General features: G+C 42.5%; 3 protein-coding genes and 1 pseudogene across 3 annotated transcripts; 1 reads left to right on the forward strand and 3 right to left on the reverse strand.

The window, feature by feature from the left end:
• Positions 1-2,768: 2,768 nt before the first annotated feature.
• On the forward strand, positions 2,769-38,738 carry MCM10 (minichromosome maintenance 10 replication initiation factor). Its single transcript, XM_032349428.1, is given in 20 exon segments — positions 2,769-2,951; positions 5,064-5,156; positions 8,215-8,556; positions 9,327-9,428; positions 9,572-9,712; positions 11,419-11,593; positions 12,045-12,210; positions 13,790-13,957; positions 15,432-15,548; positions 18,033-18,232; positions 19,692-19,792; positions 20,466-20,576; positions 20,661-20,778; positions 22,358-22,586; positions 23,898-24,057; positions 24,679-24,797; positions 26,561-26,674; positions 28,867-29,012; positions 38,406-38,448; positions 38,535-38,738. Coding segments are annotated over 19 exon segments (2,643 nt in total). The 5' UTR covers positions 2,769-2,951; positions 5,064-5,149; the 3' UTR covers positions 38,619-38,738.
• Positions 38,739-52,372: 13,634 nt separating this feature from the next.
• Positions 52,373-63,296, reverse strand: UCMA (upper zone of growth plate and cartilage matrix associated). The gene is made up of 5 exons (XM_032349427.1): positions 63,053-63,296; positions 62,645-62,710; positions 62,447-62,542; positions 58,170-58,268; positions 52,373-53,503 (listed from the first exon to the last, which is right to left on the reverse strand). Exons 1-5 carry the CDS (start codon positions 63,207-63,209, stop codon positions 53,406-53,408), a joined length of 516 nt encoding a protein of 171 aa, XP_032205318.1. The 5' UTR covers positions 63,210-63,296; the 3' UTR covers positions 52,373-53,405.
• Positions 63,297-88,558: 25,262 nt separating this feature from the next.
• LOC116594259 lies at positions 88,559-108,814 on the reverse strand (annotated as a pseudogene).
• Positions 108,815-122,002: 13,188 nt separating this feature from the next.
• Positions 122,003-140,617, reverse strand: LOC116594258 (phytanoyl-CoA dioxygenase, peroxisomal-like). The gene is made up of 9 exons (XM_032349429.1): positions 140,351-140,617; positions 137,133-137,191; positions 135,055-135,165; positions 134,256-134,424; positions 130,633-130,714; positions 129,062-129,243; positions 126,328-126,477; positions 124,642-124,776; positions 122,003-122,216 (listed from the first exon to the last, which is right to left on the reverse strand). Exons 1-9 carry the CDS (start codon positions 140,423-140,425, stop codon positions 122,163-122,165), a joined length of 1,017 nt encoding a protein of 338 aa, XP_032205320.1. The 5' UTR covers positions 140,426-140,617; the 3' UTR covers positions 122,003-122,162.
• Positions 140,618-144,179: the final 3,562 nt, after the last annotated feature.

Here is a 144,179-nt window from a genome sequence, read left to right on the forward strand (position 1 = left end):
GTTTCACACAGAAACATGGCCCCAGCCCTGCCAACCTTCATTCTCCTTCCACCTGGACTCAGTTCTGTGTAGCCCTTGGCAGATTTTCTCCAAGTGTGGGGACACCGGTGCCTACTAATCAAGCTTCCTTTAAGTCCCACTCTGCCCGCAACCCACCACCATCAACTAGGGACCCCTTGGACAGAGGGATCCGCCCTCAAAGGACAACCAGGGGAAGGGGCCTTACTGGGCCTCAAAGCAGATTCAGAACCGTGGGGTCAGAAAAAGTCCCAGGATCCCAGGATCCCAGGGTGAGAGCTTGGCTACAAGGGGCTGCCCAGGATTTGGATGAGTGCATCCCTTAGCCCTGGGACACCTCACACTGTGGGGAGGGACACAACTAGAAGAGGACCAGCATAAGGTCAGGTGAAGGTCAGGCCCAGGCCTAGGGTTAAGCATGGGACTGCTTTCCTAACCACTCCATCCGCTCCTGTTCAGCTTCTGTCACCGGCTCCCACGTCTCCGGCCTTCTTCACGAGAAGTTCTTAATTGGAAGAGTGTCTTTGAGAAAATATGTGAATCCCCTCAGAAAGTAGACAAAATCTTGACTGTATGAGGCTACATTTTTCTTGAGGGGGAAAATATTTTTGTTCTGTTCTCAAAGGGTCTGTGATCACTCCGTGCCAAAAAGATCAGCACCATTGCATTGCAGACCTCTCTTCTGAATCCCGGATCTGGAGATAAAGCTTCTCTAAATCCATGTCTTTCATACCTCATTCTGAAGGCTGAAACCAAGTCTGTCTTCTGCCCTAAACCTATTCTTTTTCCTGTGTTCCTTACTTCAGTGCATTGCGTCAAAAAACACCCTAAACTTTTTGTGTTTCCCACCTCCCTTTCATCAGTGCATCTGAATCTAGTCTCCTGATTCTTTCTCAAAATCACCACTGTACTCACTCCAACAATAATGCCTCGATCTCTCACTGGAGGAAAGTTTGAGAGCTTAGATCAGTACTGTTTTCTACTTCTTGCATGGATTTGGGGGGAAAATGGACCTGGAAAGTCGGGTTGAAGAAAGAGCATTGGAAAGCAAATCAGATTGGTCCAGGAATGTCTGCATCATGGCCAATAAGTCTATGATGAACTTATATAATTAGATGTAGTGACGCATTTAATTTTCTTTAATTTGATTACAATAATTCTTCCATTACTATGAATTTTTCAACACTAGCAGTTCTCAAAAATGGTATTATTCCCATTCCTGGGTCAATATAATAAGCTCAGGTAATAAGGCACATTAATATTCCATTAGGACACAGAAAAAAAAATCAGTGTAGATGGTATCCAGATTGTTTATTTTCATCATCCTAAAGCTGATTTTAGTTTTTCTGAAAATGAAAGCAAACACAGTGGATAGAGATACAGTCTTACATGAAATAATTAGTGAGGTGGTGCAGGGCCTGAATAGAGTCTGTGAGAGGAGGATTAAAAAAAGACTTAAAATTGTTATTTGAAAGTCAGAGAAAGACAAATACTACATGATCTCATTGATATGTGGAATTTAATAAAGAAAACAGATGAACATATGCTAAGGGGGAAAAGAAAAAAAGAGAGGGAAACAAACCTAAGAGACTCTTAAGGACAGAGAATAAATGAGGTTGATGGAGGGAGTTGTTGGGGGATGAGCGAGATGGGTGATGGGTATCGAGGACACTTGTTACAATGAGCACTGGGTGTTGGAAGTGATGAATCACTGATTTTATTCCAGAAACCAGTATTGCACTGTACGTTAATTACTAAAATTTTAATTTAAAAAGTTTTGGGGAGCCTGGGTGGCTGAGTTCGATAAGTAACTGCCTTTGACTCTGGTCATGATCCCGAAATTCCCCGGGATGGAGTCCCACATCCAGCTCCCAGCTCCACAGGGAGTCTGCTTCTCCCTCTGACCTTCTCCCCTCTCATTCTCTCTCTTTCAAATAAACAAACTCTTTTCTTTAAAAAAAAAAAAAAAGTTAATTAAAAAGCGGTCATTTGCTCCATCAAAAACTCTTCTGCTTTGAATTCCTTCAAATTATGTAGAAGCTAAATATAATCCTGCACGTAGACATGGCAGTTCTCAAAATTATGTACAAACACCATTTTTAGAATGTAAATACCTAAAAAAGTCTGAATTTTACTAAAAAGTATCCCGTGAAAAATAGGGCCCTCTAACAAGTTAGTCTAATGCCAATTTAAATTCTCCAAACCTGTGGACCACAAATTCCTCTGTGAAGAGTGATTTCTATAGCATCAAACAATGTCATCGACTTAAGATCTCACATTACAGATGGTGAAGCAGAATCCCAAGGGGGTAAGTTAATTCCCCAAAGTTAGAATTAAAAGTGAACCAGATTTTTGTTTGAGTCTAGTCATCTCAGTTGAACACAAGAGGTTGTGAAATAATTATCCAGTTTATTCAGACCTCTCTAGGATCAGTCCAACACAGAACATTTGTGGGGCCAGGAGAAACGTCTGGAATGTGCTCCCTGGTTACGTGTGTATGTGCAGGCTTGGCCTCAGTCGTTACCCTCCACCTCACAGAAAGAAAATGAAGCTCAGAAGCATTGGATGACAGTCCCACAGAGTGTCAGGAATTCAGTTTCCACCACCAGTAAAAATACCCTACAGGACGACTTAAACTTCCCGGCGCTAGGGGTCGCCAGAACACTTGAGTTTATCTAAAGGAACCCACGTCTTCACCGACCGGAAGTTCCTTTACCCCCAACAAAGAGGGAACGCCGTCACGTGGACCAATCAGATTGCCCTACGCAAGGCCGGCATTTCGCTAACTCATCCCGGTTGTCCTCGCCAAGAACGCTGACGTTAGCCAATCAGCGCGGCCTGAAGCCGGCGTGCGTCTGGCGTCAGAGGTGGGGTGGAGCCAAGTTGGAATTTTGGCGGGTCCGGCTGTAGGACGCGAACCGGTTCGGAAGAGGGTGAGAGAAGTCGGAGTCTGGGTGTGGGGGGTGGCCCTCCGGCAGCTGGGAAGGGCGGCCGCCACGCGGGTCTGTGGGAAGGTTGAAGAGCTCCGAGGGCGAGCAGCGTGGAGCCCGGGCAGGTCAGGCGGGCGAGACTGGAATTGGGCGAGCGCGGTGTCCGAGCGGCCGGGTGGGCGCCGGCTGAGGAGCGACCGAAAGGTAGGGGCCCCTCTCAGAAGCACCCGGGAGGTGCCAGGCGTCGGGCCGTCGTCTATACTTAAGGGGCCGGATTTGGCTTTTTCCTGAAGAAGGCTTTTAAAATGCCTGCCAAATGCGTGCCGTGTGGACTTAACATTCATTTTTTTAAAAATTCATGATTTGCTAATAGTCCTTGAATGTGTGCCTCTGCCGGCCTCCAGACATAAATTATTTATGAATTATTTATGCCCGCACGAAGCTTAGAATCTCAAGAGAGTAACATAACAAACAGGCACCCCGCAGTGGAAATTGTAGTAAAGTCGCGTAAAGGATGAGGTGTGAGAGGGTGCCAACGGGGCCGCTCGGGTAGGGTGGTGTGGAAGGCTCAGAAAAATCGATGCCTACGGGGGCGCCGAAGGGATGAGAAGGAGCTAGGGGAGCGGTTTCTAAAGAGCCGGAGGCCTGAGAGCGCTCACTGTGTTCGGGAAGATGACGGCAGTCTAGTCTGAGGAGAAATAGGCAAGGGACAGAGTATCCATTTCCTCATAGACTTCTAAATTTGGTTCAACCAAAGAAAAGTCACTAAAGAGGTCTTGGGGGGTTTTTGTTTTGTTTTGTTTTAATTTGAGAGAGAGAGCTCCTGCAGGAGAAGGAAAAGCAGATTTCCCCACTGAGTGAGGAGCCCCCCATGGAGCTGGATCCCAGGACCCAGAGATCATGACCTGAGCCAAGCCAGACGCTTGAGGGACTGAACCACCCAGTCCCCCCCTTTAAAGACTTTTTATTGAGGGAATACCACGATCCAATGTACGTTCCTAGAAAATTACTAAGAAAAGAAAAGATTATGGTGGCTGCTCTTTGGAGAAGAGATAACAAAGAGACCAATACCAGAAGCCCATGCAGTAGGTTCAGGCAAAAGATAGAGCAGTATTTTGGAGACAGACCTGATGGCAGTTGTTGGGTGGTCCTGAATGTGAGGGTGAGGTAGAGTACACAGCTTTGAGGGGGAAAAGGCGGTTGGTTATAGAGATAATACAACAGTTGGATAACCCTCAGGAAGCTTATAGTCCAGCAGGTTTCCCAGGAGACTCTCAACACAGTGTGGTGCACACGGTACTTCCATAGAAATATTTGTTGAATAAAAAGAAAGCATCATAATTAATACTTGATATTAGACATACCAAGGTTAGCTGTAAAGCTCATCAGTTAAATAATAGCTTGGAAAATTTGTACTTTTTTCTTGCAGTTATTAAAATTAATTTAATGGGGGTGCCTGGGTCGCTCAGTCATTTAAGTGTCTGCCTTTGTGTCAGGTCATTGATCTCAGAGTCCTGGGATGGAGCCTGCTTCGAGCCTGCTCAGCGGGGAGGCTGCTGCTTCTTCTCCCTTTCCTGCCCACCATTCCCCTTGTGCATGCTCTCTCTCTCAAATAAATAAAATCTTTTTTTTTAAAAAGTCAATTAAATGAAAGAAGGGCAATGCACAGAATAATATGATTTTACCCTTCTTTTAGCTCTGCCAACACTGAGTTTTGCTGAGTAGTATTGAATTGAAATCCTGATGTGGCTAAGGCTGCAGTTGAGTAGAACCACCCACTAGATTGCCATGGATAAGGTTGCCGTCACATGTGTCATAGTAAATAAAATGGGATCGTAGCCCTAATATTTAGACCACTATCAATAATACTTGTTCACAATCCGTCCCATCCGTGTAATCTAGTACCCTACAAAGGGTACATCAACTGAGTTTCTAAAACCATAGTTGAAAGTCAAGGTGAAGGGAGATGGTGTTGGTAGGTGGAGATGAGAAGTGGTCAGACTCTGGATGAATTCTGAGCTTCAAGCCTGTAGGATTTGTGAGATTCTAGATTTGTTGCCTATGAGTTGTGAGAGGGGACAATCAAGGGTGACTTTTCCCATGTTGATTTCATAGCCTAGCCAAGATTTGACATTACTGCCATCTTCCTGGGCACCTGATTCTCCTTCGAAGCTCTCAATCACAACTCTTCTCTTGACAGCATGGATGGTAAGTTCTCTTTATTTCATGGAAAACCACCCTTTTGTCCACAGACTTATTTATTTTACTTGCAAAATAGTGAAAATAGGTATACCCCACCCTCAAGTATTTTCTCAGTGGTTCAGAGAAGATCTCACTTTAGTCAGTGAATGTTATTTGTTTCAATCAGGTGGGATTTTTATCTCCTGGCAGCATTGATTGTCTTTCATAATAATGATAGTTGGCATGTACTTACAATGTGCCAAGCACTATTCTAAGGTCCCTACTTATATTAACTTCTTCCCTACTTATATTAACTTCCTTAGTCCTTTGAGCAACTGTATTTTTTAGACTGGAAGACAGATGGTTAGTAATTTGTCACGGGTGAGATTGCCAGAGCAGGGATTGGAGCCCAGTTTGACTTCAGAGTTCACAATTAATAATGAAGTCTGTTGAAATGGTTTTATCTAGCTCTGGGTTAAACTCTTATAGTCCTAATTTTATACCCTGCCCTTTTCAAAAAAGTAGAACCAAATGTTGAAATTCCTCACGCTATAATAACATGTGACATTGATTGTACCTTTGGTAAAATAATAGTGTCCTGTTTCCAAAAATCATCAAAATGCCTTCTGGGCAGTTAATTTAATATAAAGTATAATTATTTGCTGGGAGACAGTTATGAGAGTAAGTGGTGAATGGTATGTGTTCTCTAAGAAATCATTGTATCTAATAAACATTGATTTGATTAGCATGGTGTTAATAATCTGGTTCAGTACAGATGGAATCAAAGCATTTACTGGTTCTGGGCATACATGGTTGAACAAAATCCCTGCTTCTATTCTATTGCAGAGAGCAAGATTGTAACAAATAAGTAGGAAAATATCAGGTAGTTGGTACAATGGAAGATACTAGAATGAATTTGTATGCTGAGAGAAATGCTCCAAAAGACAGGGAATAATGGGTGATGTGGGGATGAGAGCTGGTGCTTATAGGCTTAAGTCCTTGAGGAGCTAAAAGGAAGAGGGTCCAGTGTATAAATGGAATGAGGAAACACAGAGATTAGGTCAACATAACATGGAAAAGACAGGATTTTCTGTGCTGACTGAGTTAAACCAGGGTGGGCGGTATCACTGGATTAGACCTGGTGCTCTCATGAAAGAAAATGGGTTCAAGGTAGGGTATGGAGCCACTTGGCCACATTTGTCACCTGGGACTCCCAGTGGTATGAGCCAAGGCCTCTTGGGGTGTGCTGTCTTCCATAGCTGGTAGCCAGACAGAGGGGGGCCTCTTGGCTCTATTGAGGGAATGTGGCTGTCTCACCCAGAACACAGGGAGCCAGATTGCCTCTTCTCTCTTGCTGCACCCTGCAGTTGGAGTGTTGACTCAGCAATTCAGATGAATCATTATGCAACCTCTGACTTTAAGCTTTAGACCCTTTTATCAGATTCTAGGCCACGAGTTTGGCTACTGGCTGTTTTCCATCTGCTAAGAGTGCAGAGTAGTGGAAAGAATATTGGTTTGCTGGTCTAGAGATCTCCATCCTTTTTTTTTTTTTTTAAAGATTTTATTTATTTATTTGACAGACAGAGATCACAAGCAGGCAGAGAGGCAGGCGGACAGAGAGGAAGGGAAGCAGGCTCCCCGCTGAGCAGAGAGCCCGATGTGGGGCTCGATTCCAGGACCCTGGGATCATGACCTGAGCTGAAGGCAGAAACTTTAACCCACTGAGCACCCCTAGAGATCTCCATCCTAAGTCAGGCTCCTGTGCTGACCTGTTTCACCATATGGTCCTGAACAGGCCTTTGACCTTTCTGTACTTCAGCCCTTATCTTTGAGGTGAAGAGGGTGTGTGAAATGGCCTTAATGTCTCTGCTTTAAAATGGCTCAGATTTATTAAGGACTAATGCCCAAATATGGGGGAAAAGGGGGGGCACAGAAAATAAACAAATCAAGAAAGAAGAAATCCAAAGGGCCAATAAACATAATTCTTTGCCTTCTGAGAATTCCGGAAATGCAAATCAGAACAGTGAGATGCCTTTTAAAATCATCCATCAGACTAGCAAGAAATTTTAAGTGACATATCAGATATTGGTGAGATGGTAGGAAGAAATGGTACTTGCATGCAGTGCTAGTGAGGGTATAACCACTTTGGGACCAGTTTGGCAGTATCTAGGAAGGTTGAAAAATGTGCGTATGCAATAGTCCAGCAATTCCACTTCTGATAGGTATTTCCAGGAAACTCACACATATTGCAGGACACATTCGTGGTTGCTGGACAGTTTGTGATGGGAAAGAATTGGAAATGGCCCATATATTGGATTGGATTAAAAATATGGAGTGGATTGGATTAAAAATATGAGTTAATAAAATGTGATAGTTTTACTATGGAATGCCCTCTAATCATTGAAAGAAGTAAACTAGAACTCTATGTTTTGATTTAGATTAATTATACATGCAATGTTGAATGAAAAAGTGAAAAGTAGACTAGAAAGATATACCAAAATTACAACACTTAATTGCAGTGGGGCATAGAGGCAGTGGAAGGAATTGGCTAAGATTTGGCACAATAAACTTAATAAACTTTTTTTTTTCTTAAGTCATGCAGTGTAAAGGCAAGCAAACATGACAGTGGCTAATTCCGGGTGATGAAATATAAGTACATTTTATGTAATTCTTTGTGTTTTCCCTACACTTGAAATTTTTTTTCCTCAAATAATTAAAAAGAGCCTAAATGTATGTTTAGTGTGTTTTTGAATTATTCCCATTATTATGGATTGGGTTTCTTGGAAGTTGGCATGGAGGCAGGTGCTTATCAGCTGAAGTAGCACAGGTGAAAGGACACAGCCCTGTGCATGGTGCACTGGGTTCACTAAGCAGATACCAACCTCTTCCTCCTTAGCCCGGTGCCCTCTAAGCACCTGGGGAGATGAAAGATGGACACAAGAACAAGAGTTTTACCAGGCAAAATGGTGAATCAGCAGAGTCATTTCAATTGCCTTATTAATGGTGTATGTTTTAATTCATTGTGCTTGTCATTGTTGGTTTTTCTCAGGTGCGTTTACATTCTGTCATTCTTCTTTCTGCACAGGGGAGGAAGATGATTTGTCTCTGCTGACTGCGCTGCTGGAGGAGAATGAGTCTGCCTTAGATTGTAATCCAGAAGAGGGTCACCCCTTGACCCAGGGGGATGGCGAACCCGACGCATATGATGAGCTCTTTGATGCAGATGGTGATGGTGAATCTTACTCAGAGGAGGCTGCTGATGGAGACCTGGAAGAGACTGAAGAGCAAAAGGAAAATTTGGCCACTCTCTTTGGAGATATGGGGGACTTAACAGATGAAGAAGAAGTTCCCACACAGCAATCACCTAAAAATAGAGTCCTTTCCGCTCCTGCTCCCAATCAGGGGAAAACTAATCAAGAGTTGCAAGGTGCCCTAACTACTTGCTCTTCTAATTTCTTCAGGATACACTAGATGGGAGCCAACAGTTTTCATCAAAATAGCTGCTGAGTCAGGGTGGTGATAAATGACTTGGCCAAAAAAAAGGGTGGGAATTAGTAGATGAGACATTTCAGGCTGCAGAGGCCCCTGTCCCAGTGTCAGCCAGCTATAACTAGTCCTTCCCATAATGGCTCCACCAGCTTTCGTGCCTATTACAGAAAAATCTTCACTTAGAGGTTTATATGCGTGTAGAGCCAGGGGTAGGACTGTAGGCTTCTCCTTCTTCTATTTGGGCAGGAGGCCATTTATGAACAGAAGCTTTGAGGAGTGCCCTTTTCTAATTTGTGACATTGTCTCACATATTTTGAAATTGTAATCCAATTCATTGGTTGTCTATTTCTTCTAATAGAGGAGCCGCATTTATTGCATTAATTATGGTATTTACTTTATGATATAATAATCATTCCCTGACACTTAAAAACTTGTTAGCTGGGAATATGCTTCTGTGATATTTGTCAGTAGTACCAGTTTGTAACTAGCTTAGATATTAGAGGCTTGATTACTGAAAATACGAAGTTTATTTCCCTGAAGAACCTCTTTGAAGTACCAAAGTTAATGGTAGTTCTCAGTATGTGACTATATTGTGGGTCTCAGGGTTTTAAGGTGGGGAGTGGACACCAAAAATCATTCCAACATTTTCATCATGTATAATATTTCTTCTGCTGTGGATCTTAAATCAATACATTTTTTCTTCCCTAGATGAATTAAGGAAGTTACAAGAACAGATGAAATCCTTACAGGAACAGCTAAAAATAGCAACACTTAAGCAGCCTGCAAGTCCTCCCCTTCTGCCCAAATCTGGTAATCAAACTGTAATTCTAGGAATAGTGTGCAATTCTGTTGTTAAGAAATTATAGCATTTTTTCTGCTTTCAGCTGCTGGTAAAATAGACTTTGAGCCCCTTTCTAAATTTTCTTTGTGAATTTCTTTTTCTTTTAATAAAGTAGAGAAGTCTCCACGCTCCCCTCTTAAAGAGAAGAAAGTTCAGAGAATTCAGGAGTCAACATGCTTCTCTGCAGAGCTCGATGTCCCTACTCGACCAAAAACCAAGCGAGTGGCTCGAACACCAAAGATTTCACCTGCAGGTATAGTAGTCAAGGCCTCTCTGGTTTTTCACTACTCTTGCTCTATTTAAAAGTCAATTTGACACTGTCATATCTATGTGCAGGGGGCACTGTCATACCTTTCTGGTTGGGAGGGCCAGGGGTCTATCTTATCTGCCCATTGAGAAAATTAAATTTGTTGGGAATGAGAGCCATGTGGTGTATTTTGTGATCTTTCCTTACATCTCACAGTGCTTAGAAATTCCTTAGATAAAGAGTAGCTATATTTACTAAAACAGTGAATTGAATTTTTTTAAACTCTATAGTCTTCAGTTGACTTGAATTATAGTAAGTATAACCACTGGATTTAGTTCTCAGGCAATCCAGAGATTGACTCTTTGGGCCCCTGAGTTCAAGCACAGATTCCTTTTAAAATGGCTAAGTTTTATTTGAAGCCAGATTGTATTAAAGCAGATGGTCCGTTCTTTAGAAAAGACTTCTTTGCCCAGAGTAGAGATGTGTACTCAAGTATAGTTCTGGTTCAGCCCACATGTAAGCAAGCACACAGTTAAAATGAAAAATATCTATGACCCCCATGTATTGATTTTGTTGCACTGCCTCAGTTTGCACATGGTAATACTTTGAAAGATCTAAGACAAAATGGTCTGGTTACTCAGAGTAAACAGCATATTATTGATCACTCATGTTCAAAAAGGCCCTTTTAAATAGCAGTGGCATAAGACACAATAGCAGAGAATAACAGCTTCTCCATATTCACATTTGAAACAAATTATATATTCCATGTATCCATTTATGAATGGCATCCTTCCCTTTAGGACCTTTGACATTAATAAGGTGTTTCATTAAGTAGTATCCAAAGTTAAGTTTTGAGGGGGTGAGGCATGGGCAGGCTTTCTAGAGGTTCTAAAGTTCTAGGGTTGTCCTGACCCTGGAAGCTTATGATGATGACCCAAAGTCTCTTTGAGGATAAAACAATACAGTGTTATTTCAGAGAAAATACGTTTATTAAGGAAAATATCCAAAATATCCTGACTTTCAGGAACATTATCAAACACTTCTGAAGTAAGAAAACTAACTACATTGGGGATATTTAATGCAACCAAGTCAGTAGAATTCCCTGGTCCCCCTAGTTCCCCACCCCCTTCCCCACCACCACCACAAATGAAATGAAATGGAACAGAATGGGATGAGATGAAACCAGAAACAAAGAAAGGGAAGCTAACATTGGGTTTTCTTCAGGTCACAGTTGATCTACACACAAATCACTAATTGATCCCTGAAGGAGGGCTCTTACTCCCTCGTGGAGTCTACCACAGCAGTCTGTGTATGGGGAATACTCAGTCAGTGTCATTGCACAAAGGATCTGTATTTGAGAGCAGCACTGTAATATAGCCGCCACCTGTTACATGTGACTTTTTAAGTTTAAATTAGATTAAATAAAATTAGACCTTCATTTCTTTGGAAACACTATTCCATTTTAAGTGCTCAGTGGCCACCATATCAGACAGCATCAGTGTATAACCTTTCCATTGCCACAGGAAGTTCTTTCGGGCTACACTGCAGAAGTTTGGAGGATAGTACAGAAATGGGCTTGTGGGTGTCCTTTGTTCTCAAGATTTTGTTATTGCATATGTTGATTTTAAAAGAAGCAATTCTATAAAAACAAATTTTGTAAGGATCAGTGGGATTTTTTTTCCTTTCACTTAACTTTTATGTTAATTTTCTAGAGCCCAAAAGCACATCTTCGAAGATGACAAGTATACCTCCCCAACCACTCCGAACTACTCCTGGAAACAAACCTAGTGGGTTGGCCAGAGATCACAGCACAGGAACCCCCAGGAGTTCAGGGGAACCGGCTCAGGCAGTGGTCTCTGTGGAAGCCTTCTCAGGCCTGAGGCTCAGGTCAGTAACTGTAGAGCCCTCACATTTGGTTCTTACGGCATCACTAGATGCTTTGTCCTCCTTCCCAAGGATTAAGCCTTTTTGAAATAATGTGTTTGTACAGCAGATCCACTTAACACCAACATCTCTTGAATTTGGCAAATTTTGGTGTTAAGATGAGCCATAGTATTCAGTACAGTTTGATTGTGAAATGTTTAAAGAATGCATTTTCATTTATTCATTTAATATGAATATCTGTAAAAAGGAAGTGGACAAATAAATAATAGTTTATTTAATCAGAAACAGTGATGGAGACTATTTTTAAGCCCATAAAAGTATATACAATTTAACCAGGATAGTAGTACCTTTTTGTAACTAATGTTAAGAAAAGTATCTGTGCTCTTTTTCCTACAATGCCAGGTAATCTCTTAATTAGAATAATAATCTAGTCCTTGCTGGTTTCTTGACCCAGGCGGCCCCGAGTGTCTTCCACAGAGATGAACAAGAAAATGGTTGGCCGAAAACTGATCAGACTATCTCAGCTCAAGGAAAAGATGGCAAGTGAGCAGCTAGAAGAAGTAGACTGGGTGACTTTCGGGGTTATATTGAAGAAAATTACTCCACAGAGTTCTAATAGTGTAAGCCTACTGATTTCTTAACTGCTCCATCACAAGCTGACCATGGGTGCTCATGTTCATGATTTCTCTACCTTAAGCCTGTCGGTATTTTATCTTGAGAATGCTGCTAGTAAGTTCGCAGATTGCCTCACCATAGTTGGATTGCTGTCTAAAGGTTAAATTTGTAAAGAATGCCCTGCAATAATAAGACCTGGTTGTACAGAGTCCTTGGGCTTTTCATTGTTGCATTTCACTTGTCATTGTTTTGGGGGTACATGTGGTGGCCCCTGTGACACTGTCATCCCTCTTGTGGGAGAGAAGCGGAGTTTCTAGATGCTCCAGAGAGCGTGCCTAGAAGGAAGAGGTCAACCTCAGAAGTTCTGAAATTGCCATCCTATGGCAGCACAGTGGATCTTAGAAAAGTTCTAACAGGTTTTAAAATCGCACTTGACTGAGAGGTAACGGGAAGATGACTTTGTGGCCTGGCAACTCAGAAAACCTGGGGCCTGAGCCTCAATCTCCCTAGCTATGTGAACTTAGGTTGATCTTTAATCTTTGAGAACGTCCATTTCCTTCTTTGTAAAAGGAAAGAATTGGCTTTTGGTTAGACCAGAATTCTCACTGAGCTCTCAAATACTATGCTTAATCATGCTCAATCCTGATTTCATTCTCTAATTGAGATCTTGGTCAACCTTAGATTGTTATGTGGGTCTTGATCTAGCCCTCTAACTGTCAAGGTGAATGTGAACACATCTGGTTCATTTGATTAAGTTCTTAATTGTGTCACAAGTGGCTATAATGAATTTGAAATGACAGGTGTGAAATTTTTCTGAACACTTCCAAGAAAGACCTTGTACAAATTCATGGAAACATAGTTATAACACTTGTATCCAGTCAATAACTCACCATAACCTATGAGCACACCTGTTCTGGGATACCTGTGTGAAATAGTTTGATTCAATATTCAGATTTTTTTGTTTAAGTAATAACTGTGAAAGTAGAAATTTTTATATAAATGGTTAGCATTTTGAGTTGCATTTCTTCAGATATGTAATGCTTCTGAAATTTTACATTTAAACGTAACCAGCTGTCTTTAAATGATACTTTTGTTTTTCTTCTAAACTAGGCAAAGATTGAATAGCACAGAGCTGACATCTTTTTATTAATATTAATAATATAATTAACCAGTGGTAAATAATAGATCCTTTAAATTTATATCAGTAAATTATTAAATGGTAGTGCCACAACCTCCTCTGGTCCTTTTAATACTCCGTGTGTGTGTGTGTGTGCGTGTGCGCGTGTGTGTATAGTTAGAAAGGTCATACTATCCCATTGACTATTTAGACCTGAGAATTGGAGACTTCACTAGCATTGCTACTGACTTGCCTTACTTCACCTTCATTTCTAAAATGAGAAAGGTAATAAATACTAAAGCCTAGAGAGAGGTTTAATTTATAATGAACAGACATTCTTAAGATTTTATAGTCAGGGTGGTTTATATTTATATATGCTTTCACAGTAGAGCACTTGAACCATAAATGGAGACAGTATAGCCCATTGTGCAAAATTTATTAAAAATAAGAATAAATATTTGTTCCAGGGGAAAACTTTTAGTATCTGGCGACTGAATGATCTTCGTGACCTGACACGGTGTGTGTCATTGTTCTTGTTTGGAGAAGTTCACAAAGAGCTCTGGAAGACTGAACAGGGTACTGTCATAGGGCTGCTCAATGCAAACCCCATGAAGCCCAAGGATGGTTCAGAGGAGGTAAGAGTCTGTTTCCATGGCTTCTTTCATCCTTCCTTCTTTACCTCCTTTCTTCCTTCTTTCCTTCTTTCATTTTTTTCTTTCTTTCCATCCTTCCGTCTGTCCTTCCTTCCTTCCATCTTTCTTTCTGTCCTTTCCTTCCTTCCTTCTTCCTTTCTTTCTTTCCCCCTTCCTTCTTTCCTTCCTTCCTTCCTTCCTCCTCCTTCCCTCCCTCTCTCCCTTCCTTCCATCCTTCCTTGTCTTTATAGCTTAGCCAAGTTCTATTAAAAACTTGTTTACCTCCAGATACTGAATCAGGTTTTTATATATCTCCACTAATTTGACTTTTTGTTTGTTCCTCACCCACCAATATTCTGAATTTCCACCTACTCTTAAGTGTTTCATAACAGCTTCTTTCGTTAAATCTTTCCACATCAGTTCCAAGTTTCTTGGAGTGTTTTGAACTATTCTGCTCAGGTCTCCTTACATCTCTCTCACAGATGTCCATTGGGAGCATCAAGCAGGCAGGATTTTCTAGTTGACGGGACTTCACTCCATTAGTTGTACAGCTGTAGCTGCAACTTAGAATCAGAGTGATTTTATCTTCTTAAGCAGCAGTAGAGTTTTCTCTGCTATTGCACAGATCTGTGAGAGGCAGAGTTATTTCTCTTCTTCCTTTCACCATAGAATGGCAACAAATCATCTGTTGGTTCAAAATGTGTTTAGGAACAATAGAGAAAAAGTTCCCTACAGGGGTTTTTTTTTTGTTTTGTTTTTAAGATTTATTTATTTATTTTAAAGAGAGAGAGAGCCCAAGCCAGAGGGGCAGAGGGAGAGGATTTTAACCCGAGCTGGGATGCAGGGCTCAAGCTCATCTCCCTGAGATCACAACCTGAGCCAAAACCAAGGGTCAGATGCTTAACTGACCAGTCAGGCTCCCACACTACATTTTGTTTTAATGGTAAACATTGGGGTGTGTTTTTCTCCCATAATAAATAATCCCAGTGTAGACAATGTAGTGATGTCAGGACCAGTGTCTGTGAGCCTCTCAGCCTTCTCCTCTTCCACTGGATGGCTTTGAAACTCTTTCCCTTACATCGCCATTCAAGGCAGGAGTGAGCCAGCACCACCGTCTGCTTTTGTTGGGAACTCCTGTGTCGGTCTCTTTGGCCAGAACACAGTCCCATGACCACTGCTAGCTTCAAGGGATGCTGGGGAAATGAACAGGATCCGTCACCTGCAGCTGAGCATTGGTCAGCCCAAGTGAGATCCAGATTCTATAGCAGAGGCACAGGAGAGAATGGATATTGGGTACAGAATTGAACATGTCTTCTATTCCTCCTATTCCTACAGCTGTTTTGCAATGTCTGGTTTCTAATTCCTGTAGACTGCTAAAGTCTTGCTAACTCCCACCAGCCAGCCTCTTACTTATTCTTGCCAATGAAAGGGCATACCTTTGTGGGCTTTTAACTCCCGCCCTGTGTCTTCTCTGCAGGTGTGTTTGTCTATTGATCATCCTCAGAAGGTCTTGATCATGGGTGAAGCTCTTGATCTGGGAACCTGTAAAGCAAAGAAGAAGAATGGACAGCCGTGTACACAGACTGTTAATTTGGTTGGTTTCCACCCTGTTGGGATGGTTTCTCCTGGAGATGGGATCTAATGGGTGTAGATTGTAGATAGCCTAGTGGTAATAATCTGTTTGCAACAGAGTTTCCTACATAACAAGAAGCACCAAAGTAAGAAAAATTCAGTGTGTGGTGAGTAACTGCCAGTTTGAAAAACTGAGGACAAGGGAAGGGTTTAATAAGGTGATCTTTTACTGCCAACTGCCTAGGAAGTATAAGGAAGATGGAATTTGAGTTTGCCCTCAATTCTGAGCAGTGCCAGAGACCAAACACTGTAATGAAATGCACTGAAAACCTTATTTTAATCTCTGAACTCCAACATGTATTTTCTTAGAGCTTTTTAAAAAATAATAGTCATGATAACTTGAGATATAATTCCTGTATCGTACAGTTCACCCTTTTAAAGTGTACAATATAGTAGTTTTAATACTGAGATGTACAGCTATCACCACTATGTAATTTCAGACCCCTTATCAGTACCCCCCCAAAAACCCCCATACTCATTAGCAGTCATCTCCCATCACCCTCTTCCCCCAGCCCCTGGTGAGCACTACTCTGCTTTCTGTCTGGATTTGCCTTCTCTGGACATTTCATATAATGGAATTGTACAGTCAATAATGACCTTTTGTGTCTGGCTTTCATGTAGCATGATGTTTACAAGATTTGTTCATGTTATCACATGTGTCAATAATTCATTCTTTTTTGTGGTTGAGTAATATTGCATCATATGCACAGACTGCTTTTGTTTATTCTTTAGTCAGTGGTCCTATTATAAATACTGCTGCTATCAGCAATCTTTTTTTTTTTTTTTTTTTTAAGACTTATTTGTCAGAGAGAGAGAAAGAGAGCACAAGCAGGGGGAACAGTAGAGGCAGAGGGGGAAGCAGGCTCTTTGCTGAATAAGGAACCCATTGTGGGACTTGATCCCAGGACTCCAGGATTATGACCTGAACCGAAGGCAGACACTTAACTGACTGAGCCACCCAGGTGTCCCTGCTCTCAGCATTCTTGCACAGGTTATTATGTGGACGGATGGGTGGGTGTTTCCAGTTTCCTTGGGTATATAACCTGGAATTTCTGGGTTGCGCCATAACCCCATGTTTCAGCTTTTGAGAAGCTCCCAGACTGGCTTCCAAAGTGGCTTTTACATTCTCACCAGCAGAGAGGAGGGTTCCGTTTTTTTTTATATCCCGGCCAACACTTGTTTTTGTCTTGTCACTGATGACAGCCATCCTAGTGGGTGCGAAGTGGTGCTAATTAGAGCTCTTTGAACAGATTAAATGGCAAGTTTTTGTGTTGTCTCCTTGTAGTTCCCTCATTCCTGCCTCACAGATGAGCTAGTGAGCAGGAAATAGCAGGAGGGAAATAGTTGGAAAAAGAGGTATCAGCAGGAAGTGCCTGACATATTTCTACATAGCAGTGCAATCATTAAAATCCCGTTTTTGCTGCGTCTAAGAGCCACCCAATGAAACATTAGCATGTTTCCCTTTTTTCCTTCACCAAAGGGGTAATTTTGTCCAGGAGGCAGCCAGAGGAAAATAGAAAAATTTCACTATAACCTAATGTTTATTTATTTATTTTTTTAAGAGAGCTAGAGAGAGCTCTTAGGGGTTGAGGAGTAGGAGGAGAGCGAGAGAATATTAAGCAGACTCCACCCTCAGTGCCGGCCCCGAAGCGGGGCTTGATTTCATGATCCTGAGATCATGACCTGAGCCAAAATCAGGAGTCAGACACCCAACAGACCGAGTCACCCAGGCACCCCAATGTTCTTTTATTCTTAAATCAGTTTGTATTGAAGTAAAATTCATATAACCTACAATTAACCATTTTTAAATATACACCTGAGTGATATTTAACATATTTACTCTCATGTAAACACCAGCTCTCTACTTCTGAAATCTTTCATTATCCCACAGAAACACACCATACCCATTAAGTAACCACTCCCTACCTCTCACCTCCATCCCTTGGTGATGTCGCCTTTTGTGTCTGACTTCTTTCACTTAGCATAATGTTTTCAAGGTTCACTCTAGCAGCTGATTTTATTTCCATAGTAGCAAAAGGGCATATGCGGTGAACAGTATCACTTTTTCTTTCACCCAACTAGAGCTTTTAAGTGGAATTTCATGGAAGTCGCTGCATAGCTGTACACTCATTAGTGCCCCTGAAGCAGGGAGAAAGGAATAGTGTTTATTTTTTTTTTAATATTTTATTTATTTATTTGAGAGAGAGAGAGAGAGAGATCACAGGTAGGCAGAGAGGCAGGCAGAGAGAGATGGGGGGGAATCAGGCTCCCTGCTGAGCAAAGAGTCCCATGCGGGGCTTGATCCCAGTACCCCGGGATCACGATCTGAGTCAAAGGCAGAGGCTCAACCCACTTGAGCCACCCAGGCACCCCAGGAATAGTGTTTATTGACGCTGTCCCCTGATGTGTCACCCTAGCCCTGAGACAGCTGCTCTTCCTTTTGCAGAATGACTGTGAGTACTGTCAGTATCACATCCAAGCCCAGTACAAGAAGCTCAGTGCCAGGCGAGCCGACCTGCAGTCCACCTTCTCTGGAGGACGAATTCCAAAGAAGTTTGCCCGCAAAGGCACCAGCCTACGAGAACGACTGTGTCAGGATGGTTTCTACTATGGAGGGGTTTCTTCTGCATCGTATGCAGCCTCAATGTAAGACATTCTCTGGGGAATCTTTCAGGACAGAGATCTTGCTACTCTACTTGTGAGAATAAACCCAATGGTTGTACTTTTCTGTAATGGTCCTAGAAGACTTGTACAGGTTTTATCTTTCATAAATTCATGGGCTAGAATAAGGTAGACAAGGATCTCCTTTATTTCCAGGTAGAGAGGAAAACACGGAGGCACAGATATTAGTTAAATTTTGTCATGATAGTCTTTAACACAGCCCACACTTCTTATTTTGCTACTAAAGTAAGTAGTACAACTTTGTCAGGTCTGATTGTATGGCCATTAAAAGTATGTTAATTCCAGTGTTGGCGTCCATTAAGTAAGTCATTCCCCTCCTGACTATTACAGTGAGCTGGCAGATCTCTTGGAAGCCACATTTAACTCTGAATTAATAGCAGTAAAGCCTTAAATAGAGTGGAATGCTGTTGAGTCAGACATTCATGGCCATGTTCTGGGGATCTCGGGCCCTCCACAGAGTCCCCAAAGTAGGTGATCAATAGCCTTGCCACTGTAGGGTAGAAAGCGTATCTGAGGACATGACCGGTGGGAACCTGTCTCAAAGGAGCTACCCCTGGTCCAAGAACAAAATAGTTCGTTCCCAGGCAAACAGAAATTGGGCAAGAAGACTCTAACCTTCTACCTGACTTGTTATATCAAACACATTTTTAAGATTTAAAGTAATGTCTATATTTTTCCGAACTGCAGAAACCAATAGTCCTACATTATAAGAATGTATCTGTATATATGCAGTTCAGCCAAAAGGAGATGATAAAAACTAGGTGTAATTCTGCTACTGAGATAATGATTAGTTCCTTGCTATATGTGAACACATGCATACACACTCACACACACAGAGAGAGAGCTGTATATGCTTCTAGATGTTTTTTTCCCATGTGTCTAAAATTCCAGTAATATAAAGTGAGATAATACTGGACCTATACTTTGCAACTTCCCTGCCCCCATAAAATAATTAATACTTTCCTTTTTGAATATGCACTTACAGCATTATTTTTGGTGACCACATAGTCTTTTACATGGCTTTGTGATAAAACTATTCCCATAATGCTTAATGGATGAACATTAATCATGCTTCTAACTTTCAACATTGCAAACAATATTTTAGCCCATTAATATCCTAAGTTTTTACCTATTCCTTAATTTCTTTAAGATAAATTCCAGACCACTTGATCAAAGTGGTGTCATATTTTTTAAATTTCTTTTGCCATCTTGCTCTTCCAGAATGGCCTCCACCAAATTTGCAGGTTGCCTGACATAATGCATTCACCAGCTACGCTGTAGGATTGTGGTATTAAGACAGTTCTTATACAGTGCTTTGAGAAACTTTGATAGTTTGTAATAAATGAATACTTCTGTGCCTTTACCTCATCAGAGCATGAATTTAAGTGACTTTCCTTTTGGGGGGTGACTCTTATCATTCCAGTGCAGCTGCTGTTGCTCCTAAAAAGAAGATTCAAACCACTCTGACTGATCTGGTCGTTAAGGGGGCAGACTTGATCATTCAGGAAACCCAACAAAAACTTGGTAACTTTGTTTCTTGATACTGTATTTCTTTCTGCAGATTAAATATGTAGTCTTTAGCATTGAAATGAAAATGGTCACAGTTTTTCATGCCCTAAGTTATAAATATCCACTCATCACTATAGCTAGTGAGTGATGTGGCCTAAGCTGAAACAATCTGCCTTGCTTGCTTTGCAGCATCTTAAGGGAAAACAGCGTATTAATCATGGCCGAGTCTTTGAGTAGATGCTTTGTAGATTTTCTTGATATATCTGCTCTCTTAATGGCCAGTATTAAAATTGGTAGTATCAGGTTCCTGGTGATACTCATCAGTTACCTTCTCATTTAAAAAGGTGTAAGTCAAAGAATGGCACCTCTGCCCTTTTCACTGGGGACTTTGTTCCTAACAGTGGTGAGGGCCTAGGACAGACCCTACCCATAGCGAACGTTCTGGATGTAGTGTAGGAAATGACTATACAGATACTGGTGTCCTAATCATCACTTGAAATAAGATCTATTTGTCACACCTTTGCAGTCCTACTAGTCTACTAGAGGCTAAGGATTCTTTTTTTCTTGGCATTACATCTACTACATTTACAAATGACTAAGTTGTGAATGTAGAGTTTTAAAGGTAATGTCACATAATCTCAAACGCCAAAACTTTGAATCCTCTAAAGCTGATGTTTGTATATTCCAGGAATACCCCAGAAGAGCTTGTCTTGCTCTGAGGAATTCAGGGAACTAATGGACTTGCCTACGTTTGGAGCCAGAAACTTAAAACAACATTTAGCCAAAACCAGGTTATCAGGTAGAGTCAACTGTCCCTGCTCTAGCCCCACGTCTGTGCTCTCCTGGCCCCTCGGAGCCACTCAATCTGTGGCTTGTGTTTCAGGGGTGATGGGGAGCTCGAAACCTGCTTTCCAGTCTGTCTCAGCATCAGCCCTCTTGAAGCAGCAGAAGCAGCACATGCTGGAGATGAGAAAGAAGAGGTCAGAAGAAATACAGAAACGGTAAGAATAACTATTTAATATCCCATATTAGATCTCAGGGATCCTCAGAATGTCTTAGTGGGTTTCCAAAATGTGGTTTTAGATTTTGGGTTGACTACCATTTTAATTTTGAAAGTTCAAAAGTAATTTTAACTTAACCTAAGAAGATAGCCTTTTGAGTTCTATGTTTCTGACTGTCGAACCTGAGACCAGGTGGGACAGGTTACAGTAATTAATACCCCAGGGAAAAAGAGAAAGAAGGAACCCTCGAAGGTTTTGGAAAAGGGGAAAGCGCATGTTGACCTGTTTCCTTTCATTTCTTAGTTCTACCACAATTCATTTGTAACTTACAGGCTAAGCCAATAATTTGCAGTTGTTCAGGTAGATGGTAAAATGAGGCACTGAAAGTGGAGAGTCATTTTAGAAGCAGAAACAAGTGGAAAACAGTGCAGAAGGTAGATGAATCAAAGATTCTTGCACTCAAGTTACCAGAATAGTGATAAGAGTAACTATCTACAGACGTGTCACGTGTATGAAGATGCGTACTGCACAAAGACAGTGTCTCACTCAGGCCTTAGCGTAATCTGTGAAGGGTTGTTATCCTTGTTTTATGAGTCATGTAACTGAGTGCCAGAGAACTGGTTGGTGATGGAGTCAGGTTTGGACTCTGACCTGTTCTGCCCCCATTAAAACGGTTATCCCAAATCTGGGCCACTGAAAGATAGATGGTCAATAAACAGGAAAGTCAACTTTAAGTCACCAGGAAACTCTTTGGAAAAGTCCAGAGCATAGATTTGGCCTCAGGCAGGTGAATTTGAGGTGCTGATGGAATATCTCTAGAGGTGTTCTTCATGTGACTACAGATGATGTAAACAGATAATACTTGGAGTTGTGGCCTTGTGTGAAATAGGGGCCACCTGCTCATTTGAAGGTATTACAGTTGGAAGTTTTTCAGAATTTTACTAGCCAAAAAAACATCTCTTTGGTCAGGGTCTCACAGGGAGGTTACAGGAGTGGGCATGTGGTAGTGAAAACAATCCTGGTCTGGGATTACCCCGTGCTAGACCTCAGCCAGTCACTTACAAGCAATAGGGTCTTATTTCTTCATTTATTAAATGAGAGTTCCGGACTGCATAGTTTGTGCAACTGTTTGTTTTTAATAGGCTTTAGACTATTTACCAAATTAATCACCATGCAAATTATAGGTTCTTTCTGTGAAGGACTTTCAGATGTATCCTGTGTGTTATCCCTTCCCAGTAAACTAAAATACAGAGAAATTCCATGAGTTCCTGGAGGTCCCAGCTAACCAGAGAGCTAGGAATACAGCCCACATCTCACCTTCAGGGCTGTGTTCTATAGAGAGGCACCCACTAGAAAGCCAGTTAGCAAAAATAGTGATCAGTTCTAAACTGGTGAAATGAGAACTTATCAATGAATAATCCGTTAACCAGAGCTAGTAAAGCCAGCATGTTCTCAGTGTGTGCTAATCTGAATTCTTGACCAAGAAGCAGCAACTACTTTATTAATGACTACTTATCAGCTGGTGGCCTGGCCTACAGTGTCCTAGTCTGCATATCTGTGGCTGTGTATTTCTTTAAAGATTTCTCCAAAGCTCAAGTGGGGTCAAGAGCCCAGCTGTGCCACCCTCCTCTCAACGGGCCTCTTCTCAGTCTTTGCAAATGGGGGCTGCGTTGCCCAGCCTGGAAGGAATGCCAGCAACACAGATGCCCAAGCTTGGGCGAGGCATCTCAGAAGGAGATGATATTCTCTTTTTTGATGAGTCACCACCACCAAGACCAAAACTGAGTGCTTTAGCAGAAGCCAAAAAGGTAAGTGGCATCTATTTTCAACATTTGAATTTGCATCCTGTAGGACATAGCTGGAGTTGCAAACTTTTTGTATCTTTGATCAGGAAAGACAGACAGTAACAGCTATTTCTTGACAATGATAATTAGAGTCAAAGGAATTTCAAGTGATAATGGTATCAACATTGATTTAATCCAAGCATGTTATCTGTTCTCAAACACTGTTCCTTGTGAGGCTGAGGGAGATGGCCTAAATGCTGGCTAAACCAAAGGAAACAAATTCTGGGGCTTGTTAAGGCAGATTGTAAAATGGTTGTTAAAGAATCCTTCTTTAAAAGAAACCTTACAAAAATAATATCTTGGGGTATCTGGGTGGCTTAGTCATTAAATGTCTATTTTTGGCTCAGGTCATGCTCAGGGTCCTGGGATCCAGCCCTACTTTGGCTCCCTGCTTGGCAGAAAGCCTGATTCTCTCTCACCCAGTTCCCTCATTTGTGTTCCCTCTCTTGCTGTGTCTCCCTCTGTCAAATCTTTTAAAAATAAATAAAAGAAGTCTTACACAGGAGCTAATTACTCTGATTGACATGGAAGCTGGGAGTGCTCAGAACCCCCCTCTCCTCTTCCTCAGCCACTCTAAGCCCTAATTAGAGCCTGTCTTCTCTTTGTTTCTAGTTAGGCCGCTGCACCACGTGAAGGGCCAAGGCTTGTTATAAGCCAAAGCTGGCACCTGCAGTAATGATAGTGATAACAAGAGCACATGTGATCTTGGGGTAATGAGTTTTGAGCCCCATGTCGGGTATAGAGAATTACTGAACAAATAAACTGTAAAACAGAACAATTGCACATGTACCCGTGATATAGACACACATGTTTGTATAGGTTTGTGCTTTGCATTCATTCTCTCATTTCAATCTGCACAACCTAGTAAACACTCTCATCTCGTTTTATAAATGTAGAACCTGAGGCTGAAAAATTAAGTAATTTGTGGTAAGGTTACAAACTAATAAGTGGCAGAGTTGGGACCCTATCCTCATTCTGTTTAATTGTAAAACAAACTTCCACAGTGTTTATGTGATTCCTCTGTGGGTCCTGAAAGCCCACACAGTATAAGTGATTGTTTAACTTAATATTTAAATAAACTGAAATTTTATTAGCTTATAGACCTGTCCTCCATGCTTTACAATTTTAATAACTGGGTTAATAATGTTAGGCAAAAAAAAAAGGTATATTTTGCTGATTTGTATTTGAGAGCAGAATTCCTGGATTATAACTAGAAAAAGGACATAGGGCGACAGATATCTGTCTCGTAATTAAGATTTTTATCTTTTTTCCTAGTTAGCTGCTATAACCAAATTAAGGGCAAAAGGCCAGATTCTTACAAAAAACAGACCCAAACAGCATTAAAAAGAAGCAAAAGGAGCCCAGGATGTCCTGGAAGTAAAGGAACGTGTAGAAAAGAACACCTTTTCCTCCTCAAGGTACTGGGGATTTCAGAGTTAGTAGTGGGAAAGGCCACCATCTGTGAGGAGGTGTTCCAAACCATAATCACCATCCCTGATACTGGAAGTCATTGTTTTACTTAAAGTGGCCTCTCTGTACGATACCTAAGTAGAATCTCTGCAAACTGGAGTGGACCGTTTTCTATAAGCACATTAAATTGAAATGAAATTATGCATAATCTAAAAACTTGAGAAAAAGATTACTCATGGATCTTTACACAGATATATTAGTGTAAAGATTTACTTTGAAAGCAGTGGAATTTCTTTGTTTGCAAATTATCATTTTTACTTTGAAAACGCTGAAGCTGGCAGTAATACTTTACCATCAATTTATTTAAAAAGATTTTTTTTGATGTTACCTATCATCATAGTCCACTCCTATCTTAAGGTGAAAGAGATTCTGATCCAGTGGTCAAATCTGCCATTCCCCATATTCTAGACCCTACTTTTCAGTATACTCCTGAAGAGCTTTCCTCTACTGGTACCTAGTGGGGTAAATGAAGTGTGAGGGGCCTGACTGGCAGATATGGAGAGAACTAGAGGAAACTGAGTTTATAAGACTGCCTGGCTTTCCAAAATTCCTCTGTGACGGCTACTGTGTTTCCTTTCTTCTCTAGCTGAAGATGAATTAGAGCCTGCCAGGAAAAAAAGGAGAGAACAACTTGCTTACATGGAATCTGAGGAATTTCAGAAAATTCTAAAAGCAAAATCGAAGCACACCGGGTTACTTAAAGAGGTAAGAGCTCAAAAGGTCAGCAATGATAGAGATACCTTCCAGACTCGAGGCACTTTGTTGTGAGACTAAGAATCTATTTCTTTGACCTCAACCAAGATGTATTATATGTCTGAGTTAACTTTGAAGAACAGGAATATTTCTGATAGAATTTAGCTTTGCCTCTGTCCTTGAATTGAAGAATATCATTTATCATTATTTTAATGGACCTCAATGTTATAAAAAATGTTGCCTCATAATTATGGCTTTGCATTGATATTTAAGCAGTTCACCACTATAGCTGTTCTTTTCTGTCCTGCTATACGGGGAGGGATTTTTTTTTAACCTATTCATGTATTTTTATATTGTGATTTCAAATACTGTAAGTCAGTTACCAACCCATTAGGAGTAGTTGCTCCCAAAGCCGTGTATTTCGGATTGCTCCCTTATTACCCTGAAATAAGATTCTTGGGTAATATAAATTAACCTAACTATAAATTTCAAGAATATCCTATGTATTATGTAAAGAAGGAAGGAAAATACTTATATTAAAAGTATATAGTTGATCATGTTAATATGTAGGCATAACTATCCTAGAAGTAATAATGAACATTATAAGAAGATTATAAATGTAAATGAGACAATAGAAATGAAGTCTCCTTAGGTGTGTTGTTTTTTATTTTTTATTTTTTTGGTGACTTAAATACCATGGGTCTGTTTCTTTGACAGTGTAATTTTTTTTTTTTTTAACTGCGAATAATCCAAGGAACTTTTGAAGACACCAAACTACAGTTGTCCTTCTATATACACAGGAGTTGCCTAGTTGTACTCTTGATATATTTATTCAATGTATATTTGAACCATGCACAAATATTGTAGGGTTGTATATAAAGCAGTAAGATTTAATGGTTATAATTGGGTTTTTCATCCATATGGGTGGATGACTTCTAGAACAGTCAGAAGAATCCTTTCATATGGAGGGACTGTTCTGTGCATTGTGGGTGCAGCTTCCCCGTCTCTGCGAGTAGCAGGGGTAACAGTCGTTGGGATGACCAAAATAAAGTGCTCCCGCCAATTTTCACAATGTCTCCATGGGGGCAGTACTGTCCCTATTTAGTGCTAGTGCACTGAGTGCTCTGCTCTTCTGATAAACTACTGACTAATGAGACAGTTGTGTATCCTACCATTCTACCAGACCTGAAATGTGACCAGGAGAGAAGCTGGGGCCAACCTTGAGAGGCTGTAGAGCTGAGCTCCTGGCCTCTGTGGCCACCAGACACCTCGGGCTTTGTGCAGCTGTTCTTACTCCTGAGCTGTGACCACCTTCAGCTGTCAGTCTCTCTCTGCCCTCACACCTACTCCCTGTTGTTCCAAACAACCAAGGATTGCTCCTGCCAGGTGCTTGGTCTGGCAGATAGTATGGAATAGACTAGGCTGTCATGCGTGGGGAGGCACTGAATACCTTCCTTGACTTGAGTCTGTAGTGGCATAGGAGAAATAATTTCCTTCTGATGCACACTCTTGATGCGGTGATGCTGTTAATGATGTTAGTATTTTCAGTTTGTACTTGGTATTTTAAAAATCGCCAGATGATTTCATACTTGTTTTTGGAAAAATAAGAGCTTATGTCTCCTTGTGATCATCTTTTGGTTTGCAGTTTCTTGAGCTCTTATCAGGTGTCCTCATAACAGCTTGTCTCTTCGGTGGTTTTTATTATGATTATTGAATTGGTTCCTGAATACATTTTGGATTTGGTGCAAGGTCTTTTGTATGCCTTGTCGTTGCAGGCTGAGGCTGAGCTGCAGGAACGCTATTTTGAGCCATTGGTGAAAAAAGAACAAATGGAAGAAAAGATGAGAAGCATCAGAGAGGTGAAATGTCGAGTAGTGACATGCAAGACGGTGAGTGGAGATGCTTCTAACCCTGGGCCCTGTTTGGAGCTGTTGTGACCTCTAGTGACTCAGCGCAACACGGAGATATATGGGATATGGGGCCATGTCTTGTGATTGCAGTCCTGCACAGGTCATTTATTTATGCTGGAAAGCAAGTTGCTCATGACAGCCAAGGACCTGGCTGCCTGCCCGCTTGGCCTCCAAGCTCTGGTGGCATAATGTTGGTGGTGAGATTCTCCTCTGATTTGACCACAGCTCCTAGTTCTGCAGGCGAGCCTTATCCATTGGACCCAAGTTCTTCTGACCTATGCTTCTCAAGTTTCTAGCACACCCTCAATCCACAGCTCACAGTCCTGAGACATCAGTTGAATGATTTCCTTTGGCATCACCTGTTAGGACCAATTACTATTAACCCTTTGTACTCAGGGCTTAACCTGCTAAATTGAATCTCAAGGCAAAGGATAAATTGCATTATTTTCTATGTTTGCAGAATTTTTACACTAAGTCTATTAGAAGATGATATACCCTCCATCCTTGAACACTGATAAAATAGGACCAAAAAATATTTCTTGCAGAACTGTATCCTTCCATTACCACTCATTTTATCCTGCCTGACTCATCTTCCTCATAAGCACATGTGAGAGAGAGGAGGAAGAGGCTTAGCTTACCAAGTACCATTTTCTCAGTCTTTATTCCTTTTCAAACCTCAACATTCTCCTTTACATTTAGGGGATGGCCCTGAACCAGCTGTCACTAAAAGGTAGGGATTCCTTGAGAAAATTCAGAATAAGTAAATGTTTTTCCTGAGATAACAGCTTGTACTCTGACAAAACAGCAAACCTAAGGACATAGCTGGTGTGTTTGTCTCCCATTGCTGCTCAGACAAATAATTAACCACCTTAATAGTTTAAACACAACTTTATTATCTTGCACTTCAATAGGCCAGAAGTCTCTGTCGGTCTCACAAGGCTATAATCCAGGTCTGGCAGGACTGTCTTCCTTCTGGAGGCTCTAGGGTAGAATCCATTTACTTCCCTTTCCCTGCTTCTCAATCCCACACATATTCTTTGGTTTGCAGCTCCTTCCTCCATCTTCAGAGCCAGCCATGGCAGGCCGAGCCCTCTTCTCAACATCCTCTGGCCTCCTACCTGTGCATCCCACTTCTGCTTTTAAGGGCCCTTATGATTCCATTGGGCCCACCAATCCAGGATCATTTCCCAATTTTAAGATCAACTAACAACTCTGGTCTCCCTTTGCCATGTAGCCTCACATCCTCATAGGTTCTAGGGAGCAGGTTGTGTACGTTCTGGGGGTGTGGGAGGCTCTTTTGCCTACCACAGCTGGCATACCACTCTGCTCTGTACTTTCGGAGGCTGCCAGAACCAAAAGTTACTTACCTAGACTCTGATTACCAGAAACCACAGTGCTCTGTCCCAGCAGCTCTTTCAGTATTCACCCATCATTTCTTTCTTTCCTTCTTTCTTCCTTCCTCCCTCCCTATCTCTCTCCCTCTTTCTTTCTTTTCTTTCTTTCTATCATACGATTCCATTTATGCAAAATTCAAAACAGTCAAATGAATCTCTGCTGCTAGAAAGGAGGGTAGTGATTACCCTTGGGGTGCGGGGGGAGCAGTGCCTGTAAGGGGGTGCAGGGAGGGCTTCAGGAGTGCTAGGAGGGTTTGTTTCTTAGACTGGATGCTGCTTATTGTTTCCTATACTCTTCAGTCCTTTTGAGGATCAAAATTACAAGTGAATTATTAATATCTCTGCTTGGTTCTGCTGCTTATGAAATAGGAGTAGTAATAAGCTTACATCCTATTCTGAGGCTTTTTAAGAGGAAATAAAAGGGCTACTGAAGAGGCCCCAGTGTCCATGTCCTATCACCAAGCAACGGCAGTAAATTTGGGACAGACCTGATGAAGCTATCGAAAGGTTTCTGGGGCTTTTGTTTTGATGTTACAGAAAGTTATTGTGTACTTCATGCCTGATCAAAAATTGTGGCAAACATAAGAAAAAGTGGCATCAGTGTGTGAGACTGAAGAAATCGCTGCAGCTAGTAGATAAGATGGTTGCTCTGCTCACAGCTGCCTGAGCAGTGGCGAGAAAACAGAAGTCCTCATGGAACAGATTGCCCTTTTAGCAGCTAGCCAGTTTCTCCTTCGAGGCTCTTGACAGATGTGCCCTCCTGTTGGTTTTATGCAGTGTGCCTATACGCACTTCAAGCCTTTGGAGACCTGCATCAGTGAGCAGCATGACTACCACTGGCATGACGGCCTAAAGAGGTTTTTCAAGTGTCCTTGTGGAAACAGAAGCATCTCCCTGGATAGGCTCCCCAAAAAGCACTGCAGGTAGGAGATCTCACCTGGCATTCTTAAATCCTCTTTTCAGTTCCCATTTATGCCATTCTGCTAGAACGCTGGACAATCTGTTTTAAGGTCAGGCCTTATTTCCATGACTCTTAAAACTTCTGGCCATCCCTAAAAGCTCATGGAGGGAAGGGATCCTGAACTCTTCAATGCTTTATCCCCAATACTTAGTATACTGCCTAGCCCATAGGGGGTCGTTACAAATGTTTGTTGAATGAAAGACAGAAATCATTTCTCTGAAGGTCCTGGAATTGCTGGGACAAGAACTAGGGAACCAGAACCAGGGTAGAATCTTAGAGCGATGAGCTAACTTCTGTGGCTGTTTTTGCCCTGGGAGGTTTGGTGGCCTCAGGGCCAGGCGGGGAGCTGAGAGTCTGGGTCTTGTCCTGGTGGAGGGCCACCTGTGGAACTGTTGATGGAGATTGGGGTTCTCCCACAGTGGTCGATACTCCCTTTAGGATATTTATTTCATTCAGGTTTTCTAGTTGTTCTCAGAGCACTAGTCTAGGGACTAAGTTGTATGCCACTCAGAAGTAGAATTAAGATCACATTACATGAATAAAACAATTTTGTGGGGACTAATGTCTTTTATATATGAAATCATCCCTTTTTAAGATCCTGGAGTATCTTTCCATTTATTCATCCTATCCTCTATGGCTTTTATAAATTTTTAAAATTATCTCCACAGAAATATTGAGTATTCTTAATTCTTAGATGTGTCATCACTTTTGTTGATACTGTGAATGGCAACTTACTTTCTAGTGTATTTTTTAGTTGCTTACTGTCGGTGTAGAGAAATATTATTAATTTTTTATATGGTGAACTTGCCTCTGACAAGCTTATCAGACTCTTAGGCCAGCAATTTGTTGATTTCTCTACATAATTATCATTTGCAAATAAAGACAGTTTTACCTGTTTTGTTCCCATCCTTACACCCTCTATTTTTTATGTTTCCTGATAGGGCTGGTCAGACCTCCAATACTATTTCCATTTCTTGATCTTTATCTTAAAGTGAATGTATCCTTCACAAATTTCTCCTCCAAGTATAACCTTTACCAACTTAAGGAAAATCCTTTTTATTTCCAGTTTACTATGATTGTGGGTAGGTAACTTCTCTTCATTGTATGATCTTATCCTTTAGCTTCTCAGTGTGTTAGTAAATTGAAGAACTTCTTTCTTTATTTTGAATATTAACCCCTTGTCCGATAGATGGCTGGCAAAATTTTCTTTTGTTCTGTAGGTTGTTTTTCACTTTGTTACTTGTTAATTTTGATGTGCAGAAGCTTTTGAATTTAATGTAATCCCATCTATTGATTTTTGCTTTTTTTGCCTGAGCTTTTGGCATTGTGTTCAAAAAATCATGGCTAAGACCAGTATCGATGAACTTTTTCCCTACATTTCCTTTGAGGAGTTTTATGGTTTCAGGTCTTAGATGTAAGTGTTTCATCCATTTTAAGTTAATTTTTGTGAGGGATGTGAGATAATAGTCCAATTTCCTTGTTCTGTGTGTATTTCTCCAGTTTTCCCAGCACTGTTTGTTGAAGAGACTATTCTTCCCCATTGGGTACTCTTTTTTTTTTTGGACAGAGAGAGAGATCACAAGTAGACAGAGAAGCAGGCAGAAAGAGAGGGGGAAGCAGGCTCCCTGCTGAGAAGAGCCCAACACACAGCTCGATCCTAGGACCCTGAGATCATGACCTGAGCCAAAGGCAGAGGCCTTAACCCCCTGAGCCACCCAGGCACCCCGTATAATCCTTTTAATGTGTTCTTGAATTTGATTCACTAATGTTTTTTGGTTTTTGGGTTATTTTTTTAAAGATTTTATTTATTTACTTGACAGACAGAGATCACAAGTAAGCAGAGAGGCAGGCAGAGAGAGAGGAGGAAGCAGGCTCCCTGCGGAGCAGAGAGCCTAATGTGGGGCTCGATCCCAGGACCCTGGGATCATGACTTGAGCCGAAGGCAGAGGCTTTAACCCACTGAGCCACCCAGGCAACCCCGAGTCACTAATGTTTTGTTGGGAACTTTTGCATCTATATTCATCAAAGATAGGGACGCCTGGGTGGCTCAGTTGGTTAAGCAGCTGCCTTCGGCTCGGGTCATGATCCCCGCGTCCTGGGATCGAGTCCCACATCGGGCTCCTTGCTCGGCAGGGAGCCTGCTTCTCCCTCTGTCTCTGCCTGCCATTCTGTCGGCCTGTGCTCGCTCTCGATCTCTCTCTATCTCTGACAAATAAATAAAATCTTAAAAAATAAATAAATAAAAATATATTAATCAAAGATAGTTTGTCTACTTTTTTTTTTTTTTAAAGATTTTATTTATTTAATTGACAGAGATCACAAGTAGGCCAAGAGGCAGGCAGAGAGAGAAGAAGGAGCAGGTTTCCTGCTGATCGGAGAGCCCGATGTGGGGCTCAATCCTAGGACCCTGGGATCATGACCTGAGCCGAAGACAGAGGCTTTAACCCACTGAGCCACCCAGGTGCCCCTCCTTCTCTGGTTTTGGAATCAGAGTGATGCTGGTTTATTCATTATTGGTCTGTTCAAATTTTTGGTTTCTTTTTGATTCTGTCTTAGGTTGTAGGTTTCTAGAAATTTATCCATTTCTTCTAGGTAATTTGTTGGCATATAATCTTTCATAGTCATCTCTGATGATTCTGTGTATTTCTGTAGTATCAGGTGTAATGTCTCCTCTTTGATTTCTAATTTTGAATCTTCTCTTTTTCTTAGTCTAGCTAAAGATTTGTCAATTTTGTTTATCTTTTCAAAGAATCAGGTCTTAGGCTTGCTTTCTTTTCTGTTTTTCTGGTCTCTTTTTCTGATCTTTATTATTTCCTTCCTTCTGCCACTAAATATGGACTTCTTTTTTCTCTTTTTCTAGTTTCTTGAGTATAAAATTAGATTATTTGAGAGATTTCTAATTTATTAATAGACATTCCATCCCTTCACTTTATTTTTTATTTTTTTTAAAGATTTTATTTATTTATCAGAGAGAGAGAAGAGCAAGCACAGGCAGACAGAATGGCAGACAGAGGCAGAGGGAGAAGCAGGCTCCCTGACGAGCAAGGAGCCCGATGTGGGACTCGATCCCAGGACGCTGGGATCATGACCCAAGCCGAAGGCAGCTGCTTAACCAACTGAGCCACCCAGGCGTCCCCATCCCTTCACTTTAAACTTTGTATGTTGTTAGAGCTGAGACGTGCCCCTTTAGGCAGCATATGGTTGGGTCGTTTTCCAGCCAGCCAGCTGCTCTGCCTTTTGATTGATGGATTAAATCCATTTAAATTTAGGGTGATTATTGATGGGTAAGGATATACTACTGCTATTTTATCTTTTGTCTTCTAGTTGTTTGGTCTCCCAAAGAAGAATTTTTTTTTTTTTTTTTTTTTTTTTTTTTGCTTTTTAAAGATTTATTACTCTTGAGTTCTTCAGCCATCAGACCTCAAAATGCACTAAGGTTGTTTTTCGGAGTTTTTTGGGGGGGGTGTTTTTGTTTGTCTTGTTTTTTAAAGGATGGTAATTTCAAAAGCCAGGAAACTAGGACTGACCCCCTAGCCAGAGCCAGCCCATTAGTGTGGTTTGGACACGTTCTGGAGGTCTGGGACCACCGGACGACCCTTCCTTGGCAAAACAGGGCTCGGACATGAGCTTCTGGGCCAGGAGCCTGTGTGGTCTTGCTCTCCCCCTGGCCCCTCCGGGCCTCTCCAGCTGCTGCTTCCACCATCAGAAAGGGCAGCTGCGGCAGCCGGCAGGAAACTATAAGGCAGAGGTCAGATTTGCAGTTTCCAACATTATGTCCTCAGGTGGGCTGCAGAATCTTAGCACCAGAACAGCCTCTGCCTCTGTTTGTTTCTGCCTACTTTTATAAGTTGGTGGTTTTCCATGGTGATTTGTTCAGTCTCCCCACCTTTTATATTTTGTGTCTCTTCTCTAGATCTTTGCCTGTGGTGACCATGAGGTTCACATAAAACATATTTTTGGTAAAATAATCTTTTCTCTGGTGTCAGCAATTTGTCTTCACCTATAAAGGATTCATCTTTTTTTCTTTTCCCCTTTTATATTTTATGACACAAATTATTTCCTTTGTACTGCGATGTCATCACCAAGTAGTAGCCATACTTTAATTCTCTTTTCCTTGAATCTTTATACTGTAATTAAGAGTTTAATATGCTATTCTAGTTAAGGGTTAACAGTTTTCTAATTCTGAATATCACCTTAATCGGAGTTTTGTGTATTTCTTTTTGTTTCAGCTCCAGGAGCTTTTAGCATTTCTTATTATAAGGCAGGTCTAGTAGTGGTGATGTCCTCAGCTTTTGTCTGGGAAAGTCTTTATTTCTCCTTCCCATCTAAAGGATAACTTTGCAGAATAGAGTATTATTGGCTGGCAGTTTTTAATCTTTGAATATTTTTCATATGTCATTCTACTCTCTCTTGGTCTGTAGAGTTTCTGCTGAGAAATCTGATAGCTGGATACTTTGTAGGTTGCTATCTTTTTTTTTCTCCCCGGTTGCCTTTCAGATTTTTTCTTTATCATTGACTTTTGACAGCTTTGATGTAATTGTTTCTTGGAGAGGTCTTCTTGCATTAAGTTAAGCCTTTGGCTCAGGTCATGATCTCAGGGTTCTGCGATCAAGTCCTACATTGGGCTCTCTGGTCAGCGGGCAGCCTGTTTCCTTCTCTCTCTCTCTCTGCCTGCCTCTCTATTTATGATCTATCAAATACAAAATAAAATCTTTAACATCTTCATTCTCTCACCTCTTCCACCTAAATCATTTTTAGTTTCCTGACTTCTAATTCACTAATTCTCTCTTCCATCTGATTTGCTGTTATTTCCAATATATTCTTTTGCAGTCTTCATCTTATTTAATAAGTTGTTCTGCTCCAGAATTTGTTTGGCTCTTTTTTAGAATTTCTTCTGTGAAGAAGGCCATTGAGTTGCCTTTCTAAGTTTTCTTGTAGTAGCTCACTGAATTTCTTCATAAAAGCTGTTTTAAATCCTTTATTGGTTAGATCGCACTATTCTTTAGTCTCATTTGCTGGAAAATTGTCAGGTTGTTTTTGTTTTTATTTTTAATACTGTATAACAATGGTTTCTCATGGTGCCTGTTGAAGAGTGTCTCTGTGATTGCATTTGTAATACTGAACACCTATCTTGGGCTAAGTTTTGTTCACTCTGATTCTGACAATTCAACCTGTATTTAGGAGCATTTTCTTATTTTCTTATTTTCCAGAAGGTGGCACTATAGCACATGTTTTTGGTTTCTCTAGGCTGTGAGCACTTAAAAAAAAAAAATGAGGGGGGGCAGTGGCCAACTCAGGGGAGTTGTGTACTTAGCATTTGGGTATTTGGGTGAGCCCAGAAGTCCATTGGCCAAATGCCTGGGCAGGAAGGAGGAGACACTTTCCTGGGGTCCCTTCAGGGGACCCTGTAGCTGTAGAAGCTGCAGAGTGGGTGGCTGACCCCCACTCAGCACCTTCACCCTCCACCTCCTGCCAAAAGGGTGTTGCTGACTTGCCATTTCCATGACCACTCTCCTCCTTTGCTGCCCTCTCTGCTCCCATCCACCCTTGGTGACCTGGATGCTGTGCATAGGTGCTTTTTTTTTTGCAGGGGTCAGGGATTATAGATGTCTACTTCCTTGTAAACCAAAGGGGGAGACAGGAAAGGAACAGCTCACCTTATGATAGTGACATTACTTCCAGAAGTTTCCTTTCATTCTTTGGGTAAACCCTACTTGATTGATTGATTGATTGATTGATTGATTTAAGATTTTGTATTTATTTATTTGACAGAGATCACAAGTAGGCAGAGAGGCAGGCAGAGACAGAGGGGGGAGCAGGCTCCCTGCTGAGCAGAGAGCCCAATGCGGGGCTCCATCCCAGGAACCTGAGATCATAACCTGAGCCGAAGGCAGAGGCTTAACCCACTGAGCCAACCAGGTGCCCCCTTGATTTTTTTTTTAAATCTGACATTCCCTTTATCCATTCTATCTCCCCACCAGCCTCCCCTCTGACAGCCACCAGTTCTCTGTATTTGAGAGTCTGGGGTTTTTTTTGTTGTTGTTCTTGTCTCTTTTATTCTTTGTTCATTTGTTTTGTTTCTTAAGTTCCATATATGGTATTTGCCTTTCTCCAACTGATGTATTTCACTTACTGTTACACCCTCAAGATCCATCCATGTTGTTGCAAATGGCACGGTCTTATTCCCTTTTTTATGGCTGAGTAATATTCTGTTGTGTGTGTGTATGAGTGGGTAGGTGTGTGCTTCCATAATTTGGTTATTGTAAATAATGGTGCAGTAAACAGGGGTGCATATATCTTTTCAAATTAGTGATTTCATTTTATTTGAGTAATCCCAGTAGCAGGATTACTAGGCCATAAGGTAGTTCTAATTTTTATTTTTTGAGTAAACTCCGTACTGTTATTTTAGTTTACTTTATTGTAGGAATACGATATACAATACATATACAGAGTTGGGTTAATTGACTATTATCAGTAAAGCTTTGGTCAGCAATAGGCTATTAATAATTAAGTTGTGGGGGAGTCAGAAGTTACGTGAGGATTTTTAACGGCGTGGGGGCGGTACCCCTATCACCATCTTGTTCAAGGGTCCACCATATATTTGTAAGTGAATTAGACCTATTTTGTTCTTTTGTTTTTATATAGGCCTTACCTGGTTTTAGAACAAAGATTATATGAGACTCATAAAATGAACTGAGCAGCTTTTGGAAATAATTTATATTAAATAGCGATTATTTCTTAAGGTTTTAATAAATCTCAACTGTGAAGTTATTTAGGCTTAGGCCCAGACCCAGGTTTTAGGGCCCAAGGTGGCTTGATAACCATTTCAGTTTCATGGTCCCTTCTGCCAATTTCAGCTTTTTTTTTTTTCCTTTTAATCATTTCATTTAGGTTTTTAAATGTATTGATGTATGGTTGTTCCTAATAAACTTTCATTGTTTTTATTCTGTTTCTTGTTATTTTTTATTAATAGACATTTACTGTATTTTGTGCTATTACTTTTCTTCTCTTTTTTAAGATCAATCTTGACAGAAGTCTCTTTATTCTCTTTTTCTTTTCAGAAAACCATCTTTTAACTCTCTTAATATTTATTGGTTTTCTTTCTGTTTACTGATTTCTGTCCTTAATCTTTCTGCCCTTGTTTTTTGGGGTTTGTTCTGTATCCTTTTGCCAACATCAGTTAATTGCTTACACTCAGGTTACTCATTTTTTTTCTTGTTCCTTCATCAATGTGTTTAAAGCTACATGTTTCCCTCTAAGTACTTATGCTTTAGTGTCACCCACAACGTTTGGCCTATAGTTAAAAGTATTTCTTGGGGTGTCTGGCTGGCTCAGTTGGAGGAACATGCAACCTTGGGGTTGTAAATTCGGGCCCCACATTAGGTGTAGAGATTACTTAAATAAATAATTTTTTTTTTTTTTAATAAATGAAAGATGGGATTGGGAGGGAGACAAAGCATAAGTGATTCTTAATCTCAAAAGAAATTGAGGGTTGCTGGGGGGAGGGGGGTTGAGAGAAGGGGGGTGGGGTTATGGACATTGGGGAGGGTATGTGTTTTGTGAGTGCTGTGAAGTGTGTAAACCTGGCAATTCACAGACCTGTACCCCTGGGGATAAAAATATATGTTTATAAAAAAAAATAAAAAAATAAATTAAAAAAAAAAGGATTTCTTAATGCCTTTGATGATTTCCTGTTTGACCCAAGGGTTAGTAATGTTGTTTAAATTTCAAATATATGGGATTGATTTTTATTCTTTTTTAAAATAATTTCTGACTTTATTGGCTTATTCTTAAAGGACAGAATTTATATGAGTCTTTGGAATTTGAGGCACTTTCAAGATCACCTTCAATCTACCCAAGAATGTCTCACCAGGATAGTCTCACCACCTATTTGCTTGTTTGTTTGTTTTTTGGGTTTTCTTTACTTCACTCCAAGTGTCTCCAGACTTGATTGGGGTTGGGGAGGGGACCCAGACCCCATGCTAGTTTATTACCTTGTCGGGGGTTGGTTTGTGAAATTGCTATGATCTTGATTATAATTGTTGAAAGTATCTATCTGTATATTGATACTTGATTTCTCCAAAATATTTTATGAGCTTATGTAAAACATTTACTTAAGAGCTTATGTAAACATTTGAGTATCAGAAAAATTCCATTAATAAGCAGGAAGTACAACTCACAAATTGAAGAGCAAGATGCTTTTCCATCCTCCAGGTGGCGCTGTGACTTTTGTAACAACTGCTTTTCTAGACTTTTTTTCTTGTCAATTCTTGACCTGGAGCAGAACGGGACAAACTTTTTCTGTCAAAACCCAGATAGTAAACATATTTTGCTTCGTGAACCAGGCGGTCTGTTTCATAACTACTCATCTTTGGTGTTGTAGCTCAGAAGCAGTCATAGGTAATACAGATCAAGTAGACATGCTATGTTTAAATGAAATGTTCTTTACAAAAGCAAGTAGCAGGCTGGATTTGGCTCATGGGTAGTAATTTGTTGACCCCTGACTAGAATTTCTCTTATATGTAATTTCATCATTGATCTACCAATAGTCTAGAAAATTTCTCTCAGTTGATAATGAGCTAGTCTCTAGACAAGGGAGGTGGTGCAGAGGCTTAGGACCAAGGCCACTAGTATGCAGACGGACTCTCAGGGCTGGAGTAGTCTAGACTTTTAGGAAGAAGGATGAAGCAGGTAGGGCAATCCCCTGTGCCCTAGAGCCTCTCAAATCCAAGAGTGCCGGCAGCCATATTTCAGTGAGTTAACAATTTCTTTTGTTTGTTTCAGCAGAGTGAATATCATGGAAAATAAACTTTCTCTGTAGTAGCCACATCTCTGCTCAGGGTCAGACTCACATAACATGTTAAAAAACAAGAATAAGAGTCTCTAGGCCCTTTGAACAATAAGAAGTAAACATCTTTAGGTTTGAAAAGAGGAGAAGGATTGGGCAGATCAGGAGGAAGAATAATTCTTTCTTGTCACAAGCTTTTAGTTCCAGAAGAGGGGAAGGGAGAAGTCTTTGACTGTATGGCATCAGAGGGCTAACTTCCTCTTCTGAGTCTTTTCCCGATGCCCAGCAGGGGAAACCAAGCTTGTGTGCATCACCTGCTGTGTGCATACCTTGTATACTATCACTGAGTGTTCCATCTCTGAAGTATCTAGCTTTTGACAGATTTGAAGACCATTTCTCAAATCACTGGAATGTGTATTTTCAGTAGCATTAGAGCACAGCCTGTAATATGAGTGTTACCTTGATCATCTTCTGTTTGAATGGGGAATATTCTTCTTGCAAGTGCAGTGAACCCGGTTGACTATGCATCCCAGCTCACTACTGAGTAAATCCCCTTTTCTGTTTCAGTAACTGTGGCCTTTTCAAATGGGAACGAGACGGAATGCTAAAGGTAGGTCGTTTGCAAGGTGACCAGTTTTAGTAATCCATGCAAAAAATGTTGACCCATTTCTCACTAAACTATTTTCATTTTTCTAGGAAAAAACAGGACCAAAGATAGGAGGAGAAACCCTGTTACCACGAGGAGAAGAACATGCCAAATTTCTGAATAGCCTTAAATAGCCCTGACTTCAAACAGGTACTTATGGCCTACATGGCTTCTTATGGCTCTGGAAAAGGAAGAGTGTTCACTTTGTTTGCTCCTGATTGACATAGTCCAAACAAATACTTGTTAAGCTTACACGTTTTGCCTACTTATTTTCTGTTGTGTTGGTTTGATATCAAATTTAAAATTGACCTTTAGGTGGTAAATCAGAATACCATCATCTTCCATGTTCTTGCTATTGATGGCTGCATTCATGTAGATTTTTTGTTCAGAAACTGGAAGGTAAACTGAGAGCTGTGTTACTATGTATTTTGGGTATAGAGTGTGCAGTGTTGCTTCTTAATCAGAGTAAAATTCTGGTATTTATATGGGCACACAGAAGCAAAAGAATGCCTTTTCTGGGGTTCAGTTTTCTTACCTAGAAAATGAGGAAGCTTGGAGTAAATGATCTTGAAGTGTATCTTTCAGCACTCAAATTCTTCAGATAATATGACTTTTCCCATATAAATAATTATACTCATCAACCTTGACATAATCTTGATATTTTGACATCAAGCTAGGTTCCTTCTTTCATTTCTATTTTTACCTCTTGTTTTGCAAATTAATTCACTGACTCACATGACATTTAATTCATATCTATATGGTTCTCTGTGCCCTTACAATATTGTGGAGCTCTTTAATAGAAACACTAAAATCTCATCATTTTAAAGTATGACTTTGTCTAAATATGACTTAAAGAAATTTCAAAACCTGTAACTAAAATGAATGCAGAATTTAAGCTGTGAACAATGATTGAAAAACAGAAACATCTCAGAACTCAGGGAGTTTGAGATTTGCAGATATAATTTATCATACACATGAAGAATTGGAGGTCAAACCATGTGCAAATTAGCACCCCAAAAATGCTGTTTAGGAGATTCCTCTGCCAGGCAACCTGATTTTCCAAAGTGAATGGTGATATCATCCTAAGATTGAGTAAATTGGTAGGATTATTGTTACATTGGGATTTAAACTCTAGCTAGAAATAAATCAGGTTTCTGCCAAGATGGTATTATGGTAGCGCACAATGCTTATAGGAGCTGGTTGTGGGAGATACTTGATTTAGATTTATAGGGGACAGAAAAAAAAATGTACTTGCCTTAAATTTCATCAAACTCTGTCTACTCAATATGAGTAGAAGGTGCTGTGTCTGACACTTGTGTTACTCCTAAGGTTATATTACAAAAGCTATATTTTTAAGAGGATTTCCCTTCCCAAGAGGTGTTTGTTTTAACTTTTAACTAATGAAGAAAAGAACAAAATGTTTATTAATTCTTAATAAGGACCAAAGGCACTCAAAATGGCAGTATTTTTAATGGCTCATTTAGAGTGGATTTGTTTATCCCATAAGCTTAAAATAGAGCTATGTATTTGAAGAAGGTCACAGCTGAGAGGCTGCCAAGGACCTGAACTCCAGGCTGCTCCTTGAGCAATCCCCTTCTCATGAAAGAAACGTATTCCTTTTTGAACCAAGGGTACCATCAGAGTCCCTGTTCACTTGTGTGTCATATATAAGAATTGTAAGGTACTGTAATAATTTAAAAATCATTGAATTACTTCTCAGTTACTCTAGATCTTGGAGCTTTCATTGGAGGTCTTAATGTGCTTTTGTAGATCACTGATGAGAAGGGGTGGGTGGGCCAGACAGGGACGGTACTTGCTTGCATTGAAATTGTGATTTGTCAGTGAGATCAGTCTTTTAATCCTATTATCTTTATCAGAGTATTAAATTCTTTTATTTAAATCCAAAATATGTATTTAGTTTTTCCTTACCTGTCATTGGCAATGTAGGGCTTATTGTGTAATCATGTTGTCATAGGCCATCCAAACAGAGTAAGTACGCAGTGACCTAAATTAGCAAACAGAAACTTTGTATTGCATGGGGAAGAAGTTGATTTAGATGTTCTGATTGTCACAGCAGATTATGTTTGTGCTGTGCTTTTTTTCTTTCTTTCTTTCTTTTTTTTTTGGAGAGCACACAATCGGGGGCAAGTTTGCAGAGGGAGGGGGGAGAATCTAAAGCAGACTCTCCACTGAGCTCAGAGCCTGATACAGGGCTTGATCTCATGACCCTGAGGCTGTGACCTGAGCCCAAGTCAAGAGTCAGGAGCTTAAACCACTCTAACCATCCAATTGCCCCTGCCTTTTTTTATTTAGAGGAAACAGGTGGCTTATCTTTTTTTAATCACCTTTCTCTTGAGTTTTGTTTAAATATATTTTCTCTTCCAAACAACAGAAGGAAGACTGAAGTAATTTAGATAACAGTGATATAGAATAGCAAATAAGGAGTTTTTGAGTGATCGGTGTGGAATGCTCCTCAGAGGCAACTTAGAAAGTTTAAAAATTTTAAAGTTTTCAACGTCTAAAAACATTACAAATTGACCGATCCATAGCCAGGTGGACAGGAAGAGATTTCATGAACTGGGTCGTGTAAAAGTTGATGACATATGGAAAGTTTGATTGTTTATTGCGGATTAAATGTGTCTGAGAACATGGATTTTTAAGTCCAGAGGGTAAATCTGTTTGCCTAAGTATGCATTCATAGCAGCCCATTAGAGCTCTACTTGACAAGTAAAATAGACATCTATGATCCCATGAGTAGAGATTTGGAAACAATACAGCTCTCAAGGATGGATGGCTCAAAAAATAAAATTCCATATTCACCAATATTGAAGAAAGAAACAGTGATATAGCTAAGGAAAATAATAGGCTCAAATTGGAAGCAATCGGTTAACTTAATAGCAGTTTGTGAATTAAAAGAAGCCAAAAGACACCTGGGTGCTTAGGGTGGCTCTAAGGTGGCTCTAAGATTGCTTAGTTGGTTGAGACACCAACTCTTGATTTCAGCCTAGGTCATGATCTCAGGGTCCTGGGATTGAGCGCTACATCAGGCTCCATGCTCTCCTGGGTATCTGTTTGAGGCTATGCTTCTTTCTCTTCCTCTCCCCCTCAACCCTTCCCCGCTCAAATAAATAAATATATCTTTAAAATAAAAAGCTAAGAGTATAACCGCAGTGTCAAACCATGTAGATCAAAATGGGAACATGGCCTGCTGTGTCCTGTACAGGTCAGACCACATTGACTTACTTTTTTTTTTTTTTTTTTTTAAGATTTTATTTATTTATTTGACAGAGAGATCACAAGCAGTCAGAGAGGCAGGCAGAAAGAGAGAAGGAAGCAGGCTTCCCACGGAGCAGAGAACCTTATGCGGGGCTTGATCCCAGGATCCCGAGACCATGACCTAAGCCAAAGGCAGAGGCTTAACCCACTCAGCTACCCAGGTGCCCCTTGACTTACCTTCTGTAGAAAAGCCAGATGACAGTAATCAAGATGATAAAAATTCAAAACCATTTCAGAAAAGGACAGAGCTAATAATATATGTATAGTTTATTTTTTTTTATTCACAGTAATTATATTTTGTAAAGCCATCACTAATGGAATTAGTGGATACTGAGTCACTGTACCTAGCAGGGAATATAAGTGTAGGTTTCTAAGAGCCTCTTATCAGATTTTGGTCAACAACCCATACATAACCTTGTTTTACATGTGTTTCTGTTTAGACACCATATTTAATATATATTGTTGATATATTAACATGGAATTCAAAGCAAACAGCACTATACATCATGACTGAACGAAGCTTATCTAGCACACATATCTTCTCTAGATGGCACGCACAGCCTTCTTATATTAAAGAACCCTAGACAGCACTTCAAGCATTATGCTTGGGGCCATTTTGAATAGCAAGATCATCCACAAAAAGCACAAAGTCTGAAAAACATGAACAAAAAGGACATTTGCTTACAATATGAGGGCTGAAACAAACAAGAATGTCACTTTGTTTGACCCTGTCTGGGAATGTGTGCATTGGGCAACTCATATTTTTCATTGCTCTTCACATCCATAAATGACCAAAAAGACACCCCAAATATTGATTATTGATTTTGCTAATAAATTTTAGCAATTATGGGAATCCACAAATAATGAGCAACTGTATAATTTTTTCTAAAACAAGACCAGATAGACAGTGTCCCCATTTTGCAGATTAGGAAATTGATTAAGGATTTGAAAATGTAAGTTGAAATTCAGATGGGAATAAAGGCTGTGGTAATGACGCTTGAGCAAAGACTTCTCTGTTGGTATTTTTCTTCCCAGTTTTAGTATACATGCTGCCAAAGTAAGCAAATATTGGTCTCTTTCTTAATCAACTTTATTAAGGCCTAAATTTCACACAGTAAAAGGCACACATTTTAACTGTATGATACTATAAAATATTGATGAACCTAGACACCACCACAAGCAAGATGTAGGACACTTCCATCCCATGAGTGACTTACGCGATTTTCTCTGTCCTCCCCCACTCATCACAGATCCATGTTCTGTCCCCATAATTTCTGCCCTTCTTGTGAGTCTCACTTAAATAGAATCATGCAGAACACACTCTTGTATCTGGCTTTCTTCATTCAGCATATTTCAAAATACATCAAAATACATCTGTGTTGTGGCATATATTAATAGTCCATTTTTTTTTTATTGTTGAATATTTTAGTGGCTGGATAGGCCCCACAATTTATTTATTCACCTGTTGATGGACATCTGAGTTGGATTATTTTCAGTTTGGGGCTGTTATGAATAAAATCTCTACCAGTATTCAGGTAGAAGGCTTTCTGTGACTATGTGTTTTTGTTCTCAGGTAAATACCTAAGAATGGGATTTCCAGGTCAAATACTATGATGTATGTTTAGCTTAATAAGAAACTGCTAAACTAGAGGTTCCTGGTGGCTCAGTGGGTTAAGCATCTGCCTAGGGCTCCGCTCATGATCCCAGGGTCCTGGGATTAAGCCCTGCGTCGGTCTCCCTGCTCAGCAGGGAATTTGCTTCTTCCTCTGCCCCTTCCCCCAGTCCTTTGCTCATGCTCTCTCTCTAATGAATAAAATCTCAAATAAAAAAGAAAGACACTGCCAAAATATTTTCTAAAGGGGTTGCACTAGGGCGCCTAGTTGGCTCGATCAGTTATGTATCTGACTCTTGATTTTGGCTCAGGTTTGATTTCAACAAGATCAAGCCCATGTGGGGCTCCACACTCAGCAGGGAGTCTGCTTGGTATTCTTTCTCTCCCTCTGCCCCTCCCCCTGCACATGCATGTGCACTTTCTCTCTCTAAAAATAAATTAATCTTTAAAAATGTTTAAAAATAAAGGGGTTGTGCCATTTTACACACCCATTAATAATGTGTGAGAATTCAATTTGCGCCACATTTTCACCAGTATTTGATACTGTCAGTCTTTTTAAGTTTTAACCATTCTAATAGGTGCGTGGCAGTATCTCTTCGCAGTTCGAATTTACGTTTTTCTCATGACTATTGATACTGGCATCTTTTCATGTGTTGTTGGCATTCCTGTATCTTCTTTGGCAGAATACCTGTTTACTGATTGATTGAGTAGGAATTCTTCCATGTATTTTTTTTTAATTCTTTTTTTTTTTTTAATTTCTTTTCAGCATAACAGTATTCTTTGTTTTTGCACCACCCCCAGTGCTCCAAGAAACAAATCAGATTAACACAGAGGAAGGGAAGGAAAAATAAAATAAGTTGAAAATTGAGAGGGAGGCAAACCATAAGAGACACTGAACTCTAGGAAACAAATTGAGGGCTGCTGAAGAGGCTGTGGGTGGGGGGATGGGGTAACTGGGTGATGGGCATTAAGGAGGGCATTTGATGTAATGAACACTGGGTGTTGTATGCAACTGATAAATCACTGAATTCTTACCCTGAAACTAATAAAAATAAATAAATTTTTTTAAAAAGTGTTCTTCCCATATTCTGGATACAAGTGTTTTGCGGATATATGTGTGATGAATATTTACTCCCAGTGTGAAACTTGCCTTTTCATTTTCTCTTAACAGTGTCTCAGAGTAGGTTTCTACTTTCTTGTAGTCCATTTTATCAGACGGTCCACTTTTAGTTCATGCAGTTTGTCTTTCGAACTTCTTTACCTGCCTTGGCAGTCACAAAGATGTTCTTGTAGGATATTTTATTATAGTTCTAGCTTTCACTCTTCCATCTATGGTCCATTTCAAGTTAATTGTTGTATAAGCCATGAAGTATAATGGTTGAGGTTCATTGTTTTCCGAATGGACACTTATTTACATCACTCAGTGAAAAGATGAGCACTTCCCCCATTAGATTATTTTTCCTTCTTCATCAGAAATCAGTTGATCCTGTATTTTGGGGTCTACTTCTGAACTCAGTTTTGTTACAGTAATGATATGCATACAGGGTGTGTCAATCCTTATGTCAGTACCATGCTGTCTTAATGATTATAACTGTAACAAGTGTTGGTATCAAGTAGTGTTAGTCCTTCACCTTTGTTATTTTTTAAAATTTGTTTTGGCAATTCTAGGGCCTTTGCATTTCAGTGTAAATTTTAGAAGTGGCATGCTGATTTCTACTTGGGGGGGGTGGAAATCCCTACTGGAATTTTTATTAAGATTGTGTTTAAGGAACATCTGGGCGACTCATTAAGCATGTGACTCTTGGTTTCACCTCAGGTCAAGATCTCAGGGTATGAGATTGAGCACTCATCAGGTGCCACCCTCAGCATGGAGTCTGCTCGAGATTCTCTCCACATGTGCACACACTCTTTTTCTCAATCTCAAATAAATTAGTAAAATATTTAATAAAAAAAAAGATTGTGTTTAATATACAGATCAATTTGCAGAGATTGACATCTTAAGACTTTCTATCTGTGAATATAATACATCTCTCCCTTTATTTAAGTCTTTAATTTTTCTCAGCAACATTTAGTAGTATTTGTGCCTGTCTCAGCATATGAAAAGCCAGTGTTGTGGTTGTTCTCGCCTTTGTGATTCCTTTTATGATTGCAAGATGCCCTTCAACAATAACCATCAGTAAACTTTGAAAAAATAAAGGTTTACAAATTATAACCCCTGGAAATCACATAGCATACCAAACAGCAAGATCTCGTGTAGAAGGGTTCACATGAGCCTCAGGCTCTGCTTTCACTGGGGTCGGGGTTGGGGTTAATATTTCATGGGCTCACGCTTTACGGGTAAGTTTAAAACATATGAGTGGGGTTTTAAAGTCCCTGAAGAGGAAAAACAAGTGGCCAGTTATAAAAATCAACTGAAATCTCAAAAAACTGTCAGGAGGAGGCGGAGGTGGCCTGGCTTTTCAATTTAGTGGTGTAGCTGGCCATGTGTATGTCCAAGATAGCCATCTTTCAAGTATATAGACTGTATTTATATTATGTCCTGTTTATTTCTAAACATCTTAACAGTTTTGATGGTATTGTAAGGGGTACTTTTTGCACTGCAATTCCCAGTTATTACTTGCTAGTATATAGAAATACAATGCATTTTTGTCAGTTGACCTTGTATCCTGGGACCATGTTAAACTTATATATTAGTTTAGCAGCTTTTTTATAGATTCCTGAGGATTTTCTACATGTTGAATCATGCTGCCTGAAAAGTTTTAACATTGCAGTTCTTGTCTATGACTGATGTTATTGTTGTTCCTATTCTAAAGAGGAAAGCATTTCCTTTCACCATTAAGTATCAAAGTTTTCTGAGTAAGGTTTAACAAGAAGATCTATAAATAATAGTGTGGGTTTTGTTTGTCTTCTCATGCATCCCTTAGTGATGTTATCAGTTGAGCACCAGTGAGTTTGACCTTGAGAGGGGGAAGTCATGTCAAGTCCTGGGTTGAGTTCATTTTCAGGTTGTGCTGAATTTTATCTTCACATAATTATCAATCATGCCAAAACAACAATGGTATCTGTGTCATTTGGGCAGTTAGTGTTAAAGGTACAGGAAGAGTGTCCTCAGTGATTTAATAAAGGAATGAACTGTTTTTTTGACCAGTGACTTCATGATACCAATCAAAGAATATTTTAGGGTTATCACTTTACAAAATATAAAACGTCTTGCCCCTCAGTACCACAATTCTGCACTGGGTGTGTGATAAACAACCAACATGAGCTAATAAAATCTTAAGCTAGTGTACCCTGACCTCATTGCCTCATATTAATGAGGCTACATTTTTATTTAGGAAAGTTTTACATCTGGGGATCTGTTCCCTGAATGATTCATACTCACCAGTGTGTCATTTGAGATTCGTTATTACTGCTCTAAATTAATGAGAAATTATGTAGAAAACAATTTTTCCCCTTTGTTTTACATATTAAGTGAATTCTTTTCAGACAGATCTGCTCACTGTCATTTCCATAAGAAGCTTTCTTTTTATGACTTTATGAAAACTTCTCAACTCTAGCTATGCAGATTTTTTTAATGGTAGAAAGTTGCCTTAATGAATAAAGTGAATGTCATTGGTCAAAAATGAATTTTAAATTTAAAACATAAATGTGAAAAAAAAACAAAAATGAAAAAATATAGCTAGATACTTTAAAGTGCACAGATCACTTGAAGGATACTTAAGACTTGGGAATAATGGTTTTCTTTGGGAGGCAAAAGGACACTATATTCTTTTCTATCCTTTAAATTTTTAAACCATATGTATATATTACCTAATCAAAATATTCTCAATTTAGGGATGCCTGGGTGGCTCATTCGTTTAAGCTGCTGCCTTCGGCTCAGGTCATGATCCCAGGGTCTTGGGATCAAGTCCCACTTTAGGCTCCTTGCTCGGCAGGGAGCCGCCTTCTCTCTCTGCCTCTGCCTGCTTGTGCGCACTCTCTCTTTCTGACAAATAAATAAAATCTTTTAAAAAAATTCTTAATTTAAAAATTCAAAATAATTTGCAATCTCTATGATCTGTCTCACTCAGTTTCTCAGGAATAAATAAATAAAATGTTCTTTTAGAAAGTGTTCATACATTGTAAGATCACAGTGTATACCAAAGTTACCAGTTGTGAACTAGAATATCCATATTTTTTTTTTAAAGATTTATTTATTTGTCAGAGGGAGCACAAGCAGGAGCAGCAGGCAGAAAGAGAAGCAGGCTACCCCGCTGAGCAAGGACCCAGATGCAGGACTCAATACCAGGACCCTGGGATCATGACCCCTACCAAAGGCAGACGCTTAACAATTAAGCCACCCAGGCATCCTAGAATATCCATATTTTTAACCAGTTTGCTTTTGGACAAATCCCTTAAGAACTTCTAAATTATGAAAACTTGTCAGAGAATTAGAGTATAATTGGTTGAAAATGAATTAGAAATGAGCTACCCAACCAAATTAAACTGATAAAAGAGTATGTACCATGTTTTTTAAATTAAAAAAAATCATTCTGAGGCTCACAAAAATGACCACTCCCCCCCCTAAAAAAACCTAAGTAAACAAAGACATGTGATAATAATTTCTAAAAATCTCCCCTGGAGCATATGCACACACTCCCACCCCTCCCCGGCCCACCCCCCCCAAAAAGAAGTAGGAAAAAGCAAATGGCAACATAAAAAAATAGTGATTTAAAAATAATGAGTTTTCGGGTCTCCTGGCTGGCTCAGTCAGTTAAGTGGCCAACTCTTGGTTTTGATTCAGGTCATAATCTCAGAGTCTTGAGATAGAGCCTGCCTCGGGCTCAGTGTTGGTCATGGAGCCTACTTAGGATACTCTTCCCTCTCACTCTGCCCTTTCCCCCACCCTGTTTGCTCTCGCTGTCTCTCTTAAACAGTAAATGAAAAATTTTAAAAAATAATGTTTTCAGGGCATCAGGCTGGCTCAGTCAGTGGAGCATGCAACTCTTGTCTTGGTTTTGGGGTTGTGAGTTTGAGCACCGTAATTGTATATAAAGAGAACTTAAAAACAAATAAACTCTTAATAAATAAAGTAAATAAAAGTAATATATTTTCACCAATTCATCCTTTGACAAATTTGTTTTCAACCACTTGCCTAGAATCCCTAAAGGACCAGGAGAGAGTAATGAAAGAATAGGGAAGTGTCCAAAAGGCCACACTTTTGACAAGGCCAGTCTCTAAAAATACGGATTGCTCCATTACTTCCTAGTAAATGTGGCTGTCCAGATTCCCGATTGTGTTACCTTTGGCATGTTTCTCCTTGCCCAGGAAAAATGACTGTGATTGGTTTTTAGTGAAGGAATTCAGGGCAGAATTTGAAAATGCTGAGGTATAATGGGACCCTTGTTATGGATGGGGGTAAAATGAGGTAATAGATTTATTTTTTCTGCCAGAGGTCTTTATCTGGAGCCAGCATTCCAAGCATAGCCATTAAAGAGGCAAGGACAGGCTGTTTTATTGTTTTAAACTGGCTAGTCAGCCAAACTATTCTTGATTCTTGTCATCTGCCTGGCCTCAACGTCCCTTCCTGCAGGTGTGGGTGGCTGTGGGTATGAGTCCATCAGCGGCCCTCTACCTGGTTGCTGGCCCTCTTACTAGAAGGCATTTGGGTGTGTTATAACCAAAAGGACCCAAAATGTGGCTCCTCCATTTTTATGGCTAAGGTGGAGAGCAACGCTTTGCTTTTTTTTTTTTTTTTTTTCTATTGCACAGCTTTGTGTGTAACCATACTCCTTCCCCCTTGTAAATTAGGATTACCAACTGAAAGCCTCTTGGATCTGGCCAAGCAGGAGGGCAGCTTCGTGTGGGTAAAGGGCCAGCTCACCTGTCCCCCTGGGCCAGTAACCTGCAGTCCTGCCTCTGGTTCAGAGCTAGCAGTCAGCCAGGCTGCATGGCTGGTGCCCAACTCCTAGCCGCAGCTGGTTGGCTTGCCATGTCTACTCGCACTTAGTAATCCAGCTAAGTACAGGATTGTGTTGCTCCTACATGCCGCTCAGTAGGAATTTCTCTTCTAGGTGTGAGATGAGGTGCTGAGAGGAGCCCCACCCACAAGAACAAGACTGAGGCAGAGGTATATCTGGCCAGTTCGCTAGGGCTCCCTGTGCTGCCACTGTCAGGGGTGCAGTAGGAAGCGGATGGGGCCCCTGCATAACATCTCCGGCCCAGTATTCCAGAGAGAAATACCTCCGACCTTTGTTCTGCCCAAGTTGACTGAGTTCTCCACTTAAGATCAGAAAAGGGAGATAGCAAACAGCAGAATTCCATTCCTTTCTGTTGAGATTTATGTTCTGAAACTTTGAAATATTCATTCTCAAATAAATATCAGGTAATGAGTAAATAGTAAAGAAATTTTGAGGCAACTGCAAATTTTTTTTCCTGATGCCAGTTTCCTCCAGCGTGATCGTGTTCTCTTTTAAAGCTGTTGGGTCCTTTCAGTGAAGGCTGCGGAGAAAAGCAGATTTCCTAAAGAGCCTTTCTGTTGAAAACAGGCCGAAAGGCTGTGGGGTAGCTGGTGGAAATGTGTGGCTCCTGCAGATGGGGTGTGATTTGGAGACTAGAGCTGAAGGTGACATTTTCTGTCTGAGGAAACACCATGGACAGTGTATTCCGAAACAGTTTCCCATTCCCGACCTTTCTGCCAGTATTCTCAGTTTGCTTGTTTAAGAAAGGACCAGCAGAGGTGTCCAGTGACAGAAAGCACATATAATTTCTTCAAAGAGAAATCTGATTTGTCCAGTTTAATGTGTGTAAGTTATGACCCATCATTTCTTTTCAAGAAACCTCTTTTACTAATAGAGGTAAGTTAAGTCTGGCATAGTCACTGACATTCACGGGGAACAAAGACACACGCAAACACTAGGCCATATGATGTAAATACAAAATAGGGCTTACTGGAGAAAACTTAGGAGCACAAACAATTCTCTAAGCACCCATTACCTCACAGAGAAGTGTGCTTAAGCTGGGAGAGCTGCACCAGCTCCACCGTGAAAAGGATTATAGTAAAAAGGACTCAATTCCATCACGCTCTCCTTGCTTATGGAAAGAACCACAGAACATGCCTGTGACAACTTAATAATGAGCTACTTGGTTGAGGCAAATACTCTTGCTAGACCTTGTTAGAAAGAGGGAGCTTCCAGAACTCAGCTTTGGTACCAGCCAGTTCCTTGTGACCAACTCAGATCTGCTAAGTAGTTCCTTTCTGCACTGATTGTGGAGCCATCTGGATTTGCATACTTAAGTGTTATTTTGCCTTTAGAAAGGATGGATTATGTGTGTGAAAAATAGACAGGAAAAGTGAAAGAATACATACCAAACCACCAACAGGGCTTACCTCAGAGTAGAATTAAAGAAGCAAAAAGGAAAAACTCATGTGTAATGTATTTCCCTTGTTTTTTTTTTTTTTTAAGATTTTATTTTTAAGTAATCGCTGCACCTGATGTGGGGCTTAAACTCAGAACCCCAAGATCAAGAGTTATACACTATGGATTGAGCCAATCAGGTGCAGCCAGACACCCGGTGTGTAATGGATTCTCTGTTGTTTGAATTTGCTACATTGGCCACATACTTAAATGAAATAATTTTACAGGGGAAATGTTAAAAAAAATTGGGTGAGGATGAGTAAACATGTGAAGAACATTTTTAAGTGGTGAACTAGCAGTTCTCCGTTAAGTATCATGTGCATGTTTTTTCAATTCGGAGGGAAGTTTTCTTTACTCTCCTGGTTTCCTTATGGAACCATTCAAGTTAGATCCAGTTCAGACACTCACAGACTGCAAAGGTGCAGACTGGTAACACGACTTCAGAGTACACTCTTCGGAGCATAATCAGAGGATTCCGGAGGCCCGGCTACCTATCTCCATGCTTAAGGCAAATTCAACACAAGTGCTTCATCAACACAAGCACAGAGAAAAATGGGCACTCCTGTGGCTTTTGTCGTGCTGGGACTTGGACCCCAAGCCTGAGTCTGCACAGTATGAGTCCCAGGACTCCTGAGAAGAAAACGGCTCCTCTATTCCACCTGCCTGGGTGACAGTGTTTGATGATAGAGCTTTCCCTATGCCCTTCTTACCTTCCCAAAGCCGGTTCAGCTCCTGCTTGAAGTTTGTGTGAGAAAATATGGTGCTGACTAGATGAGGTGATCTGGAATATGCATGATTGTTTCACCACTAGATTTTATCAGCCTTTTAAAAGATTACTTAAAAATACATGCATTCATTATAAAATGGCCTGCTCTAATTGTGCCAACTCTGGTGGGGTATTTTTTTTTTTAAGATTTTATTTATTTATTTGACAGAGATCACAAGTAGGCAGAGAGGCAGTCAGAGAGAGAGAGGGAAGCAGGCTTCTCTCTCAGCAGAGAACCAGATGGTGGGGCTGGATCCCAGGACACTGAGACCATGACCTGAGCTGAAGGCAGAGGCTTTAGCCCACTGAGCCACCCAGATTCACCTCTGATGGGGTATTTTACCACAGTGAACAGCTTCTCCTTAAAGCAAAGTCCATCTATGCTGCTCTGGGATCCCAACCTCAGAAGCAGGCTGGACCAGCAGGCCAGGGACCCAGGTCTCAGGGGAAACAGAGGGCCCGGGGTGGAAACAGGGAGACGGCTAAGACGGGGCAAAAGGGGCGCTTGTAGTTCATCTAGAGTCCTCTATCTTCTAATGCACTGTGTCCCCACAGAAGTGCCTGTTGTAGTTGTTCTTGATTGTTCTGCATTCTCAGTAGGGAATCCCTGAGGGTAATGGAAAGCAAAGATAAAGTAAGATAGATGGTAAGTCTGAGGCAGGCAGTGGGGTGGTCAGGAGAGAAGAAAGGGTTGCTGTTAGATGCTGAGTTGGGTCCCCCTCCCTCCTTAATTCAATATGACTGGTGTCCTTAAAAGAAGGTAGAACATATGACTCTTGATCTTGAGTTTGTGAGTTCAAGCCCCACATTAAGTATAGGGTTGACTTTTAAAAAAAAAGTGATATCAAGAAGAGAAGAGACACATACACATAGAGGCAAGATGCTGTGAAGACAGAAAAGGCCCTGTAACAACAGACGCAGAGATCGGAGTGACGCTGCCACCAACCAGGGAGTCCTGGAACCACCAGAAGCTGCAACAGGCAAGGCAGGATCCTCCCCTAGAAAGGAGCACCCATGGTTCTGCTGACAGCTTGAATTTGAGCTTCCACCTTCCAGAACTGTAAGAGAATCCATTTTTATTGTGTCAAGCCACCCAGCTTGTTACACAATGCTATGGAAGCCTTAAGCTAAGGCCTACAGGCACTAGGAGGGAAAATGAGGTAATACCAAAGCTAAATTTCTTTTGCTTTATAGTTTTGGTTACAGCTGGCCTTGCTATAACCCTCCCTTTTGATTTGATGTAGTTAAGCAACCACAGTTGAACCCTGAGACTCCTCAGAGATGTGAGGAAGCATCTGGGCTCAGTAACAGTCCTGGAGAATGGTCTTAACCTAAACAATTATGTTAACATTTCTCTTTCACTTGTGTGACTTGCTGAGACAGGCTGAGAAAACCATGAGCAGTATCCCTTGAGTTCAGGCTTTCAAATGCCTAAGTCAGTGATAATGGGTCAGTCAGGCTCAGGGAGACAAGTTGGCATGACTCGGTTTGAGATTTCACAAGATGATACACAGCGACGACTCAGCATTTTTATTTCTAAGCTGTAAGCAAACGTCATCTTTTCTCTTTACTGTGATCCTTTGCATTGTTCTACAGGACAGGAGTCTTACCGTGGGAACAATGGCTAAGTAAGGGGAAGTCACTGTGGGTTTGGTGCTAGGAAGCCCCACAGGTGTTAGCCCGCCTCTGAAAATCATCTGCAAAGAAGCAAAAGCCAGGGTATCTTAATCCATCTGAGCAAAAGGTGTGTTTACCACAGCAGGCCCCAAGTTGAGACCCTTTGAAGGCGCCTGTTCACGTGGAAGTGTTGTTCAGACACCTGGGGTGGGTATGTGAGTTTCAGGCTCCACCGTGGTCTGTCAAGATGAGATCAGATGTGGTGGCGGTTATAGAGATATGATGGGTACAAGCCATCATAGTGCCACTGGCGCCACTGCTCAATAGCTTCCCGGCTTCTCTCTTCTTGTTCTGGGGAATGGAGATAAAATGGTCGTGTTAGCATGGAGAGGACTCTGAGAGCCACCAAGTTCTTGGCAGCCATCTATCCAAACTACCTACCCTGTGGCGACATGAGCAAACAGTGCAGAACAGAATGTCCGAGTTTAAAGACCTGACAGAATGCTGGGTCACTTTGGGTGCCAAGTCCAGTCAGGAGACAGAGCTGGTAGGCAGTAGAGTCAAGATGCAGACCTATGTCCCTGCCTGTGCTCTTTCCCTTACAGAGCCCACAAAGCAGGGAGAGGCAACAACAAAGAAATGAAGTACAAAGAGAACTGAACAGTAACAGAAAGAGACAACAGGCTTTATGGTTAAAAAATGACATCATGGAAGGAAAGAACTGTCAACTTCAAGTGATGGCATTATGAGTAATTTTTTCTCAGGCTTTAAAAATAAAATTATGTTTTAAGAACTATCCAGAAAGGGGGTGGGTGAAGCAAAGTGGAGGGAAATTTGATAATCGTTGATTCTGGGTGGTGGTTATATGCGGGTTCACTGAACTATATACTTATCCATGTGTTTGAAATTTTTCCAAGTAAAAGGGTAAAAAGAACAGAAGGGAGTTTTTAGTAAGAAAGTCTTGATTTTGCTGTCTTTAATCAGACATGTCTCTGGGTAACAACTTTGTTCAATTGTAAGATTAGGCTCCTGATGCCAAGTCCACGCTGCTTGTTTTTGTTAGGGACCATAAAAGCACAAGCAGATTTCGCAAGTCCCTCAGTGTGTAAAAAGGCAACCGTAAGACTCCTCAAAAGGTAAACAGCATTACCACATAACCCAACAATTCCACTCCCATGTATATACCTAAGAGAAGTGAAAACAAGGACAAATAAATGGACAAAGAGTTATACAAATACATACACATACATACGTATTATTCAGCCATAAAAAGGATGTTCTAATAACATGCTACAGCATGCATGAAACTTGAAACACGTTCAGTGTTAATGTGTCTATGCCAGACACAAAGAGACGTACTGTGTGATTCCACTTCTATAAAATACCTAGAACAGACAAATTGGTAGAGAACAAAATGTACTAGAGGTGAACGGGGATTGTGGGTAATGTGGAGTTAACTGTTGCGTAATGGGTACAGAGTTCATCTCTGAGGTGATGCAAGGGTTCTAGGAATCCATAGTCTTGCTGGTGGCACAACAGTGTGAATGAGCCAAATGCCACTGACTTGTCCACTTAAAAGCGGTGACGATGGCAGATTTTATGTAAATTTTACCACAGTTTTTAAGTATTTGTGGAAAATGTTGGGAGGAAAGGACGTTCTAACAGAAAAAAATGGTATCAAGGATTCAGACCCCCAAAAGTTGTACTTTTTTTTTTTTTCCAAATTTGGGCTTCACCATCAAAAAGCCTGTGAACCTGACTTTGGTGCTAGTGAACCTCATTCTCTGGAGCACTGGGCGAACAGGACTGCCTGGTGACATCAGGATGCAGAGAAAATGTGTGTCCGTGTGGTCCTTAGCCCTCTTGAGAGCAGATGCCCTCGGCAAGAAGGACCCCTTGTTACAGCTGGGTATTCAGGCATCATGGCTGCTGTGTATGTTTCCTTCCTCTATGAGCTTGGAGTCGGCGCTACCCTTGATGCTGGAAATTGCCTTTGGGACTTAGTACCCCAGGACAGCCTGGAGCTTAGAGTGAGGCCCCAGCTGGAGCTTTGGGTCTTCTGACCTTTCTCAGGCCAGATAGATCGGCTATTCTTTGCCAATCTTGAGAGCATGATTTTGGCATAGGAATTGATTTTATTTTTCTAGGTCATGCCGCTTTCTTCACATACCATTTCACTTAGACAAAGGGAAGTTCTCCCTGGCAAAGGCCCAAACAACATGGCTTTTGTGTAAGGGACCACCTGTGGCTGAGCACGTTTAGCCAAGCCAGGTGTCATGTGGCCAAGCCCAGATGGGGCTTCCACCTTCTGACTTTGAAGGTGGAAGCAGACTTTGGCTCCCACACAGACCTCAGGGGTAGGAGCTCAACACACTGTTTACCCTGACACTTCCAGACTCAGAACTCAAAGGCATAAAGGCATCTTTGCCTCATCAAACTGGTGGTTTTGAGTAGAGAAAGAGCCAGGAGCCACAGCTTTCCCAGAATAGCTCCGGTGTCCCAGATGGGCTGATGGCCTGCAAGATAGACTTCTCAAGCTCTCAGGAAGGTCACCTGCCTAAACTTATGCCTTCGGAAATTCTAGGCCTTTCATTTATCCACATTCCTTAGCATTTGTTCTTAAGGGGTGGGGACAAACCTGCAGCTGCTGCCATTTATTCTGAGAATAGGTGATATGGTCAAATGAAAAATCGCCAATCAAAAAACAGGGTCCTGACTGTGGAGTATGTGGGGGCATCAGAGAAGGACTGAACGTGCTGCCTTGGAGGAGAGGTTTCACCAACCCAGCTACCACAGTTGGTGCTGTCGCTCAGAGGGGTCAGAGGTGAGGGCAGAGGAGGAGAATTGAAATGTGTTTCACATCAACATTTACCCTCTGGCAGGCTGGACCTGCTTCACCTCTGCCTCCTTTCTTTATCCAGCTGCGGGGGCACTGGGGCAGGGAGGGCATGCCCTCCTTACCTCACTCCTCACTCTATTCCACTGCAGGGACTAATTCCCAGATGGAAGAAGGTCCCCCAAGACCTCCATGCACCCGATCATCCTTCATTTGTAAGAACACTTCTTGGCTGGCAAACACCTTGGCTCAAATCCCTGACTAGCCATGGCACCTTGGATATTCAGGCACCCTTTCTAAGCCTGAGTTTTTTAAACAAATTTTTAAGACCCGAGAGGCTGGGTATAAGGGTTGGGTGGTTCAGAGCAACACCTGACAGAGCCGGTGCTCAACCAGTGACAACAGCTCCAGTGTTACAACTCCTCTAGGGCCCGCGGCCTGATTGGAGGTCTTCATCTCTGTGAGCAAGGCCTCAGGCCCCCCGATTGCTATCTCTCTGGCTTTGGTAGAGGACTGGATATCCCTTGAGTGCTGGCCCCTCACCCTAATTCATTGTGAAAGGGAAAACAGTGAGTGTTCTCCAAGAAGATGCTAGGTATGGGGACTAGAAACATTTACAAATGCTCAAAATAAAGTCCTATTATTAATACAGTGAGTTAACAAAACAAAAAAACCCTGAAGGAATTTTTCAGGCCACATACTCATATTTTAAATGCCTCTCCCCAAACTCTCCACCAGGGTAAACAACTGTCCAAACAGAAATATTTTGCCTCGGAGTTACAACATCCTAGCACTATCCCTCCACCCCAGGATGTTCCCAGGAAAGCTTGAATTGGTGGGATCCAAGCCCACCACCTGTTTGCAGGGCTCAGGTGCCACCTGTGAGCCAGTGGGCATGACCTGCAGCCCCTGAGTACCAGGTGATTTTATCCTGTTCCCAAGAGAATGTTATCTCCCAGATCAACCAGAGCATACAAGCCAGGAGGCTCATGACATCAGAATGAAAATCACGGACTTTCTGTAGCAAAGGTCACCTAAACTGGGGCCTTTTGTCCAAACTCTCATACATTCAGTAGCTTGCCCAGGAGCATTTTCTTCCGGAAGTGTGGGGGAAAGACCAAACAGAAATAAACATAAATATACACTCTGGCCTGCTAGCCTCGGCCCTAATAAGTATTTCTATGGGGTTTTGGTGTGAGTGACACTTGAGGACACTTAATTGATGCAAAGTGCCATCCCATGCCATGGAGTCTGGTTCAAAAACAGCACCTCCCTCTGCCCCCGCCCAAGCCCACACCCAGCTGTCACCTCTGAGGCCTTGGTAAAATCAACATTGCCTGGGCTGGGCCAGGAGCTTATCTGCCCTAGGGCCGAGGCAGGGAATCAAGTGTGTCATTTGTTGGCAAGAGACGCTGACACAAAGCCAAGGCTTAAGAAAGACAAGAGCAGTTGCGCAAAGCATATAAAACTTAGAGCGTGCCCAACACTGTGGGTGAGTTGCTTTCTGAGGTCAGATTTCCTGGTTTGGTTACAACGGTCAGATAAGATACTGATTATAGGGGTGCCTGGGTGGCTTAGTCAGACACTTAGTGTCTGTCTTTGGCTCAGGTTATAATCCCGGGGTCCTAGGATCAAGCCCCACATCAGGCTCTCTGCTTGGGAGGAGCCTCCTGCTCCCCCTGCTTGTGCTCTTTCTCTGCCAAATAAGTAAGTTAAATCTTTAAAAAAAAAAAAAAAAGATACTGATGATAGTGAATAGGTGAATGGAATGAAGCCAGAATGAGTAGTTCCTAGAGCCGTTATGTTGCTGTGAATCCAGGGGAGTGGAAAGTGATTTTGAAATCTTTGCAACACACCTGTGACCAGAGCTAACCCACTAGCATAGGCACTAAGACAGGGAACACGGGCCACCACCTCAGTCCCCAAGTGGAAGAAGATATGATCAGCCAAAAATTCCCAGAGCCAGTGGAAATCTAGGGGTTGTGTCCTCTTCCGTTCCTTCTCAAGTTCTGTAGCCATTTGTGTGACTTTCTTCCTTCAAGACTCCAGTAGATGTGAACTGAGGAAAGAGCCTCTCTTACCCATCCCTCTTCTAATTCAAATTTAGGGAAAAGTGGAAGCAACTTTTTATTTCCCCCCAAAGGCCCACTTCCCCGAAGACACTGGCTGAAGAGCTCTTACCATCTCTTTGCTCCTCCACGAAGTTCTCAAATTCGTTCCTTTGTTCCTCGTAATATTCTCTCCGCAGCTCATCAGCCCGCAGTTTCTGCCTGTTCTCCGCTGGGAAATGGCAAGAAGCAAGATTTGCCTCCAAGAATCGGGGCAGAGGCACGCATTTAGGGGGACAGGAACACTGATCATTTGGCCTGAGAAACTTGAACCTGGTGGGGAGAGGTAGTTTGGGGGGCTTCGCGAAGATGGTTTACTCTTGGCACAGACTTTAAAACTTGAAGGAACCAGGAACTCACCCCATCCAAGCACCACATTTTGCAAATGAGAAAAGCAGTTTAGCTTCACTCATAAAATTAGTGGTGCATCTGAGTATACTGGGTCAGTTAGAAACTAGAAATCCAATTTAGAAATGAATTCTAGAAGGAATAATCAGCTTAAAGTTTATTTCACATTGGGGACGCCTGGGAGGTTCAGTCAATCAAGCATCTGCTTTTGGCTCAGGTCATGATCTGAGGGTCCTGGGATCAAGTCCCACATTGGGCTCCAAGCTCCCATTGGGCTTTTCCCTCTCCCTATGCCCCTCCCCTGCCTGTGTTCTCTCTCTCTCTCATGCACTCCCTCTCTCCAAAAAATAAATAAAATTATTTTAAAATAGTAAAGTTAATTTCAAGTTAATACCTTCAAGTCATCTTTGAGCAGCTGTCACAGCCAAAATGTGTGCCAGGAACAGATTAAAGAGGCAAGTAAGAAAGATTCTGTCCCTCTATTTTAGAGGCCTATAATCCAGATAAGGAGAAAAATACAAAAATATCATATCCAGCAGAATGGCTGCTGTGATAGAAATGTATACAGGGCACAGTGATGTTGGGGATGAAAAAATGAGGTAGGAAGATCTGAAAGGATCCTTGGTATCCATGTTGTCCTTAGGCTGTTCCCTCCCTTTGTGTGGGCTGGCCTTAATGATTCTCTTCTAATGAACAGAACTTGGCAGACATGATGGAATGTGGTTTTCTTCTTGGGCATCTCGTTCTGAGCAAAGCCAGCTGCCATGTTGTAAGCAGTCTTACGGAGAGACCCACTCATGGCAAGAAAATGGTGGCCTTGACGGATAGTCAGCAAGGCATTGAGGCTTGTTTGAAGGCAGATCTTGCAGTTGGGCCTTGAGAGGACTACAGCCTGGAATAGGTGCTGAGCCTGAGACCCCCACCTAAGGCATATCTGGACTGCTGAGCAACTTAGGAGACAGTAAATACGGTTTTAAGTTGCTAAATTTGGGGTCCGTTGGCACACAGCAATAGGGAATTGGTACAGAATATGAGATGATCAGGTAAACTTCCTGATGTTGAAGATACTGACTTCTGGTATCCCTTATTTTGTAAAGCAATGCATTCTAGTAAAGTTGGCTATAAACATTTTTTTTTTAATTTTATTTATTTGAGAGAGAGAACAGGGAGAGGAGAAGGGCGAAAGGGAAAGAGAATCTCAAGCAGAATCTACACTGAGCATGGAGCCTGACGTGGGGATTGATCTCATAACTCTGACCATGGCCTTGATCTCATGACCCTGACCTTGAGCAGAAACTAAGAGTCGGACATGGTAACATTGGGGTGCATACCTCTGTGGTCAGAAGAAATACCCCCAGTGATAATTGAAAACTGTCACCAAGAATGTATAAATATGGTGACCATTCCTTGCCAGTTGAACAGTGAAGCCCCCCAGCAGCACCTTGAGCCCCAGTGGGAATCCCCTCTGCCCCCCCACCCCACCCAAACACCATATCACACTTCACCAGCAGGTGCAGCTGATCCTCACTTGCTTCAATTTAGCCTGAAAAAAATCTTTCTAGATTGGGAGATCTTTTGGTGTAAAATAGTTTCCAGGTTCATCTATTTCTAGCCTTAAATCTTGACCTCTTTGGTATGAGAGCTCTGGTTGTCTGAAGGAAATTATTGAAAACTCTCTTAGTATCAAAACAATTGCTTTTAACTGGGCTTCAACTGGACAAATCCACAACAGTAGGAAGGCCATGTCTGGTGCAGGAACTGTCCCTCAAGGACACCTCACACCCCTCTGGTATGATCACATCAAAGGGGAGACCGAGGCACCTTTATCCCCATCAGCTTAGCTGTGCAGGAGGAAATCGGAAGACCAGTGATGATGGAAGCAGAGAAACTGAGGAAGCCGTTGGGTTCCTGCCCCACCCCATATTACAGTGGTGCTAGGACAAACAATGGAGCGTTTCTTTGTGCAATAATTAATACCATGAACCATCTGAAATGTTTGAAAGTTAAGGGGCCTACCATAATAAGTTAATTAATTAAATACCTGTTATTTATATTACATTATTTTTTTTAACTCAGAGTAAAAAATCCAGTTACCTGTGAATTGGTCTCAGTGCAGATTTCTTAGGTAAATCCCACGCTTTTCCCACACTATGTCTTTACCGATATAGTTGTAGGACTCTTGAGTCTGGCAGAAGGAATTGGTTCTCCAGTCCTTCCCCCACACTTACCCCCCTTGCCCCATATCCACACATTTCTTAGGAGGGAATTGAGGCTCAGAGAGGTTCAGTGACCTAATCAAAGTCACACAGTTGTCAAGGCATAGCTTGGGACAAACCAGAGCCCACACTCACTACTTGGCCCAGAACACACCTTTCACCTTATCATCCCCCTTATGACCCACCCTGAGCTCCAGTGTTGCTTCAGGTCCCAGAAACCCCATGGAGATGGGAGAGAAAGGGGTTTGGAGTGTAGGAAGCAAGTGCTTAATGAGCCATCACCAATTCCTAAAGAAGCATCTTCCATTTCTATGAACTTCAAAAAAGAAGCCATCTTCCCAAATTGCCTTTCTGGGAGTACGACAAATGGGGCCCTTGACTTAGCAAGGGCCAGGAACAATTTAATTCTTTGGACAAAATGCCACACTGACACCGTGCATTGTGTACATCCCTTCTCAGCTTCTGTGTTTCATTCTGAGTGCCTCCTGTCATCCTAAAGGAACCTCCTGCATCTTCACCTTGAAGCTTAGAGATGTCAGGTGCCTGTTTCCTGGTTCCAGATTCCAGCCTATCTTTGTCACTTGCCTTTCACACAGCCTGAGACATAACTGAGCATTGTTCTCCTGTCCATGCATGGGACTCGGGCGCATCCTAACGTCCTCACCAGGCTGTCCTGGACCACCACAACTGACACACACAGCTTCTGTTTGAGGTGAGAGACCTCTGGTTCTGAATCAGCTTATGAGGATGGAAACTACTTGCCTTTCCTACAAGAAGAGGCTGCTTCTCTGATTTCCATCAAGAACTGCCCAGCCTTCATCATAGCCCTTCCTGTGTTTCTGGATGTTTGCTAACTTCTCAATCTCAAGTTGGGTGAGGCCTGGAGATTTTCCCAGTGTAATTCGTACTTATCCAGTTGGTTGGGGTCTGGGGGAAAGGAATTTCATCTCCACACATTTTCATCATTTGAAAACAGTCCTGTTATTTTTACTGAGCAAGTAAGCCTTGCTGAGCGTGCCGAGGGACACAAAGAGTTTATTCAGACACACGCGCAAGTAATGAGTCAAGCCACAGACTCACTCAGAGACAGATATCAGAGTCCTTGGAAGAATCTAGTTCAAGGGCAAAAAACTTAGATGCCTTCAAGGGTCAGCAGGTCATGGAAATGAGGGTCCCTGCCAGGCAGGGGAAGCCAGGGCCTACTTCAGACTGAGAGGGAGACACACTTCCAAGCTCAAAAGCCTTCCAGAGGCATTGGAAACCAAAATAAAAAATGAAAACAAAAACCACTACTGGCTGAATACTACAATATCAGGGGCTTATAAATAAGGAAACTTGGGGCCAAGGAGAGGAAGCTGTCACCAACTCCACAGTCCCAGCTCCCAGTCCCAGGTGCCCTCTCCCTGCCTCTAGTGCTGTTGGTAGCTGTTGCGCATGAGGCGCTGTCTGATACCCCCAGAAAGCACACCTAGATACTGTGTTCTCTCCTGACTAGAACCTATTTCTGCTTCCGTTTGAAACTACCTGATATTGGGAGGCATCTCAGTCTCTATTAAGTGCTTTCGATGTAGCACTACCCCTTTTCATTCCTTACCCTGTCAGTGTAGTCCAAGATGTGATCTGCAGCTGAGGAAATGTGGAATTCCTAATTCAGAGCCTCCATCACTTGGATACCCAATGGCCTAGGTGGAGGCCCTCCTTGGTCCCCTTGTAGTCCCCACAGCCCAGCTGACTGTGAGAAAGGAATGGGAGGTGCAAGCAGAAGGCAGACCTCCAGCAAACTTACCGTTGGCCTCGTCTCGGGATTTGGGGGACCGCTTGCCCCGCTTCTTGAGGAAATTGGAAGCATCTGATTCCTGCATGAAGATCTTCTGTTTCACATCTAAAACCCGAGAGAGGCCAGTCACAACCAACCCAGGCTTGCCAGGACCACCACAGTGGCTGGCCTCCCTGCCTTGCACCCCTGGGTGGCCCTTGCACTCACCTTCCTGGACATCTTGTCTTGCCACCTGCTGGGTACCCACTGACGCACCAGTCCCCTCCTGCAGCACTGTGGGAGAGCACAGGGTGAGGGACACAGCACCTCAAAGGGAGCCCTCACCCAGAGCTGGGCTGGGAGAGTCCTTCCCCACCACTGTGACTTACCAGACCCCAGTGTGGGTCCCTGGAACCCTCACATCCCAACCCCAGAGCAGTCTCGCCAGGAAACCACTAAATAAGCTGTTCTTTCTATGTTGTGTTACAATACACACACACACACACACACACACACACACACACACACACACATACACACACACACCAGGCACAGCCCTCTTAACAGTAAACACCCCCTCTTTCTACCTGGACCAGCTGAACAGCCTCACCTAACACCAGTCCTCTCCATACTCACTGGTCAGGAGCACAGCAGATGAGAGACAGGAGGCCAGAAAGAGCTGTCTCCAGGCCATTTTTGGAACCGCTGAGGCTCTGTTTGGGAACCACAGGACAGAGAGGGTTCTACAGACCCTGAAGCCAGCCACCAGATTCCTCACGTCTGTGCCAGGCATGCCAGGAGGGAGGGAGGCAGGAGACCTGGATGCCCCTTGGTGGGGGGGGGGGCATGGGAGGGGTCTCAGCTGCGGCTTCCATTGGCTGCTCCTCCTGGAGCACTGGAGATGTTTTTGGCGTCTGCAGACCTTTACAGAAGCAGAGCCTGTCGTTGTCCAGCCCCAGCTGAGACAGTTTTGGAGTGGCCTTTCCAGGATTCCACACCCAAGGAGCTGCTGTTGGAATGCCCAGCCCTTGAGTCCGCGATTCAAAAGACTCAAAGAGATCCTGGCATCTGCTTCAGGGGAGGTGGGGACCCTCGTCCTGGAGGCTGAAGCCAGTTGGGGGAAGGGAGCGGGCCTCAGTGGGAGACTGACTGAGATATCAGGCAAGGAAGTACCAGAAAGCCTAGAAGACCCCCTCAGGTAACCCTCACATAGACACACAGGCTGTTAAAACAGTAACCAGAGTGTATCCCCCAGCTGATGTTCACTGTCAAGCAAAACACAGACCTCTGTGGTGGGGTCCCAGTGCCCTTTCAAGACTGAGGAAAAGAGGCAGTCTGCCTTTCACTGCAGAGGGGAAACAGTGCACAGTGTGTGAAGACCCACAGCTGAGCATGTGTCTCTAGAAGGAGACAAAGGCACAACTCATGTAGGAGAGGAAGTGAGTTCCTGGAAGTGGGAACACCAATGGGATCAGAGCTCTGTAGGGCCATCGGAGTGTAGTCCCTTTGAAGATATGTTCTTGACATTGTCATTTATTATGAACAATCCTCAACTCTTTGTTACTCGTTGAAGAATTGTACTTTGAACATTGCTTAGAGTTTTCTTAATGGCAGCCATCACTAGACCTAGAGCACAGCCCACTCCTACCTGAACGCATAGGGAGAGGAGGGGAACCCATGGGAGTCATGTCCCTCAATTGTCTCTTCAGTTAACTTCTTGGTCATACTTGGCATGGCAAAGCTAAATGAGGCCATTTTGAGGAAATGCAGGCCATTTAATAATAACAGAACCCAGGAACATGGAGAGTGGGAGATAGGCAGGACCGAGGTCACAGGAAGGAGTTTGGTTTCCATCTTTGTGAGGTAGCTTAGTGTGTAGACTATAAGCACAGACTCTGGCCAGGCGCCCTGGACTCAACTGAAGCTCTAGCCTTGGCCAGCTGCATGGCATTGGGCAAGTCACTTACCTCTCCATGCCTACTCCCTTCCTTTGTCATACAGACCGATGTAAGGATTGGAGGTAACACATCTGAAGTCAGAATGGTGCTTGATGCACATGAAGCATTGGATATGTTTTTACTATCATGACACAGTCATGAGCCATTGAATGATTCTGAGCAGACAAGTGACAGGAGGGTTTTTTTAGGAACACTATCATCCCAGTGATGTGGAGGGTGGGAGGGATTAAGCACTAGGACTTAGGGAAGGCTTTTGCATTAATCCAGGTGGGAGATGGTGTCAGCAAAAGGCAGGAGGAGCAGGAATGAAGAAGACAGAGCATTTCAAAAGACTGAAGAAAGAAACTGTAGGACTCAACTGATTAGCTAGCGAGAAGCTGGGAAATATGCATTCAGATGAGTCCCGTGTTTCTGGTTTGGGGAACTGGGTGATTGGATGACAAGACCATTCAATGAGGTGGAGAACACAGGAGGAAGTTCGAAGGACGTGCATTGGACAAATCAAGTATCTGACACTTCTGGGATCTTCTAATGGCAAATCCAGTGACCTTCTCATTTTCCCACAACAGTAATTTTGTGAATATGTTAAACCATCACCACAATCAACTTTAGGACGCTTTCATCACCCCAAAAAGACATCCCATACCCATTAGCAGACATTCCCCAATTTTTTCAACCCCCAAAGCCCTAGGCAACCACTAATCTACTTTCTGTCTCTGATATTCTTGTTCTGGGCATTCCATCTAATTGGAATCATACAATCTGTGATGCATTGTGACTGTATTCAAGGTTCATTTCTGTTGTAGCCCACGTCAGCACTTCATTTCTCCCTACTACAGAATAATATTCTATTGTACACATATGCCATATTTTATTTATCCTTTCATCACTTAATGGGCATTTGGGTTGATTGTACCTTTTGACTATCATAAATAAGGTTGTTATGAACACTTTGTGCACAGTTTTGAGTGGACATACGTTTTTATTTCTCTTGGGTAAATACCTAGGAGCAGATGTTAGGTCATATGGTACCTTTGTACTTTTGAGGGACTTTCACATTATATTTTCCAACTTCATTTACTCATCTTCCTTCTCAAGTGTTCTGAGATCTCTTTGAAGAGAAGTTTCTATCTTACTCTATGGAAATGATGCCCAGCACAGAATAGGTACTTCATAAATGTTTGTTGAATTAGTCAGTGAAAATACTCTTGAGTGAGGGCATTAAAAGGGAACATTTATAAGCTTATTTCAATGGGCTATTCATAAGAAGATACCCACACAGGGACCCAGAATTTCTAAGTTAACATCACTGGGTCCAGGATTATTCTCAAGCAGCAGGAACAAATTTTGTGGAGCACTTATGGATTGCCTTAGAGGATGGCCTAGTTGGCTTTAACATTCTCCTCAACTTGACCAAAGTTTAGACAGTTTTCTTCATGATGATAGGCCCCTGACCTCCCTTTTATTAGAGTATTTACTTTAGAAAACTGCAACTGTAACTTCTCTCTCTGCCCCTTTGAAGTCTATGCAGATCTCTTCTCCTAGTCTCGTGCTGCTTTTTCAATCTAGGATTGTCTTTCTTAGGGACCTTGGGACTTTCTTTTCAAAACGAAAATATCAAATGAGATAGCACCCCTGTCTCCCAATCTCTGTGGGAGGAAAAACATCTGGCTTTGGTGGGCACCTTGCTCCAATTGTGAAGGGCAGTTCACAATTCCCCCCACCCCACCTCTTAAAATCCCTCCAGGTCCTTTCTTCAGTGAAATTGAGTTTAGCATCACTCCTCTGTTGCATACTCCTCTAAAAATAAATAAATGTGTCTCATATATATATATCCCCCTGCCCATTTGATAGGGAGAATTAAGGATTATACCAAAAGAGGGACTCATGACCCTGGAAACCGGGGGATCCCCAGAACTCAACATCCTCAGGAGTCCCCATAACAAATATAGATGAGCATTTTTCCTGCTACCTCCTCAGGTCTCAGGAGTGGTGAGAATAAAACACCTTAGACGGAATGTGAAGGCTTGTTTCTTGAGCAAGAGTGACAGTTGACGAAAACTGTTTCAGTGTTTTTGTTGTGCCTCCGGAGCTGACTGTGTTGACACAGTTGGGTGTGCAAAATGAGAGCTTCGTGAGTCAGGACATGTCTGAAACCTTCCTCATTTCTTATCTTCTTGTAAAAGACATCATTTCTCCAAGTGCCTAGCCAGAGTTTTATGGAACTTCTTAGTATATGTGCTGCCGAAGCAAGCACTATTATGGAACTTCTTTACAGCTTTTCCCCTCCCATATTACAGAATATTATTAGTCCCTATGAAAATGATTTCTAGAGGTCTCCCTGAAGAATTAAGCCTGAGAGGAGATGTCTGTATTCAAAAAAAGGCATGGAACATTCTATAGCTGCATAGAGTACTGCTAGGAGAACACCCATGTCTGGGTTGATATCAGCAGGCAAGCACTCTGATGGCTATACTATTACTAAAATATTAAAATACTTTCCTGTTAGTAGATAAGTTGCCACTTTACTGAGCCATCTTCCCAAAGCCCTCTACTGCCGCCAGGGCTCCGTGCTCTCCCCCAGAACCCATGCTTTCCACAATCCATTCTTGAAAGGGGTGATGTTTGGCCCACCAGGGAGCCTGCAGAACCCTGCTCTGCTCCCACAGCCAGCCTTGATTCTGATTGATCAGTGCCTGTCCTGTGCCAGCTAAATGTATCACCGATCACTCTGAACTCGGGGCTTTCTGATTACTCACTGTTCCTCTGAACTTGCCTTGTATTTTGTTCACCTCTTCTCTTTGTCACCTCTGTTCTGTTTTCTGTGTGATGTACTACCCCCAACCACTGTCAAAATTTCCATACCATGGGCGCCTGGGTGGCTCGGTTGGTTAAGCACCTAACTTTGGCTCAAGTTATGATCTCAGGTCCTGGGATCGCCTCTCACTTTGCCCCTCCTCCTCCTCCTTCTTCTTTCTTTCTCAAATAAATAAAATCTTTAAGAACAAAAATCCCATACCTACTACAAAGCAGGGCATATGTTAGGGATATGTATGAGAGATGGATATGTATCAACTGGAAATGTTTTCAAAGACTTGGCCACATGGTGTCGTAATGGTTGTTGACAAGAGGAAGCTGTAACAGTGTAGGCAACCAGATGACCCTTTATGGGAAGAAGTCCAATGCTAAGGATTTATTGCTCTAGGACATGATAATAGCTTATCAAGTGAAGCTACTTTAGATCTAGCTAGCAAGACTTGGGTATATCTTACTGAGGCCGGATTCCAGCACAAACCCCAGTCTCACCAGGCCTTCGCCCCATGACCAAATTCCCAAGATGCAGCCAAAGCAGATCCCCAACGTAGAGCAGGGTAGAGACTAATTTTCTGGACTGTACCATAATCCTCATATGGAGAGACTCAAATATTTTCACCCTTGGATGGATGGAGGTGCATTCACTTTGCTCTGAAGGTCTAGAGATAGGGATCTCACATTTGACTATACATTCAGATCTCCCTGGTGCTGTAAAAATACATAGTGCCTGGACCTCAACATTTGCGTGTGTGTGTGTGTGTGTATGTGTAATCAGTAAGTGCTGATTCAAAATCCCCAATTTATTTTTTGCCATTTGCCATTTTTTGAGGTATAATTGACAAATGGAAGTTGTCTGTATTTAACCTGTACAACTGTGTTGATGTATACATTGTGGAATAATCATCATAATCAAGCTAATTAACATCCATCATCCCAACTTCTAAGGTTCTTGTTCAGTTTATGTGAAGTCTGAGCACCAATATCTTTTATAAACATTTGAGATGGTTATAATGAACAGCTAAGGTTAGGAACAGCTGGTGCAAGTATATATAGCTACTGATCATACATGTGTACATATGTACATGCATATATATACACACACATTCAGAGACTGATCCGAATTTTTTTTAAAGATTTTATTTGTCTGAGAGAGAGAGAGCAGGATCGGGAGAGAAGGAAACGCAGACTCCCTGCTGAATGGGGAGCCCGATGGGGGGGCTCGATCCCAAGACCCCAAGATCAAGACCTGAGCTGAACTCAGATGCTCAACTGACTGAACCATCCAGGTGTTCCTCCAGTTTTTTATTAATGTGTGTGTGTGTGTGTGTGTGTGTGTGTGTGTGTGTGTGTTGAAAAAACTTGTAATGGGAGTGGTCTTGATTTTCTTCCTTTAGTTTTTTGGGGGTTCTTTTTTTCAAGTTTTGTACAGTGGTCATACAATCATTTCTAATTCCAAGGGAAAAAGCCAAAGTGCTATTTTTAAAATAACTTTGCTTTCTAGATCAAGTTCATCTCTCTGAATGAGCCACTTAAATACCCATCTGATTTCTCCCCACTGAATTCCTCCCAGCCTGTGACCACTCCAGTGCACCCATCCCTTCATGGAGACTACAGATGCTTGCTCTCTGTTCCTTGTTGGTATCATGCCTCCCCCTAGCCACAGAGTGCCCAGAGGGCAGGGTCTGGCATGTCTTTGCAGGAATAGAGGTATTATTGATAACCTGGGCCTGAGCTGGTGCCAGGAGTCCTTCAGTTCTCTGAACAAAGGCGCTCTCTCTCTGTCTCTGAAGATGAAGCACAGAGTGGCTTTCTGGTCTCCAGATGGGCTATCTGGGAGAACGGAAGGGAAAGGATGCATTGGCATGGTCTGTGGAAGAACATACAAGTGAGGTCTGTGGGATAAGAAGTGTGGGCCAAGCTGGCTAGGGTCCCTGTCTGTCCAGGAATCTGGTGAATGTATGGCTTGTATTCTGAGCTCTCCTCAATTCTGGCAGCTTGGCACGTCTGAAGGCAGACCCGGGGAGGAGAGGAACTGAGCCATGTCAGGAAGTCTGGGCAGCGATGAGAGGAAAATAGGCACAGAGGGCCCTGTCTTGCCATCCTCGTGGGGATGGCTTTGAAGTCAAGCCTCTGTGGGGGCTCTACTAGGCTAAGTCCTGCATGGCAGGCCTGGGAAACCAAAGGGACTGGAAATAGAGGTAAGACCCCAGCCTTCTTCCTCCTAGTAGATGTCAAAGTGCATCTAACTTGGAAGAAGAAAGCATCATCTTCTGTGACTTCCCAGTTGTACCCCAGCACTGGGGAATATATTAGGCTGTAGCTTCCCTAAAGTTTGGACACACTAGGACTACAAAATGCTTGAAGATGAAAGGGTTACAGGGTCAAATAAATTTGGGGACCAGATTCACAAGGCAGAAGCATATTAAAGATTCTGACAAGTCCTGCAGCTGGAAAATCCCAGCATCCCTCCAAATTTAATTGACCATACCATCTTTATTCATGGAGCACCTATTTAAATATAGGGCCTGCTTTGGAAAGATCTGAATTGGTTACTTTATGGCAAGAGAGTCCATAGCTAGAGTGGTAACTCTTTGTCAGTAACTCAATTCCATTTCCAAGAAAAGGCATAAACTGGGGTACCTGGCTGGCTCAGTCAGTAGAGCATGTGACTCTTGATCTCAGGATTGTAAGTTCAAGCCTCATGTTGGGTGTAGAGATCACTTAAAAATAAAATCTTGGGGTATCTGGGTATCTCAGTGGGTTAAGCCTCTGCCTTCGGCTCAGGTCATGATCTCAGGATCATGGATGGGATCGAGGGATTGAGCCCCACATCGGGCTCTCTGCTTAGCAGGGAGTCTGCTTCCCCCTCTCTCTCTCTGCCTGCTGCTTGTGATCTCGATCTCTGTCTCTCTCTGTCAAATAAATAAATAAAATCTTTAAAAAATAAAATAAAATAAAATCTTTTTAAAAAAAGAAGAAAAAGCGTATTTTAATAAGTATTACATATTTGGGTCACTGCCCTGCCCTCAAATAATACACTGGCCAATTGACAGATAAATAACTGGAAACAGTTATTTTTGTTTTTGTTTTTTTTAAATTACAACATAATAGGCTGTGAGCACCAGTCATTGATAGGGACAAAGAATTGTCTAGGAAAGAGAGTGGTCACTGTAAGCAGGAAAGCTTCTAGCAGAGTACCGGTATAGAGAAAGATGCAGGTTTTTGAAGGATGAACACAGAAGGCCTCAGGAGGGAGAACCAGGGGAAGCATTCTAAACTGGGGTTATTTGCTTTTTATAAAGCAAGAAATCCAACAAAGGAAGGATAAATATAGATGTGGACACACAGAAGAAGGAAAATCGTGTCCCTCATATGTCCAACTTTGGACCAGATTAAAAAGATTAGGGTAATCTGTTCTGACCAGTGAGAATATCAGAAAAAATGGCATCTCATCCTATGACCTACTTAGATTCTGATTACCAGCCTTTTGAAACACAGCCCAACTCAGGGCATGGAGCTCAAAAATCATTTTCATTTGCATATAAACAAAGCCTTAAGCATATAATAAATCTGTCCTAGAAACAGCAGCCCTTGACATCTCATTACATGTACACCATCCTTCAGGCCATCATTTCTTCTGACATCTCTGGGAACTCAGAGCAAGTGACAAGCCATGGCCATTGCTGCCAGGGCAGGCTCCTGCCCCAGCCCTCTGCTGCCAGACAGTCCCCAAGGAAGTCTGGCTACCTGGCTACCCAACTGGCTGCCTAGCTCAGGAGCCTAGCTCTTAATTTGTTTTGATTTTTTTTGTTTGTTTGTTTCTGTTTTTGCTGAAGTAAAGCAAGGGAAGTGGTTACTCTAAGATCTTACAAAGTCTTAACAGCATGAATTGTCAATAATGATAAAATTGTTAAAATTGGAAAAGAAAACAAAGTCCCTAGGCCCCAGATCCTTGCCACTTGGCAAGGAACAGCTTGTCATGTCTTGGAACAGCTGATTCTAGGAAGGGCAACTAGAGATGGACTGATAGAGAAGCAGCTGCTGGAAGCCTGGGCAGAAAGGAGGCCAGTCCTTGAGCTCTCATCCTTATAGAAATAGCCGGGGAGCGAGAGAAGCAGAGACTGGCTGTCATGTGGCACAAAGAGGATGGGGATAGAGTGTTCCAAGTATATGAATAACTGTTCAGGAAAAAGATGAGAGGGGCGCCTGGGTGGCTCAGTGGGTTAAGCCTCTGCCTTCGGCTCAGGTCATGATCTCAGGGTCCTGGGATCAAGCCCCACATCAGGCTCTCTGTGCAGAGGGGAGCCCACTTCCCCCTCTCTCTCTGCCTGCCTCTCTGCCTACTTGTGATCTCTCTCTCTCTCTGTCAAATAAATAAATAAAATCTTAAAAAAAAAAAAAAAGATGAGAGCGATCTGTGATCGCACAGGGAGTCTGTCTGGCCTCCAGGCCAGAATCACTACATTTGATTCTTCAGGACAAACTTCAACCTCATGGTGGTGGGGGGATTATCAGCATTTCAGAGATAAGATCGCTGAGGACCCCCTTTTCCTCACCGGGGTCCTACACAAATTTTAAGAACAAGACAGAGCAGTAGGTGAAGGTTGAAATGTCGCCTTTACGGCTCAAAATCAAGAGTGTAAGGAGCCAGCAATGTAGACCAGTTCCGGTTGTTCCACATTTTCACCAACATCTGGTAGTGTTACTATTTTTAATTTAGCTGGTTGAGTGAGTGTTAATAAAACTATATCACATTATGGTTTCGGTTTGTATTTCCCAGATGACTAAGGATGTTGAGCACTTTCTCATGTTCTTATTGGCCATTTGTATGTATTCCTTTGTACAGTTTCTGTTTAAGTCTTCTGCTCATTGTTTTTTTATTGGTCTGTGTTATTATTAAAGATTGTTTATGTTCTCCATACAATATTTTGTCAGTTACAAATTTTTAAATACTACGTTCAAGGTTTCTCTATTTTCTTATATGAGTGTTATATAATCCACCTTGAGCTGATTTTTGTGTATGGTATGAGATCGGAGTCAACATTCTGTTTCTTCTCCTTACAGATATCCAATTGTTCCAGCACCATTTGACAAATTTTTTTTCCTTTCTCCATAGAAGTGCTTTGCTGCATCTGTCAAAAATCACCTGTCTCTGTGTGATTATTGTGTTCCTTTGATCTGTTTGTCTCCCCTTAAGTCAATAACAATTGTCTTGATTTCTATGACTTTTTTAGGTCTTAACAGTGCATGGCATAAGACCTCCAACTGTTGTTTCTTCTTTTGTTATTCTGCATGCTTCTCTACTTCCATATACATTTTAGAAGCACTTTAGAGAGATTAATTTGGGGAGAATTGCAATCTTAACAGTATTGGGTCTTCCAATCAGGGGCATAATGTTCCTTTCCATTTATTTTGATCCTCTAATGCCTTGCAACAATGTTTCATACTGTTCTGTAGAGAGGCTCTGCACAACTTTTGTTGAATTTATCCCTAAGTATTTTATGGGTTTTTTTTAATGGAATTTAGATTTTTTATTTTCTGTTTACCGCTAATATGTACAAATGCTATATATTTTTGTGTTGACCTTTTATACTGCAATCTTGTTCAATTTCCTTTTTATAGTAGGCTTTTATAGATACTTAAGGATTTTCTATGTATGCAGTCATGTTGTTTGTGAATGAGTTTTCCTTCTCTCTTTCTAATCTGGATGCTTTATGTTCCCTTAGCACGGCAACTGAAGTCTATGGTAAGAGGTTGCTTAGAAGTGGAAGAGTACCATTTCGGCACTAAGTGTGGTGTCAGCAGTTGGTTTTCTGCAGGTGTCTTTTATCAGAATGAGATCATTTCCTTCTACTTCTAGCCTGTTCACTGGCTTGGCTTGTCATTACTGTAACTGGCTTTTTTGTCAAATGTTTTTACTGCCTCTACTGAGATAATCCTATGATTTTTTTTTCTTTTATGATATGATAATATGATAGATTACCTTGATTGACTTTCAAATGTGAAACCCACACCTTATATTCCTGTAGTAAACCCTACTTAGTGATACTAGATTATCCTGATTATTTTCTGCTGAATTGTACCTCTCCTATTTTATTTAGAGTTTTGAGGTCTGTGTTCCTGGCAACCGGTCTGTAGTTACTTTGAAATATCTTTTACTGGTTTTGGTGTGAAGGTAATGCTGGCCTCCTAGAATGAGTTTGAGAGTATTCTCTCCTCCTCTTCTTTCTCAGAGACTGTGTGTAAGATTTCACATCATCTCTTCTGCAAATGTTTGATAAAATTCACTAGTGAAGATATCAGAACTAACAGTTTTCTCTGAGCGTGGAGTTTTATGGGAAGTTTTAAACTACAGCCTCATTTTCTTTAAGATAGATATATGGATATATGGCTATTCAGATCTTCTATTTGATGCCAGCTGCCAGATTTATTGGCAGAAAGCTGCACCTAATATCCTGTTCTTAATCTATTCCTGTTTCTGTGCTGTGTATTGATGACCCTCTTTCATTCCTGAAATCGGAAACTCACATTTTCTTTTTATTGATTTTATTAATCTTTTCAAAGAACCAACTTTGGTTTTCATTGATTCCCCCCCCCACTGCTTGTCCATTTTCTATTTAATTGACTTACACTCTTTATTACTTCTTTTTTATTTTATTTATTTATTTTTTTATTTCCAGCATAACAGTATTCATTATTTTTGCACCACACCCCGTGCTCCATGCAATCCGTGCCCTCTATAATACCCACCACCTGGTACCCCAACCTCCCACCCCCCGTCCCTTCAAAACCCTCAGATTGTTTTTCAGAGTCCATAGTCTCTCATGGTTCACCTCCCCTTCCAATTTCCCCCAACTCCCTTCTCCACTCTAAGTCCCCATGTCCTCCATGCTATTTGTTATGCTCCACAAATAAGTGAAACCATATGATAATTGACTCTCTCTGCTTGACTTATTTCGGATGGAACTAGAGCGTATCATGCTTAGCGAAATAAGTCAAGCAGAGAAAGACAACTATCATATGATCTCCTTGATATGAGGAAGTGGTGATTCTTTATTACTTCTTTTGTTTTATTTTTTTTTTTTAGCTTCTTAAGAGGGAAGTTTAACTCTAATAAGCTTATTTCTTTTCTTCTTTCTTCTTTTCTAATATAAGCATTTAAAGTCATAGAGTACTCTGTCAGTACCCCTCTAGTTACATATCACAAATTTTGATATGTTGTGTTTTTGTCATTTGTTTCTAAATGTTTTCTGAACTCCCCTGTGATTCCTTTGACCCATGTGTTATTTAGAAGTATGTTGTTTAATTTCCAGATAGGGATTTTCCAGATAACTCTTGCAATAAAATGTATGGTCAGAAAATCAATTTTACATGATTTCAGTCCTTTGAAATTTATGGAGACTTGTTTTATGACCAGCACTTAGTGTATGTCGATAAAAATTTGGGTTCACTTTGATTTCTGCAGTTGTTGACTGTCATGTTTTTTCAACATCAAGGTCTAAAAAAAAAACTTTTGAGGAACACCTGGCTGGCTCAGTCACTTGCGCATGACCCTTGATCTCAGTGCTATATGTTGGAGCCATGTGTTGACGTAGAGCCTACTTTAAAAAATTTTGTTTTTTAAAAACTGGGATTCTCCTCACAGCTTTTAAGGTGGTAGCTACAGTTTGCTTATACATTTAAATAATTACAAGTGACTTTAGGCATATTATAGGCATTCACATTTTTAAGTAGAGTTACCATATTGCTCTTTTAAATATATGGAAGGGAATCCAAATACAGTAGTGATTTCACAGCCACCATCACCCATTTTCTTAAAAAAAAAAAAAATGCATGAACATGTTCTTCTATAACACTTGGAAATTTGGTAGACTTCCCTCTTCCTCCTTGAACCCTTATTTGCAATCTGTTGGGCTGATATGGCAAGTAGCAAGACCCTAGAGCCTTTCCATTCCACTTCTTCACAAAGTATTTTCCTAATGCTGTGTATCTTTAAGCTTGTAAGTAATTTATTTATCACCATATCACACTTCTCTATCAGTGTTTTGTGTTTTTTGGTGTTTGGGGTTTTTTTCTGAAACCATAATCACCAGTGTTAGAATTTTTCTTCTGGATTGAGTTGTCATTATAGTTAATATTAGTGCATAACTGATCAAACAACATAATTACTACTTACTAAATTAGAAACAACAGTTGATGACTTGTAGGTGTTTCATTAAACACTTCTTTGTGAAATGAGTGTCATTGTTTGCAAATTAGATTATATATATGTGGGTGATTATTCTTTTTAGGTTGGGACAAGATTCAGCAACAGTATTTTTCCTCTTTTTTCATTTTTATTGATAGAAGAACTGATGGAACTGATGAACTGATGAAACTGTATTTTTCTTGTAAATACATAGATGAGACAAGGATTTTTAGTACAGTAGCTGTCACCCAATTCTTTTAAAGTCTTCTGAGTTATAAGCCAAAAATCTCTAGTGATCTATCATGAAATATTATTTATAAAGACCTATCAGCTGACAGGTCTATTAGGCCTTCTTTCAATTTTGGTGAAAACACAGAATTGGAAACCACTGGAGTTGGAAAAGGATTTGTTACCTGTCATTAAATTCATTTGTTCTCCCAGTTTCTGGAAAATAGAATAAGGATTTTTCAAGACTTCTAAAATTATTTATTATTAAATTATTATTTGCTAATAAAATATTTTTAAAGATTTTATTTATTTATTTGACAGACAGAGATCACAAGTAGGCAGAGAGGCAGGCAGAGAGAGAGGGTGGGGGAAGCAGGCTCCCCTCGGAGCAGAGAGCCCTATGCAGGGCTCGATCCCAGGACCCTGAGATCATGATCTGAGTGGAAGGCAGAGGCTTCAACCCACTGAGCCACCTAGGCACCCCGCTAATAAAATATTTCAACAAAAATTTCATCACAAACATAACTCCCGTTAATTTTATAAAATACTGGGAGCTGTGTATTTTGTCCATTGCTTCAGGGGACATCCCACCAAACCAGAGCAAAGAATATTGTGTTTCTCCATTATAAAATCAAACCAGCCCCCTGCAGGCTTGCTGTCATCAAAAGTCTCACTTTTTTTTTTTTGGATTAAATAAATTTGCAAATATACCTACTAGGACAGCCATCTTCTGAGTTCTGCTTCTAAGATAAGTAGGTAAGGCATGGAGCCTTACCTTGGGTTTGCCTCTGCGATGAAATAATCCCCTTGCCTGCGGCTTTTCCCTCTGACATTCTTTTGACTTTATTCTCACCAGAAGTTCCTCAGAGCAGATAATTCTGAAGGGTTTTACTCCCTGGAGCAATAAATCTCAATAAGGTTCAGAAAGATTTTGGAAGGACTTTTGTTAGATGTAGAAAGGAGAACCCACACCTCTATCCAGACACATTCTAGGACAGAACAGACTTGGGAAGAGAATGTATGGAAATTGGGGACCTAGGTCTTGATCTTCTTAAAATGGTCTGTGGCCTACACACCAAGCAAGATCCCAGGCACCCTGTTCTGAAATTCTCTGGCCTAAGAAGCCTAAGGCAGATGCAGATTTACAGATGAGGGGCAGGAAAAAGAATGAGTGGGAGAGGCAGCAAAGGAACTGTCAGTGGGTTAAAAGATTTCAAAGAGGAAGGTGAGTTCATGGCAGAAGGAACCACATGCGTCTCGTCAACATGGGCCCCCACTCTCCGAGGGATCTCGACAAGTTTGGAAAGTGCTTCTTTTGGAGAGGCCCAGAGCAGCTGTGCTGAGGTCTCTTGGGTGAATTTGGCACAGGAAAGTGTGAGTGCCCTGAGGTACCAGGGGTCACCTAGCTCCTCCTCGCTCATCATCGGCCATCAGACTTCCAATTCTTCCATGTCTTAAATACCATCTGGGGCGCCCGGGTGGCTCAGTGGGTTGGGCCTCTGCCTTCAGCTCAGGTCATGATCCCAGGGTCCTGGGATTGAGCCCCGCATCCAGCTCTCTGCTCAGTGGGGAACCTGCTTCCTCCTCTCTCTCTCTGCCTGCCTTTCTGCCTGCTAGTGATCTCTGTCTGCCAAATAAATAAATAATAAATGAAATCTTTAAATACCATCCACTCTAGTCCCCTTTTCCCTGAATGCATTTGCCCTGATAGAGGCTATCATTTCACACCTCTAACACTGGTTTTCCCACCTCCACTCTCATTTCTCTCTCTTATCCTGCAAACTACTGTCCCAGTCACTTTTCTGCATTGCAAATTTGATTGCATCACACCACCACCCTCACCTCTCCACCTCTGCCAACAGAGCCAAGATTTTGTCCAGTCCTCTGTCAGTCATGGGCTTCCAGGACCCCTGGACTCCACCTTCTTGCTAATCATTCATTTGGGAAAGGATATATGAACTTGAGGAGTGAAAGGAAGCTCACTGGAATGGTGAATATTCTGGAACAGGATTCTTAGTTTTTAAAAAGAGACACAAAGAGAAGCTCTTGGCTGGCTCAGTCGGAAGAGCATACAACTCTTAATCTTGGAGTTGTGAGTTTAAGCCCCACATTGTACAGTGTAGAGATTATGTAAGTAAAAAAAAAAGAGAGAGAGAGAGAGAGAGACACACACACACACACGGAGACACAAAAAAGAGAGGTAATTCTTTTCTGCCTCTGGATGCTATGTGAGGATGCAGTGCCTGAGGCCACTGCAGCCATTTTGTGATCGTGAGCAACATGATGAGGCCAGAATAGGAAACAGGTGAAAATAACCTGAACCTTGATGACACTGAGCCCTTACTCTGGGCTTCCAGTTATATGAGTTAATCCGTTTTGTTACTGGTTGCCTCCAGAATCAACTTTTCTTGTTCCTTGCCACCAAAAGCACCCTTTGTGACTCACCACTGAATACTGAGTAAATTCCAGGTTCCTTTGCAAACCAAAAAAGTATTATCATCATCTGCCCTGTTTTACCTCCCAGTCCCCCCACCCCCACCCTGTCTTCCCCTCTTTGCTCTGGCATATCACACCCTGGCCGTGCCATGCGGATTCTCCCATTCTTCACAACCTCTCTGCTGACCAACTCCTTCCCCACCTGGCAAAATCTTTTTAACTTTTCAAAATTATTCTCAAGCACTCCCTTCTCACCAATACCTGCCTTTCCTGACCTCTCCAGGTTAAAGACACTTTCTCTTCCTTGTGACCTCACTTCCCCCCTGCCCTTCGCCGTCCTTTTTCCTTATCCTTACCTCAGTTTTAGGGCCAGCCTCACCCCAAATATTTCAATTTTTACACTGTTCCCCCTTGCCCACCCCCCACCGCCATCCCCCTTCTCCAGTAGACTCTGAATTCCCTGAGAGCAAAGATCACCTCTTCCTCAGTTCTGTTGCTCCCAGGGGTCATGACAGTGCCCAACAGGGCATGGTCATCAGGTACATACTTGCTGCAGGGGATTTATGTGGAGACCTTGGCAGAAAGCCGAAGAAGCAGCAACAGCGTTCAGACCAACCTGAGGGAAGGAGGCCTGAACGCCAGGATGTGGCTTAAGCATGCAGGTAACACAGGCGCCCGTGCTGGTGGGCATCTGGGTTTCTGTGTTGGAGTAGCATGAAAAGGTGTCTGTGTGGACAGTACCAGAGTCAACAAGTGGTTGAATGCGGGCTTGTGTGAGGGAAGTCTACTGTGTACGGGCATGTGAAAGGGAGTTTGTTCGTGTGACTGGGGGAGACTGTGAGACTGTTTGGAGTGCAGTTCTGAGCGCTGAGTCAGAAGTGTGGCAGGAACATATGTAAAATTTTCACATCACTCAAAAGTGTGGTCAGCCTAAGATCTTCTAAAGCTGTCTTTGCCATGTTGTAAGTCCTAGTGTCCAATTCTCTAATAATTGCATTTCCACTCACCCTGCCTAAATTTCCCACATCCCTTCCAAGTTACCTGAATTTAATGAGGCAAAGTGTCTTAATAAAAGCAGATCATCACCTGTTTTAATGTATATAATACATATAGGACCCTAGTGTTTAAAGAAAATAATGAGGAATGAATGGAGACAATCTGAGGGTCTACCAAGCCCTGGATGATGCAGGTGTTTTTGCTTTTGTTGTTTTTGTTCTGAGGAAGATTTCTGGTCCCATCAGAGCAAAGAGGAACCAACAAATAATAGGGGCCTATTGGTCACCCTAACTGAAGCTGGCCTGGGGCATCCCTCTTCCCTGCCCAGTTCTAACAACATCCAAGTCACGGTTGTTACTGACTTAAGGGTGGTTTTCTTTGTTTTTAGTGGTAATATGGACCTCATTTTTTAAAAAGATTTTATTTATTTATTTGACACAGAGAGAGAGAGATCACAAGTAGGCAGAGAGGCAGGCAGAGAGAGGGTGGGGGAAGCAGGCTCCCTGCAGAGCAGAGAGCCCAATGCGTAGCTCGATCCCAGAACTCCAAGATCATGACATGGGCCAAAGACAGAGGTTTAACCCACTGAGACTCCCAGGCACCCCCCATTATTTTTTAATGCAAGTTTCTTTCTTTCTTTCTTTCCTTTTTTTTTTTTTTAAAGTTAGTTTGTTTTTAGTAGTCTCTAAACCCAATGTAGGGTTCAAAATCCCAACCCCAATGAATGCTCTTCCGACTGAGCAAGCCAGGTACACCTGGATCAGTGCATTTTTAATAGAGATGTGTTTCCTAGTAAACAGACTGTCCTGGCCACAGCTACATCGTCCGGTCAGCTTTGTTCCCTGCCTTTGCTTCACCTAACCCATACCTCTTGTTCCTCAACCTTCATCCCCCACACCCTGACGCGCTTCACTGGGACTACTAGCTACTGCTAACATTATTTAAGGGAGAAGCTGATAATGCTAAGAAATCACTGGATCAGGGCAGGGCACCTGATCTAAAATGAGCCAGTGAGCTTCTTTCCTAGGAATCTGGAATTTATTTTATCTTATGTTAGTTTATGTTCTTTTTAGTTTATGTTCTTTTTAGTTTATTTTACTTTATTTTCATTCCAGTAGAATTAATATATAGTGTATTAGTTTCAGGTGCACAATATAGGGATTCAGCTATTCTGTACATCACTGGTGATGATCACAACAAGCGCATTACTCAATCCCCTTCACCTATTTTACCCACCCCACCCCACCCCCCAGTAAGCAGCAGTTTGTTTTCTATAGTTAAGAATCTGTTTCTTGGTTTGTCTCTCTTTCTTTTCCTTTGAGCATTTGTTTCACTTCTTAAATTCCACATTTGAGTGAGAACATAGGGTATTTGTCTTTCCCTGACTGACTTATTTTGCTTCGCATTATACTCTCTAGCTCCACGCATGTCATTGCAAATGGCAAGATTTCATTCTTTTTTATGGTTGGTTAATATTCCATTGTGTATATATATCGCCTCTTCTTTATCCCTTAATCAATTGATGAACACTTAGGCTCTTTCCATCATTTGGCTGCTATAAATAATGCTGCTCTAAACAGGGGTACAGTAACCCTTTTGAATTCGTGTTTTTGTATTTGGGGGTAAATGCCCCAGTAGTGTGATTGCTGGATCTTAGGGTAGTTTTATTTTTAAATTTTTGAGAAACTTCCATACTGTTTTCCAGAGTGGCTGTACCAGTTTTCATTCTCGCCAATACTTGTTTTTCCATGCATTTTTTAAATTTTAGCCATTCTGAAAGGTGTGAGGTGATGTCTCATTGTAGTTTTGATTTGCAGATCCCTGAAGATAAGTGTGTCGGGCATCTTTTTTTTTTTTTTTTGAGATTTTATTTTTATTTATTTGACAGAGATCACAAGTAGGCAGAGAAGCAGGCGGGGGTAGGGGGGAACAGGAACAGGCTCCCTGCTGAACAGAGAGCCTAATGTGGGGCTTGATCCCAGGACCCTGGGATCATGACCTGAGCCAAAGGCAGAGGCTTTGGTTAAAGGCTTTAACCCACTGAGCCACCCAGGCACCCCGTTGAGCATCTTTTCATTCGTCTTCTTGGCCATCTGTATGTCTTTGGAGATATGTCTGTTCATTTCTTCTGTCCATTTTTTTTAGTTGGATCATTTGTTTTGGGATGTTGAGTTGCAGAAGTTGTTCATATATTTAGGATACTAAGCCTTCATCAGATATGTCATTTGCAGATACATTCTCCGATACCATATGTTGCCTTTTAGTTTTGTTGTGTTTCCTTTACAATGCAGGAGCTTTTTATTTTGATGTAGTCACAATACTTTATTTTTGCTTTTATTTCCCTTGCCTCAGGAGACATATAGAAAAATGTTGCTTTGGCTGATGTCGGAGAAGTTACTGCCTGTGCACTCTGTTAGGATTTTAATGGTTTCCTGTCTCACATTTAGGTCTTTAATCCATTTCAAATTTAATTTTATAAATGTAAGAAAGTGGTTCCAGTTTTATTCTTTTGCATATAGCTGCTCAGTTTTCACAGCACCATTTGTTGAAGAAAATTTTTCCCATTAGATATTCTTCGTGCCTTATCCAAGATTAATTGACCATATAATTATGGCTTTATTTCTGGGGGTTTTATTCTGTTCCATTGATCTGTGTCTTTTTTTTGTGCCAGTACTATACTGTTTTGACTACAGCTTTGTAATATAACTTGAAGTCTGGAATTGTGATACCTCCAGTTTTGTTTTTCTTTTTTAAAATTGTTTTGGCTATTTGAGGTCTTTGGTGATTCCATATAAATTTTAGGATGGTTTAAATTTGGTGAAAAAATGCTGTTGTTAGCATGTCCTAATCATCTTTACATGATTCCCTGATAGGGATTGCAAGGAATCTGAAATTTAAACAGAGATTTTCAGTGTCTGACTACCCTGTTGGACAGGAGAGACATAAACTCAGCACTGGGGGGAAAGCCCATTTCTAGCATCAGCTGGGACCCAGGAGAAGCTGGTTTGTGGGGAGAGAGGTTGAAGCAGCTGTGGGAGAAGGGGAGACTTGGATTCCCTGAAGCACTATGTCCCTGTGGTCTAACTCTCTCCATGTCATGGAGTGACCCAGGATCCTCATCATAAAGGTCCCCCTGTGCTCAAACTGGTTCTGCAACCAAGGTTTGAACTTGCCCAACTCAAACAGATTCAGACTTAATGACTTCCTTCTGTATTAGTATCTGCTATTTTCTGTAGGACAAAACAAATCCTCAAACCCCCTTGCTTATTAGCCTAGTGAAATAAAACACATTGCGGTTTTACCACCAAGAGTCATTTGCATGAACTTTTAAGAATTAATTTTTAACTACTGTAATATATGAACACATTCTCTTTATAGAAATTAAATTATTATAGATGTTTATATAGAACGGTTTATATATAACAGGAAAGTACCATTAGGGGTTTTTAATTCTCCTTTCTTGGTTAACAATCAGTAAATTGCAGACACATGTATGAGCCCAGAGACAAACCCCCTCCACCACCCTTTGAGCTGAGGGCTCTCATAGCCCAGAGGTGAGTTCCTTGAAGTCAGAAAGCATGTCTTAATCATCTTTACATGATTCACGTCTAGTTTATGCCTGCACACAGAGTGTTGATAACTGAATGAATGAATGAAATCAGGAGATTGGACTACATTATCCTTAATACCTTCTCTGTTATGTCTTATATATTCTGATTCTATAAACTATTCATTCCCCCACTATTTATCAATGGAGTGCTTGACACAGTTTCTGTGCATTCAATAGAATCCCTTTGCAATACCGACTACCATGAACATGATCAATATCTATATTAAAGATTACTCTTACTGTTTGCCAGTGTTGCATTTCAAGAAATACAAGTTAAATTGTGGAATAGCTGAAATTTTGGAAAAATTTGAGGTTCTTAACATTATATGGAGTAAAATCATTCACTAAAAGTGTATAAATGATCATTTAATGCATTATTCCAACGACAAAGTGGCAAGGATTCTGCAGCCCAGTTGTTGGGGTTCCAATTCTGGCCCCACCACTTGCTAGCTATGTGACTTTAGGCATGTTACTTAACCTTTCTGTGCTGAGTTGTCTCATTTGTAAAATAGGGATAATGATTGTGCTTTGGCTGTAGAATTGTTGCAAAAATTAAAAGCCTCAATATGGGAAACTTAGGTGGCTCAGTCAGTTAAGTGCCCAAATCTTGCCCGGTCAGGTTATGATCTCAAGGTCATGAAATCAAGCCCTGCATCAGGCTCTGCACTGGGCATGGAGCCTGTTTAAGATTCTCTCTCTCCTTCCTCTGCCCCTCCTTCCGTTCTCTCTCATAAATAAATAAATAAATTTTTAAATAAATATATATTTTAATAAATATATATATATATATATATTTTTAAGCATCAATACAAGTTCAGGGCTTACAACAGTGCTCGGTGCATAGTAAGGCATAATACAGGTGTTAGCTGCTGCTGCTTTTAAAGGAGAAGTTGAAATTATTCAAACATAATCAACTGCCAAGGCACCCCATACATGGTACAGACTGGCCACAGAGGAACCTCAGAGGTTAACTTCCTTAGAAGTGCTTAGAGGGCCAGAAATACAACCCAAAAGCACAGGGTATCCTTACCCTGATAGAAGGGGAAGACTCAGCAGTTAAATTGCTAAACTGCCTCCTCACTCTTCCTCCCACAGCAGTGACTCCAGGAAGCCTCTGTGTAAATGCCCTAGGATAAAGGAACAGGCTCTTTGTTGTGACACACTGGCCATTTGCCATGCACTCCCTGCCCTTTCCTGCCTGACGTCCCTGTCCCTCTTTCTGGTCTCCTGGGACAGCATTGCCTACCTAAGGGCTGGGACATCCACACGTGCCTGGGGGGCTCAGTTGGCTAAGCTTCTGCCTTTGGCTCAGGTCATGATCCCAAGGTCCTGGTATCAAGTCCTCCTCGTGGGGCTTCCCTGCTCGTGGAGAGCTGGTTCTCCCTCCTCCCTCTGCCTGCTGTTCTCTCTGCTTGTGATCTCTCTTCAAAGATAAATAAATAAAATCTTTAACAAGAGTTGGGGACATCCACTTCTGCGCTCCAGCCCTGATGTTTAAGGAATTGAGACTAAGATAGACATTTCCCATTGCATATCCTCCAAGCTTCACCCAGGAAAATAAAACACAGCCCATGGTTTTCTTTGGAACTGTGAGTAAAGAGCATCTGTACAGGGACGCCTGGGTGCCTCAGTCGGTTAAGAGTCCACCTTTCTCTCAGGTCATGATCCTAGGGTCGGGGAACAAGTCCTGCATCTGGCTCCCTGCTCAGCTGGGAGTCTGCTTCTCCATCTGCCTGCTGCTCCTCTGCTTGTGCTCTGTGTCTCTCTCTTTGACAAATAAATAAATAAAATCTTTAAAAGAAAATAAAACAGAAAACATTGCTTTCCTTACCTTATGTGGTGCTCTCTGATTTCTTCTCTGTTTTTTATTTTTTCATTCTATTTTATTTTAAAGTTTTTTTTTTTTTTTTTTTTTGACAGACAGAGATCACAAGCAGGCAGAGAGGCAGGCAGAGAGAGAAGCAGGGGAAGCAGGCTCTCTGCTGAGCAGAGAGCCTGATGTGGGGCTCAATCCCAGGACACTGGGATCATGACCTATGCCGAAGGCAGAGGCTTTAACCCACTGAGCCACCCAGGAACCCCTCATTCTATTTTATTTCATAATTTTATTTAAAAATAGAAGTTATGGGGCACCTGGATGGTGCAGTCGGTTGAGCGTCTCACTGTTGATTTCAGCTGAAGTCACAGTTTCAGGATTGTGAGATCCAGCCGGCGTTGGACTCTGCACTGGGAAAGGAACCTGCTTGATTCTCGTTCCTTGTCCCTCCCCTCCCTATGCTTTCTTTCTCAAAGGAAAGAAAAACAAAAAAACCCAGGGGTGTGACCTACTGAAGTATTGGCAGTGACCCCATAATGATTCATCACCCCAGCCCTAAGAATGCTACACCAGGCCAGAGTTCCCAGGGACCATGGTGTGCTTCCCAGATGATCAAGGATGAGCCTGTATCACTCGAGGACTGAGACAGGCACCTAGGACAAGCTTGAGAGAGCAAGCAGAGACACAGCCCTTCCCTTCATCAAGTTCACAGCGGGTTTTACTATTCCCCGGCAGGCAGACTATGAAACCCAGATGGTGTGGCTGTTGTAGCAGATGAAAACATTTTGTCCATCTTCTTTCTTTTTGCTACCTGATCTTGCTTTGAGGCAATCCCACCCCACCATGGAGTGTGGTCTTAGGGCAGGTGGCAAACAGAACCAGGAAGGCCCCTCCTCTGTTTCTACCTCTGTGGTAGCCAGGCATGGCGTGTGGCTCACACTCTGTGCCCAGGGCTTGGACTCCAAAACTCGGGCCCAGAGGACGGGGCAGTGGGTAGGGGTGGTGGGGGACATCCATCACCATCGCCACTGTGCTGTGCTCCTGTCCATGGCACACCTGGACACATAGCATTTCCCTAAGTCCTGGAGAGCCTGCTAACACGGTCTGATGTCTGTTTCCCATGCTTAGGGTCAGCTTCTATCCTTTGCAACCAAGATTTCTGGTGGATACCAATGTGCATATTTAAGCAGTGTCCTTGAATGCTGTGTATCACCCACCCCATCTCAGAGCATCCTCCTTCTGGGCTAAATTTACACCAGAGGACTTAGGATAAGTCTTCACAGGCTGTCCCAAAGTTAATCTACATTAATAATTGGCCACATCAAGGAAGAAAAAACAAACAGTTGCTCATCACATAAGAAAGCAAACTGTGCCTTGCATGGTGCAGGGCCAGGCTCACAACACCTTCCTGTTCATCTCAAAGAAACAGGGAAGTGCTCTGAAGCATTGTTCCCACACTGACAGGCAGAGTTTTTTGTCAAGGTGCATGACAATTGTTTGCGTTCCTAAATACAGAGAGTCATCTAGTGAGGGCTAGGCAAAGAAGAACCCCAGGGTTAAGTCTGGCAGATATCTGGCAGATTTCTATGAATAGAGTTTTATTGGATCTTAGCCACACCTCTTTACTTAGCTGTTGTCCCTGACTGCCCTCCTGCTGTAACAGCTGAGCTGAGTCCTTGGGACACAGAGAGTATAATAGCCTCTGAAGGAGAAAATATTTACTATCTGGCTCTTGATAGTAAAGAGCCAGATCCTTCACAGAAAAGGATTACCAGCTCCCAAACAAGGGCAGAAATCCCTAAAATAACCAAGAGAAAGGTTGTATTTCTGAGTGTCCAGTTTCTAGGTTGTTCACAATTTCTTCCTGTTCATTTTTTAAAAAGATTTTATTTATTTATTGAGAGAGCACAAGCTGGAGGAGGGGCAGAGAGAGAGGGAGAAGCAGACTCCCCACTGAGCAGGGAGTATGAGGTAGGGACTTGATCCCAGGACCCTGAGATCATGACCTGAGCCAAAGGCATATGCTTCGTGGAATATTACTCGGCCACAGAAAAGAATGAAATCTTATTATTTGTGACAACATGGGTGGAATGTGAGAGTATTACGTTAAGTAAAATATGCTGGAGAAAGACAAATACTATATTTCACTCCTATCTGAAATCTAAAAACGACAACAACAACAACAAAAAAAACCCAAAATAAAACAAAATAAAAACCCAAGAAACCCAATCCTATTCATCTGTATGTTTGTATTAGTACGAGTAACATACTCTCTTTGACTATAGCTTTGTGATGTAGTTTGAAATCAGGGAGGGTCATACCTTTCCTTTTTATCCTTAAGATTGCTCTGGTGGTTTGGGGGATATTTTGTGATTCCATACAAATTTTAGAATTATTTCTTCTACTCTGTGAAATATGCCATTGGAATTTTGATAAGTACTGCATTGAATCAGTAGATTACTTTGGGTAGTGTGGACATTTTAACAATATTCATTCTTCTCATCCATGAGCACAAAGTATCTTTCCATTTAGTTGTGTGTTCACAAATAAAAGAGGATTCTTTCTATTTGCTTTGTAGAAGGGGATCCTTCTATTCGCTTTGGTGTGCACTTTGAGTACCTCCTATAGTCCTTTGAGGTTAGTCTCCAGGCAAAGAAAACCCTCTCCCAGGGTAAATCCCCGTACCACCCACTGTGAAACCAGCTGTTCCTCATTCTGCCCAAATGCCCCACAGTCCCCTTCCAGCTCTTCATTTTGCCGCTGACCTTCGCTCCCACCTTTTCCAGGTGGATCCACACAGACCAAAGGATCCGTCCTAACTCATCCCGGCGCTGTCTTTGTTCCCCATCTAGTCCCATTACACGGAATGGATGATTGGGTATTTGTGAATGAATGAATGAACAAGAGGGACACAGATAAAATGGGCGATGAATTGTTTCCTGATTGACTCATTGGCATGCGCTCAAAAATGCATAAGGGAAGTAACAAATTGTGCTACGGTTTTCCTATTGAAGTTTATTTTTTCTAACTTATTTACATTTGAAATTAGTTTGAAAAGGCTTTTTGGTGAAACAGGGCTCCATACATGCTGTTTGCACAGGCTTTCCTCATATACATTTTATGTCCAATTATTCCGTAAAGCAGTTTCCTTGAGCCCTGTCAGGGATAGTCTTGCCTTCTTCAGCTTCCAGCTGGACCTGAACTTAAATAGGCTGCCCTCACAAAGAACCTGCCAAAAACAGTGAAACTCTTTAGGAAAACCTGTGCTTAGCAGATTAACAAGAAAAGGACTCTTGTTATTTCTTAGCAAATTATTGTTTTTAAAAATCAAGACTATGGCTCTTTGCTGCCCCAGCTTGTGTACAAATCTGGCACTGAATAAAATAAAACCCCCCTCCATGAGGCCCCCAAGGTGGGTCAGTGGATTAAGCCTGTGCCTTAGACTCAGATCTTGATCTCAGGGTCCTGGGATTGAGCCCCTTGTTGGGCTCCTTGCTCATGGGGCTCTCTGCCTCTCCCTCTGCCCCTTCCCACTGCTCAGCATGTGTGTGTGTGTGTGTGTGTGTGTGTGTGTGTGTAGGTCTCTCTAAAAAAAAAAAAAATCAAATCTTCAAAATAAAATAAATTCTCCCAGTTCATGCCCACTAGAAACCTAAACTATCTAAAATTGTCCCTGTAGTTTGAAAGAGTTTAGGTTTCGTTCATAAATGCAGAGGGTTTTCAGCTGCCTTACCCAATAAAAAATAGCAGATGAAGCCACCTTAGTCTTCCTTCTTCAGGAACAGAGAAAAACAACTTGGAAAGATCTGATCTTTTTTTTTTTTAAGGAGGCTGCCTGGGTTGGAGAAGTCATGCAAGGAATCCTGTGTCAGAGCACAAGCATCTCCCTTATTTCTACTCCACAATGCCCTTCATTACATGTGCCTGTGTTAGATGGTGTTCTAGATCTGAGAAATCTCTCGTGCCATGAAGTCAGGGGATGGTGGGTTTTCCAGAAGAGGGATGCAAGAGTCCACGTACCCGGAGTTTCAAAGGATACCTTTCTGCTTGGGCAAAGAGTTAACTGAATCAAAGAAACTGATTGAACACACTTAAATTAGACAAGAAACACATTTATTAGCTGCGACCCCCAGTTTTCCTGAAAACAGTAATCAGCCACTGTAACATATCTTCCTCCATGAAAGCAACAGGTCTGCACACAGAACTAACCACATACCAGCAAGTACCTTATCCTCGTGTCATGATTTGGAGAACAAGCGATAGAAAAGATTAGGATAGCTTGTTAAGAAAACATTTTCCCCAGACACCTTGATTTGTTCTGTTTTCTCTCAAGGAGCTCAAGCCGACGGCTACCTCATAGGTTGATCCTCCTTCCTTTCACCAGCCGCACTCGAAATCTAAGCACATCCTGGAAATAAAACCAAGCACAGTCAGTGGATGGAACACAGGGATCTGTTCAGCATGAGACGAAGTAGATTTCTAGCATCTACCAACAGTTAAATGGAAAAACTGCACAGTAGTCCTATCAACTGGTAAAGAAACCATATTCTAAGACTCCAAATAATGTACTTGCCCACATCTAGAATAGTGTTGACCAAACTAAGAGAGCAAGTCCCCAGAAGGTCAGCCTGTGTTATTTGGCACTGCTGTTGACCACAGGTGTCTTCAACTGGCTGAACACAGTGTTTGGTCACAACAGTCCACACTGCCCCTTGTCCTGCGTTCCTTTAGACACTGCCCCATTTACAGTGATCTGCTCCTACGTGCAAGTGATGTCATGAGTTATGGCTTGATTTGGGATTTCTTTTTCCTTTGTTCTTAATAAAACAATTCAGACTTTTTTGTTTCTTGTTTATGTTTGAGTGAACAGCTAGGTCAGGTAGAAAAAATGGTTTGGGAATTAGACCTGACTCCAAAATGTACCTCTGTCACTTACATCACACAGGCCAACCTCTTGGACTTTTCAGTTTCTCCCTAAGTGCGCAGAGTGAGGGGTTCCTGGGTGGCTCAGTCAGTTAAGTGTCCGACTCAGGTCATGATCTCAGGGTGCTGGGTTTGAGCCCTGTCTCAGGCTCTTCCCTCAGTGAGGAGTCTGCTGGAGATTCCCTCCCTTCCCCTCCTCTCTCCCCCCCTGCTTGCTTGCACTGTCTCTCGCTCAAATAAATAGAGATCAAAAAAAAAAAAAAATGAGAATGACTAATCCATGGGGATTTGTGAAGAAAGTAAAACTAGAAATATGAAAGAGCTCTTATAACTCACAAAGAACTATGTAACAGAAATTAATATCATTATTCTAAGTAAAGTTGAGGAACTATATCTGCAAGACTAACATTTTCAAATAAGTACAGGTGGGTCACTTGGATGGCTCAGTCCGTTAAGCATCGGTCTTTGGCTCAGGTCATGATCTCAAGGTTCTGGGATCCAGCCCCTCAGTAAGCTCACCACTCAGCAGGGAGTCTGCTTCTCCCTCTCCCTTTGCCTGCCGCCCTTCCTGCTCTCTCTCTCTCTCTCAAATAAATGAAATGAATACAGAAGGCAATCACTTAATACCACAAACATAATATATGCATTTTTTCTGCTTTAAAATTCAGAGTGTTGCTCGGAAGCCCCACTTGACAAAATATGATGCACTTTAAGCACTGGACCAAGGGAGGAGCACAGAGGGTCTACCATCTACGGTGTGAAATGAGAGCTTTGCAGATGTGGGATAGAGTCATAGATGCTAAAGGGAGAAGGGGCAAGGGAGAAGTCAGATTTTAAACTGGGAAGGAGTTTCAGAAGATGACTCCTAATGGCACGGTAGCTTAGTGCTGGTGTATGGTACTCTTCAGAGTACTGGAAGGCCCAGAGTTATCATGACGCTCGGTCTCCTTGGGGGTCTCCCCCATAGGAAATGCATGCATTTATGATGAATGCAAATTAAAACATAAGATCAGCTTCTTGGTTCAGCGGCTAAAATGGACTTCATTCACAAAGAAAATATGTTTATTTTTGCGTTGACTACAGTTTGTCTGGTGACCATCATCATCAGCTTTGAATGTTCTAGTTACAAAGAATTTACAAGTGATGTGTATTAAGTAGAAAGGCTACGAAATAATGTCTCTATCCCCCACAGACAAGCATCAGTGGTTTCTGAAGTCCGCTCCATGAAACTCCAGATGCCAACTGACCCAAACAAAACCTGCTTAGGAATGGCTTTCTGGGAGTCTCCCTGGATTTGTAGATACGTCAATACTCTGCTCTATACAAATAAAGGAGGCCTATGGGTGAGAGCCCAAGCCTCTAACTTTCCTTCTGTGCGTTCAAGAAGGTAGCCTTCGTCCTTCACTTGCTCTCCTCCAGATCTGTTTTCTGTTTCCACCTGTCCATCCTGGAACAGAATAGCCTGCGTACCACAGGGTGGCCAAAGTCATAAAAAAGCACGGGGTGCTCAGATGCCCCAGCTGGGGAAGTGCGTACAAGCTGAAATTCCACTATAATTCTTAGTGGGTCTCAGCAATGCTTCTGCAAGGCGCTCTAAACAAAGCACGTTATACTTCTAAATTACAACAGGTATGAGAGTTGTTAAGCATCTGAAGAAAAGAAGACAAAAAGTCTTAACCTATCATCTCAGAAAAGCATACCTGCAGCCTGGTGTCATCTGGAATTCCATATAATTTTTTTCCTATCGGTGAAAAATCCCTCTCAGTGACTTCTTGACTGGTGCCTTTCACATCAATGTAGTGGCAGTCCGCCCCGGCGAAATGGCAGGAAATTACCTATGCAGAGTGACAGGGTTAATACTGGGAAAAAACCCATTCCATTAACACCAGCTACCGAACAGGGAGATTTCTTTTAGAAAGCTATTTCACTCAGCGTTTGATTTCTAGAATGTTCCATGCTGTCCTGTATTAGTCTCTTCAGGGTTCAGAATCTCTTTTTCCCCAGGTACAGTTTAATTCTGACTGAGAAATACAAGAGGTTTTTAGCTCCCTGCAATACTTGTTTTTAAAAAGGGCGGGGAACATAACGACATGAGTAAGAGGACTTTAACTTTTCAACATGTGATCTTTCTACTGTGTGGATGTCCTCAAGTCCTAAACAGGAATGTGTTCCAGGGTTCTTCACCATTTCCTTAGTCAGGAAAGTTAGTTACTCAGTTGAGTTTGTGGTGAGTTGTCAATTCAATAGCTATGGATCATGAAAACAAACAATAACCCACAAAAATACCTTGCAAAGGACAATAATATAGACACCACCCCTTTGAAATAAAATGGACACTTTGAGTCCAATAGCATCATATACCATCTCCATCTTCTTTCTGTCTGAAGGTAAGATGGAGGTTACTTGGTTTTCTCCATTCTTGAAAAAGTTATAAGCTAATCTAAACTTAAAACTCACTTTCCTAGTTTCAAGTTAGTTCTCTTGAGGTGACTGCCTACTGAAGGGACTGCCTGCTTTGCCCAGAACATCGAATTTCTATGCAGTGGAGTCACAAACTCCATTTCCCACAGAAGCCCCCAGACCATGCCAAGGAGGAGTGACACCTGAGGCCAAAGAGGAAAAGGGCACACCCATGTACATGTGTTTTTGTGGTTTTTTTTTTAAGGGTTCATACTTTCCCAAACATTTAACTAGCTGAAACACTATTGAAATATTGCAAAGTTGGGGTATTAGCATTCATAATACTTGGGGTGTTTTACATTATATAACTTTTATTTTCATACAGTAATCATTTCATACTCAACTTTTTAACATGGAATCTTCAATATGTAGTTATCCTATCTCAGTGTATGATCCTGATCATGTAGCACATGTTATAACTTTCTGACTCATGTAAACTCTCAGATTATTGTCTCGGCTTCCCTTTTTAATACACACACATACACATAAATTTCCATTTTTCATTCCAAGTTAAATTTTGTGGCTAAGGATACATGATAAAAGGCCCAAATTAGGGGCACCTGGGCGGCTCAGTTGGTTAAGCATCTGCCTTCAGCTCAGATCATGATCCCAGGGTCCTGGAATTGAGCCACATATTGGGCTCCCTGCTCAATGGGGAGCCTGCTTCTCCCTCTCCAGCTCTCCCCTTGCTTGTGTTCCCTCTCTCGTTATCTCCCTCTGTCATGAATAAAATCTTTTTTTAAAAAAGGCCAAAATTAGTGAAACTCAGGAACAATCATATTATTTATGTCACTGTCCCTATACCTCCCTGCTTGCACACCTCTGAGGGCCATGCTGGTAGAGAGTCCAATCTAGTCTTTATTTCAAATGCTGGCATTGTGCCATCATGGATATTTCTTCTTTTCTTTTTCTTTTTTTATTGTTATGTTAGTCGTCATAGAGTACATCATTAGTCTTTGATGTAGTGTTCCATGATTCATTGTTTGTGTATAACATCCAGTGCTCCAGGCAATCTGTGCCCTCCTTAATACCCATCACCAGGCTCACCCGTCCCCCCACGGCACCCCCTGCCCTTCAAAAACCTTCAGTTTGTTTTCTGGAGTCCCTAGTCTCTCATGGTTCATCTCCCTCTCTGATTTCTCTCCCTTCATTTTTCCCTTCCTTCTCCTAATGTCTCCATGCTATCCCTTGTGTTCCATAAATAAGTGAAACCATATGATAATTGACTTTCTCTGTTTGACTTATTTCACTCCACATAATCTCCAGTCCCATCCATGTTGATGCAAATGGTGGGTATTCATCCTTTCTGATGGCTGAGTAATATTCCATTGTGTATATGGACCACATCTTCTTTCTCCATTCATCTGTTGGAGGTCATCTTGGCTCTTTACACATTTTGTCAATTGTGGACATTGCTGCTATGAACATTGGGGTGCATGTGGTTCTTCTTTTCACTACATCTGTATCTTTGGGGTAAATATCTATTAGTGCAATTGCTGAGTCATAGGGTAGCTCTATTTTTAATTTTTTGAAGAACCTCCACATGTTTTCCAAAGTGGTTACACTCATCTGCATTCCCACCAACAGTGTAAGAGTGTTCCCCTTTCTCCACAACTTTTCCAACATTTGTTGTTTCTTGCCTTGTTGATTTTTGCCATTCTAACTGGCGGAAGGTTCTGGAGAATTCAGAGATACCACCTTACATCATGGATATTAGTTTTGATTTTCTAAATACTGCCCTAAAATTTTATTGAACTTGAATGCTGAGGGGTTGGGTTTTGGGGTTTTTTTGCACCATTCCCCCACACCCATTAAATTTTGATCCAGAAGAGTGTCTTCTTGCCTCACTTCATCATGGCCTTGTCAACCTGATAGAAATATGAATGAATAGAAGATGAAAACTGGAAACTAACCCTTGACCTCAGGGAGACAGTGGTAGTTGGTGTGAAAAACTGGAAGGTTTCACTCAGCCCCCCACAACCCCCCAAAAATAGTATGTAGAACCATGTTATATAGGGAAATGGACATCCACAGTACTGTCAGATCTGTTGAATTTTTGAGAAGTGAGAAATCTGGGACTATGAGAAATTTTGTCAGTTTTAAATCATTAGGTGTTTAAAACATTCTGAAGCAAAAAACAAATTCTGGGACTCGGAGATGAAAAATATGGCTGCCTGTGAAATCTGAGGTCTGGGCAGCCAATTCAAAATGTTTGCTTAGAACTGATAATGATTTTCCAAACAATAAGGCTCTTATAAACCTTCCTCTTAGGTGGTTACTATGAGCTATATACATTCCAAATTTTATGATTTTTATATGCCAGCCATTGTTTCCAAAAGCACAGGCTATGGCTCCCAAGTATGTTCTTCCTCTGAAGCAATTCTGTGAATGTTCATAATTCACTATCAGCAGGATTACGATCCTGAGCTCACCTGGCTTCTTACTGATATGAACCAAAAAGCATGAGGTAGCAAATAGATTTCCTGGTAAATAAACCAGACTAAACGCCAGTTTAGTTCAATGTCACAAATCTCATAGTTTCACATATCTTGACATTTTTGTTTCTAATGTATTCATCTTTGGAAAGTACAGTGATGGGAATGCATACCTTCCGGTATCCTTGAGTTCTGTTCCAACCAGATCCATGGATGAGCAAAGGATGAAAGAAAACAGTGTCTCCCTTCTCCATCACAAGATGCACTCGGGGGCAGCTTTTATCATAGTCCTGAATCCCGTAGAACATTATGTTAACTCCTCCCTAGAACACATAAGAGAAACAAGACTACATTTGAGGAACCCAATGATTAAGAATTTTGTCATTAGGAAAAGCAAAGGTTTTGTAAGTTCTGCCAAGAGAAAAACATAAAAAGATTCTTCAAAGCAACTGTAAATATACAAAAACTTCTCAGACATCTGGTTGTAAAAATCATGGATTTGGGGGCCCAAATGAAGAATATGAAATTTCCACTTATCCTTCATTACCGAATTATAAATGAAGATCTAGACCAACTTTGCATTTTGCAGTTAACATGGGAGATCCCCTTTCCAGCATGAATCTGTAATCACACTTTCCCAACATGATATTCTTCCCCCCCGTAACTTTGCCTAAATCATTCTTCTATTATTCAGGAGTACCTCTGGGAAGCAAACTGTTTTCTCAAGCCAGAAGAGAGAAAATGTTCAAGTTTCCTCAGCTCAGAAAGCACTCATGTCACAACCAGAGTAAAGAAAGAATAGTAAATTACAACACTGTGCTCTTTTAGAACTACTTCCAATGTTAGCTATTGCTTTAAGTAATGATTATGGGGAGAGCACAGTATCTCAGTCCCCTTCTTAGTCTGTCCCACATTCTTCTGGGGGTTGGATTCTTTCCTGCCGGACTGTGTTGGGCCTTTCATCCAGTGCACTTCTCTCCTGGCTAGGTGGACATGTAACCTATGCAAAGTCAATCTGACCTCCCACTGTCATCACTTTGTATCTGAACAGAGGATCGATCAAAGGCATTGGTCATGGTGAAGGATCAACTACCCCCACCAGGTGCCCCATCCTGAACTCCCACTGACACACTCCCACTTTTCTGCTTACCAGAGCCAGCCGGCCTTTCCATCGAATCAGCATGTGCCTGCGACCCTCCAAACACACCCTTTGGCTTAAGTCAGCCGCAGCCCACTTCTGTTGCCTGCAACAAACTTTCCCTAAACCTCAACTCAGTTTTTTCATAAACCTCAACAGTTTATGAATCTCACAATTTCAGATTTTATATCAGAATCCAGACTCAAAGATTTTTACTTGGCACTAATCCTTAGTGTAAGAATTCTAACTAATTGAGACAAGTTCTAAAAGCCATATTCTTTACTTCCTACAAAAAAACCCACATGCATTCTTCCCACCTGAACAACACATGATTTTCTGGGGTTTTCAGAATTTATTGTCTGAGGCCTACAACACGCATAGTCTCCTCTCTGGTTTCTCTGCCTCTGGACTCCACACCTTCAGTATCTCCTGCTCTAGATCTCAGGATTATCATTCTTTTTTTTTTTTTTTAAGATTTTATGTATTTATTTGACAGAGAGAAATCACAAGTAGATGGAGAGGCAGGCAGAGAGAGAGAGGGAAGCAGGCTCCCTGATGAGCAGAGAGCCCGATGCGGGACTCGATCCCAGGACCCTGAGATCATGACCTGAGCCGAAGGCAGCGGCTTAACCCACTGAGCCACCCAGGCGCCCCAGGATTATCATTCTTGAAGAGCCGATTTGATCTTACCATTCGTGGGCTCAAAAGCATTCAATAGTTCAATCAATAAACCATGCAACCGGCAGGCAGCGGAATACTACTCTTCCTTCCCCAGAGCCTTCGCTGGTCTCTCTAGCAGGAAGGAGATGATTCCTCCCTCGTCTTTATACTGAGATCTAGCGATCAGTGGGTAAGAATTACTTGGCAGCTGATACATGCGTCTGGTGTTGTCGGTGTTTAATCTGACCTCTGCAATGAAGCTTGATGATTTTAGATTCTACACAGTGCCTACCACAGTTCCCCACACTGGTCAGCTTTCCAAAACTTGTTGAAAGAAAAATGATTATTCTACCTGACATCTTTGAAATTTCCCTGATCCTGGCTGCAAAACCAAAAACAATGTTTTGCTAAGAAAGGAAATTCCATCTCACTGTTAAAGTTCTGTATGGAATCAGATCTAAAATTAAAACAATAGAGCGCGTGGGTGGTTCAGTGGTTTAAGCCTCTGCCTTTAGCTCAGGTCATGGTCTCAGGGTCCTAGGATCAAGCCCCGCATTGGGCTCTCTGCTCAGCTTCCCCCCTCTCCCTCTGCTTGCCTCTCTACCTACCTGTGACGTCTCTCTCTCTGTCAAATAAATAAATAAAATCTTCAAAAACAAATAAATAAAAATAAAATCAGAACAATAAATATTCTGGTTAAGATTTATCTTCTAAGGGCACCTTGGTGGCTCAGGGAGTCAGGTATCAGACTCTGGATTTTGGGATCAGCTTATGATCTCAGGGTCACAAAATCAAGCTTCATGTTGAGCTAGTGTTCACTAGAGTCTACATGTCCGTGTTCCTCCCCCTCTGCCTCTCTCGGCCCACACCACCTCTCACAAGTATCACGAGCAAATATCACGAGTTGTCTCCCTTTATCCCTTCTCTCTCTGTGTTTGACTCAAATAAATAAATGAATAAAATCCTAAAAAAGAAAAGGAGGGAGAAAGGAAGTGACGGAAGGAAGGAAGGAAGGAAAAAGGAAAGGAAGGAAGGAAGGGATTTATACCTCCCACTTGGGATAACCATGTGGCTTCAGGTCACCTTTGTGACTGCCCGGGAGCACACACAGGCAGCCATTGTTCCGGTCGATGTGCTCCATGGCTGTCCAAGCACCAACTATGTTATTGCTGGGCCTGATGGGGAAATAGTGCAGATCCTGGTGCAAGGGGTGGCGGGATGTCTTCTTGCCTGAAACAGAACCTGCTGTTAAACCACACTTGAACCTCAGAATTCATCTCCTCTGCCTGAAAACCAGATCAGTGTCTATCCCTTCAGAACCCAAAGAAGTGAAACCACACTACAGACAATCAGCCTGGAGAGATAAGCACCAATTGGAATATCAAATCAACAGGGTGACTCCAGATCCTACACTTTATTCCAAACCCAGGGATTCACACCATTCTCTAGCAACTCATAACATGTTATGATCTCTATTGTGCTTTATTCCACTGTAACTCTGGTTTGGGCACGGAGCCTAGCACTCGAAGAAAAGTTTTTCAACTGGAGAGTAACCAAATTTGAAGTTCCCTGTTAGCCCTCTAAGTGGCTGATACAAACACTATCGAGTAACTAAATTAATAAAAGGCTTCCAAGAAGTTCTTCACAGAACTAAGAGCACTTGATGAACAGTCACTATGTAGAATCAGAGATTACAGAACCAAATTTACGTGGTTCCCTGTTTTGCAGTCTGAACTTGGTACTGTTCCCCTACGCCCAACCCCGACGTTTCTAAGCAAGACATCCAGGGTAGGAAAGATTTCGTGGTGCTACACTACAGACTAGTCACATAAAGCTCTCCTGGCCTCTTTTTCTCCAGAAAAAGTGGAAAAACAATAAAGAATTCTGAAGGACCAATTTATTACTGCTAGTAGAGTAAAATTTCTCAGCATGGACCAAGAGCTGTTGGCTTAAAAAATGCAGATTCTTGTGGGTACCTGGGTAGCTCAGTCAGTTAAGCATCTCTTTATTTCAGCTCTGGTCTTGATCTCAGGGTTATGAGTTCAAGTCCCGGGTTGGGCTCCACGCTGGGCATGTAGCCTACTTAAAAAATTTTTTATTTTAGTGCAGATTCCTGGGTTTTCGCTTCAGAATCAGTTTCTCTGGGAGTGAGATCGTAGGAGCTACATTTTAGGATTCACAAGACATTTTACGTCAAGTGATGAATGTGATTTATAAGAAAGCCTTAATTTTGATTATAATAATATCTTCAATCAAGAAAACGGAATTCACACCACCATTGGTAAGAATAGTTAACAAAGCTTAGGGCTTTATTATAATGAGAATTATAATAGAAGCCTATAGTATATGAACAGTCATGTTTATTAAACCAAACTTTTGGGCAGCAAGCCAGTCAGTCTTCCAGAAACCCAACAATAACCCTACAGTTAACATCTGAAATCGCTCTTCTACCTCACTATTGTTATGATGTATGCTATTTTAAGACAAATAAAAGAACATATATATTTAGTTATCCAAATTTAGCAATTACACACACAGCTAGATTTAGAACACCTTAAACTCTCTCTTTTCCTCTTTTTTTTCTTTTGGGAGGAGGGTTTCTCCATAACAAATAAGAACCTTTTACCAGAATCAGGAGGTTTGTTTATCAGCATTGTATGCACAGCCATAATATCCGGTCCAGTGAAGCATTCCACATATTTCAGAATCTAAGGGAAAAGAAAAAAAAAAAAGTTTACCGAAAAATCCAATGCGCAAAAGTGGCACAAAGTACAATTATCTGTACAAGAGCCAAGATGCCTTCATTCAACACTTGGTAGGAGCACCTGGGTCGCTCAGTCAGTGAAGCTTCCAACTCTTGATTTCTGCTCAGGTCATGATCGCACAGTCACAGGATCAAGCCCTGCACTGGGCCCTTTGTTCAGTGGGGAGTTGACTTGAGATTCTCTCCCTCTGCCCCTCCCCTCCAAACAAACAAACAAACAAACATATATATATATATTTAAAAACCACTTAGTATTTTACAACATTGCAAACAAAGCTTGAAAGCATGAAAAAGTTGCAACGGTATGTCTGCAACACTCTGAATTAAACAGGCTTTTCCAAGCCAGTTGCAACCCTAACCACTTTTTCTACAAGGGAGGCTTGTGGGGGTGCCTGGGTGGCTCAGTGGGTTAAAGCCTCTGACTTCAGTTCAGATCATGATCCCAGGGTCCTGGGATCAAGCCCTGCATCCAGCTCACTTCTCAGCGGGAAGCCTGCTTCTCTTCCTCTCTCTGCCTACTTGTCATCTCTGTCTGTCAAATAAATAAATAAATTTTTAAAAATCTAAAAAATAAAAAAAGATAGAGAGAGGTGTGTGTTTCTCTGAGGTATCAACTGAGAAAGGCAGCGATAAACCTTCTTTCAACTGGAACTGTACATAGTTGCCCAGTGAGCAGGCAGCTTTCTCTCTGCCCCCACCAAGATTCTTCATAAGGAGGGACCGTGGGGGGCGCCTGGCTGACTCAGTAGGTAGAGCATGCAACTCTTGAGCTGGGGTTTGTGAGTTCAAGCCCCACGGTGAGCATAGAGCCTACTTAAGAAAAAAACAAGGGACCATGAGAGGCCCCAACATGTGCAACGGCCATGCGTAGCCCAGAGGAAAAGAGAAGGGCAACTGGGGTGCTACCTCTTTACCTCTAACCCACCGAGGGAGGGGTACATGCAGAAAGGAGTCGGCGGTGTATGCCGACTACCTGCAGGGGGCTTTATGCATCAGCCCACCTAAACCACACAGCGATTCCTGAAAAGTAATGCCTCCATGGATGAATAATCCTTTAAAGTGAACACCCCACGCAGATAAGCCCAAAGCTAATAAACTGCCCTTGTTTGTGGAGCCAATTCAGTGAAAAAGATGGTATTGAATCTTCAATTCTGTCTGACTCCAAAAAATGAAGCATGTTCTACTGCTTTCTCATTGTTTGATCCTGTGTAGAAGGAATATTGGCAACTTGAGCAGGAAATGCTTAAAATGAAACCAAAATCCTAGAAGTCTGGCCTCCTACTTGTTTGTTTATAAAGCATGTCAACTTTTGCAATTTCCTTAGGCCAGTTTTCTTTCTTTCCTTTTTAAATAATCCCTAATCCCACCATGGGGCTCAAACTCCTTGATCTCAAGGTCCCACAACTAAGCCAGCCAGGTGCCTCTGACCAGTATTTTCTAAACCTCAGTGACCCTCAAGAGCCATTTTACCATTTCTATCATACTTTACAGAGGTGCCCAATATAGTTAGCCAACAATTTTTCCAAATTAACTTACGTCTTATCCTGATTAATAATATTCCTGAGGTCCTAGGTTGGATGTGCTGGGTATTTTTTCCAATACACATTATAATAAATACCTAACTACTAAAATCGGGACCACCTCCTAAAAATCATTGCATGAACCAGCAAGTGCATGGTTCAGATTTTAGAGCGGTGGGAAACCTGGATGTCCCAATCGTGCTAACTCTACCCTGTGCTGCCACTAATGTCAAGATTTTCCTCCTTGGTGGATGCACACAGCTTCCATTTCCATAGCAGGACTTGAGGTTGGGAAGTCATATCCCCTCCTGTCCCCCACCCACCCCACTTCATAGCTGGCTTACTTGTACACAGTGTTTTTTATGAGGCAAATTTTCTTTATTTTTAAAATTATTTTAAATGTGGTTTTTTAAAAGATTTTATTTATTTGTCATATTATTTGCCAGAACAAGAAAGAAAGCAGTAGGTAGAGGGAGAAGAGGGCTCCCTACTGAGCAAGGAGCCTGATGTAGGACTCCATCCCAGGACCCAGGGATCCTGACCTGAGCCCAAGGCAGGTACTTAACCAACTAAGTCACCCAGGTGTCCCATTTAAAAAAAGATTTTTTTTTTAAAGTTTTAAGTAACCTCCACAACCAGCCTGGGGTTCGAACTCACAACCCAAAGACCAAGAGCCACATGCTTGGGCCACTTGGGTGGCTCAGTCGGTTAAGCAAGTGAGCCTTGGTTTCAGCTCAGGTCATGATTACAGGGTCCGGAGATCCACCCTATGTCAGGTTCTGTGCTCAGCAGGGAGTCTGCTTGAGATTTTCTCTCTCCCTCTCCATCTGACCCTCCCCCTCCACCCACCCCTCCCCTCTAAAATTAACACATACATCTTAAAGAAAAAAAAAGTAGCATGCTTTACCAATGGAGCCAGCCAGGTGCGCCCATGGGCAAATACTCTAATAGCACTTGGGGTTATAATTTCTAGCATGCAATGTGTCCTTTAAAACCATTCTAAATAAATCGTTCATAAACTGTGATACATTTATGCAATGGGATGTTACGCAATAGTTTAAAAGTATGATATAGATTAACATATAAGTGATATAGAAGGATGTGTAAGATCTACTATAAGTGTAGAAACTACACTTGTAAAGTGGACAACCAGTATGTTCCCATGTGACACAAAAGGTGGGGGTAGACAGATGCACCTGCATAGCCATGACAGACTTCTACTTGAAGACACCAGAAAGCTTGGTGTGAGTGGGGCTGGAGGGTGGGAGACTTTCCTTTTCATCTTATGCCCTTCTGTACTATGTGGATATCTTTGTAAACCTGAACTACTCTTAAAAAATATTGATTTTTTAAAAAATGAGTTTAAATCTGAACACAAAATTAAACCTCTACTGACCAGTTCATTAGACAAAAAGAAACAATAAATGGATGTCCAGTGAATAGGATCTGCGTGTCCCTCCTGTTGATATGCCCATATCCACAGTGAGAGAGGCTCCGTCTCTAAGGCAGAATCCTGCCCTTCGCAACCAAGAATGATGACCAGACTCCAGAAGAGGGTTCTCCATCTGCCCCCGACTGACATTTGGAGCTTGATAAGTCATCATTTGGGGAAGGGACTATTCTGCACACGGTAGGATCTCTGGGCTCCATTAGCAGCTCACCCACCCACCATGCCCACCTCTACCCTGACAGAAGCACACGGTCCCCACCGTGTGCCAACCCAACACGCTCCAGGCACCACTAAATGTCCGCCTCCATTTGAGAACCACTGCTCACCAGCCACAAAACAGAGGGGCCAGATAAAGTGTAAGCAATTCTAGAGGCAAGCATGTAGGTGCATTATTCACTTAAAGAAAGAATACACAGGAAAGTTCTCGAACCTCAGGGAGAGTGCAGTATCTGAAGAGTTCCTCATCTTCTTGGAAATCTTGGATCTTTGAAACCCATCTTTTCACTTGGAGTAAATTCTGATTTTGCAATGGTTACATCTTTCATTATCATCATTCCCTGTGGTTTCACCTCCCCTTTGCAGATTCTTTCAAACTCGTTCCTAGAAAATTAAATTGGCAGATGATGTCATGACTGCAGGCTCCAGGCACCTGTCTGGCCAGTTCTGTGGAAAGAGTCTCAGAGATAGAGCAGGGGGGTGTCTCTGCACCAGACTGACCTCCAGGTCAGGCTGAGTAGTTCTGAGGATGGAGAGAGAAAATGACCAGCGCAGCAGCCCCTGTCTCCTCACTGTGAGGCCGGAGCTCACTGCGGGGACTCCCCTATTCCTTAGCCTAACAGAACAGTGAGGAACCGTCTGTGATGTGGTGTACCTGAGTAATAACGGCAAATAACTTCTCTCACGCTTACCATGGGCCAGGCCCCGTTCAAAGGCATCTGTGTGTACTTCACCTTATCCAGACCTCACAACAACACTGGGGCATAAATACGATTATCATCCCCATTGTACAGGTGTGAAAACAGAGGAGTAGAAAGTACGTTGCTCCAGGACACACAACAGGAAGTAGTCTGGCTAAGATGAAAGGCAGCCAGTCTGGCTCCAGAGCTCATGTCCCTAACCGCTTCCCAATAAGCCAATCACCGAAAAATACCTGAACACACACGCTAATCCTACTCACATTCCCACTGCAAACACAACATAGTTTTGTACAACAACGAAGGGTTACTGTACCGAAAGCGTTCAATATCAGCATCAGACACCAAATTTCTAATGACGAGAAACCCATTTTCTTCATAAAACTTTCTCTGTTCTAGGCTTAGAACATTATTATCCCGAGTATACCTAAAGGAGAAAAAGGAATTACAAATAAGTATAAGTGAAAAATCACCATCCAACAACATGTATCCAGAGCCTGAGAAATGTTCATACTCTTCCACCAAGCATTTCTACTTTTATTTACTCTAAGAAAATAATCTGAAATTTCTTTTTTAAACAAGTCTAGAGGGGAGGGTATCTATTTTTTTTAAGTAATCTCTATACCCAATGTGGGGCTTGAACTCACAAACCAGAAGTCAAGAGTCACATGCTCTTCCCACTGAGCCAGGCAGGCCCCTAATCTGAACATTTTTAAAAAGGTTTAAATCTAAAATGTTAACTAGTACTGTTACCAAAGATTAGAAGAATAATAAATTATATCTGCTCAATGGGATAGGACACAGGTCTTAGAAATGAAGAGCTTGGCGCCCCTGGGGAGCTCAGTCAGTTAAGCGTGGACTGGTTATTTCAGCTCAGGTCATGATCTCATAGGTCTGAGATCAATCCCCCAAATGTTCTATGGGCTCAGTGGGGAGACTGCTTGAGAGTCCCTCCCTCAGCCTCTCCCCCAACTTGCAATGTGTGCACTTTCTCTCTTAAATAAGTAAATCTTCTAAGAAAATGAAGAACATAAAATGGCATGTACAGACTTACTATAATAAAATATACTTAGATTGGTGGCTCAGTTGGTTGAGCATCTGCCTTTGGCTCAGGTCATGATCCCAGGGTCTTCGGATCGAATCCCGCATAGGACTCCCTACTCATCAGTGAATCTGCTTTTCCCTCTGCCCCTCCCCCTGCTCCTGATCTCTCATTCACGCCCGGTCTTTCTCACCCTCTCTCTCTCAAATAAATAAATAAGATCTTTAAAAAGTTACTTGAAAAAAATGCAAATAAATTTTTAAAACACAGTTTTTAAGTGATTGCTTCTATGTAATGGAATTGTGAATAATTTTTCTTAATTCCGCTTCTCTTTCAAATTTCTTCGATAATGACTATGTATGGTTGTTCAGGTAGGAGACAAATTCAATAGATTTTATACTTTAAATTGTCTAGATCATATCTTCTCAGAAGAATTCAAAGAGACAAAATCCACGTAAGTGCATAGCATATACACAAACTAAGATCACCCAGTCCATTCTTCCAGATTGGAAATGTGGCTCTATGAGAATACTCCATGGAGATCGATGTCTTCTTCTACAAAGGTAATTTAAGAAAAACCAAAGACACTAGCTAATATAGCCTATGGCTAACTTAATGAGGTATAAACCAAAGACACTAGCTAATACAGCCTATGGCTAACTTAAATGAGGTATAACATGTCTGAATTTAAACAAAATCAGATTATACACCTCTGATATGTTTCCTCTTTCTGAAGTATAAAATACATATAAATTACAGTCATTTTCAAATTTTTTCCTAGTTCTAATTAGAACTTGTCCTGGCAACACATGATTTGTATAATGAATTTTTTTTAAGAATTTATTTATCCTAGGGCGCCTGGGTGGCTCAGTGGGTTAAAGCCTCTGCCTTCGGCTCAGGTCAAGATCCTAGAGTCCTGGGATCGAGTCCCACATCGGGCTCTCTGCTCCGTGGGGAGCCTGCTTCCTCCTCTTTCTCTGCCTGCCTTCCTCTCTGCCTACTTGTGATCTCTGTCTGTCAAATAAATAAATAAAATCTTTTTTTAAAAAAAAGAAAAGAATTTATTCTCTGTAGAGATAGGAAGAGAGAGGGGGGGCAGGGGCAGGGGCAGGAGCAGAAGGAGAGGGTGAAGCAGATTTCCTGCTGAGCACAGAGCCTGACCCATGACTGATCGATCCCACAGCCCATGAGATCATGACCTAAGCCAAAATCAAGAGTTGGATGCTTAACTCAGTAGCCACCCAGGTGCCCCTGTGTAATGAATTTTCACCAGACAACATGAGATGTGTTTTATATCTTAATTACCACTAGGAAATGCTTTATACACATTGTATGGTTACTAATGACAATTCGATCTACTTACTGGAATTGTGGATGATGGAAACTGTCAGGAGAAACAGCTCCTGAAGTGGAGTGAGCTACCTAGGTAGTGAATTAAGGCAAATAAAATGAAATTGAGGAGTCAACTTTTTCTCGAAACAACAGTCTGCCCTGAATTAGCTCTCACCAGGGAAGACTGGGTTACACACATAGCTGCAGACAGGCACGCACGGTTGCTTACATTGTCTCATTTCACAGAGCCCAGAGGAGGGACTGGAAGTCCCAAGACCTTTATCACCATCCCTGCTGCCCAGAGCAGGAGAATGAGACTCACAGGGCTCAGTAACTGGGTCCCAGATCATCCAGCAGAAAATGCCTCAGGCCAGACTCAACCCATACTCTTGACTTCATAGCTTCCACTGATTTTTTCCACTTACTATTCCCTCCACTAAACTGCCAAGGAAATAAAAATTATAAGGGTTAAATCTACCAGTATGGGGGCGCCTGGGTGGCTCAGTGGGTTAAGCCGCTGCCTTCGGCTCAGGTCATGATCTCAGGGTCCTGGGATCGAGTCCCGCATCGGGCTGTCTGCTCAGCAGGGAGCCTGCTTCCCTCTCTCTCTCTCTCTTTCTGCCTGCCTCTCCATCTGCTTGTGATATCTCTCTGTCAAATAAATAAATATGATCTTTAAAAAAATATTTTAAAAAATAAATCTAGCAGTATGAAGAAATGTGCTCTTCCAAAGAGAAATTGAATTTAGGGGGAATCCATTCTGAAATACAAGAAACAAACGGTTTGGCTTGTTACTCTTCAAAAAAAAAAAAAAATTCTATTAAATAAACAGTGGCTAGGCTCTAAAGTATGAGCCACATAGTTTATATAATTTTAACTTTTTATTATAATTTTTAGTATAATTTAACTATTTTAAGATAGAGCTAGAAATTCTTTCTAGTTTTCTATCCAGAGAACGACAGCATATTTACTTAGCCTCTTCTTAATTTTTTTCATTGTTTCTTTAGCTTAAGGAGTGAGTGTAAAAATGTCATTACTCTTTAACATGTTATTTTTGTCTTGTCTTTATGTAACTGGGGACAGTATAATCCTGTTTTCCTAGGCAAAGAGTTAATGACCTCTGTCAGCTACTAGCAAGATGTGGTGGCCAGAAGGCAGTATTTCAGTCCGCAATTCTTCTCCTTCCGTTGTAGGTTCTGGTGGTGCTGACTGCTTTCCTCGGAGAGTTTTTTCAATGACGTGGAAATGTTTCATGTCCTTACTATATAATGTTAATAAACATGATAAAAATGGGTGCAAAAAGCTATCTATACAGGATGGCTGTAATTATGTAAATGCACAGAAAAGAAACAGACCAAAACATTGACTGATAATGAGCCGTGAGAGTTGGAATTATAGGTCATTTTTGTTTTTTTCTCGATGCACCTCTGTATTAAAGATGCATTGTGTTTTATGCTTTAAAACACCTGCTTTATTCCAGAACCCACATCTCTTTAGAACCAGTTAAGGCTGGGAAGAGACGGCCACGTGATTTGCATGATTGTTTTTAAGCCCCAACCACACGCACGTTCACTGACTGTTTTGGCAGAGTTGTCCAATACCAGAGACCCTGACCTCGTTTGTCTATTTAAATTGAAGAGAATAAAGGGGCGCCTAGGTGACTCAGTGGGTTAAAGCCTCTGCCTTCCACTCAGGTCATGATCCCAGGGTACTGGAACCGAGCTCTGCGTTGGGTTCTCTGCTCCGCACAGAGTCTACTTCCTCCTCTCTCTCTGCCTGCCTCCCTGCCTACTTGGGAGCTATGTCTGTCAAATAAATAAATGAAATCTTTAAAAAGAAAAAGGAGAATAAAAAGGAAAACTGCCCTTAGCCATATTTCAAGTGCTCAATAGCCACATGGGATTCCTAGTGCTGGAAAATGCTGGTGTAGAACATCTCCACCATGGCAGAAGTTTGATAGGATAGTGCTCTTCTAGTCAACACAGATGAAAAAGAAGCTCTAACCTCAACACTATTAGAGAAGCACCAGCAGGATCCGAATATTTTTTTAAAAATCATTATTATTTTTTAAGTAGGCTCACTGCCCAGCATGGACCCCAATGCTGGGCTTGAAATCACAACTCTGAGATCAAGAGCTGAGCAAGAATCAAGAGAGGTCTCAGGGACTGAGCTACCCAGGCACCCCAGAATTTTCATAGTAGTCACAGACTGGACTTGGAAACCTTCATTCTGGTTCCAGTTATCTCCAGTTCCCACACGTTGGTGGTTCTCACCGGTGGGCATGTATCAGAAACAAGTGAGAACAGATTGCTGGGCCCCACTCCGGAGTATGGGGAGTCCACATGAGCCTGGGAATCCGCATGTCTAACAAGTTTCCAGGGGAAGTTGTTGCTGGTCCTGGGAACACACTTTGTCAACCTCTGGTTTCGGTAATTAAATGTCTTTGGTAATTCGGTAATTAAATGTCTCCTGGCCTCGGTTTCTGTGTTTTCACTGGTCAAATGAGATTACATAATTGCCTTGATCTGCGACGGCATTTTAGGTGGGCAGTGGTTCTGCTACATCGTGGCCGGAAGTAAAAGTAAAATAAAAGTAAAAAGAGACATTCGTAGAAGCATTTTTAGGAAGGAGTTCATGATCCTGCTCACAGCAAAACACAGCCTAACACCATCACAGTGTCCTCTTCGCCCCCAAAGTACCGCCTGAAAGAGAACACTTAATCGGAGCAGGAGAAACAATTCCATAAAGCATCTGACGTCCGTGTCCCGTAGTGACATTTTCCGGGATCCGACACGGGTGGCGCACACATCTCCTCCGAGAGTAACTCCGAAAGAACAACCGGGAGACATCGTATCCACTCCTGGCGGAGCAGCTCGCACAGCTCTCCTCAAGGAAAGAAGAGCCCGAGGGTGCGGGCCGGTGCCTCCCTCCCTCCCCGCGCCCCAGTGCGCTGCAGCCTGAGTGTCCACCGGCCCGCCCACCCCCGGTGCTCCAGGCAGCCCTGCGCCCCAGTTTAGGAGCCACTGGGACTGGGCTTCGCGCGCCTCGGACTCTGGGCGGTCGGATGACGCGCGGCCAAGTGCAGAAAACGCCACACTAGCTGAGAGCAGGCCCTCAGGAAGAACTGCCATTCTCCCGGGCAAGGCAGGAAAACAGGCCCTAGGAGGGCCGCGAAGCCTGGGGCGGCGCCACAGCAGCCCCTGAGGCCGGCACTGTCACGCGGCCGCCCAGCGAGCAGGCCGGGCCCCCGGCTGGGAGCTTGGGGCTACCCGCACTGGGAACCCTCCTGCCCCGGCTCCCCTGCCTGCCTCCCCGCCCCTGGGCGCCCGGAACAGCTGACACCAACGCCGGGACGCGGGCGCGCAGGAAGGGGCAGAGTCCGCTGGGCGGCTGAGCCCTGGAGGCCACCACACTTGCAGCCCGAGCCCCGCGCACCGCAAAGGATACACCGACGCCGGCCGAGCGCTGGCCGAGGTGTCCCAGCACGACGCGCAGGCGGGTGCCTGCATGGGACTGGTTCATGGCTCCCGCGAGGAGACGAGTCAGCCGGGCCTCAGTCTTCACTCGGGGCGGCGGGCGGGGCCGAAGGGCCAGGCCGAGCGCTCGGAACTCCGGGGATTCCGCCTTGTGCGGGGGTGCACGGGGCCTCAGGGTCCACGCACTGGGCCACCGACCGGAGCGGACCTCCTGTCCGCGCTTGCAGCCCCTCCACGATCACAGAGATCCTGCCGCACAAATCAGGGAAACTGGTTTTGAAGGGCTTAGCAACCCGGTGAAGGTCGCCCAATGAGAAATGAGCCAAACATGACCCACCTTCCCAAACTGTCAGTCTAGGTTATCCCATGTGTCGGTCTCTCTGCTGCCAAAGTAGCAGTTCAGATTTCAGCCCTGGAAGTAACCTGCTGTTCAGAAAACGCGGTTTATTTACTGGGAATCCAGTGTGAAATGTTAGAAACATGTGACGTGCTGTTCAAAAAATGCGTTTAAATTGTTGGGAATCCAGTGTGAAATATTAGAAACATACCGGCTTTCATTGAAAAGGAAAAATATGTACATGAAATAAATGACTTTGTGAAACGCGTCTGATCCTCATAGTCTAGTATTATTTTAAATTTCGTTAAGAACTACAAGTTCTAGGGGCGCCTGGGTGGTTCGGTGGGTTAAATCCTCTGCCTTCAGCTCTGCTGTTGTTCCCAAGGTCCTTGGATAGAGCACTGCATCAGGCTCTCTGCTCCGCAGGGAGCCTGCTGCCTCCTCTCTCTCTCTTTCTCTCTCTCTCTCTGCCTGTCTTTCTGCCTACTTGTGATCTCTGGCTCATATAAATAAAATCTAAAAAAAAAAAAAAAAGAGAGAGAGAGAGAGAACTACAAGTTCCTTTCCTTTCTTTCTTTTTTTCTAAGTTTATTTGAATAATCTCTACACCCAACATGGTGGTCAAATTCATGACTCCAGCGTGAGGAGGTATGAGGTCTACCAAACATGCCAGCCAGACGCTTCCTCCTTCTTCCCTTCCTTTCTCCTCCCTTCCCTTCTCTCTCTCCCCCTCCCTCCCTTCTTTCCTTCCTTTCCTCCATCTTCCCTCCCTTCCCTACCCCTTCTTCCTTCTTCCGCTCATTTTTTTTCTTTTCTCTCTTCCTTTTCTTTCCTTTTCTTTCTTTCTTTCTTTCTTTCTTTCTTTCTTTCTTTCTTTCTTTCTTTCTTTCTTTCTTTTTCTTTCTTTCTCTGTCTCTGTCTCTTTTTCTTCTTTTTCCAACAGTGTAAATACTTCAGGGACAAGTATACAGGATTCCAGCCATCATCATCAAGGTCATAAACATCCATCACCTCTCTAAGTTCCGTCCCACACTTTTGCCCTCGTTATTTCGTGTGTGTGCGTGTGTGTGTGTGTGGTAAGGACACAGCCATAAGATCTACTCCCTTAGCAAATTTTCAGTAAATAATGCAGCTAGGGACGCTATACTGTATTGTAGATCTCCAGAACCATTTACCTGGCATACCTGAAACTTGGTAGCCTTAAACCATCCCCTCTCCGCTCTCCCCTCCCTTCACCCCTGGTAACCACCATTTTCTCTGCTTCTGTGAGTTTGACTCTTAAATTCCTCCTGTAAGTGGTAGCGGGTAGTATTAATCCTGTGACTGGCTTATTTTGCTTAGCATTGTGCCCTCAAGCTCCTTCCATGTTGTCACAATGTCATTTGTTGTCACAAATGGTAGGTAGAATCTCTTTCCTAATTAGGGTTGAATCATATCCCATTGTGTGTGTCTACCGTATTTTCTTTATCCTTTCACTTGATGACAGACGCTTAGGTTGTTGGCATATCTTGGCTCTTGTGAAAACTGTTGCAATGAACGTAGAGGTGCAGATATCTCTTTGAAATCTAAGTTCAGTTCCTTTGGAACTGGAATCCAGTGGGATTCCTGGATCATATGATAGTTCTATTTTTAATTTTTTGAGGACCTTCCATACTGTTGTCCATAATGGCTCTAAGAACTAGAAATTCTTTCTGAAATATCTTCCCCATCTAGTCTCTGCAGGTGACTGACACAGCATCTCACTGTTTCTTTCCTCTCCCTCATTTTTCTCATTATTTCTTTGTCTTAAAGAGTAACTTCCAGAATGTCTCATTTTATAAACATGGTTTTTTTTTTTTGAGATTTTATTTATTTATTTATTTGAGAGAGAGAGATAGAGAAAGCAGGGGAGGAGCAGAGGGAGAGGAACTGGCAGACTCCGTGCTGAGTGCTGAGCCAGAGCCAGGCTGGATCTCAACACCCTAAGATCCCCAGCTGAGCTGAAATCAAGAGCCAGCCGCTTCACGCATTGAGCCACCTGGATGCCCCTAAACATGGTCTAGTTTCTGAAGGGATGTCTTTAGGTAATGTGGTAAAACTGCCATACTCACGGAGAAAAGCAGGCCAGGACTCAGAAATTAGTTTATTAGCTGCTGCCTATTTCCTCTGAAGCACGGTGGACAATCGTCAACATCCAGAGCAAGGTCAGCCCTTTGCCCTTCATCTTTGGGTTCTCTATTCCTCCCCACCCAGACTCTCAAAGACTTTTTTAGGTTGACAGAAATATCCTGGGCCTTCCCCCCTTAGTTCTTCACCTCATAGCCCACAAATGGATCATCCCTGATCCTGAACTCGGTGACTGGGTTGGAGGCGCTTATGTTTATCATAGTTTAAAGTGAAGTATCTGGCCTTTGGTAGGTACAGCAAAGAGATTCTCCATCTTTCTGCTCCTGAGAAAAAGGGCTCCTGGACGGGCATGGGTGAATCTGTGATCCTTATCCCCCTCGCCTGGTGGAAAGTGGGCACTGCAAATGTAAATTCAATTCAGGCCAACCCAGATTATTTCAAGGTCAAGGCATTTACCCACACAGGCCCTGAAAGTTTTGGACTTCCCTGACCAATGGGAAAGACAGTGAGATGAGACTACCTACACCTGTAGTTTTAATGTTCCCCCCAAATACCTCGTTTTATAAGTGTGTGAAAATCCCAGCCACTCTACTCTAGCTGGTTTAATTGGATGGTTGTTAAGAGAGACGAAGGAAATCTTTGAACACTTCCAATTATTGTCTGCCTCTTTTAAATTAAAGGATGATGGGTTTAAAATGTCTCTTTGGGGGCACGTGGGTGGATCAGTGGGTTAAAGCCTCTGCCTTCACCTCAGGTCATGGGATTGAGCCCTGCATAGGGCTCTCTGCTCAGCGGGGAGCCTGCTTTCCTTCCTCTCTCTCTGACTGCCTCTCTGACTACCTGTGATCTCTGTCTGTCAAATAAATAAATAAATAAAATCTTTTAAAAAATTAAACTACATTAGGGTTAACAATAATGCGGATATTTCTGTGATCTATGATTGGGAACTATGATTGAAAATGATAGGAAGTTATGTGTGGGATATGGTAACTGAGAAGAAACACTTTGCACAAATATATATGTATATATTATTAAAACTAATTATATTTGTGACTGTATATATATAAGTATATGCCAATTTTTTAAAAGGATTATTTTAGAAACACAAAGTACACGAGTCGGGAGGGGAAGAGGGAGAGAGAGGAGAAAAGCAGACTTCCTGCTGAGCGCGGACCAGACTCACGGCTCCATCTCATGACCCTGAGATCAGGAGCTGAACTGAACTCTTAGACGCCCAACCAACTGAGCCACCCAGGTGTCCCTATGCCAATTTTTTGAAAGCTGCACCTCTCATTTCGTATTTCTCTTAGTTTTGCTCACCTCAGTGATTTTTTCAAAGTTTTTATTTATTTAATTGACAGACCGAGATCACAAATAGGCAGAGAAGCAGGCAGAGAAGCAGGCAGAGGGAGAGGAGGAAGCAGGTGCCCTGCTGAGCAGATCGCCCTGCTGAGCAGATCACCTGACACGGGGCTCGATCCGAGGACCCTGGGATCATGACCTGAGCCGAAGGCGGAGGCTTTAACCCACTGAGCCACCCAGGCGCTCCTTACCTCTGTGATTTTATATCCGTAAGTTCTCACATACTATAAAATCTGCCATGGAAATGGTGTGGCTAGATTCACAGCACTCTGATCGCCTGAAATCATCTGTTCGTCTGGGGATGTCCCCCACCCGCCACTTGACAGTGTCACAATGTCTGCAGTTTATTTATGACAGTGACCCCACCAAAACAACAAAGGAATGTTTATGTGTATGTCCATATGTGTGCGTGTCTGTGTGCATATGTTCTGCATAAGCATATATGGTAGGATATCAACAACTTAAAAATTCTAGAGGTGTCTGTTGTACTATTTTGTTAGTTTTTGCTTAAACTTGCTCAAAATAAAAAGTTGGGAAACAGAAATAAATGTCATCTGGATTTTAAGTACCCCACAAACTTACTGTAAGTGATTTACTAGACTGACTTGACTGGCTAAGGTGGATGATGGCTATTTAATTTTACTTTTGAATTTTTTAATATTTATTCATTTATTACAGAGAGACTCTCATGCACCTGTGCAGGGAAGTAGGGGAGGGGGAGAAGGAGAAAATCCAAATAGACTTCCTGCTAAGTGCTGAGCCCAATGTGGGACTTGATCCTGTGACCTTGATGTTACAACCTAAATGGAAATCAAGAGTCAGATGCCCAACCAACAGAGCCACCAGGGTGCCCCTTTATTGGTAACTTTTTAATGTCCTGGTTAACAGTCTCATATTAATACTTAAGAAATCCTTTATAGATGTATCTGATTCCTTTGTGTTGTTTCTTTTTTTTTAGATTTTATTTATTTATTTGACAGACAGAGTTCACAAGTAGGCAGAGAGTCAGGCAGAGAGAGGGGAGGAAGCAGGCTCTCCACGAAGCAGAGAACCCGATTCGGAGCTCTGTCCCAGGACCCTGAGATCATGACCTGAGCTGAAGGCAGAGGCTTAACCCTCTGAGCCACCCAGGCGCCCCTGGACCTCATTTCTTAAGATCTTCTTTGCTAAAGTGAAGTCTGAGTAGACGTCTCAACAAACAATAAGAACAGAAAAAATGTAGCCAATGCGCTTATTTCATTCCCTAACTACCCCCATGAAGCTCCATCTTGTAAATGAAGAAACTGAGGTCTAAGATGTGGAGGGACAAGCACAGCAAGTAAATAACGGAGCCGGGATATCACCTCTGGCCTGTCTGAGGAGGATTCCTAAGGGAATCTCCAAGGAAAGCTGAGGACTGTTCTGGTTTTGTTGTGGCTTCTTTGGCGCTGTCGTTGGTCTGGGACACGGCCAGGAAATGCAGGTTTTAGACCATGAGGAGAGACTCCAAGGCACCTGGTGAGGAGAAAAGTGTTTCTTCAGAGGGTGAGCCACCCCTGCAGGACTGAATCACAAAGCTCCCGGAATCCGTGCTGGACTGTGAGCAGAATGGACTGGACTGCCTCTGCTTGGGCCGGACTGGCACCACATGGCCCTGAAGGCAGGAGCACCCAACTGTGGCTGGACTTCATGGGTGGCCCCTTTTGAAATCTTCCCAAGTGGGGAGAAGCCTTTGGCATCAGATTATTAGGGCGGGGTGTTTCAACTGTCCCTCAGAACAACGTATTACTTAAAATATAACCCACGGGAAATTTAACTAGTTACCAAGCATGTTTAGATATCGCCTTAAGAAAAACACATACTGGCAACAGGCCTTTGGGGCAGATGACGGTATACGGCCTTGAAGCTGAGCAGCGGGGGACACTTCATTTTTCCGTTATCTCCCCTTTTTCCCCGGAGAGCACCTGTGGCTAGTTAGACAAGTCCTTTGAATGTGCTTGTTCAATTGTAAACTTTATAGTGCTTGATCAGACATATTTTGCTTTCCTTCTTGTTTATCTACAAGGCATATGACTAACGTTTGGCCTTCTTCAGCTCTTCTGTGGGTTAGTGTTTCTATCTAATTAAAGCAGGACTGAGGAGTTGTTCGGGGCAACAGTCTTTTCTACTGTTGTCCCCTGCTCCCTTTCTCTTGCGGCTGACTTGTTCCTGCCTCATTCTTCTCCCGTGCACCTCCAGGAAGCGGCAGGGTGTATACTCCTTTCTAGTATCTTGGGAAATTTGAGTGTGTTTTCTTTTTTCTGTATTAAATTTTTTTTATTTTGTTTTTTAGGATTTTGGTAAAATATACACATAATGGAGGAGTTACCATTACATTACTATTAAGTAAAAGTTACTGTGAGCGCCTCAACCATTAGACTTAGCCCTTTCTACACCCATCACCCCATTCATGTAGGCCTCTCTCCAGTTTCCCAAACTGAAACTCTGCCCCTATGAAACACTAACTCCCCATCCTCCCTGCCTCCAGCCCCTGGCCATTCTGCTGTCTCTAGGAATGTGACTGCTCTAGCTAACTCACAGAGATGGACTCATGCAATGTTTTTCCTTGTGAATGGCATTTTTTCTTTGGCATAACATCCTCATGGTGCATCCATGCAGTCGCATGACTCAGAATTTCCTCCCTTTTTAAGGCTGAATAATATTCCACTCTGTGTGTACCCATTGGGTTTGTCCATTCATCTCTTGATGTACAGTTGCTTCTGCCTTTTGTCTACTCTAAGTAATGCTGCTGTGAACACAGGTATACAGACATCTCTTGGAGACTTTGTTTTCAGTTCTTTCAGATAGCCACCCAGAAATGGAGCTGCTAGATCAGATTGGTGCTTTTTTTTTTTTTTAAGATATTATTATTGATTTGAACATGAGAGAGAGAACAGAAATGCAAGCATGAGTGGAGGGAGGGGCAGAGACAGAGGGAGAAGCAGGCTCCCCGCTGACCAGGGAGTGTGTTGTGGGACTTGATCCCAGGACCCCAGGATCATGACCTTAGCTGAAGGCAGAAACTTAACTGACTGAGCTACCCAGACACCCCGAGTGCATAATTTTTTTTTAAGATTCTTTTTTTAAAGATTTTATTTACTTGAGAGAGATAATAAGTAGGCAGGGAGGCAGGCAGAGAGAGGGGGGAAAACAAACTCCTCGCTGAGCAGAGAGCCCAATGCGTAGCTCGATCCCAGGACTCCAAGATCATGACGTGGGCCCAAGACAGAGGCTTAACCCACTGAGACTCCCAGGCACCCCCCATTATTTTTTAATGCAAGTTTCTTTCTTTCTTTCCTTTTTTTTTTTTTTAAGTTAGTTTGTTTTTAGTAGTCTCTGAACCCAATATAGGGCTCAAAATCCCAATGAATGCTCTTCCGACTGAGCAAGCCAGGTACACCTGGATCAGTGCATTTTTAATAGACATGTGTTTCCTAGTAAACAGACTGTCCTGGCCACAGCTACATCGTCCGGTCAGCTTTGTTCCCTGCCTTTGCTTCACCTAACCCATACCTCTTGTTCCTCAGCCTTCATCCCCACACCCTGACGCGCTTCACTGGGACTACTAGCTACTGCTAACATTATTTAAGGGAGAAGCTGATAATGCTAAGAAATCACTGGATCAGGGCAGGGCACCTGATCTAAAATGAGCCAGTGAGCTTCTTTCCTAGGAATCTGGAATTTATTTTATCTTATGTTAGTTTATGTTCTTTTTAGTTTATGTTCTTTTTAGTTTATTTTACTTTATTTTCATTCCAGTAGAATTAATATATAGTGTATTAGTTTCAGGTGCACGATATAGTGATTCAGCTATTCTGTACATCACTGGTGATGATCACAACAAGCGCATTACTCAATCCCCTTCACCTATTTTACCCACCCCACCCCACCCCCCAGTAAGCAGCAGTTTGTTTTCTATAGTTAAGAATCTGTTTCTTGGTTTGTCTCTCTTTCTTTTCCTTTGAGCATTTGTTTCAACTCTTAAATTCCACATTTGAGTGAGAACATAGGGTATTTGTCTTTCCCTGACTGACTTATTTTGCTTCGCATTATACTCTCTAGCTCCACGCATGTCATTGCAAATGGCAAGATTTCATTCTTTTTTATGGTTGGTTAATATTCCATTGTGTATATATATCGCCTCTTCTTTATCCCTTAATCAATTGATGGACACTTAGGCTCTTTCCATCATTTGGCTGCTATAAATAATGCTGCTCTAAACAGGGGTGCATGTAACCCTTTTGGATTCATGGTTTTGTATTTGGAGGATTAAATACAGTAGTGTGATTGCTGGATCTTAGGGTAGTTTTATTTTTAAATTTTTGAGAAACTTCCATACTGTTTTCCAGAGTGGCTGTACCAGTTTTCATTCTCGCCAATACTTGTTTTTCCATGCATTTTTTTATGTTAGCCATTCTGAAAAGGTGTGAGGTGATGTCTCATTGTAGTTTTGTTTTGCATATCCCTGATGATTAGTGATGTCGAGCATCTTTTTTTTTTAAAGATTTTATTTTTATTTATTTGACAGAGATCACAAGTAGGCAGAGAGGCAGGCGGTGGGGGGGGGGTGTGGAAACAGGCTCCCTGGTGAGCAGAGAGCCAGATGTGGGGCTCAATCCCGGGACCCTGGGATCATGACCTGAGCCGAAGGCAGAGGCTCAAACTTACTGAGCCACCCAGGAACCCCTCATTCTATTTTATTTTATAATTTTATTTAAAAATTAAGGTTATAGGGCACCTGGTTGCAGTCGGTTGAGCGTCTGACTGTTGACTTCAGCCGAGGTCACAGTCTCATGGTTGTGAGATCCAGTCAGCATTGGGCTCTGCACTGAGCATGGAATCTGCTTGATTCTCTTTCCTTGTCGCTCCCCTCCCTATGCTTTCTTTCCCTCTCAAAGGAAAGAAAAACAAAAAAAACAGGGGTGTGACCTACTGAAGTATTGGCAGTGACCCCATAATGATTTATCACCACCGCCCTAAGACTGCTGCACCAGGCCAGAGCTCCCAGGGGCCATGGTATGCTTCCCAGATGATCAGCGATTGTGGGGGCCAAGGAAAACAAGGCTGTACCCACCTCGAGTCTAGCCCTGACATAAGTGCAGCCATCTTGATGTTCCATCTTGATGTCCCAATATTTCTTGGGTTTTGACCTACTCAGATTAGCACTTTAAACAGTCCCTCTCTCCTTTAATGATTGATTTAAACCCCTGGACTCAGCTGCCTCTGTCTTTCATAACTCCCCTACACATTCCCTAACTGATCAATGTTGACCCAAGTAGGTAGGGACAACTCTATGCCCCTATTCAGCAGGAAGAAATTGAAGAAGATGAGACCTTCCATTTTCAACAACCTTAGAGATTTAAGGGTCAAAATTGTTCAGAGGGAAATGTGGAGGCCGAGAAAATTAAGGCCATCCCGCTTCAAGTTTAGCTGATGTGGGAAACACAGGCAGAAGAAAATCATTAAAATTCCTCACCTGCTGACAAGACCTTGAAACAGACAGAGTGGCTCTCCTCTGGGGACTCAACTGCCCTCACCTTGAGGTTTTGTTAAGGACAAGCCTGACCAACCCCTTACCCCAACAGGTCCGACCAGAATCCTGTAAGTCTACTTTAACAATTCCTTTAGGAAACTTTATCTCTAAACCTCCAAATAGTGTCAAGAATAATTCCCAAGTATATGGCCCACTGATATACATCTAAAGGGTCTCACGAGAAGATTTTTATTATTGGTAATAAATAGCCTTTCTGCCAACAATAGCGAGCCCCGCAAGGTCCTGGAGACCTTGCTTCCAAAAATCCTTGGAGACTTACATCATCCATAAATCCCCTTTGTCCTCACCCACCGCCGAGTCCACCCTACTCTGCCTTTGAAAACTCTGACTGTAATCTGGTTCGGGGTCCAAGTCCCTACTCTGCTGTGTCGGGTATACTTGGGCCCAAGCTTAAGCTTGCCAAATAAACTCTCGTGTGATTGCAGCGGTGCTTGGTTCCTTGGTGGTCTCTCGGACGCGAAAATTTGGGCCTAACACGATGAGCCTGTATCACTCAAGGACTGAGACAGGCACCTAGGACAAGCTTGAGAGAGCAAGCAGAGACACAGCCCTTCCCTTCATCAAGTTCACAGCGGGTTTTACTATTCCCCGGCAGGCAGACTATGAAACCCAGATGGTGTGGCTGTTGTAGCAGATGAAAACATTTTGTCCATCTTCTTTCTTTTTGCTACCTGATCTTGCTTTGAGGCAATCCCACCCCACCATGGAGTGTGGTCTTAGGGCAGGTGGCAAACAGAACCAGGAAGGCCCCTCCTCTGTTTCTACCTCTGTGGCAGCCAGGCATGGCGTGTGGCTCACACTCTGTGCCCAGAGCTTGGACTCCAAAGCAGGGGCCCCAAGGATGGGGCAGTGGGTAGGGGTGGTGGGGGACATCCATCACCATCGCCACTGTGCTGTGCTCCTGTCCATGGCACACCTGGACACATAGCATTTCCCTAAGTCCTGGAGAGCCTGCTAACACGGTCTGATGTCTGTTTCCCATGCTTAGGGTCAGCTTCTATCCTTTGCAACCAAGATTTCTGGTGGATACCAATGTGCATATTTAAGCAGAGTCCTTGAATGCTGTGTATCACCCACCCCATCTCAGAGCATCCTCCTTCTGGGCTAAATTTACACCAGAGGACTTGGGATAAGTCTTCACAGGCTGTCCCAAAGTTAATCTACATTAACACTTGGCCACAACAAGGAATCAAAAACAAACAGTTGAGCATCACATAAGGAAGCAAGCTGTGCCTTGCATGGTGCAGGGCCAGGCTCACAACACCTTTCTGTTCATCTCAAAGAAACAGGGAAGTGCTCTGAAGCATTGTTCCACACTGCCAGGCAGAGCTTTTTGTCAAAGTGCATGATAATTGTTTGCTTTCCTAAATACAGAGAGTCATCTAGTGCAGGCTAGGAAAAGAAGGACCCCAGGGTCAAGTCTGGCAGATGTCCTCATTCTGTGAGTAGAGTTTTATTGGATCATAGCCACACCTCTTTACTTAGCTGTTGCCCCTGACTGCCCTCCTGCTGTAACAGCGGAGCTGAGTCCTTGGGAGTATAGCTTGTGAAGCAGAAAATATTTACTATCAAGAGCCAGATCCTTGACAGAAAAGGATTACCAGCTCCCAACCAAGGGCAGAAATTCCTAAAATAACCAAGAGAAAGGTTGTATTTCTGAATGTCCAGTTTCTAGGTTGTTCACAATTTCTTCCTGTTCATTTTTTTTCCTGTTCATTTTTTTAAAAGATTTTATTTATTTATTGAGAGAGAGAGAGCACAAGCTGGAGGAGGGGCAGAGAGAGAGGGAGAAGCAGACTCCCCACTGAGCAGGGAGTATGAGGTAGGGACTTGATCCCAGGACCCTGAGATCATGACCTGAGCCAAAGGCATATGCTTCGTGGAATATTACTCGGCCACAGAAAAGAATGAAATCTTATTATTTCCGACAACATGGGTGGAATGTGAGAGTATTACGTTAAGTAAAATACGCTGGAGAAAGACAAATACTATATTTCACTCCTATCTGAAATCTAAAAACGACAACAACAACAACAAAAAAAACCCAAAATAAAACAAAATAAAAACCCAAGAAACCCAATCCTATTCATCTGTATGTTTGTATTAGTACGAGTAACATACTCTTTGACTATAGCTTTGTGATGTAGTTTGAAATCAGGGAGGGTCATACCTTTCCTTTTTATCCTTAAGATTGCTCTGGTGGTTTGGGGGATATTTTGTGATTCCATACAAATTTTAGAATTATTTCTTCTACTCTGTGAAATATGCCATTGGAATTTTGATAAGTACTGCATTGAATCAGTAGATTACTTTGGGTAGTGTGGACATTTTAACAATATTCATTCTTCTCATCCATGAGCACAAAGTATCTTTCCATTTAGTTGTGTGTTCACAAATAAAAGAGGATTCTTTCTATTCGCTTTGTAGAAGGGGATCCTTCTAATCGCTTTGGTGTGCACTTTGAGTACCTCCTATAGTCCTTTGAGGTTAGTCTCCAGGCAAAGAAAACCCTCTCCCAGGGTAAATCCCCGTACCACCCACTGTGAAACCAGCTGTTCCTCATTCTGCCCAGATGCCCCACAGTCCCCTTCCAGCTCTTCATTTTGCCGCTGACCTTCGCTCCCACCTTTTCCAGGTGGATCCACACAGACCAAAGGATCCATCCTAACTCATCCCGGCGCTGTCTTTGTTCCCCATCTAGTCCCATTACACGGAATGGATGATTGGGTATTTGTGAATGAATGAATGAACAAGAGGGACACAGATAAAATGGGCGATGAATTGTTTCCTGATTGACTCATTGGCATGCGCTCAAAAATGCATAAGGGAAGTAACAAATTGTGCTACGGTTTTCCTATTGAAGTTTATTTTTTCTAACTTATTTACATTTGAAATTAGTTTGAAAAGGCTTTTTGGTGAAACAGGGCTCCATACATGCTGTTTGCACAGGCTTTCCTCATGTACATTTTATGTCCAATTATTCCGTAAAGCAGTTTCCTTGAGCCCTGTCAGGGATAGTCTTGCCTTCTTCAGCTTCCAGCTGGACCTTAACTTAAATAGGCTGCCCTCACAAAGAACCTGCCAAAAACAGTGAAACTCTTTAGGAAAACCTGTGCTTAGCAGATTAACAAGAAAAGGACTCTTGTTATTTCTTAGCAAATTATTGTTTTTAAAAATCAAGACTATGGCTCTTTGCTGCCCCAGCTTGTGTACAAATCTGGCACTGAATAAAATAAAACCCCCCTCCATGAGGCCCCAAGGTGGGTCAGTGGATTAAGCCTGTGCCTTAGACTCAGATCTTGATCTCAGGGTCCTGGGATTGAGCCCCTTGTTGGGCTCCTTGCTCATGGGGCTCTCTGCCTCTCCCTCTGCCCCTTCCCACTGCTCAGCATGTGTGTGTGTGTGTGTGTGTATGTGTGTGTGTGTGTAGGTCTCTCTAAAAAAAAAAAAAATCAAATCTTCAAAATAAAATAAATTCTCCCAGTTCATGCCCACTAGAAACCTAAACTATCTAAAATTGTTCCTGTAGTTTGAAAGAGTTTAGGTTTCATTCATAAATGCAGAGGGTTTTCAGCTGCCTTACCCAATAAAAAAGAGCAGATGAAGCCACCTTAGTCTTGCTTCTTCAGGAACAGAGAAAAACAACTTGGAAAGATCCAGTCTTTTTTTTATTTTTATTTTTTTTTAAGGAGGCTGCCTGGGTTGGAGAAGTCATGCAAGAAATCCTGTGTCAGAGCACAAGCATCCCCCTTATTTCTACTCCACAATGCCCTTCATTACACGTGCCTGTGTTAGATGGTGTTCTAGATCTGAGAAATCTCTCGTGCCATGAAGTCAGGGGATGGTGGGTTTTCCAGAAGAGGGATGCAAGAGTCCACGTATCCTGAGTTTCAAAGGATACCTTTCTACTTTGGCAAAGAGCTAACTGAATCAAAGAAACTGATTGAACACACTTAAATAAGATATGAAACACATTTGTTAGCTGCGACCCTCAGTTTTCCTGAAAACAGTAATCGACCACTGTCTTCCTCTATGAAACCAACAGCTCTGCACGCAGAACTAACCACATACCAGCAAGTATCTTATCCTCGTGTCATGATTTGGAGAACAAGCGATAGAAAAGATTAGGATAGCTTGTTAAGAAAACATTTTCCCCAGACACCTTGATTTGTTCTGTTTTCTCTTGAAGAGCTCAAGCCAACGGCTACTTCATAGGTTGATCCTCTTTCCTTTCACCAGCCGCACTCGAAATCTAAACACATCCTGGAAATAAAACCAAGCACAGTCAGTGGATGGAACACAGGGATCTGTTCAGCATGAGACAAAGTATATTTCTAGCATCTACCAACAGCTAAATGGAAAAACTCTGCACAGTAGTCCTATCAACTGGTAAAGAAACCATATTCTAAGACTCCAAATAATGTACTTGCCCACATGTAGAATAGTGTTGACCAAACTAAGAGAGCAAGTCCCCAGAAGGTCAGCCTGTGTTATTTGGCACTGCTGTTGACCACAGGTGTCTTCAACTGGCTGAACACAGTGTTTGGTCACAACAGTCCACACTGCCCCTTGTCCTGCGTTCCTTTAGACACTGTCCCATTTACAGTGATCTGTCCTACGTGCAAGTGATGTCATGAGTTATGGATTGATTTGGGGTTTTTTTCCTTTGTTCTTAATAAAACAATTCAGACTGGGGCGCCTGGGTGGCTCACTGGGTTAAAGCCTCTGCCTTCGGCTCAAGTCATGATCTCAGGTCCTGTGATCGAGCCCCCCCGTCAGGCTCTCTGCTTGGCAAGAGCCTGCTTCCTCCTCTCTCTCTCCACCTGCCTCTCTGCCTGCTTGTGATCTCTCTCTGTGTCAAATAAATAAATTAAATTTAAAAAAATAAAACAATTCAGACTTTTTGCTTCTTGTTTATTTTTGAGCGAACAGCTAGGTCAGGTGGAAGAAACGGTTTTGGAATTGGATCTGACTGTCACTTACATCACTCAGGCCAACCTCTTGGACTTTTCACTTTCTCACTAAGAGCGCGGAGTGAGGGGTTCCTGGGTGGCTCAGTCAGTTAAGTGTCCGACTCAGGTCATGATTTCAGGGTGCTGGGTTCGAGCCCTGTCTTGGGCTCCTCGCTCAGTGAGGAGTCTGCTGGAGATTAATTCCCCTTCTCTCCTCTCCCCCCGGCTTGCGTGCACTCTCTCTCGCTCAAATAAATAAAGAGATCTTAAAAAAGAAAGAGAGAGAAAGACCGATGCACTGGGATTTGGTGAAGAAAGTAAGACTAGAAATATGAAAGAGCTCTTATAACTCACAAAGAACTATGTAGCAGAAATTAATATCATTATTCTAAGTAAAGCTGAGGAACTATATCTGCAAGACTAACATTTTCAAATAAATACAGGTGGGTCACTTGGGTGGCTTAGTCCATTAAGCATCCGTCTTTTGATCAGGTCATGATCTCAAGGTTCTGGGATCCAGCCCCCCAGTAAGCTCCCCACTCAGCAGGGAGTATGCTTCTCCCTCTCCCTTTGCCTGCCGTTCTTCCTGCTCGCTCTCTCTCTCTCTCAAATAAATGAAATAAATACAGAAGGCAATGACTTACCACAACCTGACAAACCACAAACATAATATATGCTTTTTTTTTCTGCTTTAAAATTCAGAGTGTTGCACGGAAGCCCCACTTGACAAAATATGATGCACTTTAAGCACTGGACCAAGGGAGGAGCACAGAGGGTCTACCATCTACGGTGTGAAATGAGAGCCTTTGCAGATGTGGGATAGAGTCATAGATGCTAAAGGGAGAAGGGGCAAGGGAGAAGTCAGATTCTTAAGCTGGGAAGGAGTTTCAGAAGATGACTCCTAATGGCCGGTAGCTTAGTGCTGGTGTATGGTACTCTTCAGAGTACTGGAAGGCCCAGAGTTATCATGACGCTCGGTCTCCTTGGGGGTCTCCCCATAGGAAATGCATGCATTTATGATGAATGCAAATTAAAACATAAGGTCAGCTTCTTGGTTCAGCGGCTAAAATGGACTTCATTCACAAAGAAAATATGTTTATTTTTGCGTTGACTACAGTTTGTCTGGTGACCATCATCATCAGCTTTGAATGTTCTAGTTACAAAGAATTTACAAGTGATGTGTATTAAGTAGAAAGGCTACGAAATAATGTCTCTATCCCCCACAGATAATCATCAGTGGTTTCTGAAGTCCGCTCCATGAAACTCCAGATGCCAACTGACCCAAACAAAACCTGCTTAGGAATGGCTTTCTGGGAGTCTCCCTGGATTTGTAGATACGTCAATACTCTGCTCTATACAAATAAAGGAGGCCTATGGGTGAGAGCCCAAGCCTCTAACTTTCCTTCTGTGCGTTCAAGAAGGTAGCCTTCGTCCTTCACTTGCTCTCCTCCAGATCTGTTTTCTGTTTCCACCTGTCCATCCTGGAACAGAATAGCCTGCGTACCACAGGGTGGCCAAAGTCATAAAAAAGCACGGGGTGCTCAGATGCCCCAGCTGGGGAAGTGCGTACAAGCTGAAATTCCACTATAATTCTTAGTGGGTCTCAGCAATGCTTCTGCAAGGCGCTCTAAACAAAGCATGTTACACTTCTAAATTACAACAGGTATGAGAGTTGTTAAGCATCTGAAGAAAAGAAGACAAAAAAAGTCTTAACCTATCATCTCAGAAAAGCATACCTGCAGCCTGGCATCATCTGGAATTCCAAATAATTTTTTTCCTATCCGTAAATAATCCCTCTCAGTGATTTCTTGACTGGTGCCTTTCACATCAATGTAGTGGCAGTCCGCACCGGCGAAATGGCAGGTAATTGCCTGTGCAGAGTGACAGGGTTAATACTGAAAAAACCCCATTCCATTAAAACCAACAACCGAACAGGAACACTTCTTTTAGAAAGTCAGCAATTTCACTCAGTGTTTGATTTCTAGAATGTTCCATGCTGTTCTGTATTAGTCTCTTCAGGGTTCAGTATCTCTTTTTCCCCAGGTACAGTTTAAGTCTGACTGAGAAATACAAGAGGTTTTTAGCTCCCTGCGATACTTGTTTTTTAAAAAGGGCGGGGAACATAACGACATGAGTAAGAGGACTTTAACTTTTCAACATGTCAATTTTCTAGTGTGTGGATGTCCTCAAGTCCTAAACAGGAATGTGTTCCAGGGTTCTTCACCATTTTCTTAGTCATGAAAGTTAGTTACTCAGTTGAGTTTGTGGTGGGTTGTCATTTCAATGGCTAAGTATCATGAAAACAAACAAACAACAACCCACAAAAATACCTTGCAAAGGACAATAATATACACACCACCCCTCTGAAATAAAATGGACACTTTGAGTCCAATAGCATCACATACTTTCCCCATCTTCTTTCTGTCTGAAGGTAAGATGGAGGTTACTTAGTTCTCCCCATTCTTGAAAAACTTACAAGCTAATCTAAACTCACTTTCCTAGTTTCAGGTTAGTTCTCTTGAGGCGACTGCCTACTAAAGGGACTGCCCGCTTTGCCCAGAACATCAAATTTCGATGCAGTGGAGTCACAAACTCCATTTCTCCCAGAAGCCCTCATACCATGCCAAAGAGGAGTGACATCTGAGGCCAAAGAGGAAAAGGGCACACCCATGTACATGTGTTTTTGCATTTTTTTTAAGGGAAACCGGGAAACCAACCCTTAACCTCAGGGAGACAGCGGTAGTTGGTGTGAAAAACTGGAAGGTTTCACTCAGCCCCACAAAACGCCCCAATATTTAGTATGGAGAGCCATGTTATATGGGGAAATGGAAGTCCACAGTACTGTCAGATCTGCTGAATTTTTTGGAAGCGAGAAATCTGGGACTATGAGAAATTTGTCAGTTTTAAATCATTAGGTGTTTAAAACATTCTGAAGCGAAAAACAAATTGTGGGACTCAGGTATGAAATATATGGCTGCCTGTGAAATCTAAGGTCTGGGCAGCCAATTCAGAACGTTTGCATAGAGTTGATCATGGTTTTCCAAATAACAAAGCTCTTATAAACCTTCCTCTTATGTGGTTACTATGAGCTATATACATTCCAGATTTTATGAGTTTTATATGCCAGCCATTGTTTCTGCCTCCAAAAGCACAGGCTATGGGCTCCCAAGTATGATGTTCTTCTTCTGAAGCAATTCTATGATTGTTCATAATTCACTATCAGCAGGATTACGATCCTGAGCTCACCTGGTTTCTTACTGATATGAACCAAAAAGCATGAGGTAGCAAATAGATTTCCTGGTAAATAAACCAGACTAAACGCCAGTTTAGTTCAATGTCACAAATCTCATAGTTTCACGTATCTTGACATTTTTGTTTCTAATGTATTCATCTTTGGAAAGTACAGTGATGGGAATGCATACCTTCCGGTATCCTTGAGTTCTGTTCCAACCAGATCCATGGATGAGCAAAGGATGAAAGAAAACAGTGTCTCCCTTCTCCATCACAAGATGTACTCGGGGGCAGTTTTCATCATAGTCCTGAATCCCGTAGAACATCATGTTAACTCCTCCCTAGAACACATAAGAGAAATAAGACTATATTTGGGGAACCCAATGATTAAGAATTTTGTCAATGACTCATTAAGAAAAGCAAAGTTTTCATAAGTTCTGCAAAGAGAAAAACATAAAAAGATTCTTCAAAGCAACTGTAAGTATACAAAAACTTCTCAGACATCTGGTTGTAAAAATCATGGATTTGGGGACCCAAATGAAGAATATGAAATTTCCACTTATCCTTCATTACCGAATTATAAATGAAGATCTAGACCAACTTTGCATTTTGCAGTTAACACGGGAGATCCCCTTTCCAGCATGAATCTGTAATCACACTTTCCCCACATGATATTCTTCTCCCCCGTAACATTCTTCTATTATTCAGGAGTACCTCTGGGAAGCAAACTGTTTTCTCAAGCCAGAAGAGAGAAAATGTTCAAGTCTCCTCAGCTCAGAAAGCACTCATGTCACAACCAGAGTAAAGAAAGAATAGTAAATTACAACACTGTGCTTTTTTAGAACTACTTCCAATGTTAGCTATTGCTTTAAGTAATGGTTATGGGGGGAGCACAGTATCCCAGTCCCCTTCATAGGACTGTCCCACATTCTTCTGGGGGAAGGATTCTTTCCTGCTGGACTGTGTTGGGCCTTTCATCCAGTGCACTTCTCTCCTGGCTAGGTGGACATGTAACCTATGCAAAGTCAATCTGAACTCCCACTGTCATCACTTTGTATCTGAACAGAGGATTGATCAAAGGCATTGGTCATGGTCAAAGTTCAACTGCCCCCACCAAGTGCCCCATCCTGACTTCCCACTGACACACTCCCACTTTCCTGCTTACCAGAGCCAGCCAGCCTTTCCATGGACTCAGCATGTGCCTGCCACCCTCCAAGACACACTCTTTGGCTTTAGTCAGACGCAGCCCACTTCTGTTGCCTGCAACAAACTTTCCCTAAGCCTCAACTCAGTTTTTCCATAAACCTCAACAGTTTATGAATCTCACAATTTCAGATGTTTGTATCAGAATCCAGACTCAAAGATTTATACTTGACACTAATCCTCAGTGTAAGAATTCTAACTAATTGAGACAGAAGTCCTGAAAGCCATATTCTTTAATTCCTACCAAAAAACCACATGCATTCTTCCCACCTGAACAACACGTGCTCTTCTGGGGTTTTCAGACTTTATTGTCTTTTTTTTTTTTTAAAGATTTTATTTATTTATTTGACAGACAGAGATCACAAGTAGGCAGAGAATCAGGCAGAGAGTGAGGAAGAAGCAGGCTCCCAGCTAAGCAGAGAGCCCGATGCAGGGCTCTATCCCAGGACCCTGGGACCATTATCTGAGCCGAAGGCAGAGGCTTTAACACACTGAGCCACCCAGGCGCCCTGAGACTTTACTGTCTGGGTCCTACAACACTCATTGTCTCCTCACTCTTTTCTCTGCCTCTGGACTCCTCACTTCCAGTACCTCCTGCTCTAGATCTCAAGATTATCATTTTTGATGAGCCGATTTGATCTCACCATTCATGGGCTCAAAAGCATTCAATAGTTCAATCAATAAACCATGCAACAGGCAGGCAATGGAATACTACTCATCCTTTCCCAGAGCCTTCGCTGGTCTCTCTAGCAGGAAGGAGATGATTCCTCCCTCGTCTTTCTCCTAAGATCTAACATCAGTGGGTAAGAATTACTGATAAGAATTCTTGATTCCTGATTAGAATTAGAAACTACTGATAAGGATTAGCTGACACATGCATCTGGAGTTGTGGGTGTTTATGTCTGACCTCTGCAATGAAGCTTGATGATTTTAGATCCTATATAGCGCCTACCAGAGTTCCCCACATTGGTCAGCGTTCCAAAACTTCTTGAAAGTAAGATGATTATTCTACATGACATGGTTGATTTTCCCCTGATCCTGGTTGCAAAACCGAAAACAATGTTTTGCTAAGAAAGGAAACTCCATCTCATTGTTAAAGTTCTGTATGGAATCTGATGTAAAATTAAAACAATAGGGCGTGTGGGTAGCTCAGTGGTTTAAGCCTCTGCCTTTGGCTCAGGTCATGGTCTAAGGGTCCTGGGATCAAACCCCGCCTTGGGCTCTCTGCTCAGTGGGGAGCCTGCTCCCCCTTCTCTCTCTGCTTGCCTCTCTACCTACTTGTGATGTCTCTCTCTCTGTCAAATAAATAAATAAAATCTTCAAAAATAAATAAATAAAAATAAAATCAGAACAATAAATATTCTGGTTAAGATTTATCTGCTAGGGCACCTTGGTGGCTCAGGGAGTCAGGTATCAGACTCTGGATTTTGGGATCAGCTTATGATCTCAGGGTCACAAAATCAAGCTGCATGTTGAGCTAGTGTTCACCAGAGTCTACATGTCCGTGTTCCTCCCCCTCTGACTCTCTCAGCCCGCACCACCTCTCACAACTATCACAAGCAAATATCACGAGTTGTCTCCCTTTATCCCTGTCTCTCTCTGTGTTTGACTAAAATAAATAAATGAATAAAATCCTAAAAAAGAAAAGGAGGGAGGAAGGAAGTGACGGGAGGAAGGAAGGAAGGAAGGAAAAAGAAAAGGAAGGAAGGAAGGGATTTATACCTCCCACTTGGGATAACCATGTGGCTTCAGGTCACCTTTGTGACTGCCCGGGAGCACACACAGGCAGCCATTGTTCCGGTCGATGTGCTCCATGGCTGTCCAAGCACCAACTATGTTATTGCTGGGCCTGATGGGGAAATAGTGCAGATCCTGGTGCAAGGGGTGGCGGGATGTCTTCTTGCCTGAAACAGAACCTGCTGTTAAACCACACTTGAACCTCAGAATTCATCTCCTCTGCCTGAAAACCAGATCAGTGTCTATCCCTTCAGAACCCAAAGAAGTGAAACCACACTACAGACAATCAGCCTGGAGAGATAAGCACCAAACTGGAATATCAAATCGACAGGGTGACTCCAGATCCTACACTTTTTTTCTGGGTTTCTGACAGCCAGGGATTCACACCATTCTCTACCAACTCATAACATGTTATGATCTCTATTGTGCTTTATTCCATTGTAACTCTGGTTTGGGCACAAGCCTAGCGCTCAAAGAAAAGTTTGGTCAACTGAAGAGAGTAACCAAATTTGAAGTTCCCTGTTAGCCCTCTAAGTGGCTGATACAAACACTATCGAGTAACTAAATTAATAAAAGGCTTCCAAGAAGATCTTCACAGAACTAAGAGCACTTGGTGAACAGTCATTATGTAGAATCAGAGATCACAGAACCACATTTACATGGTTCCCTGTTTTGCAGTCTGAACTTGATACTGTTCCCCTACGCCAAACCCCAATGTCTCTAAGCAAGACATCCAGGGTAGGAGAGATTTCATGGTGCTACACTACAGGCTAGTCACATAAAACTCTCCTGGCCTCAAAAGTGGAAAACAATAAAGAATTCTGAAGGACCAATTTATTACTGCTAGTAGAGTAGAATTTCTCAGCATGGACCAAGAGCTGTTGGCTTAAAAAAATGCAGATTCTTGGGGGTGCCTGGGTAGCTCAGTCAGTTAAGCATCTCTTGATTTCAGCTCAGGTCTTGATCTCAGGGTTATGAGTTCAAGTCCCGGGTTGGGCTCCACGCGGGGCATTTAGCCTACTTTAAAAAAAAATTATTTTTTAGTGCAGATTCCTGGGTTTTAGCTTCCAAATCAGTTTCTCTGGGAGTGAGATCCTAGGAGCTATATTTTAGCAAGCACAAGACATTTTAAGTCAAGTGATATATGTGATTTATAAGAAAGCTTTAATTTTGAAGATAATAATATCTTCAATCAGGAGGACAGAATTCACACCATCATTGGTGAGAATAGTTAACAAAGCTTAGGGACGATAATTATAATAATAAAAGCCTATGGTTTATGTGCAGTCATGTTTATTAAACCAAACTTTTGAGCAGCAAGCCAGTCAGTTGTCCAGAAATCCAACAATAACCTTAGTCATTGTTAACATCTGAAATCGTTCTTCTACCTCACTATTGTTATGATGTATGCTATTTTATGACAAATAAAAGGACATATATATTTAGTTATCCAAATTTAGCAGTTACACACGGAGCTAGAGTTAGAACACCTTAAACTCTCTCTTTTCCTTTTTTTTTGGGGGGGGGCTTCTCCATAACAAATAAGAGCCCTTTACCAGTATCTGGAGGTTTGTTTATCAGCATTGTATGCAGGGTCATAATATCAGGTCCAGTGAAGCACTCCACATATTTCAGAATCTAAGGGAAAAGAAGAAAAAAAGTTTGATAAGAAATCCAATGCACAAAAGTGGCACAAAGTACAACTATCTATACAAGAGCCAAGACGCCTTCATTCAGCACTTGGTAGGAGCGCCTGAGTCGCTCAGTCAGTGAAGCTTCCAACTCTTGATTTCTGCTCAGGTCACGATCGCACAGTCACAGGATCAAGCCCTGCACTGGGCCCTTTGTTCAGTGGGGAGTTGACTTGAGATTCTATCCCTCTGCCCTTCCCCTCCAAATAAATAAATATATATATATATATATATATATATATATATATATATATATATATACCACTTAGTATTTCACAACATTGCAAACTAAGCTTGAAAGCAGGAAAAACGTGTAACAGTAAGTCTGCAAGACTCTGAATTAAACAGGCTTTTCCAAGCCAGTTGGAACCCTAACCACTTTTTCTACATGGGAGGCATGTGGGGACGCCTGTGTGGCTCAGTGTGTTAAAGCCTCTGCCTTTGGTTCAGGTCATGATCCCAGGGTCCTGGGATCGAGCCCCGCATCCGACTCTCTGCTCAGCGGGAAGCCTGCTTCTCTTCCTCTCTCTGCCTGCCTCTCTGCCTACTTATCATCTCTGTCTGTCAAATAAATAAATAAATGAAAAAATCTAAGAAAAGAGAGAGAGAGAGAGAGAAGCATGTGTTTCTCTGAGAAATCAACTGGAAAGGGCAGAGATAAACCTTCCTTCAACTGGAACTGTCCATAGTTGCCCAGCGAACAGGCAGCTTCCTCTCCACCCCCAACAAGACTCTTCATAAGGAGGGACCATGAGGGGCGCCCTGCTGGCTCAGTAGGTAGAGCATGCAACTCTTGAGCTGGGGTTTGTGAGTTCAAGCCCCACGGTGAGCATAGAGCCTACTTAAGAAAAAAACAAGGGACCATGAGAGGACCCAACATGTGCAACGGCCATGTGTAGCCCAGAGGAAAAGAGAAGGGCAACTGGGGTGCTACCTCTTTACCTCTAACCCACCGAGGGAGGGGTACATGCAGAAAGGAGTCGGCGGTGTATGCCGACTACCTGCAGGGGGCTTTATGCATCAGCCCACCTAAACCACACAGCGATTCCTGAAAAGTAATGCCTCCATGGATGAATAATCCTTTAAAGTGAACACCCCAATAAATAAGCCCATAGATAATAAACTGCCCAAGTTTGCGGGGCCAATTCAATGAGAAAGATGGTACTGAATCTCCAATTCTGTCTGACTCCAAAAAATGAAGCATGTTCTACTGCTTTCTCATTGTTTGATCCTGTGTAGAAGGAATATTGGCAACTTGAGCAGGAAATGCTTAAAATGAAACCAAAAATCCTAGAAGGCAGGCCTCCTACTTGTTTGTTTATAAAGCGTGTCAACTTTTGCAATTTCCTTAGCCAGTATTTTCTTTCTTTCCTTTTTAAATAATCCCTAATCCCACCATGGGGCTCAAACACAGGACCTTGAGATCAAGGATCTCATGGTCCCACAACTAAGCCAGCCAGGTGACTCTGACCAGTATTTTCTAAATCTCAGTGACCTTCAAGAGCCATTTTACCATTTCTATCATACTTTACAGAGGTGTCCAATATAGTTAGCCAACAATTTTTCCAAACTAACTTACATCTTATCCTGATTAATAATATTCCTGAGGTTGGATGTGCTGGGTATTTTTTCCAATACACATTAAAATAAATACCTAACTACTAAAATCGGGACCACCTCCTAAAAATCATTGCATGAACCAGCAAGTGCATGGTTCAGATTTTAGAGCGGTGGGAAACCTGGATGTCCCGGTCATGCTAACTCTACCCTGTGCTGCCACTAACGTCAAGATTTTCCTCCTTGGTGGATGCACACAACTTCCATTTCCATAGCAGGACTTGAGGCTGGGAAGTCATATCCCCTCCTGTCCCCCACCCAAGGGGCTGGACTTCATAGCTCGCTTACCTGTACACAGAGTTTTTTATGAGGCAAATTTTCTTTATTTTTAAAATTATTTTAAATGTGGTTTTTTAAAAGATTTTATTTATTTGTCATATTATTTGCCAGAACAAGAAAGAAAGCAGTAGGTAGAGGGAGGAGAGGGCTCCCTACTGAGCAAGGAGCCTGATGTAGGACTCCATCCCAGGACACAGGGATCCTCACCTGAGCCCAAGGCAGGTACTTAACCAACTAAGTCACCCAGGTATCCCATTTAAAAAAAGATTTTTTTTTAAAGTTTTAAGTAACCTCCACAACCAGCCTGGGGTTCGAACTCACAACCCAAAGACCAAGAGCCACATGCTTGGGCCACTTGGGTGGCTCAGTCGGCTAAGCAATTGAGCCTTGGTTTCAGCTCAGGTCATGATGCCAGGGTCCAGAGATCCCGCCCTATGTTAGGTTCTGTGCTCAGCAGGGAGTATGCTTGAGATTTTCTCTTTCCCTCTCCCTCTGACCCTCCTACTCCTCCTACCCTCTCTCTAAAATAAACACGTAAATCTTTAAAAAAAAAAAAAACAAAAAGTAGCATGCTCTACCAATGGAGCCAGCCAGGTGCCCCCATTGGGCAAATTCTCTAATAGCACTTGGGGTTATAATTTCCAGCATGTACTATATGCAATGTGTCCTTTAAAGCCATTCTAAATAAATTGTTCATTATCTGTGATACATTTATGCAATGGGATGTTACGCAATAGTTTAAAAGTATGATATAGATTAACATATAAGTGATATAGAAGGATGTGTAAGATCTACTATAAGTGTAGAAACTACACTTGTAAAGTGGACAACCAGTATGTTCCCATGTGACACAAAAGGTGGGGGTAGACAGATGCACCTGCATAGCCATGACAGACTTCTACTTGAAGACACCAGAAAGCTTGGTGTGAGTGGGGCTGGAGGGTGGGAGACTTTCCTTTTCATCTTATGCCCTTCTGTACCATGTGGATGTCTTTGTAAGTCTGAACTACTCTTAAAGAATATTGATTTTTTTAAAAATGAGTTTAAATCTGAACACAAACTTAAACCTCTACTGACCAGTTCATAAGACAAAAAGAAACAATAAATGGATGTCCAGTGAATAGGATCTGCAATGTCCCTCCTGTTGATATGCCCATATCCACAGTGAGAGAGGCTCCGTCTCTAAGGCAGAATTCCTGCCCTTCGCAAAAAAGAATGATGACCAGACTCCAGAAGAGGGTTCTCCATCTGCCCCCGACTGACATTTGGAGCTCGTAAGTCATCATTTGGGGAGGCGACTATTCTGCACTGGAACTATTCTGTAGTTCTGGGACTATTCTGTAGGATCTCTGGGCTCCATTAGCAGCTCACCCACCCACCATGCCCACGTCTACCCTAACAGAAGCACACGGTCCCCACCGTGTGCCAAGCCAACACACTCCAGGCACCGCCAAATGTCCACCTCCATTTGAGAACCACTGCTCACCAGCCACAAAACAGAGGGGCCAGATAAAGTGTAAGCAATTCTAGAGGCAAGCATGTAGGTGCATTATTCACTTAAAGAAAAAGAATCCACAGGAAAGTTCTCGAACCTCAGGGAGAGTGCAGTATCTGAAGAGTTCCTCATCTTCTTGGAAATCTTGGATCTTTGAAACCATCTTTTCACTTGGAATAAATTCTGATTTTGCAATGCTTACATCTCTCATTATCTTCACTCCCTGTGGTTTCACCTCCCCTTTGCAGATTCTTTCAAACTCGTTCCTAGAAAATTAAATTGGCAGATGATGTCGTGACTGCAGGCTCCAGGCACCTGTCTGGCCAGTTCTGTGGAAAGAGTCTCAGAGATAGAGCAGGGGGGTGTCTCTGCACCAGACTGACCTCCAGGTCAGGCTGAGTAGTTCTGAGGATGGAGAGAGAAAATGACCAGCGCAGCAGCCCCTGTCTCCTCACTGTGAGGCCGGAGCTCACTGCGGGGACTCCCCTATTCCTTAGCCTAACAGAACAGTGAGGAACCCTCTGTGATGTGGTGTACCTGAGTAATAACGGCAAATAACTTCTCTCACGCTTACCATGGGCCAGGCCCCGTTCAAAGGCATCTGTGTGTACTTCACCTTATCCAGACTTCACAACAACACTGGGGCGTAAATACAATTAACATCCCCATTGTACAGGTGTGAAAACAGAGGAGTAGAAAGTACGTTGCTCCAGGACACACAACAGGAAGTAGTCTGGCTAAGATGAAAGGCAGCCAGTCTGGCTCCAGAGCTCATGTCCCTAACCGCTTCCCAATAAGCCAATCACCGAAAAATACCTGAACACACACGCTAATCCTACTCACATTCCCACTGCAAACACAACATAGTTTTGTACAACAACGAAGGGTTACTGTACCGAAAGCGTTCAATATCAGCATCAGACACCAAATTTCTAATGACGAGAAACCCATTTTCTTCATAAAACTTTCTCTGTTCTAGGCTTAGAACATTATTATCCCGAGTATACCTAAAGGAGAAAAAGGAATTACAAATAAGTATAAGTGAAAAATCACCATCCAACAACATGTATCCAGAGCCTGAGAAATGTTCATACTCTTCCACCAAGCATTTCTACTTTTATTTACTCTAAGAAAATAATCTGAAATTTCTTTTTTAAACAAGTCTAGAGGGGAGGGTATCTATTTTTTTTAAGTAATCTCTATACCCAATGTGGGGCTTGAACTCACAAACCAGAAGTCAAGAGTCACATGCTCTTCCCACTGAGCCAGGCAGGCCCCTAATCTGAACATTTTTAAAAGGTTTAAATCTAAAATGGTAACTACTACTGTTAAGAAAAAATAGAAGAATAATGAATTATATCTGCTAAATGGGATAGGACACAGGCCTTAGAAATGAAGAGCTTGGCGCCCCTGGGGGGCTCAGTCAGTTAAGCGTGGACTGGTTATTTCAGCTCAGGTCATGATCTCATAGGTCTGAGATCGAGCCCCCAAATGGTCTATGGGTTCCGTGGAGAGACTGCTTGAGAGTCCCTCCCTCAGCCTCTCCCCCAACTTGCAATGTGTGCACTTTCTCTCTTAAATAAATAAGTCTTCTAAGAAAATGAAGAACATATAACAGCATGTACAGACTTACTATAATAAAATATACTTAGATTTGTGTAAAACCAAGACACAGGGTACCTGGGTGGCTCAGTTGGTCGAGCATCTGCCTTTGGCTCAGGTCATGATCCCAGGGTCTTGGGATCAAATCCTGCATCGGACTCCCTACTCATCAGTGAATCTGCTTTTCCCTCTGCCCCTCCCCCTGCTCCTGATCTCTCATGCGCGTCTGGTCTCTCTCTCTCTCTCAAATAAATAAATAAGATCTTAAAAAAGGTACTTGAAAAAAATGCAAATAAATTTTAAAAACACAGTTTTTAAGTGATTGCTTCTATGTAATGGAATGTGAATGATTTTTCTTAATTCCTTTTCTTCTCTTTCAAATTTGTTCGATAATGACTACGTATGGTTGTTCAGGTAGGAGACAAATTCAATAGATTTTATACTTTAAATTGTCTAGATCATATCTTCTCAGAAGAAATCAAAGTGACAAAATCCAAGTAAGTGCATAGCATAACGCAAACTCAGATCACCCAGTCCATTCTTCCAGATTGGAAATGTGGCTCTATGAGAATACTCCATGGAGATCGATGTCTTCCCCTACAAAGGTAATTTAAGAAAAACCAAAGACACTAGCTAATACAGCAACAGGACCACAAGCCATAGGCTAACTTAAATGAGGTATAACATTTCTGAATTTGAACGAAATCAGATTATACACCTCTGATATTTTTCCTCTTTCTGAAGTTTAAAATACATATAAATTACAGTCATCTTCAAATTTTTTCCTAGTTCTAATTAGAACTTCTCCTGGCAACACATGATTTGTATAATGAATTTATTTTTAAGAATTTATTTATCCTAGGGCGCCTGGGTGGCTCAGTGGGTTAAAGCCTCTGCCTTCGGCTCAGGTCAAGATCCTAGAGTCCTGGGATCGAGTCCCACATCGGGCTCTCTGCTCCGTGGGGAGCCTGCTTCCTCCTCTTTCTCTGCCTGCCTTCCTCTCTGCCTACTTGTGATCTCTGTCTGTCAAATAAATAAATAAAATCTTTTTTTAAAAAAAAGAAAAGAATTTATTCTCTGTAGAGATAGGAAGAGAGAGGGGGGGCAGGGGCAGGGGCAGGAGCAGAAGGAGAGGGTGAAGCAGATTTCCTGCTGAGCACAGAGCCTGACCCATGACTGATCGATCCCACAGCCCATGAGATCATGACCTAAGCCAAAATCAAGAGTTGGATGCTTAGCCCAGTAGCCACCCAGGTGCCCCTGTGTAATGAATTTTCACCAGACAACATGAGATGTGTTTTATATCTTAATTACCACTAGGAAATGCTTTATACACATTGTATGGTTACTAATGACAATTCGATCTACTTACTGGAATTGTGGAGGATGGAAACTGTCAGGAGAAACAGCTCCTGAAGTGGAGTGAGCTACCTAGGTAGTGAATTAAGGCAAATAAAATGAAATTGAGGAGTCAACTTTTTCTCGAAACAACAGTCTGCCCTGAATTAGCTCTCACCAGGGAAGACTGGGTTACACACATAGCTGCGGACAGGCAGGCACGGTTGCTTACATTGTCTCATTTCACAGAGCCCAGAGGAGGGGCTGGAAGTCCCAAGACCTTTATCACCATCCCTGCTGCCCAGAGCAGGAGAATGAGACTCACAGGGCTCAGTAACTGGGTCCCAGATCATCCAGCAGAAAATGCCTCAGGCCAGACTCGACCCATACTCTTGACTTCATAGCTTCCACTGATTTTTTCCACTTACTATTCCCTCCACTAAACTGCCAAGGAAATAAAAATTATAAGGTTTAAATCTAGCAGTACGAAGAAATGTGCTCTTCCAAAGAGAAATTGAATTTAGTGGGAATCCATTCTGAAATACAAGAAACAAACGGTTTGGCTTGTTACTCTTCAAAAAAAAAAAAAATTTCTATTAAATAAACAGTGGCTAGGCTTTAAAGTATGAGCCACATAGTTTATATAATTTTAACTTTTTAGTATAATTTTTAGTATAATTTTAACTATCTTAAGATAGAGCTAGAAATTCTTTCTAGTTTTCTATCCAGAGAACGACAGCAAATTTACTTAGCCTCTTCTAATTTTTTCATTGTTTCTTTAGCTTAAGGAGGAGTGTAAGAATGTCATTATTCTTAAACATGTTATTTTTGTCTTGTCTTTATGTAACTGGGGACAGTATAATCCTGTTTTCCTAGGCAAAGAGTTAATGACCTCTGTCAGCTACTAGCAAGATGTGGTGGCCAGAAGGCAGTATTTCAGTCCGCAATTCTTCTCCTTCCGTTGTAGGTTCTGGTGGTGCTGACTGCTTTCCTCGGAGAGTTTTTTCAATGATGTGGAAATGTTTCATGTCCTTAATATATAATGTTAGTAAACATGATAAAAATGGGTGCAAAAAACTATCTATACAGGATTGCTGTAATTATGTAAATGCACAGAAAAGAAACAGACCAAAACATTGACGAATAATGATCTGTGAGAGTTGTAATTATAGGTCATATTTGTTTTTTTCTCGATGCATCTCTGCATTAAAGATGCATTGTGCTTTATGCTTTAAAAGCCCTGCCCTATGCCAGAACCCACATCTCTCTAGAACCAGTTAAGGCTGGGAAGAGACGGCCACGTGATTTGCATGATTGTTTTCAAGCCCCAACCACACGCAGGTTCACTGACTGTTTTGGCAGAGTTGTCCAATACCAGAGCCCCTGGCCTCATCTGTCTATTTAAATCGAAGAGAATAAAGGGGCGCTCAGGTGGCTCAGTGGGTGAAAGCCTCTGCCTTTGGCTCAGGTCATGATCCCGGGGTTCTGGGATTGAGCCCTGTATCGGGTCTCTGCTCCACACAGAGCCTGCTTCCTCCTCTCTCTCTGCCTGCCTCCCTGCCTACTTGGGATCTCTGTCTGTCAAATAAATAAATAGAATCTTTTAAAAAAGAGAGAGAGAGAGAGAGAAGAAAAGAAAAAGGAGAATGAAAAGGAAAACTTCCCCTAGCCATATTTCAAGTGCTCAATGGCCACATGGGGATCCTAGCAATGGATCTGGATAGTGCTGGTGTAGAACATCTCCACCATGGCTGAAGGTTGACAGGATAGTGCTCTTCTAGGAAACACAGATGAAAAAGCAGCTCTAAACTCAACACTATTAGAGAAGCACCAACAGGATCCCAATATATTTTTTTAAATTACTATTATTTTTTAAGTAGGCTCACTGCCCAGCATGCAGCCCAATGCAGGGCTAGAAGTCACAACCCTGAGATCAAGAGCTGAGCAAGAATCAAGAGAGGTGTCAGAGACTGAGCCACCTAGGCACCCCAGAATTTTCATAGTAGTCACAGACTGGACCTAGAAACCTTCATTCTGGTTCCAGTTATCTCCAGTCCCCACACGTTGGTGGTTCTCACCGGTGGGCATGTATCAGAAACAAGTGAGAACAGATTGCTGGGCCCCACTCCGGAGTATGGGGAGTCCACATGAGCCTGGGAATCCGCATGTCTAACAAGTTTCCAGGGGAAGTTGTTGCTGGTCCTGGGAACACACTTTGTCAACCCCTGGTTTCGGTAATTAAATGTCTTTGGTAATTCGGTAATTAAATGTCTCCTGGCCTCGGTTTCTGTGTTTTCACTGGTCAAATGAGATTACATAATTGCCTTGATCTGCGACGGCATTTTAGGTGGGCAGTGGTTCTGCTACATCGTGGCCGGAAGTAAAAGTAAAATAAAAGTAAAAAGAGACATTCGTAGAAGCATTTTTAGGAAAGAGTTCATGATCCTGCTCACAGCAAAACACAGCCTAACACCATCACAGTGTCCTCTTCGCCCCCAAAGTACCGCCTGAAAGAGAACACTTAATCGGAGCAGGAGAAACAAGTCCATAAAGCATCTGACGTCCGTGTCCCGTAGTGACATTTTCCGGGATCCGACACGGGTGGCGCACACATCGCCTCCGAGAGTAACTCCGAAAGAACAACCGGGAGACATCGTATCCACTCCTGGCGGAGCAGCTCGCACAGCTCTCCTCAAGGAAAGAAGAGCCCGAGGGTGCGGGCCGGTGCCTCCCTCCCTCCCCGCGCCCCAGTGCGCTGCAGCCTGAGTGTCCACCGGCCCGCCCACCCCCGGTGCTCCAGGCAGCCCTGCGCCCCAGTTTAGGAGCCACTGGGACTGGGCTTCGCGCGCCTCGGACTCTGGGCGGTCGGATGACGCGCGGCCAAGTGCAGAAAACGCCACACTAGCTGAGAGCAGGCCCTCAGGAAGAACTGCCATTCTCCCGGGCAAGGCAGGAAAACAGGTCCCAGGAGGGCCGCGAAGCCTGGGGCGGCGCCACAGCAGCCCCTGAGGCCGGCACTGTCACGCGGCCGCCCAGCGAGCAGGCCGGGCCCCCGGCTGGGAGCTTGGGGCTACCCGCACTGGGAACCCTCCTGCCCCGGCTCCCCTGCCTGCCTCCCCGCCCCTGGGCGCCCGGAACAGCTGACACCAACGCCGGGACGCGGGCGCGCAGGAAGGGGCAGAGTCCGCTGGGCGGCTGAGCCCTGGAGGCCACCACACTTGCAGCCCGAGCCCCGCGCACCACAAAGGATACACCGACGCCGGCCGAGCGCTGGCCGAGGTGTCCCAGCACGACGCGCAGGCGGGTGCCTGCATGGGACTGGTTCATGGCTCCCGCGAGGAGACGAGTCAGCCGGGCCTCAGTCTTCACTCGGGGCGGCGGGAGGGGCCGAAGGGCCAGGCCGAGCGCTCGGAACTCCGGGGATTCCGCCTTGTGCGGGGGTGCACGGGGCCTCAGGGTCCACGCACTGGGCCACCGACCGGAGCGGACCTCCTGTCCGCGCTTGCAGCCCCTCCACGATCACAGAGATCCTGCCGCACAAATCAGGGAAACTGGTTTTGAAGGGCTTAGCAACCCGGTGAAGGTCGCCCAATGAGAAATGAGCCAAACATGACCCACCTTCCCAAACTGTCAGTCTAGGTTATCCCATGTGTCGGTCTCTCTGCTGCCAAAGTAGCAGTTCAGATTTCAGCCCTGGAAGTAACCTGCTGTTCAGAAAACGCGGTTTATTTACTGGGAATCCAGTGTGAAATGTTAGAAACATGTGACGTGCTGTTCAAAAAATGCGTTTAAATTGTTGGGAATCCAGTGTGAAATATTAGAAACATACCGGCTTTCATTGAAAAGGAAAAATATGTACATGAAATAAATGACTTTGTGAAACGCGTCTGATCCTCATAGTCTAGTATTATTTTAAATTTCGTTAAGAACTACAAGTTCTAGGGGCGCCTGGGTGGTTCGGTGGGTTAAATCCTCTGCCTTCAGCTCTGCTGTTGTTCCCAAGGTCCTTGGATAGAGCACTGCATCAGGCTCTCTGCTCCGCAGGGAGCCTGCTGCCTCCTCTCTCTCTCTTTCTCTCTCTCTCTCTGCCTGTCTTTCTGCCTACTTGTGATCTCTGGCTCATATAAATAAAATCTAAAAAAAAAAAAAGAGAGAGAGAGAGAGAGAACTACAAGTTCCTTTTCTTTCTTTCTTTTTTTCTAAGTTTATTTGAATAATCTCTACACCCAACATGGTGGTCAAATTCATGACTCCAGCGTGAGGAGGTATGAGGTCTACCAAACATGCCAGCCAGACGCTTCCTCCTTCTTCCCTTCCTTTCTCCTCCCTTCCCTTCTCTCTCTCCCCCTCCCTCCCTTCTTTCCTTCCTTTCCTCCATCTTCCCTCCCTTCCCTACCCCTTCTTCCTTCTTCCGCTCATTTTTTTTCTTTTCTCTCTTCCTTTTCTTTCCTTTTCTTTCTTTCTTTCTTTCTTTCTTTCTTTCTTTCTTTCTTTCTTTCTTTTTCTTTCTTTCTCTGTCTCTGTCTCTTTTTCTTCTTTTTCCAACAGTGTAAATACTTCAGGGACAAGTATACAGGATTCCAGCCATCATCATCAAGGTCATAAACATCCATCACCTCTCTAAGTTCCGTCCCACACTTTTGCCCTCGTTATTTCGTGTGTGTGCGTGTGTGTGTGTGTGGTAAGGACACAGCCATAAGATCTACTCCCTTAGCAAATTTTCAGTAAATAATGCAGCTAGGGACGCTATACTGTATTGTAGATCTCCAGAACCATTTACCTGGCATACCTGAAACTTGGTAGCCTTAAACCATCCCCTCTCCGCTCTCCCCTCCCTTCACCCCTGGTAACCACCATTTTCTCTGCTTCTGTGAGTTTGACTCTTAAATTCCTCCTGTAAGTGGTAGCGGGTAGTATTAATCCTGTGACTGGCTTATTTTGCTTAGCATTGTGCCCTCAAGCTCCATCCATGTTGTCACAATGTCATTTGTTGTCACAAATGGTAGGTAGAATCTCCTTCCTAATTAGGGTTGAATCATATCCCATTGTGTGTGTCTACCGTATTTTCTTTATCCTTTCACTTGATGACAGACGCTTAGGTTGTTGGCATATCTTGGCTCTTGTGAAAACTGTTGCAATGAACGTAGAGGTGCAGATATCTCTTTGAAATCTAAGTTCAGTTCCTTTGGAACTGGAATCCAGTGGGATTCCTGGATCATATGATAGTTCTATTTTTAATTTTTTGAGGACCTTCCATACTGTTGTCCATAATGGCTCTAAGAACTAGAAATTCTTTCTGAAATATCTTCCCCATCTAGTCTCTGCAGGTGACTGACACAGCATCTCACTGTTTCTTTCCTCTCCCTCATTTTTCTCATTATTTCTTTGTCTTAAAGAGTAACTTCCAGAATGTCTCACTTTATAAACATGGTTTTTTTTTTTTGAGATTTTATTTATTTATTTATTTGAGAGAGAGAGATAGAGAAAGCAGGGGAGGAGCAGAGGGAGAGGAACTGGCAGACTCCGTGCTGAGTGCTGAGCCAGAGCCAGGCTGGATCTCAACACCCTAAGATCCCCAGCTGAGCTGAAATCAAGAGCCAGCCGCTTCACGCATTGAGCCACCTGGATGCCCCTAAACATGGTCTAGTTTCTGAAGGGATGTCTTTAGGTAATGTGGTAAAACTGCCATACTCACGGAGAAAAGCAGGCCAGGACTCAGAAATTAGTTTATTAGCTGCTGCCTATTTCCTCTGAAGCACGGTGGACAATCGTCAACATCCAGAGCAAGGTCAGCTCTTTGCCCTTCATCTTTGGGTTCTCTATTCCTCCCCACCCAGACTCTCAAAGACTTTTTTAGGTTGACAGAAATATCCTGGGCCTTCCCCCCTTAGTTCTTCACCTCATAGCCCACAAATGGATCATCCCAGGGCTGGAGCCTGATCCTGAACTCGGTGACTGGGTTGGAGGCGCTTATGTTTATCATAGTTTAAAGTGAAGTATCTGGCCTTTGGTAGGTACAGCAAAGAGATTCTCCATCTTTCTGCTCCTGAGAAAAAGGGCTCCTGGACGGGGCATGGGTGACTCTGTGATCCTTATCCCCCTCGCCTGGTGGAAAGTGGGCACTGCAAATGTAAATTCAATTCAGGCCAACCCAGATTATTTCAAGGTCAAGGCATTTACCCACACAGGCCCTGAAAGTTTTGGACTTCCCTGACCAATGGGAAAGACAGTGAGATGAGACTACCTACACCTGTAGTTTTAATGTTCCCCCCAAATACCTCGTTTTATAAGTGTGTGAAAATCCCAGCCGCTCTACTCTAGCTGGTTTAATTGGATGGTTGTTAAGAGAGACGAAGGAAATCTTTGAACACTTCCAATTATTGTCTGCCTCTTTTAAATTAAAGGATGATGGGTTTAAAATGTCTCTTTGGGGGCACGTGGGTGGATCAGTGGGTTAAAGCCTCTGCCTTCACCTCAGGTCATGGGATTGAGCCCTGCATAGGGCTCTCTGCTCAGCGGGGAGCCTGCTTTCCTTCCTCTCTCTCTGACTGCCTCTCTGACTACCTGTGATCTCTGTCTGTCAAATAAATAAATAAATAAAATCTTTTAAAAAATTAAACTACATTAGGGTTAACAATAATGGGGATATTTCTGTGATCTATGATTGGGAACTATGATTAAAAATGATAGGAAGTTATGTGTGGGATATGGTAACTGAGAAGAAACACTTTGCACAAATATATATGTATATATTATTAAAACTAATTATATTTGTGACTGTATATATATAAGTATATGCCAATTTTTTAAAAGGATTATTTTAGAAACACAAAGTACACGAGTCGGGAGGGGAAGAGGGAGAGAGAGGAGAAAAGCAGACTTCCTGCTGAGCGCGGACCAGACTCACGGCTCCATCTCATGACCCTGAGATCAGGAGCTGAACTGAACTCTTAGACGCCCAACCAACTGAGCCACCCAGGTGTCCCTATGCCAATTTTTTGAAAGCTGCACCTCTCATTTCGTATTTCTCTTAGTTTTGCTCACCTCAGTGATTTTTTCAAAGTTTTTATTTATTTAATTG

Source organism: Mustela erminea, chromosome 6, assembly GCF_009829155.1.
Source record: "Mustela erminea isolate mMusErm1 chromosome 6, mMusErm1.Pri, whole genome shotgun sequence".
NCBI classification, from domain to species: Eukaryota; Metazoa; Chordata; class Mammalia; order Carnivora; family Mustelidae; genus Mustela; species Mustela erminea.

What these genes read in the sequence shown, in the direction of transcription:
- UCMA (XM_032349427.1), bottom strand. Translation starts at nt 63,209, where the DNA reads ATGCCTGGCACAGACGTGAGGAATCTGGTGGCTGGCTTCAGGGTCTGT. An exon ending in ATCCCGAGACGAGGCCAACG is followed by an intron (nt 58,269 to 62,446) that starts GTAAGTTTGCTG and finishes GCCATTTCCCAG; the next exon opens with CGGAGAACAGGCAGAAACTG. An exon ending in CGTGGAGGAGCAAAGAGATG is followed by an intron (nt 53,504 to 58,169) that starts GTAAGAGCTCTT and finishes TCCATTCCCCAG; the next exon opens with AACAAGAAGAGAGAAGCCGG.
- LOC116594258 (XM_032349429.1), bottom strand. Translation starts at nt 140,425, where the DNA reads ATGAACCAGTCCCATGCAGGCACCCGCCTGCGCGTCGTGCTGGGACAC. An exon ending in GCTGATATTGAACGCTTTCG is followed by an intron (nt 134,425 to 135,054) that starts GTACAGTAACCC and finishes TTAATTTTCTAG; the next exon opens with GAACGAGTTTGAAAGAATCT. An exon ending in GAACTCAAGGATACCGGAAG is followed by an intron (nt 124,777 to 126,327) that starts GTATGCATTCCC and finishes CACTCTGCACAG; the next exon opens with GCAATTACCTGCCATTTCGC.